At 37.1% G+C, this 144179-nt stretch overlaps 1 protein-coding gene and 1 long non-coding RNA gene across 10 annotated transcripts; one reads left to right on the top strand and one right to left on the bottom strand.

Moving 5' to 3' along the window:
* The first annotated feature begins 46612 nt into the window (after nucleotides 1-46612).
* Nucleotides 46613-120138, top strand: eya1 (EYA transcriptional coactivator and phosphatase 1). Of its 9 annotated transcripts, XM_051882794.1 has the most exons (19): nucleotides 46613-46629; nucleotides 57746-57827; nucleotides 80026-80153; nucleotides 80743-80808; nucleotides 83128-83205; nucleotides 85290-85356; nucleotides 85720-85865; nucleotides 87223-87360; nucleotides 92013-92095; nucleotides 92481-92667; nucleotides 94061-94203; nucleotides 94987-95070; nucleotides 101842-101931; nucleotides 113551-113609; nucleotides 113693-113853; nucleotides 114037-114151; nucleotides 114423-114544; nucleotides 115183-115283; nucleotides 118153-120138. In XM_051882794.1, exons 3-19 carry the CDS (start codon nucleotides 80030-80032, stop codon nucleotides 118231-118233), a joined length of 1845 nt encoding a protein of 614 aa, XP_051738754.1. In that variant the 5' UTR covers nucleotides 46613-46629; nucleotides 57746-57827; nucleotides 80026-80029; the 3' UTR covers nucleotides 118234-120138. The 9 variants fall into 9 exon arrangements, with proteins under 9 accessions (XP_051738754.1, XP_051738752.1, XP_051738757.1 ...); XM_051882792.1 differs by lacking the exons at nucleotides 46613-46629; nucleotides 57746-57827 and adding an exon at nucleotides 72649-72945; XM_051882797.1 differs by lacking the exons at nucleotides 46613-46629; nucleotides 57746-57827 and adding an exon at nucleotides 72650-72945 and having other exon boundaries at nucleotides 87238-87360.
* Nucleotides 48438-50695, bottom strand: LOC127506394 (uncharacterized). The gene is made up of 2 exons (XR_007927965.1): nucleotides 50530-50695; nucleotides 48438-49553 (listed from the first exon to the last, which is right to left on the bottom strand). It is a non-coding gene; the product is annotated as an uncharacterized LOC127506394 (long non-coding RNA).
* Nucleotides 120139-144179: the final 24041 nt, after the last annotated feature.

Below are 144179 nucleotides of genomic sequence, written 5' to 3'. Positions count from 1 at the left end.
TTCAAAAGAACAGAAAATAAAAATTCAAAACCCCAAACTTTTGAACGGTAGTGTATAATGTTACAAAAGCTTTGTGTTTCAGATAAATGCTGTTCTTTTGAACTTTCTATTCATCAAGGAATCCTGAAAAAAAAAAAAGCACACAACTGTTTTCAACATTGATAATAATAAGAAATGTTTCTTGAGCAGCAAATCATATTATTAGAATGATTTCTGAAGGATCATGTGACACTGAAGACTGGAGTAATGATGCTGAAAATTCAGCTTTGCCATCACATAAATTACTTTGTAAAATATATTCAAATAGAAAACAGTTAATTTAAATTGTAAAAATATTTACCAATATTACTGTTTTTACTGTATTTTTAATTAAATAAATGCAGCCTTGGTGAGCAGAAAAAACTTCTTTTAAAAACATTAAAAATCTTACCGATCACTTATATGATTGTAATGTATATATCTATTCAAAAACTGGGGAAAAGTCATGGTGAAAAGTTTCCAAAACCTTTTTAATGTGATCTAAAGTCCAGAATATTAACAAGCTCTTTTGACGAGTAAGTAAACACCTAGAAGCCAGAAGACACATAGCAACCACATAGCAATACTCTGGAAACCAACACTCAAACACTCTATAAACAGTGACTTTCAAATGTGACTGGATACGTGGGCCATATTATCGAGGTCAGTCTCACCTCGGCGTAGACGGTCATTGTCCTCCATTATGCATATTGTGAGTCATCAGCTGTACGTCTGTCTCATTAACATTTGTGTGACATGCACTAGTTTGCAGGCCATCATCTTTTATTCACACATGGCCATGAATAACTTATCAGAGACTACGACAACGTCATATAAACTGCACGCGATACATTGTATATCTCTGTGTAAGCGATGGGCCTAAGGGTTGGTGGTGTGACCCCACGTCTTACTGAGGCCTATGGGCCATGGAAGGGTCACAATAGGAGCACTTGACAGTGCAGCCAGTTAGCAACCACTGATGGATCTGCTACGTGCCTCTGAGACCAGGAGCCTCTTGGGCTGATAGTGTATCGGATGGCCTGTTAATTATACTGACTTCAAAAGAGCAGGCGCTGATGTCTGAGTGTGTCACTGTGGGTGACCGAGTGTTCCCATGACATGCGTCTGCGTGTGGACAGGTCTGTTGTTGTGAATGGGCCATAGGTGTGCGATTTCTACCTGTGTGGGAATTCAGGAGTCGTCTGGATTATCTTGATTAGTGCGTCATAATCCTACTGGATGGGATGGTCTCTTTCCCGTCCCATTGTCGCTGCGGTAAGGGTAGTAACCTGACCAGAGGAATTTGATGACAGCTGCTAACCACAAAATTAGGGTTCTACCTAAGGGGCAACACGAATATTGCCATATGTAGATTAAATTAGCCTATTATTCACTGCTGGCTCAGTCACTCAGATATTTGTCACCATCTCTGAGTCGGCCATGAATCATTGATGTCAACCAAAGTCGTCCATCTTCATCAGAAAGGCACCTGGATTGGGACAAATCAGTCACATGCACATCTGGGATGTAAGTAGGACAAAAAACAAATTGGCTCATTGGAAAAACATGCTTCTACCTACATTTTTGGAAAACTCCAAAAAAAAAAAAACCTATACATAAAATTCACTGAATTTTCCAGCTGAAATTAACTCTAGTGGCATTAAAACATCCACAACTTTTATTCCTTTTCACACAAATTATATTATCGTGCGCACGATTTATAAATCGAGGGAACAAATTTGTAAATTGTGCGCACGATTTTACTTTTTTTTTCCTGCATGTCATGTGCGGGGCTCCATAAATGTGAACATAATATAACAACAGGCAAAAAGCTGAAATGTGTTTTTAGAAAGTCTGATAACACATTTTTTTTAACCTATACTGTACATACAATTCACTGAAGTTTCCAGTTCATTTAAAATGAACACTAGTGGCATTAGAACACCAACAACTTTTTATTCCTTTTCACACAAATCATGTTTACAGGGGCAGATTATCAATAAAAGCCTAAATTCAATCTGTTCATCATATAAAGCCATCATTTCTCTTCAGAAAATTTTGGACTAAACCGCTCAATTCATATAGATTAGTTTTATGATCTCTTTATGAACTTTTTGAAGCGTCAAAGTGGTATAGCTGTCTATGGAGGGATAGAAAGCTCTCAGATTTCATCAAAAAGAAAAAAGATTTGTGTTTCGAAGATGGACAAAAGTCTTACGGGTTTGGAATGACATGAGGTTGAGTAATTAATGGCAGAATTTTCATTTTTGGGTGAACTAACGCTTTAATAAAGTTTTTTTTTTTTTTTTTTGTGCGGTTCCTTGGAGAATACTATTGTTATGACCTATAATACTATGTGAAAACACTTTTACCACAGTACATGATTTGTAAACCAATACATTTGACACATGCATCACATAATCACCTCTACATTTATTGGGAATTGCTGGTTATATCAGAAATGTATACAATAATAAATGCACAAAAAAACAAAAAACAATCAATTTCAGTAGTACATTGAGTTTGATTAATTGACACTCATGCTTAATGTAATAGTTTCATCCTTACCTCTACTATTATACAATATATTGTTAGTCTTAAGAGTATTTTACATGAATGAATAGATACGTAAATCAACATCAAATATTTGTGTGTCATAATGGACTGGTGGTAGAACTTTTGTTAAGCGTGCCAGAGGTTCTGGGGTCTAATCCACCCTTGTATAGATAATTTTTTTTTCTCATTAAAACCAAAGATGTTCATCTGTGATTGTATATCAAGAGCAGGGACACGTTTGTGTGCATTTTGTTTTAAGATTTCACCGGAACAAATAGAAAGTCTCCTCAACGACGTTAAGCGATAGATTGAAGCGCTCATCTGCAGCAAGCACTCAGCATGATTTCAAAAACAACATATTTCAGTGCCAGATCGCCTCATATTTAACACAAATGAACAAATTGCTAATCAACTGGAGATGTTTCTTTTATATTAGTTACATCCGTGCCGTGAGATGTTTCAAAAAGTGGATACTGGCAAAAAGTGATGGCGACATGTCCCACCCTGCAAATTAGGCCTATGCACATATGCTATTGCTCACATTATTGGTTACATTTAGGGTTGGGTTTAGTGTAGTACGTAATTTCAAACATGATACAGCATTAACCTTTTAGCTTCACTCACTGGACATTTCACTTGAAATTGTCGTGAAACGTGCAAGAAGCAACAATTTAATTTTGCAGAAATGTTGCCTCAGGCACCTATTTCCAATGAGTCTGGTTCACAAAAAACAACAACAACAAAAAACAAAACAAGAAAAATGTGTCAAGGCAGTGTTTTGACAGTAGCCTTTCAATTTAAAAGTGTTGTGAAATGTGCAAGAAGCAACGTAATATAATTTTGCAATGTGTTTTAACAGTAGCCGTGGTGGTGTTTGCACTGTGTAATGCGTGTAGCCACTGCGGCAAGGGCATGATGTACAGAGGTCCCTGACCTCCTCTCTGGTTTGGGACCTTAGGGGCCCTTAGGGGTCCTCAGATCAAAGCTCAAGTCAGGGGATGAGTGAGCAGAGATGAGGACTGACTGTTTACCCAGCAACTGGTGCAGAAAGAGACAAACAACAAGGTCCAAGGCTGCTTCAGAACCTGCACAGACAGATAGCTAATCCAGAGAAGACCAGCAAGGCCATGCATGACAAGACACAGCGAGATTGATTTAGACTAAAAGAACACATTTTCTTCAGTACAGCTCTTTCAGTAGCTGTGATTCCATCCATTATGAGGAAAATAAGAATTTCAAGAAACAGTTTGTGAATAAGGCAGCATTTCCATCCATATGTTTAAGAGAACAAAATTGTCACTTCTGGGAAAAAAAGTACACTTTAAAATAAAGGTTCCAAAAGGGGGTTTTCACACCAATGCCACTGAAGAACCATTTTTGGTACCCTAAAGAACCTTAAAGAAGCTATAAAGAACGTTTTGTGCAATGGAAAGGTTCCATGGATGTTAAAGGATCTTCATTCATTTTTAAGAGTGTCAGACAGTGTTATTGCCATTAAAGTAAACTAAAAACTAGCATGACAGAAATAAAATTAAAACTAATGGCAAATTAATTTTAGTTTTAGCTTTTTATACATGGTATATTATAAAATGTAAAAGCTTTACTACCTCTTGCATTAAACACAAAATAATATTTTTTAAATGATACCAATTTTAACTTTACATTAATCAGCCTAAAAATACTAAAGATAAAACAAAAATATAGCCTACTAATTAACCTTAAACGATAAAAAACTAACAATGATAGAATTAAAAAGTCATGAAAAATAACCTAATTGAAAAGACAAATAAAAAAGAAAAAGAAATAATAATAATAATAAAAAACAAATAAAGAAACTGTGGTCTTATGTTAAAAAATAATATGGATAGTAAATATCTGAACAAATTATTCAGTCACATGACTTGTTGAATCAAAGTCACATGACTTTTTTGATGCCCATCTAGGAATTTATTTAGTAAATATGTTGCAACTGCAGTTTATGCACTTTAAACAAACAAACAAATAAATAAATATTGCACTGTTTATGTAAAATCCAATGAATTAATAAAATATAATATCAACTCCAGATTAATGGGTATTTTTCTATGCATTAAATACTTAATCCCGTCTAATCTATTGCCTTTCACCCATTCATATTCTGGCCTTTGTTCAAGTTATCTCTAACAAAAACTTCCTTTAAAAATCATTCCCATGAACATGGAACAAAAGCGTAATACCCCAAGTCCTCAACTGAAAACGAAAGATTTACTATAACTGTCTGTAGAGTCTTAAACAAACTTCACTGTCTATTTCATACCCCACAATTCACTGGTTCCCCAGACTTTTTTTTTTTTTGCTTCATTCACTGGCCTTTATTCCTCTGATGGCAAACAAAAAGACACTATATTCCCTCCTGATTCATGACAGCTTACTTTCCTCTCTTCACTTTACAAGGTGACAAACTGTTACCATCATCTCTGTGTGGCTGGTATCTATGTGAGCTGTGTCTCCCTATAGATCCATATGAAGTGTTCATATGAGCTCCTGCGAGGACTCTAGGTCTCTATGCCTTTTCCACATGTCCGATGTGGGCTTAATTACTCCGCTCAGCTGTGCCTTCCGCCCACGGCTGTCTGTGTCTGTGTGGGAAAAGAAAGGCTATGGGCTGACAGCCATGGCATAACTCTCTGTTTCACTGTGGTACAAATGCTGTTTATGAAATTAATATGATTGATGGCAAATCTTAGATGCATTGCTGCTTGGTTTCACCCGTGTTCTTATTAAGCAAATGCTAGAAATGTTAAAAAACAGAGGGAGTTGTCCAAAAAAACACTGGACATCAGCTTTAACGAGTAAGGAGTGAAACCCAATGTAATCGCAGCAATATATCTGAAATGTCACAAAATAAGAAACGCAACACTCTCTGTGCATTTAATACGCAGATTTTGGTGCAGCTTTGACAGGCTCTCGCTCGGGATTCTGGGAGAGAGGTGAGATAAGATCAGCCCGTGACCTTTTCCTTCTGATTGGACACACACACACATACACGTGCCCTTCTTCTTGGCACATTCAGCACTGGGTGGCACCCAAGAGCCAGGCTGAATAGGTATTGGGTTGCACACGGATTCTGGCTCACATGTTTTAGCAATTTCCTCTGCCTTCCGTGAAATTATGCAAATATTTTAGTCCCGTTTCCTTGAGTCTGGAACAGCAATTAAGACTGTCTGTTTCACTTTATGATGGCCACTGAAGTCACTTGCAGACAGCCTTCATGGGATGTGAGGATTTATGCCAGTAATGTCACAAAGGTGAAACCTATTTAAGCCTGGAGGTTCAATAGGTGAGGAATGGAGAGGTTCTGCTACACTTTGATAAACTTCACCGCTCATGTAGAGTTGACCTGTACAGATATCTTAGACTACTGTGTCTGAATGAAACACAATCTTAATGTGATTATTAGCAGCTTCAATTTTGTTGTAATGATAATTGGAAATATTATTGAGCATATCTCAAATTAAGACAATAGATTAATGTAAACAATACAAAAGGTGCTGGGTTTAGTAGAAGCTAAGCTCAGTTGACAGCATTTGTGGCATACAATGTTTATTACAAATAATAATTTCTACCTTTCTTTAAAAAATAAAGCAAAACTCTGAGTTAAAGTGAATCACTTACACTGGAAATGAATGGGACCAATTTTTTAACGTTAAATATCACATTTTCAGTTTAGCCACAAAACGTAAACAATGTCTTAACATGATTTTAGTGTGAAAACAGTACTTTCTAACCTTTTATAACGAATCTATCACTGCTAAGTTATAATTAATTTTGAAACTTTGCTGCCATGACAATGCAATGACATAAACCATAAAATTACTTTAAAAGATGTTATTTAAAGGGTTAGTTCACCCAAAAATGACATTTCTGTCATTAAGTACTCACCCTCATGTCGTTCCAAACCCGCAAGATTTTTGTTCATCTTCGGAACACAAATTAAGATATTGTTGATGAAATCTGAGGTTTTTTTTTAGTTTTTTTTTTTTATCTCCCATAGAAAGCAATGAAATTACCACATTCAAGGTCCATTGAAGTAGTAAAGACATTGTTAAAATAGTCAACGTGACTACATTGGTTCAACCTTAATGTTATGAAGCAACGAGAATACTTTTTGTCTGCAAAAACAAAACAAAAATAATAACTTTATTTAACATTTTTTTCCTTTTCCGTCAGTCTCCTACGCTGTTGACGCAGTAAACGCAGTGCAGAGCTTCCTTGTTCACGTCCGAATGCCGGCTCAGTATTGGCCAACACTGTTCACGTGAACAGCATGACGCATTCGTGTGATGCTGACGCAGGAGCCGGCCAATAATGAGTCAGCATTCTGATGTAGAACACGGAAGCTCTGCGCTGCGTTCACTGCGTCAACTGCGTAGGAGACTGACAGGGAAGAGGAAAAATTGTTGAATAAAAGTTTTTTTTTTTTTTTTTTTTGCGCACAAAAAGTATTCTCATCGCTTCATAACATTAAGGTTGAACCTCTGTAGTCAAGTTGACTATTTTAACGATGTCTTAACTATTTTTCTGGACCTTGAATGTGGTAATTTCATTGCTTTCTATGGGAAAAACCCCTCGGATTTCATCAACAATATCTTAATTTGTGTTCTGAAGATGAACGAAGGTCTTGCGGGTTTGGAACCACATGAGGGTGAAATTTCATTTTTACAGAAATTTCATTTTTGGGTGAACTAACCCTTTAAGCTTAACAGACAGTACATAAGTTTTAACAGAAGTTTTTTTTTTTTTTTTTTTAATAAAATTATAACTTTCACAATTCTGCTTTTAAGTGCCTCACTGTAACCTAGATTTAAAAAAAAAAAAAAAAAAAAAAAAAAAACGATGGAAGGAATCAAAGTTTTTTTTTTTTTTTTTTTCTGTCATCAACAAATTCTGTTGATTGAGCTTAACTCGTACTGAAATTGGAATATTCCTTTAAGCCTTCCTTTGGGAAAGTGCTTGGTCTGTTACATCATTTAGAGGGTCTAATCTGGTCCAGAGGTCGTTAAAGTCTATGTAGAATGAGTTAAGTTCAGCTTATATATTGGATGGCTCTGAAAGCCAAAGCAGTTTCCCTTTTCTTCTCTGAATGCTCCAATAAAGATCTACAGGGTTGAAAATTTCCCACCACACAAAGATGGTCGGACCTGAGTGTTACGCAGAAAGGGTTCTGCGAAATGAAATCGATGGAGGTCAGTGGATGAATATATCTCTCAGTTCAAAGGGTGATACAGAAGTGGCCCTCCACTACAAATTAATCTTGATCAGACCGAGACCTTTCAGGGAGCAAAGCATGTAATTGGATTAGTGAGCGTAACAACTCCATTAATTATCAAACAATATTGATCAAAGGCACGGCAAAGAATGGGTCAGCAGTGAAACATTATTATGAAACATAACCTGGAACTACAAAACCTCTAGGCAATGGATACTAACTTAAACTAAAACACTATGTAACAAACATCCTGACAGCTTATTTCACTTTTAACATCAAAATTAAGATTAAAGTTTATAGATCTGTAGAATGGAAAGTGTATGCTTTTAGATGCTGCATCTGCTCAACGTATATTTTACGTTTTTAACTTTTTTATTTTACTAGTCAATTTCAATGGTCTTGCATTGTGACAAACACAACACAAGTATAAGTAAACATAAATATTCAATTTAACGAATCACTTAATATAATCATGGCTGCAAACACAATACATGTATATGTATACACTACCGTTCAAAGGTTTGTGGTTGGTAAGATTTTTTAATGTTTTTGAAAGAAGTCTCTTATGCTCACTTTGATTCTTTGATAAATAGAAAGTTCAAAAGAACAACATTTATTAGAAATAGAAATCTTTTGTAACATTACAAATGTTTTACTGTCACTTCTGAATCAATTTAACGTGACCTTGCTGAAAAAAAAGTATTGGTTTAATTTAAAAAAGGAAGAATCCTACTGATCCCAAACTTTTGAACAGTGTATATTAAATAAATATTAAATGATTTGAAAAATGCTGTTTCATGAGATTTACTTCCAATTGGGATGTTAATTCAAATATAAAGAAGACCCCTTGAGACAGTCCATTTAGAAAAGGATTTGGTGAATCGCTCCAAAAAAATCAAAAAGATTTTGGGCGGTATGTAAATTCAAGACCAGACTTTTTGAAAATGCTAATATATTCAAATAGTATTTCTATCCATATTGTTAATTTTCTTTGTAAGCTTTTATACTTTGAATACAAAGCATGTTACCACTGTAGACATTCATAGAAATATTGGTCAAAGCATTATGACCAGAAGACTAGGTTGGGGGTAGGTGGGTTACTTACCCCCTAAGTCGAAAGTTCAAAGGGGAGCCACCTATTTCTCTCTCTCCATCTCTCTCTTTTTCTCCAGGTGGTCTATAGCCACCTGTGTTTTCTTTGTGTGCTTGTCATCTGTCTTTGGAAGGCTTTGTTGGGTTGCCAGAGTGAGGACAAGTCCAGTACGGTTCCGATGATGGACTTTCTGTCCCTCTGTCCTGCCCCTCACAGGAAACCAGTGTTATAACCTTGAGATCCTCATCCAGTCCTCATCAAGAGCCTGGGAAACTACTTATGCGTTGTTTATTCTTTTGTGCGTAGGCCTGTGAATTAGAGGGTGGCGGCTCCGTTTTTCAACGTATGTTTAATTCTCTTCAAATATGCGGTTAGTTGAAAACCCTTTGGTTAGGAGTTCTCAGAACACCAGCGGGACGATACAATAAACTTCTCTAAATGATGATGATGAGGATCAGAAATCATCATACTTAAAAACAATTCTAAAATTATTTCTCATATGCTGAAAGTGAGCGGTTGTAATCTGTGACACTGCCATAAATGATGTCTTGGAGGCATGTGTCTGAATGTGTGTGAAGAACTCCACATACAGACAATGTGTGTGCTGGGGAGGTGTCCAAGAGTGTAACCTGACCACGGCTATTGTCTTGGACTTTGAGAGAGTCATCACTCACACACTCACACACTGCACTGATGAGCCACTCCTAATCACGGCCATTTTAGGAGCTGGAGGTATGAACATGAAAGGACTTATAGTGAGGATGAGCTGTTCTTGTGGGTTGCTCAGGGCAATGTAGCGTCTGTCCTGGTAAAACGAGATAACAGGGTAGCAAGTAAACGCAATGGAGAAAAACAAGTTCAAGTTATAAGCATGAAAGTCGAGATTAATCACTCCCTGAGATATAATTTGTTTGCTTTTAAGAAAATTAAATCATTTAATTTTTTTTTTTATGACTTTTTTTGTTATTTTTCTTATTTCCATAGTGTCTTTCCACTCAAGAACGTCATAGCAACTTCATAGCAAGGCCTTAAGACCCTGATATGCACATGACAAGTTCTTTGTTAAAGCTTGGATATACTTTGTGTCCACACAGCTTTAAATGTATACTGGAGATGAGTGCGGATGGACGAGTTTAACACATGCACAGTACAATTGCTTTTTTATACTCTACCATGCAGAGCCGGTGCCAGGACACACAAACTCTGGACAGATCTTTCCTCTTTTATTAAAAATATTCACAAACTGGTTAACTATATCATGATTTATCTATTATATTCTAATTGTCAAATATGTGTAAGTGAATGTTGTCATTTAAACACTTTTATAATGACCATGTTAGTTGATATATAAAGCACGATGGGCGCCGCCATGTTTGTTTGCACCGCAATTCAGAGAATCAGATCTGTCGGATTTACATCATATAAATTCATCCGTTTCTCCCGAAATACATAAAAGTAAGTGGCCGGTGAACTAGGAGAATAACAGAATAAACTTTATAGTTACCAATACAATGTGTAGGCCTATCTGATACGAATAAAACATGTTGTCAAATTATAATTGAAAGGATTATTTATGCTGCTTCCATAGACAGCAGTGTGTACTTAACAAAATATCAATTTATTTAATTTTTTGGTAGTACTTAATCTAAATGTCTATTTAAATGTCCAAAACCTAAAATAAACAATATTTGGTTAAAAACACTCAATAGTTGTGATATATAAAAAGCATCTGTCTCTGTCTCGCGCGCCAGCCAAAGCGCGAAAACACATTTGAATTTTAGCTGTTGATCACACCACTGTGATTGTATGTGTCAAAGGGTTAAAATTAGAGATGCACCGATGTATCGGCGAACAATCGGTATCAGCCGATAAAAGCTATTATTATCACTATTGGCCATTGGCCGATTGTTTAAAAACTGCCGATGGTCAGGGCCGATTATATCCTGTCAATCAAAAGGGTGCGGAAAGACGTGTTCAGACTGCAACTCATACATACTGTGTGTGAAGAAAATCACTCGTGTTGAATTTTAACGCATTAACAGTTTAAAAATAGTGACGTTAAAGCAGGCTCTTTTTGACCCTATGAATCACCCGTAGTTCAAGCCAGGGTTGCCAGGTCTGCCAGGTCAAATTCTGTCCATTTTATCATGAAATTCAAACAATAAATGGTGTTTTGACGCTCTTAAATGTGACGTGTCAGATCGCTGGAATGCCTCAGTTCAGGTGGCAGCTCGGAGCGCGAGTCTTTTCTTCCTCTTCAATACAAGTTATATCTTGAAAAACATGAATGAACATCAAAGGTATGTTGAAATATATCGTACAACTTACCAGAATGTATCATGTCTCATGTAATCACTTTATTTGTGTTTCAACCATGGAAAGACGTCAATAAAACAGCTTGAGAACAATATGTAAGATCATGTCACTTTTACCTCAGGAATGTTTTCCAATGTCCACAGTTCCTTAGCTATCTATCTATCTATCTATCTATATATATATATATATATATATATATATATAAAAAAAAACACTAGAGAGGAGCTTGTGCAAATTTGCCATGAAGACAAGTGCTTATGAAGTTTTATACATTTCAGTTTTTATTTGAGTGTAATTATTATATCTGAAAATGAATAGCAGCTGAATATAATACCTCTGCTGTTAATTGTAACCTCTAATATTCTGAATAATCGGCTATCGGTATCAGCAGAGAAATTTAGTATCGATGCATCTCTAGTTAAAATCAATCACGTTTGGGGGGTGAAGAGGGTACAAGGTGAAACTGAGGGGGCAAAAATCAGATCCGAGGGGGCAATGCTCCCTTTTGCACCCTCGTGGCACCGGGCCTGCTACCAGGCGTCAGAGGGCAGCACTGAAGGATAGAAGAAGAAAAGTAAACATGAAAAAAACATTGTCAGTGTCGCTTTCAATTAGAATTACAACTTCAATTTCTATTATAAATCAGCTCTCCAGTGTGCTCATGTTTTTACACGTGGATGTCTGAACTCGACAGACTGAACAGAAGAAATTAACCAGAGTTTTCCATGTCAAAGAAGGCAGAGCCACAGAGCCACACCTACCGAATACGTAATCGCCACAGACCAATGGTATATCAAAGGTGTTTACCAGCCAGAGCAAACTTTTTCAGAAAGTTTTCTTTGGCAAGCTGTTTTGAACTCCTGGAACTTCGTTTTGGCCTGAATTTGTTCGAAATGACATCAGACCAGTTCCTTCTTCGATTTTGCTTGAAGTATATCAGGGCCTTTAGCAACCACCTTCTCTAGCATTGTATCAGCAAGTTCTGCAACTACTCATATTTCTTTCAGAACATGTAATAAGTTATTTTTATGTTTGCACACTTAAAATTACACAATTGCATTAAACTTAAATTAAATTAATTTAAATAAAACAAATTTGAAATTGAGCAAAATATTGTATTAAAATAACTCAAATAACAAGTAAAACATGAAAACTACACCTTACCTCACATTTAGATAAACAAGCCGACATAACGGATGGCACTTGTCTCTTTGCGGAGGTGGAAAAACATAAAGTTCTTTATGACTCACAGGATTTATTGTATAAAGATTTAAATGCAAAAGAAAAGGCATGAGAGTCGGCTGTTTTTATGGTCAACTTTAAATGTTTGTGATTTTAACATGTTTAAATGTTTTGCCACTTGCTTGAGCAACTTACAATATAAATCTATATATAAGTAATGAATCAAATAATATGTTGTTTAAATGTATTGCCTTTAAATGTGAATAAATCTGTGAAAGATTGTGTAACTGTACTGTGTACAAAGAGAATCCCAATGCTGAAAAACCATTTTCAGTAACAACTTCTGGTTTTAAAATAAAAATAATGAATAAATGTTGTGTTTGTGCTATACAAATGTGGATCATTTGCACACTGTGAACGCGCCATACTGTATGTGAAAGCACAATGAGCATGTGCTGCTTCTGCACCACATATGTACTACAATACGTACTGTATATGCACTGCAAACAGAGTATATGTGAAGCTGGAATAATTCCCAGGGGCGGGATCACTTAGTCACTTAGTGATTTGGGGGCCCTAAGCAATTCCAGGTATGGGGCCCCAACACACCAACTATGTACCCTTTTACCTTTGTAACCCTTATTTTGCCATTTCCTTTCTAAACACTCAAACTTTTTTCTTTTTTTTGTAAACAAACTGTATGTCAAATCTTAATGTAATGTAATCTAGCACTTCAGAATCTTGCCAGAAGTAGTAGGTCATCAGGGTACTTTTTGCTTAGTCTTTTATGAGTACTGTGAATTCAGACATACTTCTTTTGTCACATACTGTTTTTCGACTACTATATAGTAGGGAAGTATGTGATTTCAGACACAGCCACACTGTTATGCCATGTATCTAACATTAAAGATGTATGAGGCAGATTTGCGTTCACACGCATACTAGTAACAAATCGTTTTGGAGTCAAATCTTTTCATTAAATAATTTGAACCTGTTCACAAAAATGGAACAATTCATTCACGAATGGAACTGAATCAGTATGAGCGATTCTCGAGTCTCCAACTTAATGAACTGGGAAACACTGAGTTATGCATATACCTACTGTTCGAGGTACAACACATGACTATGGGATATAGCGCTCTTGCGCCATTCGGTTAAGACACCTTTATTCATGCCTGAAAGGCCAATGTCGCACGCCGACATGGCTGGATCTACCTGCCCACAGCATATAAATGCGGTCTCATGCGTCATTCCCCTCTTTCAGTCCAGCTCTTCAGCGAGACTCCGACTATGCAGGGCTCAGAGGTGTCATTCTGGGAACAGTAGTTATATGCATAACTCAACGTTCCCATTCAGTCATTTCACTTGGTACAACACATGACTATAGGACATATATTCACGCCCTGCAAAGTCCGCTGAACTAAACATAAGGGACCAACACTGCCATATACCTCTTTTTCTTTTTTAAGGGAGCAACGGACCCTGGTTTAAAACCCTTGTGGGAAGCACAGACTGAGCCATTGTCGCTGCTGTGACATCCAGCTGGTAAAATCGAACAAACGTGTGCAGTGATGCCCAACTGGCAGCAGCACAAATATCCTCCACAGACACCCCTCTAAACAATGCCCAAGACATCGCCATTACCCTCGTAGAGTGTGCATGCACCCCTGCCGGGGCAAAAGAAACTGCGGCCAATAACTCCACTGAATGGTGCAAAGAACCAATGGTGTTACTGCGCACCATTCGAGGCAAACAGTGAGGATCCCCGTAATCACTTAGGAAAACCCTGCATTCTTTTGCAAACATTGGTGGATATTGGATATGACTGTATTTGCCTTGTCTGTCAGCACATGGCCCGATTGCGAGGTTAGTGGTTCTAAAAGCAGGTGCACACTGTGTGATTTTGGCCATGATTTGGTCATCTGAGACAAATTTTGAGAATCCTAAAAGATTCCTATAATCCTAGACTGAAATCTGTAGTCTTTGATCGCTAGTTTGACATGTTCCCAGACAGCCGATTAATGACCGTTGCGATCAAATTTTACCTCCGACGAAATTCTGGCAGTGTCAGAAGATTTGGCACACAGTCCTGCAGTGTGACTTCTACGACGAATGTCAAATTGTCTTAGTTTTTCAAGACAAGCCGTGATCAAAATTAGCACTAGAGATGTCTTTGTTAGCCACCATTTCAGTCCCGCGTGTAATGCAGCTCACAGTCACCGCACGTGTGTGGGCTGATAATGTAATACTCTGGACAAGTTTTCATGCGCGCATCCGTTTTTAACGTATCTTGACTGTCGTACAGTCTGACATAAATGACAGCTGAGATCCCACAGTGTGACATGAGGATCATGAACGTACAGTCTGACAAGCAACAATCGTAAAGGACTATTAGAAATCGCACAGTGTGCACCCGCCTTAAAGCATTCTGATCGTCTTGACCAATCAACACACGAGGCATTGGATGCTGAACACAACGTTTCTTTATTGACAATATACTCAAAACTGAAGCCGCTCTCTTGCGGGGTTCTTTCTGCGCTAAGAGAAGAACACACTGCCTCTGGACTTCCTCTCTTGCGTGCTAGGGATCTGACTGCCCCTTCTTTCCTGCAGAGAAATATCTCCCCTTCACTGGGGGTGGACCCCTTTTCTCTGCGCTGGTCTGTTAAATTTCCGTGGTATTGAACCCCTCAGAGATTCCACCTGTTTTTTAGAATCCTCAAACCGCACCTGAAACGTGTCAAGATGCTCACCAAACAAGCCGGATGGGGAGATCAGTGTGCCGAGGAAAGCATTTCGATCTTGCTCGGGTAGGTTTTCCAGGGTCAACCAAAGATTACGCTGAGCTACCACAGTACTGTACATGACCCAGTGACACTAATGCGCAATGTGCTGCACGTAGTATGTAGTCAGCCATGGACCGTACTTCCCCCATAAGCACATCACATGACCTCCCTCTGTCATGGCTTCACCCAGTTCCCCCAAGCAAATAGCCTGGTATGTCTTCAGCAAGGACATAGTGCTCAACGCTCAAGCCGTGCAGGCCTGATCACTATAAATCCTGCCAAGCTGTTTGTACAAGAATCGGCATGAACCCATCGGAAGAGTGAGGGTACCTGCAATGTCTCTATTTTGAGATGGCGCCAGGTATGCAGCAAGAGAATGCTCCACTGGGGGAGCAGACACTAACACTGCTAGGTGTTCTGTAATGGTGAAAGGGCAGGCCACTCCACTAACAGCTTCTTCCCTGCCGCTCTCCGATACAGATCAGTGAAAGGATCCTCCATCACTTCACTTCCACCCGCCACCTCAGAGGGGAAGGACTCTACTCTGCTTCCATACGATTGCCCCAACTCCCCGTGGCCTCCCCAAAAACAGCCAGAGCCGCATCTGGATCAGCACCCAAAGACAGAAGCGGATTGTGTCTGGCCACTGCTCCGCCGAGCACACGCTCAACAAACGCTACATGCCACTTTAGTGTGGAATGACAGAGCTGCCGAAATGCCCCGGGGTTGGAGAGAGAGCCAGCTTAGCGCGGACCATCCCCAAACACACCAGACAGTGCTTGTGAGTATCATTTTCTGAGAGTAATTACCCACATGCCATAGGACATCGACGAGAACCTTTATGTTTAGATATTTTCTTTAAAAAAAAAAAGTTTATTAGCGCTTTGTTAGCTAAGCTAAACTTGAGCTAAAAAGAACAAGTGAAATGACACATGGGACTGCATTTATATGCTGTGGGCAGGTAGGTCCGCCCACTTCGGCATGTGTCATTGGCCTTTCAGGCATGAATAAAGGTGTCTTCAGCGAATGGTGATTGAGAGCGCGATATTCCATAGTCATGTGTTATGCTGAGTGAACCGACTGAATAGGAACACCTCGGACATGTCCGATTCACAATGAACCAAAATCGATGAGTGAATTGATAGTAAAAGGATTTGGAGTAAAGTGAGGATTTGGCAGATGGGGCGAAGAGGAAGTTAAATTAATAAACGAAAAGCAAAAACAGAAAAAAAAAAAAAAGAAATCCACATTCATGTTTAGGCAACCTCTAAAATGTATGACATTTCCATCAACACACATATGAAACATGGTTTGTTTTAATAAATATTATTAAAACGTGCAAAAACATTTTCAGCCAAGTAATTCTATAATTTATCAATAAAATTAAAATGTATTATATCTAGATATTTCTTTATCGGAAGGTTTTATAGCACGCGCTTAGATGCCAAGCACTACATGAGGACACAACTACAAAGAACTGCTTAAAAATTTGAATCGGTTCTTTGAAAAGAACTGTTCAAAGTTTGAAAGAGCCGATTTGCACAAATAAATCGGACTTCCCATCATCCTCCAGCACTGCAGGGGCATAAACACTTACTTTCATGCCTTTCCACTTGAGGAAAACGTTACCGGTTGTGACGACTATTTATTGTTCCTGAGGTTAGAGCAAGGGAAAAGAACATCACTCATAGAAGTATAAAGTCATTATGACCTCCGTGATATGCTCAACATCACAAGCCTCAGCAACCCCCATATTCCTCCTTTATATTTACCCTGCATCCGGAGTCGGAGCGTGTTGATAAATGAGGAGAGGGCGTCCAGGGACTCTCTCCGCTAAGGACCGGGCCGTGCGATTTATGACGGCGCTCTTGCAGACTTCACGATGATTAATATGGCTCCTCCGTCCACCACGGCAGATCAGGGCGCAGGCACTGCACTCCATGAGCGCCAGTCAGGCTGTTTGGACAGGCAGATAACATCAAAGCGGCCTGCTGCTAGTGTTAAGAAAATACTTCATTCTGGGTCAGCGCAAATGAATCCACAAGGAGCACGAAACTGTTTTAATGACAGTGCCATCTATATATTATCACTTGTGTGCATATTGAAACGGAGGGTTTCAGTTAATGGCATTTGCAAATGTCTTTTTTCTCAGTTTGCACAATAATGATTTCATTTCACTGTGAACTCCGGCTGTAGATATATCTGCCCTATTTAAAAAACTGTTCATTATATCCGTAATAAAATAACACTTATTTATTTACTTTTACACATTTCAAAAATACAAAACAATTAACCCTTTTCACATGATCATGGTTCTCAGACACAGAAATCTTTTTGGCTGAAGTTCTATAATGGTGAAGTAAAACTGCAATATTTTTTTTATTTATTTATTATTTTTTTGCATTCCCATTTGTTCCATTAGCAAAAGTCATATTAGTATTTCTGCCACGGAATAAAAAATAAAAAAGGTAATTGCGACTTTTTATCTCACAATTCTTTACTTTTTTTCCCTTGTCTTTTTTTACACAGAGATCTGAGATCTTTTTACTCAAGATCTCAGCAGAGGAAGATTATCTACTTCAGTGATTCTGCTTGTTAACAGCAGGTGTTCATCACTAATGCTCATTCATCACTTAATTAATCACTTAATTATCTCATTAACTTTAACTCTGCTTCAGTGTTACTTTAACACTATTTAGAGAGGGACCATATGTAAATCCGGGCAGAGTTGATTTAACTCTGGTGATTTCGCTGTGCATATCTCTCAATTCTGCCTTTTTTCTCAGAATTGTGAGTTTATATCTCGCAATTCTGACATTTTTTCTTAGAATTGTGAGATATAAAGTCGCAATTGTGAACTATAAAGTCTGAACTGTGATTTATAAACTTGCAATTGCAAGAAAAAAGTCAAAATTGTATGATATAAACTCGCAATTGCAAGAAAAAAAGGTCAGAATTGCAAGATATCTACGTTTCTCCAAATTTCCACTGCAAGCCTGCAGATGAACAACCTCTAAACATCCAAACATTCACACCTGCTCCATTGATCACTTTTGTTTCTGACAGGTGTGGCCAGAGGTGATAGAACCGGTGTTTGATCTCATCACGCTGGTTCAGAGAGTAGGATATTGCCATGCTGTCAATATCCTACTTTTTTCAGGTAAGAACGTTCCCAGTGACCACATCACTCACCTCAGCCTTTAATGATCCTTCAAATGTGTTCAGAGTCATGCTGGCATTTTTGTCTAATTTGCGTTGTTGTGTAATGTTTCTTCTCATATTGCTCATGAAGCTGGATAGGTAGAAGTCCAATCGTATTTCTTTAATGACTTGCACAATCATACTTGGAATTCTTGACAATTGACGCTCTGGAAAGACCTGGCGATGCGGGGCGGGATCAGTGCGGTGTGCTTCGACTAAAGCTCTGGTATGTCATTAAAAGCAACACACACTTCCTAAACCTACTGATGGAAGACTTCTCTTTTCCCCTTTCTTACCACTACTTATAGCCTCTACTTAAGTATGCCAATTTAGCTGAATTCATGAAATCAATGGCTCACTGTTAGCTGCCCATTGATGTAGAACTATGGTGGTGACTGCCCTTTCCCATGCTTCCATCCCGGGACCTCTGCAGCCCACAAACAGAGGGAACACCTGTTTCCAGCGAGCCCAGTCCCCCAGCACCTGAAATCTTAGCAATGGCTCAGACTGTTGAGAGGCAGCCTCACGATAAGCCCGCCCCAGAGATGGACGGCGGAAACTCGATAATGAAAGGGGATGCCTAATAGATGAATCTGGTGCAATTTGCCAAAACACGCCCTGCCTTTCTCAGGAAAATTATCCACACTTGCAATAGGAAGGCCATTGTCTTGGGAGAGTTTGTGCTTTATCTGTGTATTCATTATCTGTATTACAACAGCATAATGGGCCGCTGGTCGGAGAGAAAGGACGCTTTTCGAATGGGGTGGGGGAGCACTGACGTGAAATTAAAAGTAGCTTTGCTGTCATTGGCATAAATCAATGTTATTATACCTGGTGGGAAAACCCTAGGTTTCCTGCCGAAATACCTTCGGCTTGAACGAATAAATCCTAGAATCATAAGCCTTGATCCTGCCTTTTGGAACAGTATGTGCGTCCTTGCATACCTATGTATGCTAGCGCTGCTTAAACTCCAGAATCAGGGGAAATTGATTCAGACGTTAAAATCTAAAGTGGTTCTGGGCAATCTGAATATCAGAAATTATTATGAAAAAGTGTTGAATGTTCTGAAATTTTCAATTTTGTTTTCAGATAATGCAGTGACCAGTGTCAGAAATTAAGTTTGGTGTTAAGAGGCTATATTTGCATCATGGATTTGTTTTTTTTAGGGAACTTTTTATGATTTTTTTTTTTTTTTAATACAGTTTTTTCCCCATACAAAATTGGTAAAAATACCAATCAACTCTTATTTATTTTATTGTATATATGCATAAGCCTACAATATACACTAATGTTCAAAAGTTTGGGGTTGGTTAATGTTTTTGGAAGACTGCATTTGTTTGATTTAAAAAAAATAATAAATATTATGAAATATTATGAAATAACAATTTAAAATAACTTTTTTTATTATTTTAATATTTTAAAATGTAATTTATTCTTGTGATGGCAAAGCTGAATTTTAAATTTTTTTTTTCAGTTTTCAGTGTCACATGGTCCTTCAGAAATCATTCTAATATGCTTCAGATTATTTGTATTCATATTACTATCAAAGTTGAAAATGGTTGCGCTGCTTATTATTTTTATGAAAACCTCGATACATTTTTTTTTTTTTTTTTTACATTTTTTTCAGGATTCTTTGATGAATTGTAAGCTCTGAAGAAGAGCATTTATTTGAATTTGATTTTTTTATAACAATCTAAAAGTCTTTACTGTCACATTACAATTATAAATATATAAATAATAAACATAATTTTAAAAATTATTATTATTTTTTTTTTTGTAATGAGCTTTAAAATGAGGCTTTATTATTTGACAAGGAACACAAATAGTCGACCCTTGGAGAGCCTCATATAGTTTCTGTATTTTTCTCTATTGGTCATATTTCACTAACCCCCTCCTGAGGGTGAATAACCTTCCTCACATCTCCTTTGATGTCTACGGGATGTTGAAGCACTATTTGTAATCATCGCTGAGCCAACCTCTATACGTTCAGCCTCCTACCAGGCCGCAACTGCAAACTCCGATCTTAAGGGCGACCTTTACGTCATCCATTATTGTAATGTCTGAAGGGGGAGTCGCCTTTGCTGATGTGTAAATTGCAGTTTAAAAACATTTTTGTCTTCATGATGACTCCTCTTTCACGCTCAGTAGTGTGTACTTAAGAAGAAATGGCTGCTAAGGGGCTCATCACTCATAGAGGCTGGAGTTCCCTCTTCTAGGCTCTACAGAAAACACTTTTACTGCACTGTAGATATTGTTTCTTAGGTGAATGAATAAATGTTGTCATGATGATTTTCCAGTCTTCCAGATATTTAGAGTTACAAATAATTTTTTTGGAAAACCGCAACAGATTTTACATGTAAGCTACGAGATGTCCTATTACATCACAATGATTTTACCATGGTTAAGGGTGTGTTTTTGGGCACAACATGAATCCTGAGTGCCTCAAAGCCCTCTACAATCGTAAAAACACTGTAACGTGTGACCTTGAGTAACTCATTAATTTGGGTAATGTTGGGGATTGCCCCACTGAATGACAGTTTTTTTTAAAGTGTTAAAAAACATCAGCACTCTGATCAGGGAGTAAGAGTCATTAGTTATCTTTCTCACCTTTTATTTGTGCAAGATTCAACCTTGTACATATGGCAGTTGTCGCTTTAACTTGCAATTAAGGATGCAGCACGCGAGTGGAAACACTACGAACTCCGGTTGCTGCACTTGCATAACAGAGATTGCGTCACTTACGCTAGAATCATATCTGCGTCAAACATGTTTTCTGTAACCCAACACACTAACAAGATAAATTACAATAAGACATAAAGCATAAAGAATTCAAAACACTGATAATATGTATAACTCAAAATAACATGTAATATTACAAAATAATAATTATTAAACAAATAATATATAATAATTAATAAAAAAATAGTCTAATTAATAATAATAATAAATATATTTTTGGAGCATTTTTCTTTCTTTTATTTTTTAATATTTTAGTTGTTAAAGGGATAGTCCACCCAAATATGACATTTCTGTCATCAGAAATGTCACCCTCATGTCTTTCCAAAACCTGTATGACTTTCCTTATTCTATGGAACATAAAAGAAGATACAGTATTTTGAAGAATGTTGCTAGCCAAAGAGTTTTTGTTCCCATTGATTCCATTATATAGAGTAACACAAGATGCGTGACTCGTATTGTTTTGAATGGGAGAAATTGCAACACGGAATAAGCCTTCTAAATAAGAGCCAATCGCCAATTGGTAGAGTCATCGCGTCACTGCAGCTGCCGTTAGAAGCTCCAGTTCCTATAGAAACAGTCAGACGCACACTTCCTATAGAAATGCGCACTTAGGACTGCGCATGCACATTAGCTTGATCCAGCCTGAAAAATACAGTTTTTTTTAGAAACTTATTGAAATTTATGAGACGGTTATTGTCAGATTTCATTGGTGTTTTCAAATATGAAATTTAATCGAAAGCTTGACAAACAGCTTTGGAGAATTTTATGTTTCCCCATTCAAAGAAATAGGAGATGCACTTGCATGACCGAGAGGTATTTCAAAGATGGCCGCCGAGTGAAATGACTTGTCTTTCTTGTGCACAAGAAATACAATGGAAGTCAATGGGAACCGAAACTGTTTTGGTCAAAATATTGCCTTTTGTGTTAACAGAAAAAAAAAAAAAAAATGTATATATATATATATAAATCTCTTACTATAATGATACTATACTGATTCTATAGTGACAATATGTATAACTTGGGCTAAAATACAATATGAAATAATAATTCTTAATTCGTAAACAAATAATATATAATAATACATTTTTAAAAAGTTGAATTAATAATGTAAAAAATATTATTTTGGGGCATTTATTTATTTATTTATTTTTATTTGTATTTATTTTTTTGTGCACTGAGCTGCCCTGAATTTCTGACCCTGGCAGTAATTAATAAATAAATCTAATATTATTGATAATAAACAATATGTTCGCCAAGTATAACACGTTAACTTAAATGCTTGTTGTTTATGGTTGCCAGGCAACTTGACCTTATGGTAAGGTAGGTAAGGAAGGTAAGATCTTATGGATTTCTGAATGAACCACTCGTTTTAAAATTTTCCCGGTATACTGACATTGGTCCCACTTTATATTAAGTGGCCTTAACTACTATGTACTTACATTTAAATTAATCATTTGATACAATGCACTTATTGTGTACATACATGTTTTTACATTGTACTTATATTTTAAAAACACCTGCATGTAATTACATCTGTAATTAATTTCTGTAATTACATTTATAATTGCACTGTTGACCCATCCCTTACACCTTACCCCTACCCTTAAACCTACCCATACCTCCAAAGCTTTCCCTAACCTTACCCATATCCCACCTCAATAGCAGCAAAAGTGTTTCGCAATTCAATATGAACATAGTAGTAGTAGTTAAGGCCACCTAATATAAAGTGGGACCCTGACATTTGTTATCACATCCACTTCAAACATTACAATGATCATGATAACTTTCCTTAACTCTACAATAAGTAAATCCATCTAACCTGCTAATTACCGCAAAAACGGAAGTTCAAAGACAAAATTCTAAAGATGCATTTGTGAATATTTGGCATCAGTATGAACCAAAACTATTCGATTTTCATAAAGAGCTAGGTTTTTACTTTTTCTGATGACATTTGAGTGATGATGGGGTCTTCTGTGTGGTTTCCAGGGCACTGCTGTGTGGTCACTAAGGTGTTAGTAGTTTTTAGTGTATTAGTGTACCTGTATGTTCTGGATTAGGGGTCTTATATGTGTTCACACTTATAGTTCAGGTTTCTTGTTTCTTTTGGTCCAGACCAAAAAAGAAAATGATACATTTAGTCCTGGTTTAGTCGATCTTTTCAGGGTTCTCGGTCCACTTGTTTAGTGCTCACCAGGGTTTGGATGCCAGTGTTCACACTTATTCAAATGAATTACACTAACAGAGCAATCGCACTAGAGTTTGTTTTAATTGAACCAAACCTGCCAAGTGTGAACACACCCTTAGTAGAGATAGATTTAGGGGAAGTAGTTGTTAAAAGATTCCCTTTGACTTGGACTCAAAATACATACAGGTTTGGAACGACATGAGGGGGAGTAAATGATGACAGAATTTTTGGGGTGAACTATCCCTTTAAACACCATGTCAACCAATCCAGGAACCAATCCAGGCTAAAAAATGTAATTCATAAATGTTGTTTTTAATCAACTTACTGCTAACTGAGAGCCTTTATCATGTTGGATGACAGCTTAATGTTAACATCTAATTTATCCTCCTCTTTCTCCATCTCCTAAAATGACTATTAGGTCTATTGCTTTTGTGGGGCAGTAGGATCCTGAGGGGGATCTTGTTGAAGAGCACCCATTAAACTGTCCTCACCTTTCCACGTGGCCTCTGCTCTGGGCTACAGATTTTAGTGTCCTCTCCGAAGCACCCTTCGTTGACTGCTGGACTGACTGTGGGCCTGCTGCGTGCATCGATGTGTTGAAGGGAGCTTTAAGGGCACATTGTGAGATGTATTGATCTAGAGAATCAATCAGAGAGAGAAAGAGGCAGAGAGACATTATCTTTTAACACCGCAGACACATAGTCGTGATGGGCCAAAGAACAACATCTAATACATTCACTTGAGAAGAAAGAAATGTTTCCCTCCCATTCTCTTTCTCCTTCCTCTTTCCTTCCCTATTAGTCCCTGGGGCTCGGTTAAGGATGCTATCACTCTATACAGATCACTTCATCCAACACTGCCACCCCATTTCTCTCTCACACTTGTGTATGGTCCTAAGCTCTTTGACACTCTAAAAATGAAGCAATATGTATGTGTTGTATCTGTGTTGCAATGCACTCAATTTTGACCCCATTTTTAAATGAATTTAACAGTTACTAGAGATACTGTCTAAAATGTTACTGTGTGTACTAAGATATGACTTTTTCCATGTAGTGTGTCTGAAGATCTGATCCAAACTATTTTGGTGAGATGCTTACTGAACTGCTCCCACTCTCTTAAAGAGACAGTACATATTTTGCTGTATTTGCAATGCATCTCAATGCTTAATGTAATCTCAATGTGAAAAGTTACACTTCAAATGTATTTAAAAGTTGGACATGCATTTAAAACTACTAAACTACTAAAAATACTTTTATTTATAATATATAATTAATGATAGATTTTAAAAAATATATTCTCTAGACTCTCTATAGCAATAAAAAGCAATAATATTTAAAATTGTTGTTGATATGTTTAGAATGTCTTTAATAATGCATAGTAAAAGTGTTAGCTATTCATTGATAATTATTAAAGGGTTAGTTCACCCAAAAATGAAATTAGGTACTCACCCTCATGTCGTTCCACACATGTAAGACCTTTGTTCATCTTCAGAACACAAATTAAGATATTTTTGATGAAATCCACACATAGGCAGCAACGTCATTACACATTTTGAGGTCCAGAAAAGTAGTAAAAACGTTAAAATAGACAATGTAACTGCAGTGGTTCAACTGTAATGTTATGAAGCGATGAGAATACTTTTTGTGCGCAAAAACAAAACAAAAATAATTTGAACCATTGTCATATGTAGTGACCTCAGTGCAGGTTTCCGTGTTTACGTCCGAACGCCGACTCATTTTTCAAAATTGTTCTTGTCACTTAATAACATTACGGTTGAACCACTGCAGTCATGTTATCTATTTTAACTATGTTTTTACTACTTTTCTGGACCTCAAAAGGTGCAATGACATTGCTGCCTATGTGTGGATTAGATACCCTCGGATTTCATCAAAAATATCTTAATTTGTGTTCCCGAAGATGAACGAAGGTCTTACATGTGTGGAACGACATGAAGGTGAGTACTTAATTACAGAAATTTAATTTTTGGGTGAACTAACCCTTTAAATGCACATAACACTGCCTTTCAATTTCAGTTCAGTTTGGGGTTGGTTAGATTTTTAAATGTTTTTAAAAGAAGTATCTTTTAAAAACATTTAAGCTCTAGCTCACCAAAGCTCCATTTATTTGATCAAAAATACAGTAAAACAGTAATGTTATGAAACATTATTACAATTTTCATTCAGGGAAAACATGTCACATCTAAAACTGTCACAGTTACTCATGGTGTCCCTCAGGGTTCAGTGCTGGGACCTCTGCTATTTATCATCTACACACTACCCCTTGGTAACATTCACCATCATTTTGAGATTAATTTTCTTTGTTACGCCGATGATACCCAACTTTACCTCTCCACAAAACCATACACCTCTTTACCCCTTCTGCCCTACCTCCCGTCTACAAGCTATTAGTAACTGGATGTCAATCAATCATTTCAAACTCAATAAAAATAAAAGCAAGGTTCTCCTCATTGGTTCAAAGTCCACACTCTCCAAAACCCAACCATTCACTGTATCAGTTGATGGCTCTCTGATTCCCACCTCCTCCCAAATCAAAAGTCTCTGCGTCATTCTGGACAGTGCACTTTCTTTTTGCCCGCACATCAGCAATATCACTCACACTGCATATTTTCACCTCCGCAATATCTCCAGACTCCGCCCCTCTCTCTCTCTCAACGCAATACTCAGGTCCTTATTCATGCATTGGTCACTTCCCGCATTGACTATTGCAACGCCCTCCTCATTGGCACCCCAAATAAACTTCTCAATCACCTCGAATCAATCCAGAACTCTGCAGCTCGGATTGTCACCCGTACCAGATCAACCGACCACATCACACCCCTTCTCACTCAGCTCCACTGGCTTCCTGTTCCCTACCAGATCAATTACAATATTCTTTTGTTAACCTTCAAAGCCCTTCATAACCTTGACCCCCATACCTCTCAGACCTGCTTCTTTCCTACATTCCTTCCCGAAAACTTTGTTCATCCACGGCTACAATTTTAACTGTACCAACATTCAGACTCGGCACCATGGGGGCCAGAGCTTTCAGCTGCTCTGCCCTACATCTTTGGAACTCACCCCCTCCTCACATCCGTCAACTGGACTCTCTTCATCAATTCAAATCACTGCTAAAAACACCTGTTTAGATTAGCATACCCTACATAATTCACACCATATTCATTTTGATTTTATTGTTTATTAGCCTACTTGATTTTATTGACTACTTGACTGTTGAGCTTGTATTATTATTATTATTTTTTTTTTCTATTTTGTTCTATAAGGTGTCATTGGGTGTCTTGAAAAGCACCAACAAATAAAATGTATTATTATTATTAATTTAAAATACAATTTTCTATTTTAAATATTATACAAATGTAATTTATTCCTGTGATGGCAAAGCTGAATTATCAGCATTATTACTCCAGTCTTCAGTGTCACATGATCCTTCAGAAATCATTCTAATATGATGATTTGCTGCTCAAGAAACACTTATTATTATTATCAATGTTGACAACAGTTGTGCTGCCTAATATTTTTGTGGAAACTATGATGATTTTTTTTTCAGGATTTTCTACATTTCTTCATTCAACATTTATTTAAAATCGTTTAGAACATTATAACTGTCTTTACTGTCATTTTTGATCAACTTAATGCATATTTGCTGAATAAAAGTATCAATTTATTTTTTTTATTTTTTTTGAATGGTAGTGTAGCCTATATTAATCAGAGACACAAACAGCACATGTTTTATAGAATGATCCATGCAAATCTAGTGCATTTTTGAGTGTATTTTTATTACATTTTGTTTCTGTGTACAAAAAGGTTGTAGACAAAAACATCCTGTCCACAACTTTTCCAAAAAAGAACAAATGACCAGCTGTAACAGGCAGTTTCACTGTGAATGCAAAAACATAGTCTATGATTGGTGTTAAAATGTCTCTGGCAATATTTGTAACAAATGCTCTTGAGAGAATGATTTCACTCCTTTTTGAATGGACTGGAGTAAAAAAGACTGAACCTGGATCTGGAAGAAATGTCAACAACTTACTGGTTTTTCAAAATAATTGGTAATGTGTAAAATCATTGGCTAATTTGATATTGTTCTTATATCAGTTAAACTGTAGTCCTTTAAGTGTTTGACACATTTTACCATATTTAATTTTTTTAAAACCCAAAATCACTGCAAAAAGGTCCACAGATTCCATTTGGGCTTGGTCATGGGTCTTTTAAAAGGTGAAAAACAGCACCTGTGTATCCAGAACAGTAAATGCCACTGGTCCAATTCAGCTTTGAGTGCAACCCGCTGTTCATAAGCAGACTATGATGCACAAGTGTCTCGAGACAGTTTGAGTGGATAACCATATGCTGTCACAGAAGACCAACAGAGCTTCGTATTGAGTGCTAAGCTGAGCTGGGAGTTGTGTGGGAGTCTGGGAGTGGGAGGAAGGGGAGAGATGAGGGACGGCTGGGGTGTGGGAGGGCTTGTCAGGGTTTTTCAGGAAGGTTACAAATCAAAGATTTCTGAACCTAGCCTTCTTCTCGGATTCACTCTCTGGAGTGAAAGTGTGTGAGAGAAGGGAGCGTGTTAACTGGGCCGTCCAGCTCTTTATTGAAGCGTTGGCTAAATCAATGGCATATGTGGAGAGTGATCGCCTCACAGAACTGTCAGAATCTATGCTGCGCCTTCTTCAACTGGCACAGGTCCATCCAGTCACACTCCATCCACCACAACCAGCACTGGGGTAAACAAACTCAATCCCGCAAATGTCAGAGATGTCGAAAGATGAAGAACTGTGGGCAGCTTAGTGATTACAAGAGATAATGATTCAAGGAAGAGGCAAGGACATATAGTAGATTTTAATTGTTGCCTGTGTTGTCGAACATTGAAATAGTTTGTACTAATTATAAAACCTATATCATCTGTCTTTGACTGTAATTGTGTACTGCTGTGTTGGAAGCAAAAAAACAAGCTAGTGACCAAACCCTATGTGGCATTTTAAGAACTAGGTCTGTGTGGAAATATCGATTTTGTGATTAATCACCATCTTCATCTGAAAGATCCTATTGATTGTTTAAACCCCAAAATTGATCTTTTATCATGACTATTTTGACCAGTGTAATCTGATTCCTTACCAAATTACTCTTTTAAACCGATTCTTTTTAGTGAATCAAAAACATAAACTGATTCCTGAATGATTAACTCTACTGTATGTTGATTCTTTGTAGTAAATCAATAACATACAATTTGACCAGTTTAATCTCATTCCTAATGAATGAGATTTTTTGAGCCAATTATTTTTAGTAAATCAAAAACATACAGCAGGATCAGTGTAATCTGGTTCCTGAACAAATGACTCTCAGAATGAATAAATGACTCTTAAATGTTGATTCTTGGTAGACAATCAATAACATATAATTTGACTAGTTTAACTTCATCAATGTATGTCTCTGATTCATATTAGTGAATCAAAAACATACAGAACGACCAATGTAGTCTGATTCCTGAACAAATGACTCCTGTCTACCTTATTTTTCAGGTAAGAGCGGGCACGGCCATTTGTAAATTTAATATGTCTGGCTTCCGGTATCATTCGCTTCCAGTTATTTTTAGCTGTACAAAACACCTTACCTCCGCGTTGACAAATAAGGTGGATAAGCAGATTATTTTTGGTGAATCAGAAACAAAGTGTGACCAGTGTAATCTGATTCCCAAATTAATGACTCTTAAATGCTGATTCTTTTTAGTGATTCAAAAGCATATAGTTCAACCAGTGTTGTCTCATTCTTAAACACAAATGACTCCTATGAACTGATTCCTTTTACTGAAACAAAAAACATGCAGCAAGACCAGTGTAGTCTGATTCCTGAAAATGACTCTTATAAGCTGATTATTTTTAGTGAATCAGAAGCATAGTGCGACCAGTTTCCCAAACGAATGACTCTTAAATGATGATTCTTTTTAGTGAATCAAAAGCATACAGCACAACCAGTGTAGTCTCATTCTTGAACAAATGACTCTCATGAACTGATTCCTTTTAGTGAAACAAAAACATAGAGCATGACCAGTGTAGTTTGATTCCTGGAAAAAATGACTCTATAAGCTGATTATTTTTAGTGAATCAGAAACATAGTGCGACTAGTGTAATCTGTTTCCCAAATGAATGACTCTTAAATGCTGATTCTTTTTAGTAAATTAAAAGCATACAGCACAACCAGTGTAGTCTGATTTCTGAGTGAATTACTTTTTTGAGCTGATTCTTTTCAGTGAATCAAAAACATACATTGTGACTAGTGTAGCCAGATTCACAAATTGAAACACCCTTATGAGCCAATTTCTTTTAGTGAATCAACAACGTACAGTGTGACCAGTATAGCCAGATTTCCTGAAACGAAAGATTCTTTTGAGCTGGTTCTTTTTAAGTGAATAGTACAAATAGATGGCTTACTTGTTTAAATCAGTCTGAAACACTGCCTTGTATAATTTACAGCTTTATCAGAAAGAGAATTTCTTTCATATGTAAATGGACATTATTTTTTAAACACACCCAAATAAATCAAAATCAAGAGCTTCTGAATCAGAATTGAACTGAATTTAGAAATCTCTCTATCATGACCTACACTTGTATTTCAAACCAATAATCAAGTTTTCAATCTTGGCATTTTTCATTTGCGTCTGATGGAGGTTGATGTTAAGTTCTGAGACGTCCAGTTACGTCATAAATGTGCTGTAATCTATTTAACTCCATAGACAACGCACTCACTGTAATGAGGATGATTTGTACTTTTGGTTTGCCAATTTATGTCTCAATGGATTGATTACTGTTTTGGGAGATAGGCGTATGAATCTTGTTTATGGAAAGACTGATAGGACACAAATTAAATTTTTTCATTTTTCTTGAAATCATGATTAGATCTCAATGAAATACAGCCCTTGATGTTTTTTTGCGTCTTATGACGATGATTTCGTTAATTGCATAAAAGCTGATTTTTGCGTGCGCTGCATATTTGGAAGCAACAGTCTTAATGGTGTTCAATTAGTTCCACAAGGCTCTCCTTGATGGATAGGCCTCCAGCTTGATTACATTGAACGGTGGGTATTTCCTGTGTTTAAACCCACATATGGATTGAGTAAGGCAGTGGCTGCGGACTACTGTTTCTCTCCACTACATCTTCATTTCTCGTCTCCCCCCCCTAAAAAAAAAAAAAATCTCTCTCTTTTATTTCACCAGGTCGGCTGTCCAAATGCTGAGGGAGGTTTTGGCCTGGGCCTTTGGAAGGTGAAGCCAATGCAAATTTCGAGAGGCACGCATGGCTCAATGTAGTATATTTCCAATGATCCCTCACTATATGAGCCACACCTACTGACCTATGGCTGGAAGGCATATTTGTACCTTTACTTTTACATTAGCTTATCCCGCTTTGAAAAATGCTTGTGACACATGAAAGGGTCTTTTTGAAATCCTCCTCATGCATCCAGAAGCGTCACAATCAAGTTTGTTCCACAGCGTGTGCTGGCGTTGGGTTTTATGACCGGGTTCATTTCATCTCCATCAAGCTGAGTACTGTGTCTATCCCATGAGTCAGTAGTCTAGAACAGACCACCATAAAATTAGCTGGAACCAGAACCAGTCTAAAGACTAAACATGACGATACATGCTTGGATATTTATTTATTTTGTGAAAAAGGCAAAATATATTTTTTTGGACTGAGGGAGGTGAACATGACTTGTTTGGTAACACTTTGGCAGCAATTCACCTGTAGGTTTTGTGATTCTAGTTGGATCATATTTACATTTTTTTCCCTGTGTTGTACACACATAATGCAAATGGCTTGGCAGAGTGAAATGAGAAATTGAGGCTGGGTGGTAGAGCCATTTGGGTTGTGCAAACCTCGTTGAGAAGTTAAACATGATTTACACATGCACATTGGCCCTCTATTGTTTAATTCCTTCTAATATTACAAAATTTGTATATTAGTTGATTTATTTCAGAATATTGAGTTTCTAGTTGCTTATGTTGTAGATGTAAAGATCCTTTTGGGTGATGTTTTCATGATTAAAAAAAGAAAAAAAAAAAAAAGAAGTTATAATCATTGTTTGAAATCATAGCAGACAAAGAACAAATATCATTTAGTTGTTATATCAATATTTAGTTGGGTCATCATGCCACATGATCACGAATTGGCATGATGACAAAACGAGACTGTTTGCTAAGGGTTGGGCCTATGAACATTGGCAGTCAACGCCTGGCTGACTTTTTCATCACTTTATTGTAGTAAACAGGAACAAAGGTGATGGTGAGGGTCAAACACAGTTCACTGCTGACTTACCAAAGACTTTCTTCAGTGGAGAACATCTCTCAGGTAAGTTCTCATGATTTTCGTTGTCTTTTTGATTGTATTTGCATATAAGGCTTTGCATATGTATACATTGAGGTACATATGTATATATAGTACCTGTCAAACCTATGGAAACTTTACAATCTTTTTAATGTTATGCTCACCAAGGCTGCATTTATTTAATTCAAAAATACAGTAAACAGTAATATTGTGAAATATTATTAGTTTTCTGTTTGAATACATTTAAAAATATATTTTATTCCTGTGATAGCAAAGCTGAAGTCTTCAGTGTCACACGATCCTTCAGAAATCATTATAATATGCTGATTTGCTGCTCAAGAAACATTTATGTTGAAAAGTTTTTGCTGCTTAACATATTCACATTCACATATATATATATATACTGTAAACCCTAACGCTCAAAATACTTATTTGGTTTGAGTAGGACAAACTTAAATTGAACAAATTAGTTCAGTTAAATTAACTGTTAGAACTTTCTTTTTCTTTTGAGTTTACAGCACTGACATATTTCAAGTAAACTGAACTGTTTCATTGTTTTGAGTTGTATGAACTCATTTCTTTTAATTTAGACAAACTTAAGCTTTACTGAAACTGGGCTGGGATTTCTATTTCCCAGCATGTTTTGCCCATGACACTCGAAAGGGAGAGTATATGCTAAAATTCAGTGTTATACAATGTTTTTTGTGCAAGATTAATGGTAAGGGAGATTTAGTTGTGATTAATGTTTTGTTATGCTAATTTAGAAGAGTTTCTGTTAATGTGGGTTTTTGGAGAGTTACCATCATGGTGACAAGTGGCGCATGTAGCTTGGTTTGAGAGCAAGTAAGTTACATGTTTCAAGTTGCTGTACTCATTCTGTAAGTGCTATACCATGTTATTGTTAACATGATAATTTATCATTTTAACATGTTAAATTAGCAAATTGGCATTTTCTGAATTTTCTTAAGGTTTACAGTGAAGTAAATAACTCATATGATTTGCAAAAACTCAAAATAAAAAGGCTAATTAACTAAATCTTTTATGTTAATTGCTATAAAAATTTATGAGTTAGCTAACTCAATACTTCAAGTTAGGAGCAATTATCATGCATGAGTACTACAAACTCAAAACTTAATAGTTGTGCTTACTTAAAATTATAACTCAAAATGTATTACCTCAGATTTTTTTGAGTTAGAACAACTTATTTGGGTTTACAGATTTTTATATAATTCAGACAAATGTGATTATTTTGCTGGTATATGCAGCATTGATAGCAGGTCAGAGTTTGCTGCTCATTATTTTTCAGTATAGTCCTTGATGAGGTCTGAATCGAAGTATGTTTTCTTCCGTTTTTCCCCTACCTGTGAATGTATTTACTTTGGCTTTCAACCCTTACACCACATCTCAAAACCCAAACTAACAGAGTATTTGGATAGGCAAAGCAGCTTATTAACATTTCTCAGTGAACCTCAACCGTCCAAAGGTTCTATGTTACCTTTTTTTTTTTAGCGAATTCCTTACATAGGAATTACGTGCTCAGCAATTGTGCAACTTCTAAATGTGTTGAAGTGAATGTTACCTGTAAGGATATGGGTTACATATGAGTTCTCTCTCTCCCTCTCTCTCTCTTGATTTAGGTCTGCTGTTTTTATTTATTTATTTTGGTTCTTATTGTATACTCCATCATATTCTAAGTTCTTTAGTTACAAAGAGATATGGAGAATGAATACTAATTATCACTAAATACCATTATTTTCTTTTGTCCACCTTTGCCGATATCTTACATCTCATCTTGTGATAGCAAAACCACAAGGTATGTAAGTCTTCACATCCTTGTGTTGCTTTAGTGGGCATCTTGGTATGATAAATGTCATGTTTGATGAAGTGAAATGATAGAGATGGAGTACAAGGAGTGCTGAAATGACAAACTAATTACTAATGAAGTTTATTTCCTCTCTTTTATGTATGGAAAGAAAACATATTTTTAACCAGGTGCATGTTATTTCATATGTTCAGAAATATGATAGGAAGCTAATTCAAAACACTTGCCATGTTGTCTGATTGGTTATGGTAATTGCTCTGTTTAGCCACAATAACTCGGGACTTTGTGCTGCAAATGCAAACAAAGTCACAAAAAACAGATGTCGCTTCAGATCCCCAAATTATAAAATGAAAAATGCATGTTACAAAGTAAGGTATTGCCAATACCGGCCCGTTCCACTTAAAAAATAAAATAAATAGCTATAACATCGTTATATTTTTACAGTTTTATATAAATCAAAAGTTATAGACATGCTGAGACCAAAAGCATTCAGTCGGCCGTCGTTCGTTTAAGTAGCGGTCAGAGCATTGGGTGATACACAGGGACCTCCTTCTGTCAGTTTTACTTCCTCCTGCTCACCTCCCTTAGAAGAGACTTGATACAGCTGCAGGAAACCGCCAATAAGAGCCCTATCAGATCGACAAGGACGAGGGAAAAGACATGAAAGGGAATTCTTATCCTTTTCTCTTCCACTTCGCCGTTTCGTTCCCCGTCGGTTTTCCCAATCGACTGCTTTTTGGCTTTGACACGTCTGTATATCAACACACGCTAGTAGCACATAGGAGAAGTGTACACTCTGAGGCCCACGAGCGATTTAAACACAGTAGATCAGTCATTTAACACTCTAGAACGGACTGTAATCGGATCCCCGAACATCCCTGAGAACATGAAAACATGCCCACTGATCACATCAATAACACAGTTATTGATCACAGAGTTCAGACTAATCAAATCGAGCGCTGGTTTGTTTGAAGTTAAATATGGGCTGCAGCGCTATTTATCTGTTCCGCTTTTGGACTTTTGTGCAGGCCGCCCACTCCAACACACATGGAGGGAAAGTGTTATTTGTATTGTTAAATTTACATTAAGCCCATTTTAATTGCATCAGCCGCTAAACAGATCTCACAATAATGGCCCTAACCGAGAAAATTGCGATCATCTGTGGAAGGGCCTGCAGTATAATGGACAAACCCAATTAATCTAATCTTGTTGTGTTCCATTATGGCTGCACTTTATCATTTCAACAGATGGAGCATGAAGAAATTAAGAATGCGCTCCTGCCAAGCAGGGCTCGCTCGCAGACGCTTTTCTCTCTGATGGTACCGTGTTCGCGTCTGACGCGGCCTATATATCCTACTAAAGAAGTGATCCTCTTACAGATGAAGAATGCTATTTTAACTGATTCTCGACAAGAGATTAATTGAAGAAAACTTTTAGTTGGAGAAGGCAAGTGGGATAGATTAACAGTTTTACATCCACAATAAAGATGACTGGAACTGCAGGGTTAATGCCAGGTCATCTGAGCAACACGATTTCTAGAGCTCGGCTGTAACCGATGAGGTCAATTCAAGTCGTAATGTTCATGTCTGAAAATAAACAATTTTTCTGGTTTGAGTGTTGACAGAAACACAAAACAATGATGGATTCGTGTGGATGGAATTCATATTTGGGGCTCATTATATTATATTTTCCAGTGGTTAAATATTTAATTTGGATAAATGACAAAAACGTACAAGTACACAGTTTAGAGGCAGTCAGAGTTGCTACAAAGGGTGCAAAGTTTTTGGAAGGAACTTCCTCTAGAGGGCATATTACATTCAGTATTAAATACAAGTAAATGTAGTCTTAGACGGGTGGAGGGTAACCTTGCAGTGTGTGCTGCTATGCTATGACCTGAAGGTAAGCAGTGTTTGTTAGTAGCTGTTTTTGCAATTTTTTTGATTTCCTTACGGCCTAAATAAACTTGTATTTTGTTATTGTTGTGGAATAGCGGAATATCTGTTTCTTTCCAAAGCTTCACAGATGCAAATTAGCTGAAATTGTTGCACTTAATTCATTTTAAAATGACACATACCAATGTGTCTATATTACAATAAGATTAGCAGATTTTAATAAAATGTAAATTAGGCTGATAGAACAGATGCATACAGATACAATCATTCTGCTGCCTTATGTAAATTAATAATTAAGAAACAGACATTGTAACTTGGATACTTAACTAATTACATTTAGCTTATTGGGGACCACTTTTTTAAAGCATAAATTAGGACTAATGAAGATTATGAATTTGTGAGGCACATTTTCTGTGTAGTATCGCCTGGTAATTCACTATTCCTTGAGGGGAAACAATCATCCTACCTTGTTTTTCAAATACCCCTCATCTTTTTCAGCTGCCATGCTTTTTTAAACTGACATAGTAGGGCATATATTGTTTATTTCACTTAGTAGTGTACCTGTTTTCTCATTTTTTTTTTTTATTTTTTTTTTTTTTGCTTCCAAAAGCAACATATTTACCTTGCATTGAACAAGGCCTCTACAATTTACTTGTACATTAATATACTTCGGTGAAGATAAATTATTATAATTTTATAGTTAATTATTATCTTTATCGTTAAATTGAGTTGACAGCTTGTAGCCAAATGATATGACCTGTAAGTCCTTTCCCAGCAGTCCAAATAGAGTAAAATTACAAATTTACTCCATTACCTTGTCCATCACTGAACAAAGAATAACTCTAATAAGTCTTTGCACAGGCACCATCACATCTGCCAATAGCTAATGTGAAATAGAAAATGACTTTTGTTTGCAGAAAAACATCTTCTAATATTAACATTTTATCAGTCTTTAAGTTATAACGTTTTGGCAAAATGGTAAACAGATGAGCACTAATATTAATGGCAAAAGTTTCATTAGGTTAATTTGTAGAAAACAAATAATAATACAAATGATATAGTCATAAGCCAGACAACATGCATCATGGTTCTGTATAAAATATAAAAAAGTAAATGTGCAAATTGCGAATGAAGAGTATAAATAATTCACTACTTACACAGATTGTGCTATTTATTTATTATTATTATTTGTCTGTTTGAATTTGTGAATAGTGTTTGTGAATATTTGGGTGAGTTTTCCATTCTTCCATTCAGCCTTGTTGAATTTTTTTTTAAATGTTTTCTATTTAAAATTTTTTATTTGACATTGTGCAAAATAAATGTGCTTTTAATGTAGGTAAATGTGTGTACCTTTAATTTGCTATAATTCCATTTTAATTATGAAACTTCTTTTAGACTAACATGGTATATGAAGGTTGTATTGAGTGTGGTATCAGTTTAACTGAACATGTTTTAGCCCACTGTAACAGTGGTCATTGGGTTTGGTCTCACTGTAACGTGTGTGGTTGACACACTAGCCTTCCCTCTGGTTAGACGTGTAGCGTCATCAAGGCTCTGTGGTCTCATTACCCGAGTGGTGTCATTACATTGAGTTCAAGGTTGAGCTGCAGTAGAAGTGAATATTATGTGCAGTAATTTATATCTAAACTGAAAGGCCTGGTTTTCTACTCGATAAAGCTCAGTAAATTTGTCATTTTACTGTTTTGGTTTGTCTGGTAATACAAATGTCAGAAAAAACTAAATTAATAGACATCACTCATGCCATTGGTAAAAGAGTAAAAAAAAAAAAAAAAAAAAGAGGTAACTTTATTTTGATGGTCCCCTTTAGACATTTTGTTGACTATTAAGTAACTTTGCACCTACATGTCAACTATTAGAGTATTAGGCTGTCTGCTTAAAATCTGCTAACACTTTATTTTTATGGTCCTCAACAGACATTCTGCTAACTGTAGTAACTTTGCAACTACATGTCAACTTATTCTACTAACCCTAACCCCATATTCTACTAACCCAAACCATACACATAACAGTCTACTAATACTAAACTAATACTCTAGTGAGAGTTAGTTGACATGTAGGTGCAACGTTACTTATAGTCAACAGAAAGTCTAAAGGGGATCTTCAAAATAAAGTGTAGCCAAGAATTAAATAGTATGTAGCAGTTTTAGAGAGTACAGCTGCCTGTGACAAGCAATTTAATGCAAAAAAAACTAATGTTTCAAGTAAATGTTTCCAGTTTTTGAAAAATATGCATCATGCATATTGATGAATTGCCAGTGTATAAAACCATTTTGGCATCATGTATAAAGGTCAAATATTACATAAAATATTACATAAAATGGCATCTGTTGGTGGGGTAAATTGTGTCATATGTGTTGGGGTAAGACGTGCCAGCGACTCAAATCTATTGAGATATGCATCAGGAAATGCAGGAAATACTATTACATTGGTATAGTTGGAACAGTTAAGGGGGAAAAAACTGGGAACTAAATGTATTTTTGTCAGAGATCGTGACTGAAAAGAGAAATCTACCTTTAAAAATATTATTATAGATAATCACCACTAAATTATATATTGAAGGATTTTATATTTCCCTTCAACCGTAATAGATGGAATGTGGAATTTCTTTAATTTTTTCTAAAAATGATAAAACGTTTTTTAAACTAGGTGACATTTTTCTGACTGGTTTATGTATACCTTTCAGAAAATATGCTTAATTTAGAGCAAATTTTATTTAGTTATTTATTCATATTAATTCATTTTGAGAAGTCATATTTCTATGACTCTATGTTCTGTTTATTTAAGTAGATGTCAGACATCCAAAATATAATTAGGCATATTTGTTTTAGCTCTCTCTGTCCCATTTTTCCTTGACTATACTTAAATACAAATTGGCTCAACTTACCTGCTTTCCACTAATGGAAATGAATAAAACATTGTTAATCGATGCTTAATCATGTCAGGTTCATATACTCAAAATGCACCTATTTTAGCTACCACTCATTTCTGTTTCCTGTTGTGTAAGACACTGTCACACACTAGAATAATCTCCATAAGTGTTCAGTTTATAGCGACACAGCCGTTTCAATTCTTTGTGTCATCTACTAATGCATGCCAGTTTTAAATTTAGATTTCGCCCACTTCCAGCTGTGATTTACGTTTTCAGCCCTTTATCTGCATTATGCACCATTACGTTACATTATCATTAAGGCTAATATATGGTGTTATTTTCAAACGGTGTGTAGTTTCGTGTTGCGGAGTGATACACTTTAAGCATTTGGAGTGGTAACGGCATCAATTCCAAGACCCACAAAGCATTTCATCAAATGAATTATCCTAAATCAAAATGTGTTTTGGTACTACTTTGAAGTTTCTTCTTTTTCCGCTTTTACTGGCTAGCTGTGTTCTTTCTTTCAGAGCAGTGTCCTTGGGCAGCCTTTCATGTACTGTGAAAATAGCATGCTCCATTTATCTTGAATTGTCTTCATGTGTTGGCTGAGGTCTAGGCCTCCGCTCTTAAAGACCTCTGCTCCGCACCGCTCTAAGTCTGCGGCTTTGCGTCTGAGTCAATGTTGTGAAGACATTTTCATCAACTTCTGTCGTCAAGAACTGATATGATTCAGACTTTTGAGTAAATCTCACAGATACGAGCACATTAATGGCGGATAGATCGGTTTGTAGCACTGACAGTTATGTTGTGAACTACACACGGTGCCATTTACATGATACCTTTTCAACTAAAAACATCAAATTTTTTATTCGTTTTTGCCGTCATTTACATGACCACGGCGTTTGTGGAGCCTGAAAATGTTAACTTTTGAAAACGGGATTCAAAGTGCAAGTTTTTCATTGTTTTTATTCAGTAGGAACTGTAAAAGGTGGCTGCTGTTTGTTTGCTGTGCAAGTCATTTCACTCGGCGGCCATCTTTGAAACGCCTCTCAGGCATGCAAGTGCAGCTTCTATCTCTTTGAATGGGGAAACATCAAATTCTCCAAAGTTGTTCGCCAAGCTTTCAATTAAATTTCATATTTGAAAACACCAATGAAATCTGACAACTGTCTCATAAATTTTGTGTCTAAATGCTTGAATCATGACAAAAAACAGTATTTTTCAGACTGGATCAAGCTAATGCGCATGCGCAGTCCTAAGTGCACGTCTCTTGTGTCTCATTTCAGAGGCACGAGTCTGACTGTTTCCATAGGAACCGGAGCTTCTAACGGCCGCTGCAGTGATGCGACGACTTTACCAATCGGCGATTGGCTCTTATTTAGAAGGCGGAACAAATCCCCCCATATTGCGCATTGCACTTTCTCCCATTCAAAACGATATGAGTGATGCATATTGTGTTACTCTTTAGTCTTTGGTGTGTCTGTAATCAAACTGCATATCATGAAACGCGCTGATGACGTATGATGTCTGCGCGAACAAAGTAAAAACATACGCTGACAGGCTGGCAGGGCATTGTATTTTTTCATTTGGACCGAATATAATAACTGGATAAACATTTTATGGTCCTACGCCTTCCACAGATGATATATATTTATAAAAATACATTTAGATAATTTAACATAGTGATTGCTATCAGGATATGAGGAGACTTTCAACCAGTATAACTAAAAGTGTTTCTGTAGAGAATCACCTATTGCATCTTTAACTGTATCTAATCATTTTAGTTGTCGTACTTGGTGTGAATGGGCTTTTAAGTGTGTGAGATGTTGATTGCAATTGGATGTTTTTTAAATTATGTTTTCTGCATTTTTTGAGGTGAGGTCAGAGCATTTGCACAAAGCAAGAGAAACTCGGTATCCATTACATGTCCCGGTTTTAGCTTAACACCCATGTGATCAGCTACAATTGCTTCAAACCACTATTATAATGTTCGGTAAGGGAAAAAACACGTCCCCACGTCAGATGTACATTTCAATATTGTGTTATATCTCAAGTCGCTGTATTGTCCGTGCCACCGTCCTTCTGTGGTGTTTTCTTTTAGTCTTAAAGTCTCTGTTGTTTCAGTGAGACTAATTTGCTGTCAGACATGTGGTGCTTTTGCAATAGCAGGCAGACTCCAGAAATTAATTTATCCAAATATCCAAGCCCTCCTGGGCCATTGAGAAGGGGACACAGAAATGGCCTAAGAAGGCAAAGCCCCCTTTTGAAGTCTGGAATGTTTTGACTGACTTAAAACAGGCAACTGGAATGAACAGATCATTTTCACTGACCCATGGGATTTTTAACCATTTTCATACACTATGGACAAAACAAAGAGCGAATGCCTTGAATGATATGTGTGGAGTTGGCAATCAAAAGGCAATGAGAGCAATGTGAAATTGATTTGGAGTGAAGAGTTGGGATATTTTGTGGGTTTCGTCAACAAAAAGCATTTTATATGTGGAGATATAATGTTCTAGGTAGAATTTGTGTGGAAATTTTCCATTTGCCCCAGTACAGAAAATAGTCACGCACATGTACAATTGGAAAGCGATTACTGGGTTTACGGGCTTGGGATAGAATTGGGCAGGAATGATCAAGAATGGCATCTTCTGATAATCAGCTGTAATTGTAATCATCTTTTAAATTCTAAAATTTATTTATTTATTTATATATAAATCATTATGCACTGATTAAATAATATATTATTATTAGTCTTGAAATTACTTTTATTCTAATATTCAAAGTACTCAAAATCTTTTGTGTTGTTTTGGTAAGAAAGTATCTGCCAAGAACATAAGTGGAAAAATTTAATTTAATGTAATAAAAAGAATGAATTTCCCATTGAAATAAATTGTTCATTTAACTTTATATTTGGATATATTTACGCACATCTCTCAATGTTAATCACGTTCAGCAACGTAAAGGCATATTTTCTAAATGTATTCATTTATTATTTTATGTAACAAAATTAGTTGGCAGCAAAGAAATAACAATGAATGTCATGCTAATAAATCATCCCTATTAAAACTTGCGTACATGACAATTATTGGCAAAGTGGTTTAAACAAGCCTGAAGGAAAAAAACACACACACAAAAAAACAGGCAGCCTTGAGTTAGGGGCACTTAAGTTTCCACCTTAATAAATAATTCACTACTCCACTGTCATGAGTTGCAGTGGGTTGAAATCCCTAATGACAGCTTTTTATAACCTATGACTCAGCTGGCCATTATGCTTCTGACATCTCCACACAGACCACATCCCTTCGGCCAGATCGCTGTTCTCTGTCTCTCTCTTACACAGATCCTGATTCTTGAGTGCATCGATGAATTAGCTAAGCGTTCTACTCTCTTTATGAACTGAGTGTTGCAAACACTTTTGGCCATTAATGCAGTGAATGATTAAGATGGATGCTTACAGGTTATGAACGCTCTGGCTGAGGTTTCAGCTTTATTTCTACTCTGAAACCTGGGGCTTTTACAAACTGATTATACAATATTAAGTCGCTTGTTTTAATCTACAACAGATTAACTCTCTAAAATTAACTCAGTTAACTCATAATGACCAAATTGCCATCTGCAACTAGCTCATTCCTTTTTTTGCGGTATGTTTTGAACTTTAACATTTTAAAAATATTTGTTTTAACCAAATTGTATTCTTCACGTAATCCATTAAATCAATTGCTAATACTTTCCTGTAACTCTGCTATTGTTTTCCTAGCCAAAATGATGCCACTTCCTTGAGGGCCTGAAAAAAAAAGTATAGAAAACTTAAATGCTATGAGGAGTTATTGAATACCTCATTGATTGATTGATTGATTGATTGATTTGTTTATTAAATTGCTCCTTATATATTACTGTCATCTAGTGTTGATTTTTGACATGTTTCTTTGATTGTCATTTTATCCAGTTTCAAAAAAAAAAAAAAAAAAAAAAGGCAGAAAAGGCAAAGTATCTGGCAAGGGATATTACAAAAGTATAACAGGATGGAAAGTTCAAAAACTACATGGAATATTTCTTTATGAATTGCCAAATTTTTGATGTCAGAAGTTGGACATGGAAAAATGTCAACATCCGCTTGAACCAATGTAATGAAATTATCTGAATTCATGCTCACTTAATTGTGATATTCTGATAAAAGTTAACTAAGTAAAATGACTTCCATCTTTAAAAAACTGAGTTTAATATTTGATCTACTATATTAACTCTTTCCCCACCAGTGTTTTTTAGCATATTGTATTGTAGTGTCATGCATTCTTTAATCAGAGTTAAATCAACTCTGCTCAGATTACATATGGTCCCTCTCTATATAGTGTTAAAGTAACACTGAAGCAGAGTTAAAGTTAATGAGATTAATTAAGTTATGATTGAGCATTAGTGATGAACACCTGCTGTTAACAAGCAGAATTACTGAAGAGTAACACAATAACTACAAATGACTTCAAGCCACAGCCTTAGATGAAATCAACTGAAGATAAAAGACATTAAATCTCTCAAGATCTGATTAAACAACTCCACAAACAGCATATTATCTCATTAACTTTGACAGCTAGCTTCAGAGTTATTTTAACTCTATGTAACGAGGGACCATATGTTCTCTGAGCAGAGTTGATTTAACTCGGTGAGTTCCAAACGGGATATATCGCCCTCCGAAGGGCATTTCGGAGTGAAAACAATCATGGCCGCCATACTGAAGGGTCGTTCCAAACCGAAGTGCTCAAAACTGGCCACTTCAAAGGGCCCTTTGGAATGAAGGATTTCGAAGGGTACAGCTGATGGACACTTCGGACCCCCATGATCCTTTGCACAAGGAAGTTGTATGGCATCACAGAATGGGTACAGGAGGCTCGGAGTTTGATTTTACCTATAAATGTATGTGTAGTATTTTTCTATACTACTGTAATATTTATACGAGTTAGATTTGGTACATTAATATGGTCAAAACGACAGTGTACTTCAACAAAAATACTTTACAGCTCCCTTTATCAGTCCATTCAAATGTTTAAAATACATAGACACAATATACTATATGGTGCGATAAACCAAAAATAAATAAATAAATAAACTAATGTTAAACAAAAGGCGCAGCTTGCACAATCTACTCATTGTTCAGAGCGTGTTTTTTGGGGGGTCAACCAGCGTACAAAATGTGCGACGAAGGTGCCTCCTTGATTGTCTCATTAAGATGACGCAGAAGTGTTTTTTTGACGCCTACACCCTTCATCGAAGCTCTCACTCTGGAGGGTAAACCCTTTGAAGTGATTCAGGCATAGGGATGAACCCTTCCAAATGGAACGCAGGGAGTGTATCATTCCAGATGAGTAATAGCGCTCCCTACCATATAATAGTGAAAACATGGATTGCCGGAAAAACTGAGACTGTCCTCACTGCAGCCTGTAGCACGATGACGTGCTGGATTAAGTCCAATATGTAGTGGATGCGAGATGTTTTTTCTTCCAAATTTAGTGCAAACTCCACCCCGCAGCTGATTCAGATTTCATTACTGATATCATTCACAGTGCTGATTGCCTAAACAATGCTACAAATACTAACCTACCCTACCTTAATCTGGTTTGAACTCAAATCTCTCGTGAACGTGCGGAAGGATGTTACCGGAAGCTAGTGATTATAGTACAAAAGTTATAAATATGGATTTTTTTTTTTTACAAAAACGCATCACTTCGCTTTTGAAGGCCTTGATTAACCCCCTGGAGCCGTTTAGATTACTTTTATGATGGATGGATGGATGTACATTTTTGGGCTTCAAAATCTTAGTTGCTGTTCACTCCCATTATAAAGCTTGGAAGAGCCAGAATATTTTTTTAATATAACTCAGATTGTGTTTGACTGAAAGAAGAAAGTCATATACAGGATGGCTTGAGTGTGAGTAAATTATGGGATAATTTTCATTTTTGGGTGAATTAACCTTTTAATCCAGTATGTCATCGCAATACAGGCTGCAGTGAGGACATCTTGGAAAATCACGTCAATGTTGGGGAATGAGTTAAGACTTGTATATGACAGACACATGAAAATGACTCAAATGCTCTCTTACTGTGTTTCACAAACAGGTTTATAAGGACTTCCACCCCCTACCGAGCTGAGGCTATATTACATCCCTTAATAGGTAAGTGTCAATCTTTTCTCTGCTCTCTATTTTGCCATAAAGTTGTTTTACTCCCCCAATGTCTAATTTCTATTTGATAAATCTCATAAATAATGAATTAGATTAAATATAGTGCCATTTGCAATGCGGTAACCTGACGTTGGTGTATCGCTGCAAGTTCTTTTGCTCCTGCTAAACGTAGAGCCGTAATTGACTATAAAAAGAACAAATAACTCACAGCTTTATTGAGTCATTCCCACGAGTTAACCCTAGGATATAAATCTTGTGGTGGTGATTAAGCTTTTGACAATAGAGTTAGCACAGTGTAGCAGACAAGGGCAAGTGGGCCTGCAGAGTAATTTACTGTACGGTTTGCAGGTGTGGCCTCCTACTGAGCAGGAGACCACCGTAGGAACTGACGAAACTATTTGCTAGCAGGGAGACGTGTACAGTCAAAGTAATCACTGCTACCGTGCCTCGCTCCTGGCCACTACTGATTTTATCCAGTTCGTAATTATCTTGAATTATGTAAAAAGAGAGATTGATGACTATTTTTTCAACATTTTATTGTTGACCTTTTTACGTCACTGCAGACCTCTTTCCCTCGCCGCTAACTATTAATTATGAAATACTGTAGGTCTTGCCCATTTCGTTTTACAGCCTCTTCCTGTTAAACTTGGTGTGAAGGGCTGCTGTTTTTAAATAGGTGTGTAAAGTCAATGGGGATATAGTGCCCCTAGCCTCCAATCTCATGCCCATTATGTCATGTGGGGGTTTAAAAAAAAGCAATACACTCCTGCAGTCTTGCTGTTTACTTGCACTTCTGAGATTTCGATGTAAAAAAAAAAAGTTTCCAAAATTGGGTTTTTGCAGCGATGCCATAGAAGAACCATTTTGGTTCCTTGAAGAACCTTTCAGTGAACAGTTCTTAAAAGAACCCCCTCCTTTTTAGTGTGAAGAACATTTTAAAAATCCAAAGAACCTTTTTTCACTATAAAGAACATTTTGTACAATGGAAAGATTCCATGGATGTTAAAGGTTCTTCATGGAACCATAGATGGTAATAAAGAACCTTTATTTTTGTAGATAATACTAAAATAACACTGGATTTATGCCACAGAATCTGTGCATGCAGATTTCCGTAGAATCAGATTTATCTATCTGCAAAATTCCAAAGACTTTCAATTACAATTAATAATAAAAATACAATAAAAGTCTGCAGATTTCGTGTGGGCCTGCCGATGACCCCCTCTACTGCCCCCCCGGGCCTTTCGTGAAGCAATCAACTCGTGTGGATGAATATATTGCTGGAGGTAGAGCAGGGATTGTTTCCCTGTATGTCACAGGCTTATCGGCTTCTTGTTTAGGTCACATCATTTGCTATCCTGCTGAGACCTCTGGAATAACTTACGCAGCCCTGATCCCTACTGTCAGCACCTCTCTCAAAGTGTGAAGTGATTTCACCAAGGACTCTCTCGGCTGGAAATGACTGTGTTTCTCTTTACATTTAGTCTTTAAAACAGGAGCTTGCCCAAAATAATAAATGTCATTTCCATCTAGTTGCAGAGAACATTTTCGGCAAACCGTGGACAAACAAAATGTGGGTATATAGAAGTCAGCACCAGGCAGAGGGTGAATTAGTGCGTGTTACTTTACTGTTAAGGCTACCACTTGCAGTTGTGGATCTGAAGTATTGCACTAGTTTAATTTCAACTTTCATTTTATAAAATTGTGTGTGTGCAGAGATAGTGAGGAGTATTTTGATTTATGTGAAACATGCACATAGAGATACTATACACAGCATCTTTAGTATGGCTATTGTTCCCATAACCATCAAAAAGTATACTCTAAGTAATGCTGTACATTATTAATGTGGTTATTTTAGGAATTTAGAAGTGAGACCTAACATAATAATCTGAACAGATTCTGACTGAAACTCATGACTGAAACTGAAGACTTTATGGTTGTTTGAAGGAAAAGTTCATTGTAAAAAAATGAAATTTTGTCATTATTTACACTATAGGGCTGCAACAACTAATCGATAAAATCGATAATGAAAATCATCGATAACGAATGTCTTTATCGATTAGTCGCGTCTGCCCACAGTGCACTGAAAACTTCCGCCAGTCGCGTCAAAGTACAGGACTGAATAACGCATTTCTATGGACAAAATGCATCTAAAAAATAGTGGAGGAAACAGAGTGTGCTGCTGCGGGAAAGGTACGTTCTCCAAGCTGCCCAAAACATGTGAATTCTTTATTTTAAGCTTCAAGCTAATGCATTAGCTTAATGTTTGACATGGCTTGTCCTGTCAGGCGCTTTGACAGATGCGTGTGCTGTGGTGTTATGTTTCCTCAGCACAAAACTTTCATTTTTTTCACTTTTCACTTTCATATCCTTATCTGTAAGTTACAAATTCACGCGAGTATTTCCATTTTGCATGAAGGCTCGTCGCGTTGTCTTACAGTTTGCGTTAAACAGCAGACTTTACTGAATGAGCGCCGGTGAGCGCATACGTTAGTGAGGGAAACAAAGGGTTAGTTCACCCAAAAATGAAAATAATGTCATTTCACCCTCATGTCGTTCTACACCCGTAAGACCTTCATTCATCTTCGGAACACAAATTAAGATATTTTGATTAAATCCGATGGCTCAGTGAGGCCAGCATTTAAAGCAATTTCCTCTTTCAAGAGCCATAAAGGTACTAAAAAAATATTTAAAACAGTTCATGTGAGTTCAATGGTTCTACCTTAATATTATAAAGCGACGAAAATACTTTTTGTGCACCAAAAAAAAAAAAAAAAATAAAAAAAATAACGACTTTTAAACAATATAGTGATGAACCGATTTCAAAACACTGCTTTGGAGCTTTACGAATCGAATCAGTGACTCGGAGCGCCAAAGTCACGTGATTTCAGCAGTTTAGCCGTTTGATAGGAGATCCGAGTCACTGATTCGATAGAAAACCCTTACAGCAGCGTTAACTTGTTTTTTTTTGTTTTGTTTTTTTTTTTTGTTTTTTTTTGTAATTTGATGCAAAGATAATATAATACTAAGTATAGTGTTATAAATATACATACGTTTTTAAAAAAATGAAAATATAAAAAAACTTTGCAGGATTTACGATATTGATGACCGTTGAAACGCGTCATCACAGTCTGTGAAAAGGGTCTATCCAGAGCCGTTAAATATGAGAGTTGCGACACTCTTTGATCTCGCCGCCACGCTGTCACGTGGTTCGTGTAGCTCTCAATAGTTCCAAACAAATCCGCGCTGTCAACCAGTTTGAAGGGTTTTAAGCGGGACAGACAGCTGTAGCTATATTTGCAGCAATTATCGGTAAATATTGACGCATAATATACATTGATTATTACGTTGACACTTACATTACATACATGTAATAGCCTTTTTTTCCTGGGGAGTGGCGGAAACACAGCATTAATCAGTTTTTGTGTTTAATTTTGAAGGGAAGAGGGGCTGCTCCCATAACGTAAAATACAGCAACTACTTGTATTTGTAGCTTTTTTTTTTTCGGTAAATATTAACGCATAATATTGATTAAATATTGAATAAAATTGATTACTACATTGTGTACACTTACAGTAGCGTATTGTATCTGGAGAGTGATAGAGAGACGGCATTATCGTTAACAGTGTGGTCTGTTAAAATGTAAAGGTAACTGGAGAGATGGTTACTTAGTGAATTAACAATGTTCCTAAATACGATCCATAACATTAACATTTCTGTTAACTGGATTCATTTCAGTATGGCTAATGTACCTCTTCATCCTGACCTTCCCTATAGGCTAAACCATTTGTATGTATGTTTTATATCTCATGCAAATAAAGCCCTTTGAATTGAATTAATTTTTTGTTTAATTTTAGAGGGAAGGGGGGCTGCTCCCATAAGGTATACATTTACCGCATGTACTGTATATATTTTTCTCGTGCTTCTAAGGTCATAATTACTAACATCCTAATGTTGTGTTATGTTAAGATACATTCAAATGAACATGCACAACAAGTGAATATCAATGAATGAAGCTGCTCAGTTTAAGTCAAGAAAGAAGTTTGGTCAACAGTGAAAAATATACAAGGCAAACAATTGCATTCAACAAAACATTTAATTATATATTATATCCAGGGAGAGGGTAGGTAAGTTTTCCTTGAATGTTCTGTCTTCAAAGAAACTCATTTGACTTCCTACAGGGAGAGAAAGATGGCAGAAAGCAGGCCAGAAAAGGAATATAAGTGTTCACAATATCCATTACATTCTTCCAGCGCAGCTGTAGGATGATCTGGAGACCTGCTGGTGAATCGAGAATCAGTCAAATGCTTATCCATACATTGATAACAAAAGCATTCAAACTCCACACTATAGTAATGCTATATACTTGAATTTTTGGGTGAGAGCATTCCACTGCCAGAAGCAGACTGTGGGCCTGTTTCCACCTGGTATTAAGATGCGTTTTGGCTGATCGGATCACAAGTGGACAACATTAAATACAGGTGTAAACAGGGTCTAAAACGGTTTAAGTTTATCCACTTTCGACCACTTCCAGAAGTAGACTCAAATGCATTCGACCGGACTGCTTTCGTAGTGTAAACGCTCATGTTTACTCTACTCTCCATCTACTGACCTAATGTGTAAACATTATGGGAAGCACTCGAGTCAGACAGGATTTAAACTTTGTTGGCTGAAGACCAAAGTTTGGTTCAAAGATGAAAAACGTACCAAGCACAATGTTCTCTCACCATTACTGATTTCTAACACACACTCACAGCATTCGGCTGGTCTCACGGCTGTCAGAGCAGAAGCGAACACTGATGCTCTCAATATGTTTTCCTGTCATCTCTGGGTGCGTTCATATGTAAACTGCTTAAGCTTATTTTGTCCATTAGATTGAAAGATCTGTAAAAACCCATACATTTACCCACCCCCTCAAAGAAATCAGGACAGAAGTGGTTGAAAGAGGACAAAACAGATGGATTAAAACACCAGGTGTAAACATGTATGTGTCTCCGTCGTCCACTTATGATCCGATCGACCAAAATGCATGTTAACTTCAGGTGGAAACAGCCTGTGTCAGAGCCCAGAGGAGACCGGGTCTGGAGTTGAGTCAAGCCTGTTGCTGCTGGACAGACCTGGGAGTTGTAAAGAAAGAGGAAACAGTATTAAGGTTAATACATTGAAGGACAGATTAAATACACTTTTCCCAAACATTTTCATGAGGTTGACATTACAGAAGTGAGAGCACACACCTACAGTTAGGTCCATAACTATTTGGACATTTGTCATGATTTCTGTTATTTTGGCTCTGTACTTTAGTACAGATTTTGAAATTAAATGAGAAAAAAAAAAAAAAAAACTATATACAAACCACTATTGTTATTCAATTTATTCTTCCACACAATAACATTATGGAAGAAGCTGGGTGATTATTTAGCTAATCCAAGAAGTTATGCAAATAAGGGAAAAGATAAATTTTTTTATGCTGTCATAGAGGTGTAAATTTAATGGTGATTTAGCATTGAGGTCATAGTTTGTGGGGGTGTTTTGTTGCTTCATATCCAGATGTGTTTAATATTCTGGCCACCTCATGTGTGTAAATAAGAAACCCATCTGAACACAATGTAGAGCAACATCACCTTTAACTATTACCTCAGTATTGAATTTACACATTTCTGGCTGATTATACACATTAAAGTAGAATTCCTGGCAGAGCTGTTGTATTGAATTACATTAGATTGTAAAGGTGTTCCTAATATAGTGGCCACTAAGTGTATGCAGCCTTCTTACGGTGTTATTCTCTGGTACTTTAATGAACTGGCAACTAAGTGTTGCTAACATTAACAACAAATCTAATAACCGAAGATAAACGTTGTTTGACAACGAACTTGTAAAGGTACGTAGGAATGTAGCCCAACTGACTTCAGGTTATGGTAGCTAAAGTTAGTGAAGTGTTGGTCACTTAAGCTAGCTGCAATTAGAGTCTAACAAACGTTATCTTCCAATAAACATTAACTAAAGCTGGTTACATAAAATACAACTATTGACTAGATTCATGAGGTCAGGTAATGCGTTCAAATGTCAAAAAATGCAGTAATTTCATCAACTTACCAGCGAGCAAACTTCAGAGTCACTGAAAATGAATGGGGTTCAGTGCTGGAACTATCAGTGTTTGGAACTATCGGCTGCTCCACGACACGCGTTACTTCCGCATTCCAAAGTTCCTATGGAGGTCTATGGGAGTGTCGCAACTCTGTTTTTCAACGGCTCTGGGTCTATCCAAAAGGGGGTTTGCACAGTAATACTTTTTAGCCTAAGCTATTTTGAACAGCATTAACCACCAATAATCGCACTAAGCTCTGTGTTTTGTTACTTTCGATAAGAAACAAAGTGCCATCTTTCAGATTCTGTCCATTTTATCACTAAATTCAAACAATAAATGGTGTTTTGGTGAACGTGATTATCCCTTTCTCTTCACTACTACAGAATGAACATGAAAGAACATGAAGGTATGTTGGAAGATACAGTACACCTTACTGAAACGTATCATATCTCGTGTAATCGCTCAAACAGTGTTTCAGCCGCGGAAAGATGTCAGTAAAACAGTTAGTAAACAAACTATTTATTATATTTTACTTAACCTGTTAATGTAATGTAAGTTAATGTAATGTAAGTTAATGTAAGGCCTAAATAAATCCGTCATGAAAGCGAGTTGTGACAGCCACTGTGTAAATGATAATATTTCAACAACAAATTGGAGAAACAAGTTAATGCAACATACATTTTTTATTATTATTTGAGTGTTGATGATTATATCTAAAAATAAATAGCAACTTTGGGCTCTGTTGCCAGTTGTAACCTTTATTATAGTATTGTGCAAGTAAGGGCTCCCTAATAGTTTACAGTATTAGCAGAGATAGAGTTTTTTTTTTTTTTTTTTTTTTTTAATTTAAAGACAGAGACACAGTTTGTTCAGTAAAACATTATTTAATAAAAAAAAAAAAAAAAAAAAGAGAGAGAAGAATTTTTTCTCACCCTGAACCGAACTCATACTGAACCGTGACTTCAAAACCGAGGTACGTACCGACCCATTATTTTTGTGTACCGTTACACCCCTAATAGATATAGATATATTCACTATATATGTTTTCATAGCATTCAGTTGGCATGTTTGTTTGAAGAACAGCATTGGGCAGGATGTGGAATAGTGTTTTATCAATAAAAAAAGAAAAGAAAATTAGTTTTTTTTTTTTTTTTTTTATCTGATTAATTGAAGAAATAATCGGCCAACTAAACGATTATCAAAATAACACCCCTTCATGTCATAGTAGTATGCTGTATTTGTTCCATGAAATGTAAAAGTAGATGTTTATGCAGTCCTTTCCATACCAAAGCAGTTTATAGAGACCATGTCTTCCAAACACCCTAAATTTTTTGTTTTTCCAAACACCCCAAATTTTACTGATTTGAGCATTTTTTTTTTCTTTTTGCAGAAACAGACCTTAATTTTCACTGATTCTTATTCACTCTGCCAAAGCTTGTGTCTAAAAATGGCTACTAACTATAAGTAACTTTGCAACTACATGTTAACTAACTGACTGTCTGCTAAATATCTGCTAACACTTTATTTTAATGGTGCACCAACAGACCTTCTACTGACTAAAAGTAACTTTGCAAGTACAAGTACATCAATTTATTCTACTTACCCTAACCCAGACTAATACTCTAATGAGAGTTAGTTGACATGTAGTTGCAAAGTTACTTGTAGTTAGTAAAATGTCTGAAGTGGACCATCAAAATAAAATGTAACGGAAACCTTTCATAAAAGATATCCAATTTCTACTTTTTCTTTTTAACATTATATGGGTTTGGAATGACATGTGGGTGAATAATTGCAGAATTTTATTTTTATTTTTAGATGAACTATCCTTTTAAGTTGTAGCTGTCGGGCTATGATCATTAATTCCCATTCCCATTGTTTCAAATTCTATGAATGGTTTATCAGACTTCCAAATTTCACAACACAACAGATCCTCATTAATATTAAACTACTGGAACATGGAGGACACACATTAGTTTCACATTTTAACTGTGAGCATTTGTTCTCATTACCACTTAAATTGGGCAAATACCCGTTACTGCTGCACCCTGATGTTGAGTGACATGCAGAGTCCGTCCATCCCTTATGTAACCCCTCTAACCACACTCACAAACTTAGAGTGGCTGTTGCTGCCTGCTTACTCACAAATCAGGACCAAAGGCAGCAGTTCAGAAGTTCACTTTTTGGAAGCCAGCCGGAACTGCTTAAGGGTGATGACGTTTTCCAGGAACAGGTGGTCCAAGTGACATAATTTTGGCCCAGTGTTGAGACTCTGTGATATTACAGCACCATCATGTTGCCAGAAATCGATTTCAAATGAATACTCTGATATTAGAACATTTGCTAAAGTGTGCTTTTAGCAAGAGGATAAAACCGCTAATAACTCTGAAAGTTGCACTTCCTCTGTTTAAGACCCATCACAGTCTTGAAAATGCTTTGGCTGAGAAAACTATTTATGATCATACACTGTTAACTACTGGCACATACACTTTGGACTGGAATGTCATTCAGAATGCAGAAAATATATTTAGTTCTCACCAACAGACAGCAAAAGGCACCAGTGGGTCTAGCTCAACACGAGAACAGTTATTTTTACCACAGTATGGACTTTCAATTATGGTAATGTGTTTTCTAGCCCCTTTAAGAACACTTGGAGCAATTAATGTGCCTCCATTTGCTGAAATGAAATATGACATTTTCTGACAGATGCAGACGCAAAAGTGTTTAAAGTATAATTGGTGCATTCGGTTAATCTAAATTAAATGGATGCGATCATACTGTGTATTATAATTTGCAAAATGTAAATGAAATTAGCATGTTCTTACGTAAATCTGCACTATTGTTTAAAAGTTTTGGATTAATTAATATATTTTCTTTAAATAAATTATTACTAAAACATTGAGCAAACATTACAATAAAGACATTTATAATGTTACAAAAATGTTCTATTTCAAATAAATGCTGTTCTTTTGAGCTTTTTATTCATCAAAGAATCCTGAAAATGTATGATTGTTTCCACAAACATATTAAATATTTTACATATTAAATAATATAGAAATATTAAGCTATTAAGCTAAATATTAGGTTTTCAGCATTTATAATAATAATAATAAATGTTTCTTGAGCAACAAATCAGCATATTAGAATGATTTCTGAAGGATAATGTGACTGGAGTAATAATGCTGAAAATTCAGCTTTCCCATCACAGGAATAAATTACATTTTAAAATATATTTTGTAATAATATTTCGCAATATTACTGTTTTTAGCCTACTATAGTAATATTTAAATGCAGATAAATAAATACAACCTTGGTGAGCATAAGAGACTTCTTTATAAAAACATCTAATCTAACTAAACCCAAACTTTAGATAAATGTGACCCTGGACCACAAAACCAGTCATAAGGGTAAATTTTTAGAAATAATAATCTGAATAAATAAGCTTTCCATTGATGTATGGTTTGTTATGATAGGACGATATTCGGCCGAGATACAATTATTTGAAAATCTGGAATCTGAGGGTGCAAAAAAAAAAAAAAAATCAAAATATTGAGAAAATCGCCTTTAAAATTGTCCAAATGAAGTCCTTAGCAATGCCTATCCACTTACAAAAATGCATTTTTGATATGTTTACGGTAGGAAATTTACAAAATATCTGCATTGAACATGATCTTTACTTAATATCCTAATGATTTTTGGCTTTTTTTTTTTTTGAGAGAGAGAGATGTTAATTGTTGAGTGACAGATCAAAGAAACAGGAAATAAGTAGAAACAAGGTGGAAATAAAAACTCTGAATTATGATTGGATGAGCCACATTTGAAGTAGGCGCAAAAATAAAGCACCACTCAACGCTGTACATTACGGTGATTTTATCACAGTTAAGAGGTTAAAGTCACTGTGACACACAGCTGCTTGTGGTTTATTGCCTTCTTCTGCTTATGTCTGTCATTGTTCCTTATTTACTTCCTCTCTAATTGTGCTTTTAGTGAATTAGCAGCATCTGCATCACAGAAAAGAACCACACAATCCTTGCCTATTTCAAGAACACCTGTAATGTTGTGTTTTCAGGTCTCTGTGATGTTTTCTCTGCCAAAGCTTAGCGAGTCCACCAGGTCAAACAGGGATAAAATGCGAACAATACACAGAATTACCTGAATGGCAGGAAGACTAGAGCGGTTACGTGTACCTAAGCAACTGAAATCCCTGTGTTTGTATTGAGTCGCGCTCAAGCTGTTCTTAAACGTCATTCATTCTGCTTATTTGCTGTAGTAATTGCTGCAGACTTGTCATATCAGCCTGTTTGGTTTGTGTCAAAGAAGTGACAGGAACCTGTTCAGATCAACTCAAACATTTTAATGATTTTCAATAATTTCACAATCACATCTGAGAAGAAAATGAGTTGGAAAGTTTATTAAACAACAGAGGCAACTCAAGACTGTCACATCCTGATATAATAAGACGACTTGGCGAACACGTTGAGTCATACAGAGCAACTGCCCAAGGAGAATCAAATCAGAATATTTCGAGTTTAAATATAGTATCAGGATTCAGAGAGGCTTCCTGCAAGTTAGATAAATTTCCTGTGATTTATTTTCAAGTTTTAATTGTCTTGGAGGAGCCTCCTTATTAGAGTTCCAAACCCATTGAGATAATGAAACCTTTACCCTCCAGGCAGGCATCTTTTTTCCAATGACAGTAATTTACATATGATTTATTTAGAGAACAAGAGGCTCGGCTAATTTTATTTGGAGATTTTCCTTTGTTTTAAGAGTCATTAGCAGCTCAGCCTAATCTAATTTGGACAATTTCATCAGGCCATTTTGGAAAACCTCTCCGAGCTCATCAGAAAGATGCATTTATTGCTAAGTGTGCTCTATTGCATTAGCACACAATAAAGCGACCAGGGACTGCTACAGACGTTTGAGTGCAATTCAGTTAACACTCTGCCAATTCGTTTTTTATTGGGACGCAATCAATTTTTATTCATTTTAAAACCAAAAGGCTTTCTTTCATTGTATGCCATCTCCAGCTTATTATGAGGCTAAACAAATTACGCAGTTGTTTGCACAAAATGCTAATGTTTATGGTCATGGTTTCCTCTTTTAAATTGAAGCCTGTGCCTGAATATACATTATGCTGAAATGAAATTCAAAAGCTTATTGTCCTTTGCTTCATATCATTCAAGGATTTTCGTTTTACCATGCCTTGTTATAAAGAATAATATAAATACATATGCTTTGTACTTTATGCCTTTAAAAAGTATTGTATATATTCAAATTTATATAAAGTTACAGTCAGTTGTTCCACTTATACTACAGCTACCACTCCTTAAAGGGTTAGTTCACACAAAAATGAAAATGCTGTCACCCTCATGTCATTCCACACCCGTAAGACCTTCGTTCATCTTCGGAATACAAATTAAGATATTTTTGATAAAATCCGATGGCTCATTGAGGCCTCCATTGCCAGCAAGATAATTAACACTTTCAGATGCCCAGAAAGCTACTAAAGACATATTTATAACAGTTCATGTGACTACAGTGGTTCAACTGTAATGTTATGAAGCGGCAAGAATACTTTTTGTGCACCAAAAAAACAAAATAACGACTTTATTCAACAATATCTAGTGATGGGCGATTTCAAAACACTGCTTCATGAAACTTTGAAGCTTTACGAATCTTTTGTTTCGAATCAGTGGTTCGGAGCGTGTATCAAACTGCCAAAGTCACGCCTCCCAGTGGTGAACCATTGAAATTTCGAAACACTTATGATGTAACGAAGCCTCGTTTACTGAATCACTAACTTTGGCAGTAAAGTTTGGCAATAAAGTCGCTATTTTGTTTTTTTGGCGCACACAAAGTATTCTCGTCACTACATAATTTTAAGGTTGAACCACTGTAGTCACATGAACTGTTTTAAATATGTTTTTAGTAGCTTTCTGGGCATCTGAAAGTGATTACTATCTTGCTGGCAACGGAGGCCTCACTGAGCCATCGGATTTTATCAAAAATATCTTTATTTGTGTTCTGAAGATGAACGAAGGTCTTACGGGTGTGGAACGACATGAGGGTGAGTAATTAATGACAGAATTTTAATTTTGGGGTAAATTAACCCCTTTAAGACATTGTTCAGATGTTTTATTTCAAGACATTTGTCAGGGTTTTGTCTTTAAAACGCTCTTGTGTGTAGAGTCGAAACAAGCAAAACACGGCAGAAGAGCTTGTTAGCTCCGCCCACTCCCATGAAGCACCGCAAATAACGTATTCAAGTCAGTCTCCCTAGTACACTCTCAAAATACTTGAATATTTGAATATATATGTATATTTTGCCATAAATTTAAAATATATTGTTTATATATATGTGACCCTAGACCACAAAACCAGTCATAAGTCGCACGGGTATATTTGTAGCAATAGCCAACAATACATTCTATGGGTCAAAATTCTGGATTTTTCTTTTATGCCAAAAATCATTAGGATATTAAGTAAAGATCATGTTCCATGAAGATATTTTGTAAATTTCCTATCGTAAATATAAAAAAAAATATTTTTGTGAGTGGATATGCATTGCTAAGGACTTCATATGAATGTCTTTAAAGGCGATTTTCTCAATATTTTGATTTTTTTTGCACCATCAGATTGGAAAGCTTACTTATTTAGCTTTCAGATGATGTATAAATCTCAATTTAAAAAAATTGACTCTTATGACTGGTTTTGTGGTCCAGTTTTGTAGTTCTTTCCATCACTAAGTACACAGTCTTGTAACTTTGGTTTTCAAATACTTTTTTGCTTTAAATCAAAGTTTGTAAAGCTGCGATTCACCTCATAGCTGGTTGGTTTGGTTCATGGCTTATAACGCTTTAACTGAAACTTTTTTTGAAATCACTATGGGAGAAATGACTGGAAAAAATACTTTTGGAGCCAACAGTGCAGAAAAGGTGGGTGTACTCTTTTGCACACCTTAGAATGTTCATCAGCCAATCAGAATCAAGCATTCAACAGCCCGTAAATAAAGTTTAAACTTATGTTTAGTATGTTAGTATAGGTTGTCATTATCACAAAATAAACCTTACTAAATTAATCATTTTAAAACACATATTTTATAAAAATGTGGAGTGTCCAGGAACCTCTAACCCTAACCCTAACATTTGTTTATTTTACAAATAAATAAATGTGATATTAAAGTACTTAATTTGAGTTGAAATAATTTTATTGTCTTTCTTGTAGAAATCATGGAGAGACCAAGCCCAGCTGTATATGAAACCAGTTTCCTGGATCGACCAGTTAAACAGTGTTGCCATGAATAACGGTCAGTATTCAAAAATATTTGACCACTGAATGCAGCAAATGACCAATCAGTATATTTGTATTTGAGAAGTATGAGAGCTGTGTAATAATAATGCTAAGGTATATATTTTTAAGCAAACGATTTCAAAGAGGAAATCAGGCCAAATACCTTTTTCATTGTTGTTTTCTTTTGAACCTGTACACGATTTACACATTACCTGTAACAATATCCAGGTATTGTAATGTGTCATAGCGTGACATTCTCAAACAGTCATGCTTGACTCATTCAAACATTCCTCCACTATTTCAGCAATGTGCAGTTTTGTGACTCAACCTAAATCCATGTGTGATATAATATAATGTGATGTGGAAGAGCGTGTGTGAGTGTGTGAAAAACCTTTAACACTTGATATCTGGATGGCACAAAATGGTTTGAGCCGGAACATTACCTAGATGTGTATCACAGGCTCAGAGGAATTCCTCGGCTTCTTAAGTGCTCCTGAAGACAAGACATGCAAAAAATCTCCCCACAAAGAAAGCTTCCTAATGGCTCCCACAAGACCGTGATATCATTTATTTTTCAGATCAGATGTACAAGTTGTACCCTTCATAATTTGTAGAAGCACATTTGACCTCGATGGAAAAGTAGCCTTTTCTTTTCATTGCTGCCATTTTTCAGTCAGCGTCTGTGCATTTAGCCCTGATGCATAGGTATATCGTTTTAAAGCATTGAACTATTGGTATATTTTAAATGACAGAGGGGCGATGTAGCTCAGCTGATAAGCCATGGCTCTGGAATGCTTTCAACATATTCGTGAGATGACAACTTATTATTGATTTGTCTTTATTTAGAAGCCATTAAATAATGTATGTGCCCATGTGTGTAACCTCCCACTCTTGTGCCCCCTCAGCCCATTAAGCCAGCACTGCAAGTCTCGCAGACGTCTGAGGTCCTTGGGCTTTCATTTAATTAAATTATCTCATAATGAAATCTCCTGTAATGAGATTAATTTTAATTATTCATCAAGTGCTGATTTGAGTAAAAGACAATATAAATAATTGATCGTGCTGCTAAACATTTTTTCAATTCATCACCTTTTGCTTTGGTAAAAGGTACAATTTATTAAAGAGACCACAGCTGATGGTGTCGGGGGTCAGAGATGCTAGGATTAGGTGCCCTCGGGGTCAAATCGAAGTGGGATTGGTCAATTTACATGGCTTAGAAGCAAAACTGTGGGTTAAAGATGTACAAGTGCCCATGAAAGGAAAAATCTAGTTTTTACAGTAGATATAAAAAGTCTGCACATCTCTCTTAAAACAGCTGTTTTTTGTGATGTAAAAAATTAAACAAAAATAAATAAGTTCAGAAGTTTTGCAGTTACAACCAATGCCACTGAAAACCAAAGTGACACATTTCTGATAAAAAAATAAAAATAAAAAACTTGGAATAACTAACTGCGTAAAAGTGTACACACCCCTGAACTAATACTTAGTTGAAGAACGCTTTGATTTTATTACAGCACTCAGTCTGTTTGGATAGGCAAAATGGGCTTTCAATAAAACTGGGCTGCTTATGCAGTAGAAAGATTTTTTTTTTTTTAATTGGTGATACCAGACTGGAGAAAACAAAGAAAAGAAGGCTGTTGTTTTCCCTTTTGACAAAATTGGCAGGAAAACTTCAACACCCATAATGCACTGGGCATGTTGCCGTCCAAGGCCACGGCCACCAGTCTGCTATTTTTAGGCTCGTTTACGCTTACCAGAGTCAAATAGTGCCTTGCTTTAGTAGAAAATACTTCTTAGCAAACTTTTAATTATAATGGTATCGACTTGTATTGTTCCCAGGTGCAAGAATATAAAGAGTGAATGTTTCGGTTTCTGGTGAAGGATCCAGCGCATTGTAGGCAGCGGCTAAAAGCTGCAAAGAATCCTAAATATATAGAGAAAATGGCGAATGAAAATCTGAAAAACATCAGTGTTTGTAATCAACATTTCAAGCTGGATGAACACAAGTGTTTTAGGCTAAACAGAAGGGAAAAAACTGAAAGAAACTGCCATTCTGTCAATCCCCCAAAGCAAAACTACGTCGTGTACAGGTAATAAACCTGAATAAAATAGACATAGTATGATACAATTTTTAATGATAACCTACCCTTACAATAACGGTTCTGTTAATAACCCTCTGACGATCCGACTGTCCGTGGGCGGGGATACAAAATGCGGAAGTATAATCTGTAGTTTTCACAAAAGCCCAAGAGCTGTACTTGGGCTTGACATTTGATGACAAATAAACATGAATTTCTCTGCTCAGGTAACACAGAGAATGAATAAATATTGCTTATTTACATGCTGTAACAATACAAAGCGGGTTGAAAATTTACAAAGTTACACTTTAATTATAAGATCACCATATGACATTTTCCAACCTTAACTAACCTTGTAATGTCATAAAGTCAGATTAGGATTTTAGGAGACATTGACCTCTGACAGGCTTTGTTTTTATGAGGTGGCATGGCTTAGTAATCTTTAATTCAGTGTTTATCGGTTTCTATCTTTTGTGAAAAACAAAAAATCTTTTTACTGAACATCTTTTAATATTAGCATTTTAAAAAATGAGTCAAGTTTGTTTATATCTGTGCATTATGCTGTTTACAGTATGTCATAAATATGCTATTTTGTTCTGATCGTGTTACTCCATGCAGCAGGGAGCTCTTAACTAGTTGGCGTTGGCACCGGTTGGGCGTGTTTCCTTAGCATGACAGATTGCACCACGGTAACCTAATCTTGTATTTCAAATTCTGCTCTCCTGGAGGGATAAAAATAAGGAACAACATTTGCCCTCTTCTGCCTAATCAGCCCTTTCCTTCATGTATTAGAGATGTGTCTATAGCTGCCGAAGACAAGAATGTCGACTGCATAACAGGCTGCCTCCTTTTATTAGAGCTTTTCAATATCTGATCAATTATTCAGGCCCAGAGCAGCCGTTTGGTGAGACAGAATTTCAGCTAGCTTGTAATTTTGTAAATAGCATAGTCATCATGTGATGGGTCATTCGTCATGCCAGTAAATGCAGAAGATCCTCAGGAGACAGAGAATAGGTGAGGTTTCACTTTGTCAAAGACTTCATTTACTTAAAGGAATAGGTCATTCGAAAATATTTACTCACTCTCATGTTCTGAACCTGTACGACTTACTGTGAAACACAAAAGGAAAATTTTTAATAATGTAGTGGCTGTTGTTTTCCATGCAGTTATACGAATGAATGGACATTGGAGCTTTCAAGCTTTAAAATAAAGTCTGAAAATTATCATGAAAGTGGTATACAAAATGTTCACTATACTCCATGTTATCTTAGTTCATACAATAAGTTTTGTATGATGAACAGCCTAAAATTTGAGTCGTTGTTCACCGAAAATTCATATAAGAAATGGCATATGTCAGATTGTGAATTAATCATTTTTAATCCGAGCTTTTAAATTTAATCAGTTGATTCGGTTCTCAAAACCAGTCTGAATGGTTTGTTATGAATCAGTCTGATCTAGATCCGAATTATGTGGGTAGTTTATCAGAGAATAACAACATATATTTTGGTCTGTTCCTCACACAGAACAACTCAGAACACTTTAATATAGTGCACACATTATAGTGATCACTTTTGTGAACCTTTTATCCCTTTCGTGCTCTTTCTAAAGATTTAAAGCTCCAGTTTATTGCAATCACATGAATGAGAGCAACTAGCACATTATTAAAAATGTTTTCTTTTGTTCCACAGAAGAAATTAAGTCATACATGTTTGGTGAGGAAATAATGATACTTTTTAATGTTATTAACATTTCCCTGGACCATGAAATGTCAGAAATTACACAGGTATGGTCATCGTATTTGTCAGCTTTGTCCTGCTGAACACACACACACACACAAAAAAAGATATTTGAAAGAATGTCTGTAACCAAGCAGATCTCATATATAATAAACAAATGCAATGCTAGATTGCAGTTTTTCACAGTATGTAACTTAACAGGTTTTTACCAGCGCATTTTTACAGTCTTTTACTGATAAATTAATCTTTTATCTCTATTTTTCGATCTCCAAATGTACCTTGCCTCGCTAATCCACTGTTCTAATATGCGCCTAAAGACAGAAATGACAGCTGTCTATGCTGAGTAGCCATTAAAACTGAAGCTGGATGTCATTTCCATTCTTCTAGTGAATCTAAGCCAGGTGCGGCCGAGAGGGAGAACAATTCCAGCCCAGTGAATGAACAAACCCCCAATTACCCTGAATGTCCCTCTGGTAGCTTTCATTCAAGCAAATGGCTCCTCTAATTGGCCTGACCAGTCCTACCTGTTTCACATCCAAACCCTGGACTATTCTTCTGCATTGTATCCATGGCAACAGGAAGTTTTGCGGCCTATAAAAAGTTGCGAGTCGTGTAACCGAGACTTGGCAGGGAGTGTTACCATGGTACGCTTCTCTATTTATAGATCAATCTTGCTGTGAGCTGTGAGTTATACCCCTCGGACGTTTGACGACGAGACTTTGGATATCGCTTTACTTAATGCTTGTTTTAAAAATTGTGTTTTGCACTGTTTTGTTGTTAAGGAATTGACAATTTTAATGCAGTATAGCATTGAATGATTATGAGTAGAATAAAACAACACAGTTTATTAAGTCCCTCAAAACTCTTGTTTTTATATAAGTTGAATTTATGACAAATCAATACGCCTATTTGGGTGTTTGTGGCAGTGAGTAGACTGAATCATATGTTAGCCATCTGAGTGCAAAGTTAATCATCCTTTTCTTCATTTATCATCATTTATTAAAGTCAAATCCTCGGCATACGGACAGCCTGCTAATGTTATTGGATGCAGAGGATTTTATAACCCTCTCTGAAAGCATTGAAGTTGGCCAGGCATCACTTTTTTTTTCTTTTTTTTTTTTGCTGTGTATTTTCCACAAAATGAAAGTGTGACTCAATGTCTTCCATAAACATTTTAGTCATACGAATCAAATAAAGAGCAGCATGGATTCAGTGAACCCGGTTTTCGGTGTATTTTAATGGAAGCATTTCTCAGAATGGTATGGAAGTTTGTTTCCACACTGAATAAAAAATAAAAAAAAGGTAATTGCAACTTTTTATCTCAGAATTGCATATATAAACTCAATATAAACTCGCAATTGTGAGTTACAAAGTCAGAATCGTGAGATATAAACTTGCAATTGCGAGTTATAAAGTCAGAATTGCATGATATAAAGTCAGAATTGTGAGATATAAAGATGCATTTCGGAGAAAAAAAAGTCAGAATTGGACTTTATAACTCGTAGTTGCAAGTTTATATCTCACAATTATAAGAAAAGAAGTCAGAATTGCGAGTTTATTTCTTGCAATTCTGACTTTATTTCTCGCAATTGCGTTTATATTCCGCAATTGTATTTATAACTCACAATTGTGAGTTTAGAACTCGCTATTCTTACTTTTTATATCTCGCAATTCTGAGAAAAGAAGTCAGAAGAAAGTCAGAATTGTGAGTTGTGAGTTAAGTCAGTTAAGTCAGAATTAACCACTCTTAGCAACGTAAACTGTTTGTTCTCAGATATAAACTTGCAATTCAGAGAAAAAAAAGTCTTTTTTCCCTCAGTGGACTAACTCGCAATTGCGTTTATATTCTGCAATTGTGTTTATAACTCACAATTGGGAGTTTAGAACGTGCTATTCTGACTTTATTTCTCACAGTTGTGAGTTTATATCTTGCAATTGTGAGAAAAAAAGTCAGAATTTTGAGATAAAAAGTCGCAATTACTTTTTTTTATTTAGTGGCTGAAACAAGCTTCCATACAATGGTGTCGAACCTTCATCATCGCCTGTTTTTACTTCAGTTCTTTGCTCATCGAAACACATTTCACTCCAAAACTATTGCATCACCCATGACGGATGTCCGTTCGCCTTGATTACTGCTTCCTGTCAGTGTTTTCTTGTAATATTTCCTTAGGCTGACAGTAGGCTGTGTACACTAAGAGGTCGATAAGGCCTGTAAAGAGGATGTATCATCAGGTGAACCTCAGATGCTGTTTTGAAATAACTTTTTTCTCTCCGGCGTATCCATTACGAGGAATCCACCCTGTACATCCCATTCAGACATGGTGATATGATACACCCCAGTGAAGTCATGGAGCAAGTATACTACATGCAACCAAGCAATAAAAGGCCTTTCCCTGCGGTTTTGGATCTCAGAAATGTGTTTGTGAGGAAAGTTCAGATATATACATCTGGAAATGAACATCTGCATATAGAGGCTTTACTTTTAAGTTTGTTACTCTTTTGAGTATGTCCACGACACCCCACTGATGTTGGGATGGGATTTTTGGCCATCGTGTCAATCACTGAGAGGCCTAGATATATAAGACAAGGTTTGACATATTTTTGAAGAGTTCAGCCTAAAATCCCACTAGGCAATTTCCATTTCCTCAAAGAGGAAATCACCTTCTGAGCACCGCACAAAAAGGAAATAAACATGGAAAGTTGGCACGTCAGTCCAAAAACTGACTTTGTCACTGCAGTGTTTTGATGTGAAGTGTATCTGGTGCACTTGCCCTTGAAAAAGTCTTCTGCAAAAAGTATAGGTGATAGATTTTTATTCTAACTAAAGGCAACTGTCTTTGTGAGTTTTGTCAATTAAGTAGATGAGACCCAGAGCTGAGTACAGAGTCACGGAGAGTTAGGCCTCATCGGGGGATGCTATTAGCATGTGTCTTTGCTCTCTCTCTCTCTTGCATAGTCCTAAACTGTTATTAACCTTTGGTTATTTTTGAACTTCTGGTCATGCTTCAAGTCACTTTATATGACGCCAGCATGATGGGAGGCAACCGCTGGCCAAGCAAGCTGCTAATAGTTCACACACTTCAGGGGCCGCTGCAGCATCTTCCTGTCCTATAAAATGAACAGCATTCCATATCCATGTAATCCAAGCGTTATTTTAAATGCATATACGTAAGGAGAAAGAAAGAGCCAGGGAAGTTCAGCTGTTAAATGTCTAAACTAGAGTTAAAAATGAATTCCGCCGCCCAATAGCAACCCTGCCATTATATATGGTAAGAAGCCCTGAGTGATTTAATTATACTTCCTGAAGAGCAAGTGTGGAAATATTTTTAGTACAGATTGTTTCTAGTTGCTTTCTCAGAGTTGGTAGGCTGAAGACGCTTCCCAGGCCAGGTTTTAATATGAAATCAAAAGCAACGCACAGTGGCCCAAAAAATTCAAAAATGTCTTTCACAGTGACTGCGTTGCTTTAACCTATGATGCCTACATATCAATGAGGCTGCACTTTTCTAAGCTGTGGTATCATCTAGCACATTTACACTACCCGCTGAGGCACACATGGATCCATTTCTCCCTTACTCTGAGACACAGTCGCATTCTCCCTCTTGCATTCCTTCCATGCGCCTGCCCCTTCACTAGAACTGCCCACTGCCATTGTGCAGAATGGCAGTGCCCCAATCAAAGTGGCTTTCATCTGGCCAATTTAAACAGACAACCCCAACCAGACATTTGCCTAATGTGTTTTTGTTATGTGGGCCCCTGGCTTCACAATTGTCAGCCGGCTGGAAGGAAGCAGTGGCTCTAACCTCTGTAGTTTCAGTGCTCTTCCCCCACTGGGAGTTCTGCTGGGCTGAAACTAATCCCTCCGCCTGAGAGCCGAAGTGTCCTCTCTGCAGGGGAGAGCCCATTCCAGGGGCCAGGGAGCGGCGGTCTGGCCGCGGCACTCTGCTGACCTGGACCCAACTGGGGGAGGCAGCTGTGAAGGCTGGGAATGCCACATTTCTGACCAAAACCAAGACAGTTGGGCCAGCGCTGACAAATGTTCCTATGGACGCCAGGCATGCTTGCTTGGAGTCATTAGAAAGGGGCCTGAAAATTTATTACAAAACGTATTGGTATTTTAGGGCGCAGCTGATTTAAATTTAGTGGAATCCAGCAGCCTTTATCATTCAAGAATTTAAGATTCCAGTTATGGTTTACCCAGGGATAAAAGGGATAAAAGGTTTTGTGTGTGTGTGTGTGTATATATATATATATATATATATAATACGGTTAGTTCCTGTCCTTGATTCTGATTGGTCAATAGGTGTGTTTTATTCACAATAAAACATGGCTATGACTGCTTTACCCAACGGTTCTGTGTATCACTACACAACACCCTTAGCAACCACTCTTAGCAACGTAAACTGTTTGTTCTCAATTTATATTGTTCATTGAAGCTTACTGCATTATGTAGAAGAGTATCGTGAGAAAGAGATCGAGTGAGCGAGTTTATTACCTGCATTCAGATTCAGCATTTTCCTTCAGGTCAGTCCTACAGTATGTTCATAATAAAAAAAAAAAAATGTCATCTGCAATATCTTGTCCTTTTAACAGTTAAGGGGTTTTCCCGTGACTGACAGCGCTAGTCAAAGCATTTGTCAGTTGCGTCTTGTTCCGTGTTCACAACAATTCAGTCTTTTCAAAGTAAAAGTAAAAGCGCTACCGAGTGAATCACAAATAAAGACAGTCTTTGCCGTCATCCAATGGCGTAATAATGTAACTTGTGTTGCTGTTCACAGTCAGGGACTGTTTTTTTCCGGCGGAAGGAAGGCTTTTAGTGATTTTACTTCATGACAGTTGTATTGATACATATTTTTTTGGCTTTAATATTTGTATTGTGTGGTAACCATCTTATAAAAGCAATAAGGTACTCAAGGCTACTGCTGTATCATGAATAAGTCACGGCTGAAGGGGTTACTCCGCTTCACGTCGTGCCTAACAACGCCCTTCAGCCGTGACTTTATTCACGATACAGCACAGCCTCTCATACCTTATTGCTTACATATATCACGCCCAATTTGTACGTATTTTACGAGGTGGCTAATTCGTACGAATTTGTCCAACGTCACTCGTACGAATTCATACGATTTGTCTAAACCCCAGTGTTGGGTAGGTTTAGGGGCAGGGTTAGGGGTAGGTAATTCATAAGAATTCATATGAATTTGGCAACTTGTAAATAAATATATAACATTAATTTATAAAATAAATATAAACATTTGTTTAGTTATTTTAATATGTTGTTATACATTTTTTATTTTATTTTAATTCATATACTGTATATATTTTAATAGTATTTTTGCTTATGCTCCTGACCAACAGTTTTGTTGTGGCACATGATGCCACTCTTTTAGTTGATGTCGATGCCGCTTGATTTCTACACTGAGGCATTCTGGGGTTTCATTTGACCAGCTTATTTGGTAAATTAGTTTGTCAACATCAGCACTGCCAAAATGGTAGAAATACAGTGCATTGAATGGGACTAACATTTTTTTAAAATGCTTTGTCTAGAATGCACTCTTGAAAAAATAAACAGTTGAAGTTGCTTCAGTCCTTGCCATTTTTCTCTTCCCTTTAACAACAGCCAATGGCCCTAGTACAGCATTTAAATAAACACTCCAGTAGGGAGTATGTCCTGTATATCACCACAATCCTCTGTGATGTCTCTTTCTGAGTAATAGGTCTCTGTAGTTCGCTTGTTTTGCTGTTTTTTCAGAGCCCTGGAGAGTAATAAACTGCCTTCTTGAGGATCAGAGGGCCCTCATAGAACTTCACCAGGTGTGCTTGAATCCTCATAAAGCGCGGCCTGCAGTGCACTCATGGGTAGAAGTGTCCTTTGTGCCGCTCTTAAACAAACACTGTCTACATTGATGTTTTTTATCTCTGAGTTCTAGAAGTACAAACATAAATGTAGTTTGAAATTCATACTGATGAGTTTACAACAGAATAAATGCAATTAACTGAATATGAAACACATGTATCATCTTTTCGGTTTGTCTTGCCCGTGATTGCAAATTTCGATTTATTCAGCATGTTTTTGAGGTTAACCGGCTGAATTATTCCGATGAGGAGAAATCCAGTTGTATTTCATAGGCATGAGTTTGAACACACTTCCATTAGTTCTAGCAGATGAACGTGATGTTTGTTTATAGAGAAATGGAGCTTCACTGCAGCTTTTATTCACCACTTGAAAGCACTTTGCTTGCTACTAATTTACCTTAGGGGGCTTTAAAATTATCTGTCTGTGCTGTCGAAATCTTTATTGTGGTGACAACTCGTCATCATCATCAAAGATTGCCCCGGAGTCAAATAAAGATGGTTTTTGAATAGTGGGTATGGTGTTCTGTCGATCTGATTGGTTCTCCTCTCTAACAGTGAAATTAAGCACTGCAGGTTGGATCAGCAAATGTAGTTTTGGAGATTGATGGTGCAGTCTGTGGGATCAGGCAGGAGGAGAGAAAAACACCCACTGATGGAGTCGTATAATCCATAAAATGTCTCGTATATTGTGTTTGAATTTAGCTTTGATCATTTTTTCTGAATGCAACGCTTTCAGATTAACAATTAGAATCCTTTTTATTTGTCATACCTAAACCTGATATGAAACTAATGTTAATACGGTACACTAAGTTCAAAAGTTTGAGATCGTGAGGTTTTTTTTTTTTTTTTTTTTTTATGTTTTTGAGAGTCTCTCATGCTCACAAAGGCTGCATTTATTTGATGAAAAATACAATAAACACAGTAATATTGTTAAATAGGATTGCAACTGTTTCTATTTTAGTGTATTTTTCAAATGTAATTTATATTATTCCTGTTATGGCAAAGCTGATTGCTCAAGTCTTCAGTGTCACATGATCCTTCAGAAATCATTCCAATATGATGATTTGGTGCTCAAGAAACATATTATCAATGTTGAAAACCGTTCTTCTGCTTATTTATTTATTTATTTTTTTGTAGAAATCATGGTAATTTTTTTTCAGGATTCTTTAATAAATAGAAAGTTCAAAAGAACAGCATTTATTTGAAATGGAAATCTTTGGTGACATTATAAATGTCTTTACTGTCACTTTTTTATCAGTTTAATGCATCCTTGCTGAATAAAAGAATTAATTTATTCCTTTCAAAAATAATCTTACTGCACAATATCTTACGCAAGGTTTTTTTTTTTTTTTTTTTTTCCAGCCCACAATGTACTATAGACCTCAGGAACAATAAGGATGTGTATATAAAACAATATAAACACGCACACACACATACACACACACACACACACACACACACACACATATATATATATATATATATATATATATATATAACCTTTTTACCGTTTACCTCACTTTAATTTATAGATGAATAACCAATAATAATATAGAAGACAATGTGCTATATACACTCTTGCTAAATATGTCATTAAATTGTGATCTGTAAATAACTGTTAGCGTTTCTTACTGGTGAATTATCTAAAGTATTATAGTAAAATGTTCATTTTTTAAATGTTGGTTTGTACTGGTGTCACTAGTCAAGTCTGCGTGAGTTTAGCACATGAAAATTGCAGTTCAGTTTTCACCTGGTTGTCTTTTTTTACATTGTCTGTCATTCAAGACCAGTTTTTGTTGCTCGGTTATTCAAAGCAGAAAATATACTCACTATGACAAAAGTCCTTCAAAGAATGAAGAAAATATCCAATATCAACTGCTCGACAGCTTGGAAAAATCACCACAGATCCAACTCTACCTGTCAGGGACATGAATTTAGAGGCCCAGAATATTTTTTCTTTGTCGTAAGAATTAAGGTAAATATTGTGTAAAATGTGTAAAATGTTGTTTTCATTAGACAAATACTGAAGTTCAGGTTTCGTATCTTGGGGGAAGCTTTAGAGTTTTATGTTCAGGGAGACAGGCAGAAAAAGCAACTCGATCTCCTCAAAGTGTGACATTGTGTAAACACTTTGGTAGCAGATTGCAAACAACCTGTGAAGTTGTGATTTTAGTTTGTTGTTTATTAGCATTAGCATTATTAGCATCACAATCAAAGTATATTTTCTCGGTTTTCTCTGAGCAGATATTGCTCATAGTTTGAAGAAGTATAAATGTGCTATACAGTAACAATAATGACATTCCATCAGGGCATCCATTTATTGTTTTTCAGCTGAATTACTTAACTGAGTAATGAGTAGCTCAACTTCAGCCAGTTGCTTTTAGAGGCTCAGCTGTGGGCAATGCATGAATCATAGCATAATTATGCATTTGTGACATAATTTTGTGATAACCCCAATGCAGTGCAGGACACAGTAGATCCACCCATGTGTCTACATTTCAAGCAGGCATCTCTGCAGCCTCCCAGTAAGACTGCAGGGTCCCATCAAGATAATCCTTAATAAAGAACGGCTTCACTTTTAATCTTACCCACTTCTCATATTTCTAGCTTGATATAGTTTTTGGCAAGTAATGTTTTAGCACTGATGTCAGTCTAGGACTATCAATGCATCTTTGTTAAGTCCACCACGGGCACATAGTAGGAACATTGCGGGGCTTGATTGTCTAATTCTAAAGGGCCGTTTTGCTAAGCGTTTAAGTCTAGGGGAAAAATAAGGCTGTTAAAGCCTTTAGGCTCTCAGACTTAGCATCAACATTTACATATATATTTTTTTAAATGCACTTTAAAAAAAAAAAAAAATAAATAAAAAATATATATACTTTATGTATACTTGTTATGTCTATATATCTTTCAGAATTTTAATTTCAGTCTTATTGAATATTACAAGGCATCTTTCACCTGATATTGTACTATTTATAGTTATATGGTACAGTAATGTGAAACATACCTTTCTGTTGACGATGATGCCATTGCTTAGGGGGAAAATGAAAGTGTTTGCTTGGGAGACATAAACAACTTGGGATAATTATGCTGTGCAATTTTAAAATAACTGCAAAATTACATTGAAAGTTAATTTTATGTGCGAGAGAGGGGGTTATAACTCGATTGGCGTATAAACCCCTCAGCTACGGCGAATAGTTACTTGAGATCCCCTCTGCATTTATTAGTCTATTGAGTTATCAAGAGCCTCTTCAAAATGCAATATATTTAATTTTCTCAGGCTGTAATGTGAAACGCCGGCTTTTACCTGTAGGCACATCTGTAGCGTAAATGCCTGTGCATTTGCATGACAACTGCTTTAGTAGTGCGCCACATCTAGATGAGGAAAAGTCAAGCTCGGGTCTATTTATACTGAGGAGGACGGCAGAGGTTTGACCTGCTGTCCCATATATGGCTGCCAAGTCCATTTCATTGTGACACACTGTCTTTTTGGCCACTTTATATATTTTTTGTAGATATTAAGTTCTGTTCACACCAAGAATGTTAACTATAAAGATATCGATATAACTATAACTGCTGTTATGTCAACTGCTACTTTAAATGCTTGCGCTCTTAAAGCAGATTGGATTCTGATTGGCTGTCAAAGTTTTTGTCGTTCATCAGCTGGGAAAAAAAATCATTCTGAGAGTGATTCCAGTGATATTGTTTCTCTGTGCCGTTATCGTTTTTGTTGTGGTGTGAACTCTGCTTTTCTTTTATATTTCGAATGATTTTTAGTACTATTGTTATAGTTATCATCCTTGGTGTGTACGGGCCTTTACCCATCAAACATAAATGCAAAAATACATTTTTAATATAGGCCTGTATGTCTATAAAATAAGGCACATGCTGCTTTTTGTTCATTATAGAGTTTGTTTAGAAGCTTATCATTTTAATATTATTATCTCCACGTTGTGCGTTTCTTTTAAAATGTAAACTTTCGTTTATAATTCTATTGATTAATTAAATAATTGTGACCCTGGACCACAAAACCAGTCATAAGTCACATGGGTATATTTGTAGCAATAGCCAACAATACATTGAATGGGTCAAAATTATCGATTTTTCTTTTATGCCAAAAATCATTAGGATATTAAGTAAAGATCATGTTCCATGAAGATATTTTGTAAATTTCCTATCGTAAATATATCAAAAATGTGTTTTTGTGAGTGGATATGCATTGCTAAGGATTTCATTTGGACAACTTTAAAGGCAATTTTCTCAATATTTTGATATTTTTGCACCCTCAGATTACAGATGTTCAAATAGTTGTATCTTTTTGTATGTATTTTGTATGTTTTGTATATTTTTTTTTTTTTTTTGAAGATAATTTTTTTGAGATCCACTTTACATATGTAGTGTGTATATGTATTTGTGTGTATATATATATATATATATATATATATATATATATATGTGTGTATATATATAAAGAATGCATTTCTTTATGTAATAGATTACATTTGGTAGTATTCCATTGTGAGGGAGTAGTGAAGGTAAACTTTGGAAACAAATGAAGTAATAAGCTGGAGCAGACAGACGGCAGTCATTACCTTGCAAACAGCAGTGAGAAGTCTACTTGTTGATGGAGGGCTTCCACTATAACGCTGATCGGACGAGCCAGTTTGCTCCAATAAAATCAGCTCCATCATTTACAAACTATATTTACTTAATGCATACCTACTAGGATCCTTTTGTCAGGGACAAACCACAAAGAATCAGCCACAAAAAAGAACCGGTTTGTGGAAAGAAGAAAATAAAAATAAACGGGAGAGAAAAAGAAAAAAGCTGTGCCCCTGGGCTGTGTGTGTGTGCATAGCCACAGGATCCAGCAGACTAGCAGAGATGCATGCAGGATCTGCCGTTTCATTGTCTTAGGATCACTGATACAATCTAGAGGAAGGCTATATTGCTTAAAGCTGTGAGTGAATGACATATGGAGGACTGGTGTGAAGAAAACTCCCCAGTGCCTCCTCCAAACTAAAGTCTTCCTGTGAGAGAGAGCAGCGAGCAACTTTCTGCGCTTTCAAACTGCATGCTCCCTCCCTCTCTCTCTCTCTCTCTCTCTCTCTCTCCCTCTCTCTCTCTCTCACCCATTTCTCTCTCTCTCTCTCTCTTTCACTCTTTTTTTTTCTCTTCCTCAGACACTAGCTAGTCACTGCCTGCAGCAGTAATCGGACAACTCTCGTTCTTGCTCGGAGTCTGTCTCTTGAGATCTAGCACGGGGCTCCTTGACTTTTCACCCTTAAAATGAAAAAGAAAAAAGTTGTCTTATATCGCTAATCTGCGCATTTAAAGTCAACTCAGAGAGAAGTTTCTTTTTTAAAAAGTTCTTTATTTGCTCTGGAACGGACAGACACTCAACGGAAGATTGCAAAAAAAGGAGGAATAAAAGAAAAAGTGCAAGGATTCTACCATAATTGTAGTGAGTACTATTTTGATTATCTTTTAACAGTCTTTTCTTCTACGTTTGTTATTTTAGGTGTCCCGTGTTAAACTTTTTATGTCAGTTTTACACATGGCAAAATGCGGCTGTGTGTCTTAACTTTGCATAATCGAGGTTTAGATTAAATTGAAACATTTTTGAAAACACCTTATGATATTTTTATAAGCGTCAAAGAGTTTTTTGAATGACAAAATTAAAGTCATTTAAACCCTCTGAAAAATTATTCTAGCAAATTATTAGCAATTTATCTAATGTTATTTTTTTTTTTTAAATCTTCGCCTAATGTACTGTTAAAACTTCAGTGTTGTTATCTTTATTAAATTTCATAAAAGACTGTAAAATATAAAAAGAAAAATATTAGATTCTGTCACTCCTGTCAGTAACACCATTTGCAAAATGTCCAAAAATGAAAATTGCTGTAGTATATTTTGACAGATTATTTCCAAATCATATTTATAAAAGTTCATAAAAAGATTATTTCTACTTATACATACAAAGTATTTAGTATTTTTTAAAAAGCTTAATTTTGTATAGTATTTTGAGTTCCTACAAATTTCTATGTTATTTAAATTTTTTCTGGTAAATACACGCACAGTCTTTTTAACACACAATTCCCTGTAAAATTCAGCAACAACGTTTGAGTTTAAAATCTTTAAGACTGCGCTAAAGACATCATGTCGCTGTCACCATTTGCCGCTCAAATTTAAATCCCCAGTGACTCTATCTCTCTCTCTCACGCACCTGATTCACACCTTCACCCTTTTCAAATTCACCTTTTTGCGTCTCCATAGCCCTCAGGTGAGAACTACCTTTTTTGATACTTTAAAACAGGTGTACAAGGCACTGAAATAAGAGATAGCATTGTAAATAATGACCCCATTTTGGGTCTAAGATAATAAGTTTCCATTTTCCATCCAGTAAGTAAAACTCAAAATTCTATTCAGCTGGCAGAATGAACAAAACCAGTTCAGTTTTAGCAGTTGACATCCAATGCCATCTGCTGCAGGCAGGAATGTTTTAGGGTAGACAGACAGGCAGATTGCTGTCTTGTAAGACATCAGCAGACGGCCACCACAACCAAGACACCCGTACATTTTTTAAAAAGGCTTGTTTTCTATCCAAGGATGCAGTTTATTTGAGAATTTAGCATTCTGTTTAAATGCGTAAGTATGCAGGACTCAAAACAGATAATCTCTTTCTCACTTTTATCATTGATTTGATTTTTTTGTCCAGTGAATAAACACCAAAAAAATGCCGTTTTAAATATGCTTTTATCTTATAATAATTTAAAAGTCATTCCACGGCAGCTGTTTCCCCGACTCGCATTGTTTTTTTTCAGAGTGTGTGAGTACGGTGTTGCCTCCAGCCGCCCTCTCTGTGTTCCTTTCGCACAATAACCCTGCTTATCTAATTACCTCTAAATGGGCTGCTTGATTTGGACTGTTTACACACTGTATTTGTTTTAATAAGGCATAAGTTCGACTGCATTAAGCTCTCTCCGATAAGCCCTCATGCGTTCAGCCCCACGACGTGCCGTTGTTTGCCGAAGGCCCAATGCATTCCGTATGTGTGCGGCCGAGCTGGAAACGGTGCGCGGTGAAAGACACAGGGTTAATTGAAACTGCTGCGCTCCAGTGTTTATGAGATAGAGACAGCGGAAATGGTTTGTGGTGATTAGCTGTTTACTAAATACAGTAGAATGTTATTTTGTTAACATGCCACTGTTGGTCTCAGGAAAACGTTGCTCAGGGAGCAGGAAATAAGGGCTGAGAAGCTCAATTGATCACGGCTCTTCTACATTCACAATTCCTTTGTGTTTGTTTATGTGTAATCAAGGAGTTTGTTTACTTGAACAGGAGAGCAGAGGATGAGCTAAACCTGAGTGTCTTTTTTTGCTTTTAGGATGTTTGTGTGGATGCAGGTTTTAGTATGGTGAATAAAAGAAAATGGGGGGGAAATAAATAAATACTGTGACATTATAAAAATCTCTTTATTTTTACTACTTTTTTAAGATTAAATTAATTTGTAAAGCAGTCTTTTTACAATGTAAAAAATTAAAGGCCGGAGAAAAATAAATAAATAAAGGATGCATTAAAATTTAATGCTTTTTCAGTAACAATTTACGTGTTCGCAGTGTGATCGCTTTTTTTTCTTTCTGTGACAATGCAGTGGGGAGAATTTGATCAGATGTGTACCTTAAATCTTCTCTGATGGATTCTCAAAGCGGATGGACTTCTGGAAATAATTTAAGGGTTGAAGAGCTCGGAATTAACAGATTTAATGTAGCTGCGCTGTCCATCGCTTGAGCTTCATGTCAGATTGAACAAAATGGAACGGACAAATTGCACATCAACAAACCACAGCACGTGTTTGGAATTTACATTTTAATAATTACACAAAATTCTAAAAATTTAAATTGTCTGCTTAAATTAAAACAAATTTTTATGAGTATGTGTCCAAGTGTGGGTTTGCATAAGTGTGTCCTTTCATTTGATAATTGATATATATTTTTATCAGCATTATGTATTGATTATCTTGATTAGATGGTTTTCATGTCACAATTTAATAACACATTATTAGTATTTTACTACATTCACAAATTTAAATCTATAATTCAGTTACAAAGGGGAAAAAAGAAAAAAAAAACTTTAAAAGCAAGTACCTGCAATAAAATTAAGCCCGATATTACAGGCATGATATTACATTTCTCATTCTGTCCTTTTTTATATATATATATATATATATATATATATATATATATAAGGTAATCAGTGTTTTGTTGGTGGTGCACATTTCTTTGCTCTATGCTCTATGAGTCCAGTGAAGTGTAGCATTTTGTAAACTGTGTCTAATTCTAGTCACATCTGTGTTCAATTGTTGTCTACATCGACATTCTTTGCATGTGGATTTATTTTTCCTGGGCCACCATGTGGATTCAGCTGACCAGCTTAAGTTGGGATTAGTTGTTTTAAAGTTATTTTGATTAAAGCGCTGTTTTTCAAAACTAGAAACTTACAACACATGTTTTGCATAGTCTATGAAATTCAAAAAGGAACATGCATGTCTTGCCTTATAAAATTACAATCTTGTAAACCGTGGCTGGAAAGCAAGCAGGGAAAAGTGAATAAACAGTTTCATTATGAATTTTTGAATTTGAAAAATATAATTGACTCATTCTCTAAATTTTACACCTCATATAATTGACAAAAAAAAAAAAAAAGATAAATGCAATAATAAATGCCAGCAAATATTTCAATCCAACTTGTTATTACATCAGAACTGAAGTATTCAGGTGAATCTCATCCATGCCGGAGCTGTTCAGACAGCCCGCGTGCTCTATAATGATCAATGTTAAAAGCCCGGCGGTGTTTGCCGATGGAAACGCAGCGCTTGAAATAAGCAAAGCGAGACAAAAAGCCGTGCAAACAGTCGTGAGTGAAGCGTGTTTGGCTTTTTTGATGACGCTTCCAACGCAGCTCTTTGTTCCTGAGAGCTTCAAAGAAAGCTCAGTTCAGGTTGAATTCAAGCACACATCAAAGATGCTGAATGCACTTCTTTTTTGTTTAAACAATAAATATTTAGCAGTACAAGACAAGGGCTTGTTTTTGCTTTTAAAAGCCCACCAGCCCCTCCCTGTTCACCTGGTGAAAATCACCTGCTGGATGAGGGGCTCTGCCGTGAGACCAGTATGCGTAATGCTTCGTAAGCTGAATGCAGGCCGCGGCAAAGGTCTTTATTTCTCCGTACAGAGTCCCTCCTTCTTTACTTGCAATGAAACAACTTGTGCGGAACTTTTTATAGAAATCCAAAGTAATGTTCCCAGGCTTCAGATGATGTAAGGAATGACTTTAGGGTACGAAAGTGTGTTAATGTGACTAGACGGGGTCAAGAGAAGGAAGACCAAAGGAGAATTTTGAAAAACTTGACCATTATTCATCACGACTCAGCCATTGTGGGAAGAGGGGGGCGAAAAACACCAAGACCAAACAGCTCGGGTTACTACATCATGAAAACAGGCCGGCATTAAAAATTCATGCAAGGATTTTTCAGACATTTTTGGTGGAAAGGCCGAATAAATGTCGCTTAGATCCAACAATTCGTCTCCGGTCTGATACTGGGTAATAGTGCCGCAGGTATCAGTGCAGAAGTGGATGGCAGGACATAATTGTCAACTAAAAAAGAGTGATAGAGGCATTTGAAGTATCATATGAAACATATGTAGCTCCATATGTCCCACTCCAACTTTTTGTATGAGTTTCAAGTTTATTTATGTAGTGCTTTTCACAATAATGCTTTTTACAATTAAGAAGCATTCTGTTATCAGCCAGAGATGAGTGTCAAACTAATGTCCATATGGCAGTAATATTCAGCTATAATATAATACATGTTAATAGTTAATGTCATGTATTCAGTTAAGCAGTCACAACAAATCTGTTAAGCAGCAATTACAACTTGTGATCTCAATGATTACATTATAAAGATAATATTTGATAGTTTTGTATGTCAATCCAAAGTCGGCGTCATTTGAAGTCTCCACAATTGTCGATGCACTCAATATGTTCCCCTCTGATTTATTGTACAGGATGCACTCAGTGGTATCTATAGTGGTCTGGTGTTCCCTAAACCCTCAGGCGAAGTCCCAGTCATCCCCCTGACCGTCATTAGGAACTGTCAGTGTGCCTGGAGAGGGAGTGTAGATAAGTTTCAGATAGTGTCAATTGCAGATGAAAGATGCTAGGGGTGTCATGCTTGACTAGCTTCTGTTCAACAAAGTCCCATCTCTCTCAGCCTCGCCCCCCCCACACTTCCAGAGGCAACAGCGGCAGCGACCTCGAGCAGGCGCCCCCGGCTCGCTCACCCAAAACTACACCCCCCCCCACCCCCCCCAAACACCCGCCCCTCCCTTTCCTGCTTACCTTGGCTAAGCCGCTTTGCATGTTGATTGGGGGAGGACTAATCCAGTTTGCAGCTGTCGTAGACCAATGATGAATCACCTTTCCGTCATTCGGCCGGGAGGAGGGAAGACCTGGAAGGAGGAAACAACGGTGGAGGGGTTGAGCCTACAGACAATGTGCCTCTCTGTTCCACCGACTTCTCTCTTCCCATTTTGCGCGAGAATAACAAAAATGTTTTCTCAGACAACGTCTATTGTGTCACGGATGGCTCTTCACAGAGACACTGAGCTGAAATAACAAGGAGTCATATTGTTTTTAGGGTCCTGGCAGGTGGAAAAAAGGGAGAGAAAGAAAGAAAGAAAAAGAGCGAGAGAGCGAGAGAGAGAGAGAGAGAGAGAGAGAGAAAGAAAGAGAGAAAGAAGGAAAGAGGGAGGGAAAAAACACTATTTGACAGATGGTTGAGGTCCGTCCAGTTTCAGGTAAAAGGGAGTTGATTTGCTGCCAGCAGCATCACTGAAAAGCAACCACTTGTTTAGCAAAGTGCAACGGTTTGCAGTGTTGAAACGCTCAGAACTTCAGGAGAAAGTGTCTGGAAGTTTTTCTAAAGTGCTGGAAGTGTGAAAGAAACAGGACAGAGGGAGTTAGAAGTGTCAGAAAAGGAAAACATTTGACAAATAAGGTTTGTGTCAGAAACTGACGTTATTTTAAAAGCAAGTCAAGTTTTAACATCTCCATGGCATGGATTATTTTTCCCTCGTTTTAACTGCGACCATCTGTAACGGATATTTTATAGCCGATCAAGAAGGACGGCTAAAAAGAGGTATGATAATCTATGCTGATAAAACGTTTCTTATTTCCTCCTCTTTGTTATTCATAAAAATTCAAATGTTTGTTGATAGCAGGGACACGACCATTCCTAATTGATTCTGGCAGGGCGGCACGCAAGGCATTGTGTTTTTGGCGCAATTAGTGCAATAATGCTTTTCTGAAGACTGATGTGTGTTTTAGTTTTGCGGCCGCACTCACATCACACACAAACACCCGTAACATACATCCGACCGCAGACGCATACTGGCCTGACCTTCCATTTGCTATGCATAATAAAATCCCACGAGTGCGCGATGGAGCCAGTAGAATAATGTTTTCAGTGGCGTGGCCCTCGGTACATAAACAAAGAAACAATTAAGACGCTCGCCAGAGCAAACAGCATGCTTTAGTGAACTCTTTAGTCGCTCTCGTTGAGGTTTGAGGCCTCGCAATCACACATCTCTCTCACACGGCTCCGGCTATTGCTGCTTCAGATCAGAGATCGCTGGGGAAAATGAACGTATGAAAATTGCAGCGTGTGCTACGGGGCCAATGGTGGTTAATTTTTAATGCTTAAAATGAGAAAGTCAATCAATCATCAGATGTCTCATTAATTGTTAAATTTGTGTCAAATGTCATTTGATGTGCCTCAGGGGAATATCCTTGTTAAGTGTATTTCTCTGGAGAGCTGCTGGAATGTTCTTGTTTAATGTAGTTTTTTTTTTTAAATAATAATAATGATTATTATTATTATTGTTGTTGTTGTTATTATTGCCCTTTTTTTGCTGTTATCTGTAATTATATATTGTTCATAAAGTTAATATGTATTGTTTTGCATGTTGTTAAAATTGAAAAACTGTTTTAGCTACATAAAAATAATTGCCATTAATGTGGTTTTAAATATAGATATATTTGGGTTGCACTTTATTTTACCGTACGTACACTTTCAATGTACTTACAGTGTACTTACCCACAAAAGTACTGAGTTGTGTAAATTAAATACATTGGTTAAGGTTAGGTTTAGGTTAGTACCTAGTTATTACATAGTTATTACCTAGTTGTCGTTACTACAATAAGTGCATAAATAGTATGTTCATCCGAAATAGGACTGTAAAATAAAGTTCTACCTATATTTGTATGTATTATATATTAATTATTTTTAAAAGGGTGTTTTATGTAATTGTTTTTTAGTAAATTCAATACATATTTATTTTTAATGAGCACTTATATTTCTCGTGATGATTAGTTTGAGTGTGTGTGTGTGTGTGTGTGTGTGTGTGTGTGTGTGTGTGTGTGTGTGTGTGTTTGCTTGTGTCATTCAATATCATGTGACCGTCTGTGTGTCTCTTCCTCTCAGGTCTATGGAAATGCAGGATCTAGCTAGTCCACACAGCCGAGTAAGTGGAAGCAGTGAGTCCCCAAACGGTCCCAACATCGACAACTCACATATAAATAACAATTCCATGACACCAAATGGCACTGAAGGTACGTCTCCTCAGCCTCCCGTCAGCCGTATACCTTCATTACTGTGCTACAGCACACTGTTTTTAACCTGCATATTCCCTTTGTATAGCGTTTATGCTGTAGTGAAAAGTTAAATTTGTGTTAAACATCTACAGATTTTTTTCCCTGATGGATATGCGATATGCTTGTCATGTCTTGCCATTTATATACTCCATTTTAGCTATTGTAATCTGGTCAAACATTTAAATTCCTTTTATGTTTTTATTAAATTAAATTTGAGTATATGTCACTCATTGTCTTCAACTTCATTGTTGTAATATTTTAATGATATATTTTTCAATAAATGCAACAGTGAACTTTAGCACTACATGAATTAATTAAAAAAAAAAATAAAAAAAAAATAAAATTACTCTATGCGTACACTATATAAACTGTAGATCTTTCTGTGTTTTCACAGATCATGTTACAGCCCATAAGAATTTTATTCATCTCTGAAGTAGTTTACATAATGTAATCTTGAATGTGGTTTTTCTCCATTTCTGTAGTGATAAGCCCCAACCTGTGACAGTGCAGATTGTCATGTGTCCTGTCCCATTCTTTCTTCCTATAGGTGATAACATCACTATGCTTACCACAGCTGACTGGTTGTTAAGTTCTAGTTCACAGTCCGCTGCAGGTTTGTGCAGTTCTGGCGAAACAATGAAAGGACAATACTTGGCGTCATATGTGAAATTACACACGCTTTATGGTCATTTCACCCCGAGGCAATCCTAACAATTCCATCTGATTACATTCACGAATGTGAAAAGCCAATTTGATGTGCTCACATCTCTTCAACTATTGCGCCTTTCATTTGGACTCTTGTTTGGCATTCTGTGTTGTGTTATGGTGAATCTGTTGAAAGCATGGTTTGAGACTTTTGGCTTTGATTCCAGACTGTCAATGAATGGTAAAGCTGTGGGCACGCGTAATGTGCGTTTAGCTTTTTATTTGATGTTCTTCAGGACGGTTTTATGGTTATGTGTGGTATGTGATAAGACTTGACTGCACTAGTTTCTGCATGTGCCGTGCCACTATTTTCCCGTATCCCTTTGAGAAGGAGGGGTGGGGGGAGCGTTGGTACGTATTCAAACCGCTCCCCATCGACATGTGTTCTTTTGAGGGAGAGCATAGCTGCAACATGTTCGACATGACAAGCTGATGGCTACCTCAGCCATGAGGGATTTCAGTGGGCATGACTCTGTACCCACATAGTGAATTTTGTTTTCATAAATGTAAACCTCCACCCCACCCCCTCCTGAGACAGAGATGGATTCATTTCAAAGATCCGGGCCTGTCTAAACGCTGTGAAATCGTCTCCCGGTTGCCCTCATTGTAGTTCGAGCAGTTGGGTCAAACACATTTTATACACCATGCATTGCCTTGACATATCAATTATGCTGCACGTCCATGCATTCCACAGTTTATTCCTGCCATTAAATTCCACCTTTTTTGCCTGTTTTCCCTTGATGCTACATAAAACCCTTCCGGTAAGAAATCAAGTGACTAACATTTAGAATAGATCAGTTGGCATTAAATAAAAGGTCGATTTTCAATATAGAGAAAGTAATGCACTAAAAAAAAAAAAAAAAAAAAAAAAACATGTACTGTCATTCAAAAGTTTGGGGTTGGTAAAATGTTGGGGTTTGTAAGTCTCTTATGCTCACAAAGTCTGCTTTTTTGGATCAGTAGAAACAGTAATATTGTGAAATATTAATTTAAAATCACTGTTTTCTATTTTTTAAATTTTCAGCAGCCATTAGTCAAGTCTTCAGTGTCAAATGATCCTTTAGATGTCATAATATGCTAATTTGCTGCTCAAGAAACATTTTTTATGTTATTATTATTACTACACTTAAAAAAAATGCTGGGTTAAAAACAACCCAAATTTGGTTGAAAATGGACAAACCCAGCGATTGGGTTGTTTTAACCTAGCGGTTGGGTTAAATGTTTTCCCAACGTGCTGGGCAGTTTTATTTAACCTTTTTTTTTTTTTTTTTTAAATGACTATATGGCTAGCTTAAAACGAACCCAAAATAGGTTGGAAATTAAAAATCATAATTACTAGAGACAACAATAATAATTAAAAGGTCAACATTTATTAATAAGCAATTTAATAAATGCTTATTGTTTAATTATTATTTATTAAACTTTTTAATAAATGTTATTTTATTAAACATATTAATAAATGTTAATTTTCAACATACTTTGGGTTCATTTTAAGCAAGCAATACAGTAATTTTTAAACAATAGTTGAGTTAAATAAAACTACCCAGCACGTTGGACAAACATTTAACCCAACTGCTGGGTTTGTCCATTTTCAACCCAACTTGGGTTGTTTTTAAGACAGTTGTACTGCTTAATAATTTTGTGGGAACTTTAATACATTTATTCAAGCTTCTTCAGTTAATATAAAGTTCAAAAGAACAGCATTTGTTTGAAATAAAAATATTTTGTATTAATTTCTTTAAAACGTATTTACCCCAAACTTTATCATTCTACATGTCATTCTGTCAGAAGTAGATTGGAGAGGTTTATTCATTTAAATACGAGTGTTTATTATGGCTGTTGTCCTTAAATCAACACCAGAGCTGTGTGTATTGGAAGGGAATTGTCCTTGTTTTATTTGTAGAAGAGATTAGCTTTAATTGTTGGCCTCTCCTGTGAGTTAGCCAGGACAGAAACCTGAAAGCTCTATTATCTCAATAAGAAACCCAGTTCAGTACAAAACCCAACCTCCTAATGATCCTTTCCACATTGTGAGCCAATGAAACCATCTGGATGAGCACTTTGACTTTACAGAAGTTTGTTTTTTCTGCTATGCTTTAAATTTGCACATTACCTTGAGATTAAGTAAGTTGATTTTACAAGCAGAGAGGCATTTGCCTGTAGTGTGACTGACAAAAGGCTTTGCTAGTGCAGTGTCACAAATGCTCTGCTTTCCTTCTGTTTGCAGTTAAAACAGAGCCAATGAGCAGCAGTGAAATCGCCACCTCTGTAGCAGACGGCTCTCTAGACAGCTTCTCAGGATCAGGTACGACACGCACACACTCTACACAGCTGTAGAGCTGACTGGTGGGAGATGATCCCAGAGATGGGTTACTGATAAGCAGAGGCCCAGGAAGTGTCCCTGTGGCTGCGGCTGTAGTAGCATGAGGCTCTGTCTCAGTTCCCATGCCAACAGGCGTTGAGTTATGACCCTCCCAGCCCCCTTCTCGGCCCTAATCGACTGACACCCCATCCCCGTGGCCCTTAGATCCTATAGGTTTTAGATGTATGCTGCAAAACTAAGACTCCTAAATTGTGAAATGCCTTTCTAAACCGCAGAACTTTGGAGCGGATTTAATTTCGATAACTGTTACACGAGAGACGTGAAATGTAAATTGATTGATATGAAGTGCCTATTTGTATTTTATTTCTAAAAAAACCCAACTGAACATTTTGAAGCTACAAAACCAGCTCGCTTGCATTGTGTCAAAAACGTTATACTCTCAATGGTCTATTTTCAAAACTTAAGCATACAAATTTAGATCTACTCCATGTTATAGACTCCTCACATTACTTACTAAGCAAATGCGAAAACTCTTCATGGAGTATTACATTCCTGCTAATTTGTCTTATTTCCCTACCTATTTGACTAAGTACCTGATACCTTTATGTTAGACTCATATAAATCATGGCTCGGACTTCTATCTCTGAGAATATGAATGAAATGAAGTCATTTGAGACTGTTTTATACTCAGGGGATGCAGTAGTGCAGAGGTTCGGTGTTTGCCCAGACCAGGTGCTGAAGTGTGGGGAAAAGGCCCCATTTTCAGTGCGCAAAGAATACAGTTACATTGAGCAAGAGCTCCTTAACTAACCCTTACTTTAAATGTCACAGCCAATTATACACAAAAGGCAAGAGAATCGCAATATTCGTAATTCCTTCACCCCAAAGAAAGACATCCAAACCCTACAAATGGTAATGCACAAAGGACCTAGGCTTATATTTAGCAATCTATAAATGGCAATAGACAGCCTAATAATATTAGTAGTGGTTATTATTTAAAAAAAACAAAAAAAAAAACCTTTAAATACTTGTAATACTTACAAATTAAAGTTTTGTTTGAAATATTTCTATTATTGTTGTTGTTAAAAATAAATCAATAACAATAATAAGTTATTGAGAAAATGACATGAAATTTATTTTTATGTATATTTATTTGTATTTTAGTATTTTTTATATATATATATATATAATACACACACACACACATACATATAATATAATATAATATAATATAATATAATATAATTATTTTAGAAGACTGAGATATACATACTACGTCAGATAACACTTTAGCAAAACATGGTCAGGTGAAAGTGTCTGAATAATTTTTTGTTCCAAGTAGTCCATTGTATGAAGAATTTTTGGGTATAATATGTCACAGTTTATTTTATTTTGCTATCCTTACATAAATGAACTATAGTGTCCTGTACCCACTAGAAAAATATATCAAAAATATCAAAATGTCTGAATAATTTTTGGTTTGACTGTATATATATGTTTGCCATGAAAGGTACCTTTTAAGGGCACTACAATTTGAGCGCAAGTTCCCAGACTTAAGCCATGCATTCACTGGCACATCAAAAGATCTCATGTTGCTCTGTAGTGTTTGTGTGAGTTAACTGAATGGCCCTCCACACCGTCATTAAGGGCTGGGAACCACAGAGCCGATATGTGTCTAATGAAGGCTCCTTATGTGTACTACTTACCTGTAATCAGGCCTGCTGATTTTTCATTGTACAGTCCACTTTAAACCCTTGAGTGTGCACGGCTATACATCATTCCTAGCTCCGTGTGTGTGCGTGTTTGTGGACACTAGACCTTTCCATCCTGTGTAGGTTTTTATGTATACAAGTCAGCAGAAAAACGCTCCCATATTACCTGATTATTTTCCTTCGTTATTGCTCTTAATTTATCAACCTAAAATAAGGTTAGTGAAATAAATAGTGTAATGCAATGTAATTACTGTTTCCTTGGATTCCAGAAGTTCTGTTGGCAAAGAATAATATTTACCTTATTTTTTAATGTTTGAATATGTGCTTGCCTCTTTTCTTTTTAACTCTCCACAGCCATTGGAACCAGTGGCTTCAGCCCAAGACAAACTCACCAGTTCTCTCCCCAGATTTACCCTTCCAAGTAAGGCTTCTTTTATTTTTCTTTAAAAAATAAGCAGCATCCAACTTCATTTGGGCCTTTAATTAGATCCTTCTGCCAGATTCTGGACTCTCCGGCTGCTTTGTTTTCATTGATGTCTGCAGCTTGCATACTCCAAAATCTGTTGTAATTATTATCTTGCAAAAATTTCCCTCATGATTTATTTTTCTTTCGCAATGTATATCAGCTGCTTAATGGCTAGATTTTTCTCCATTTCACAGCTTGGCCAAATATTTATGATTAAGTAGCAGAATCACAGAGAATTTGTCTTTGAGCAAATTTCAAGATATGGGCTTTTGGGTAAAACTACATGTCTCCCTTTTCTCTTACTTTGCTCTCAAATAGCAGACCCTATCCACACATTCTTCCGACTCCTTCCGCCCAAAATATGGCCGCGTACGGACAGACGCAATACACCACAGGAATGCAGCAGGCTGCTGCCTATGGCACGTACCCTCAGCCAGGCCAGCCCTATGGGATTCCAGCCTATGGTAACTGATTCAGTTTATTCTTTTCTAAGCTATAAAGCTTTGTAATCCAGGTTGTGTTTTGCTTTTCACTCAAGCAGATGAACTCCCAACCTTACAAAACATTCTGTTTTTCCTGCCATAATACTATAGTAACTAAATTAATGGGAGCACTTTATTTTAGTCATGTTCCCCATGTACATATAATGTACTTATTACAGTAGTAACTGGGTAATAACTATGTAATAACCATGAATCTATCTCTAAACCTAACCTTAACCTCTGTAGTTACGTTATATTACCCAGTATTTTCTTAGGTAAGTACACTGTAAATACACATAAGTAAAATAAAATAAAGTGCAACCAAATTAATTTTTACTACTGAAAAAATACATTACTATGGAATGTTCTTTAAAAAAGTATGCTAATGCTTCAGAATTTTTTACATTTATTTTAATTCATTAATTAATTAATTTATTTACGGACAGTGAAGGAAATTTGAACATCTTTATAAACATTTTTTTTTTTTTTCTGGGCGAACATTACATTACATTACATTACATTACATTACATTACCTAATTAATTTTCATTAGCATACCTCACTTTTCAAATACTGTATTTCCTCCTTTTGGTGAAAATTATGGCTAATATTTAATGTTTCTTGGTTCTTTTGATGCATTTAATTAAACTGAAAGTCATAAAATGAGACACAGCTAAATTTGAACAGTTAGCATTTGTAGCATTTAGCACAATACTTAGCATGTAGCTTTAAGATTAATTCTAAAACGTCGCTAACAATGTGCTGATCACTAAAATTAGGCTAACGCTTACCTCAGCCCTTAGTAGCTCCTTTTCCCACCTTCAGTCGAAACTTAGGACTCTGCTGACCTTTTGTTTTGTGTTTGCAGACTCAGTAACTCCTCCTAACAGTTGCTAATTTCATGCTACTTCAACAGATATGGGAGATATAAAGATTTCAGTTCATCGTGTACACACTGAGCCCAACTCAAGCTAGAAATGTTTTTCCAAGGGTTTGAACGCTGTGAAACCTTTGCGAAAATATGTGCACAGATAATGTTGTTTAGGTAGAACAATCTGGAATATGCTCCTGAGAGTTCACATGTTTGTTTGAGTGGAAGCAAATCGCAAACCTGCATTGGGCCTGATTCAATCTAATCAAAAAACAGGTTTGTTTTAACTCCGACCAGCAAATTCTTGGAAATCTGTGCTGAGTTTGGCGCAAACACTTCAATACAAAGGTTGCTTGAACCATGGCCCAGTGCGAAACAAGCCACCGTTATCTTTTATTCTTGATTGACGTGGAAGGAGTAACACTGAGGATTGTGCATCATATTGCTCTGGTGTCACTAACTGATTTAGGTCCATTGTGGGCAGGCATCAAGACAGAGGGTGGATTGACCCAGGCTCAGTCTCCAGGCCAGAGCGGTTTCCTCAGCTACAGTTCCAGCTTCTCCACGCCTCAGACGGGACAAGCACCCTACAGTTACCAGATGCAAGGTCAGGATCACCCTCTTTTCTTTTCCTTTTCTGTTCTTCCCGGTGGAGTGACAAAATAGAGCCGTGATTCCTCTCAGGCCCCCTTCAAAAGAGGACACAATTAATGGCAGACACGGACCAATTCATAACATCCCCGAGCAGATGGTTGTATTGGGTTGTAGTTGGACACAGTCTTTTTTGCATTAGGCCTGAAGAGAAACAACACAGATGGAAAAAAATCCCTTTTTCCTCTGTAAGACCAATCTTTTTCTCCTTCGCGCTAGGCCATGTACGTTCTCAAGTATGTTTGCTTAAAAAGGAACACCCGGGACTCTCGTCTTTGAGGTCAGTTCATGGAAGTCACACTTGCGTACTGGGAATTAAACGTGCATAAGGCAAATTGCCTGCCACCCAGTGTTTTTTTGGAGACATTGTCCCAGCTCCAAAGCCAACAGTCTTTTTCTGACATTCTGTTTCTCCCGTCTTTCTCCCTGTAGTGTTTTCCTTCGAGCCTCCAACAGTTAGCACTGGTTTGAGCTCTCTAATCTCCAAATAATGTGTGACAGTAGAAACATCTCCACGTTTTTGAAATCTCTCCAGAGCATCTCACAATAAATAATGTGACATATGTGGTCTGTGGAAGCTTCTTTTCCATGCCTCATAAGTAGAAACTTTCGGTTTCTGCTGATGCTGCTTCAACACCAGGGTTGTAAGTGTTACCCTGTTCCAACCGCAGAAGTTTAAAGGCCTGTTCACACTGTTCAAGTCCAATGAGACTAAATGTCATGAAAGTATAGAATCCAAAGTATGCATCCAATCTGTTCACTGTGTCTGATACCAAATTTGAGAGAATTTTATAATAATATAAATATATTTATATTATTATATTTAATATATATATTTATATATTAAATATATAAATATATATATTTTATAATAATAATTTTTATTCCTAAAGGACCTTGTTTAGCATCCAGATGATAAAAAATCAACCTAGCTGTCAAATAAAAGCCCCTGAATGCTCATCGCAATAGAATATTTTGGACTTAGGAGTTTGTAGAAATGTTATAAATGACTTTTGTCATTTTTTTGTGCCAAAATTTGGTATGAATAGTCCTCAAAGGAATAGTTTACTCAAAAATGAAAATTATGCCATTATTTATTCTCCCTCATCTCATTCCAAACCTGATGATCATCTTCATGCAGCTCTTTTCCAAAAAATAAGACCATGTATGTCAAAATTCTTTTTTTTTTTCACCAAAAATAATAGCATACAGGTTTTTTGGAATTACATGATGGTGAGTGAATAATAACATCATTTTAATTTTTTGCATAAAAATATCACTTTAACTGTCATCTCACAACAACACTGCATTGGGTTTATTGTAAGTCAGAAACTGAGGTGCCTTCAGTCTTCCTTTCAAAGCCCATGCAGCCATAAACACATTAGCCACTAACTGCAGAAGCAGATGACAGATGACCATTAACCAGGCCAGTCTGTCTCTATTGGCTTCCTCTCTGTGCCTCATCGATTAGGCAGGTCTGGACTCAGAGGAAGAGACTCAACATGGTAGCCAAATGTAGACCCCCCATCTATACGATACCAACTGCTGTCCCATAACCCTAGTAGAGCGAGCCTACACCCAGCTGTCAGAGGGAATACAATTAAATTAATGTTTTTTACAGTGCTCTTTCATGTCTAATGGAACGGCTCTGGCTTTCTCTGATCACGATCCAGAAATGTAACACAGAAGGACCTTCTTAGTTTAAAATGGTGAGGTCTGGAGTCGTCACACATTGTGGGATTATCATAAATATCACAAAATAGTGAGAGAATATGGAAATTTTAACACTCTGACACTCTTTAACACATCAAAATTCGGGGTGTCAGTAATCAGGCTTTTGTTCAATTACATGGAAATAAAACAAATAATATATTGACTTCTAAAGCTACTTTTTGTGATGTCTATTAAATTATTTACTGTGCCATATATAAATATAATATGAATATAATGAAACATACAAGCATAAGCTTAATTAATTAATTAATAAAGAAATAATAATTTTCTTTCATTTAGCTGAGATTTAATTCGCTCTGTGCAAACTGTGAATTCGCAATGAATTGTGAATCTTCCTGACAGCATTTCACTCAGTACATCCAAGTATAAATTAGGAATTAATTTTCCAGTTTCACACCTGTTTGAGCTTTGCTTCCTTGTCCATAAACATAACGACTCAAGGGTAGAGCCAGAGAGGGGCTTCTCTCACTGATTTTCACTAAGAGTAGATGATAATTACAGCAACAATTGGGCCTCCCTCCATTCTGCACACCAACAGACTGCTTTTTAAAGAAGCCCATCTGGACTTGATCGCTTGCTCCCTAGAGAGGCCTACAAAACTTCTGCTACAAATATTGTGCACTGATGATAGACATAGCCCATGGCAAGAGGACTGATCAAGCACAGCAAATGGACTCCCAATTGGAGTGGCCATAAGGAGAGCCAGTGTCTCGTCTTGAGTGAACTAACTGGAGCAAGACAGAGCGGAGAAGGGGGAGGAATGGGGGAGTTTTTTTGCCCCTGGGAAAAACCAGGCCTCTCCCCAGCATGGAGTCATTCTTTTGGGACCGGAGGGGGTCTTGCTTGGCTTTTATGTGGCTCCGGACTCTTTCTGGAGTCAACTGCTTTCCTACGAGTCCTGGCTTTTATGACTTTTTGAACTGTGGATTTAGCTAATTTGTTGTGCAATGGGAGTTTGATGCGTCTCACTTTAAATGACGGCCCAAGTCTAGAGAGGAAGTCAACAGCTTTTAGAGCACCTCTTGCTGTACTTTAACAGAAAACAAGAGTTAAAAAAAAAAAAAAAAAAAAACTTGCTGGTTGAGCCACACAGTAGTCCACAAGTAAAGCTGTTGTATGTTTGTTACACTTAAAGAAGCAAATTTGAGGTTACAGTGAGACACTAACAATGGAGGTGAAAGGCGCCCATTTTTGGAGGATTTCAGCTGTTCTCATCACTTTTACAATAGTGTTGTTATAGTTAAATAAATCTAACACTATTAAAAAAAATGTGTTAATTGAAATAAACTGGGAATAAAATAAAATATAAATATTAGATGAAAAACAAAAACTTAAAAAAAAAACTGTTGCCTTTGCAACTGTAATAAAATAAGTTTAATTTGAAGTACTGAAATTACTAAAACTTAATTAAAAGAAGGTTAAACTAATAAAAATTACAAAATCACATGGATATATATATATATATATATATATATAATTGAGCCTAACTTGTACTGAACCCAAAATATTCCTCTACACCAGTTTTTTTTCAGTCTGCTTGAGAATTTCAATGTACTTTGAGAAGTTTGACTCCAAGAAGCACCTCGAAACACGACATACCTCCAGGCTGTCCCGGCCCATATAACTCATGTCATGTATGTTATTAAGTCATTAGATGCTATCTCTACATAGAGAGATTTAATTACCCAGAAGGTGCTTCTTTGAGCAGCTTGAAAAGAAGACAGATATGCATATTCATTGAGGCAGGATGTCAGGTAAAAAGACCTCCCATCTCCCTCCCCCTCATTCACAACAGTGGCACTATGTCTGTCATTGTAAAGGTAGCGATGGATGAAATAATAGACCCAACCCCCTTTCCGCTTTCTTTCCGACCATCAGCCAAGATCCAATCATTGATATGGAGAGAGAAAAGATAGAGCCACTGTTATATCCCACCCACCAACACACACACACACACACATACACAACCCCTCATGCCCCTATAGTACCTGCAAGGCTTTGTCTTAAATGCCTTAGAGGTTGTTTAGGTCATGCTTGGCTCGGCCCCCATCTACAATTTCAAAATGTCATTTATTTTGAAGGTTATGTTACATTTATCGCCCTTAGAATTATATCTATTACGTCAGATGCAAACAAAGGCTATGTCTAATCTGGATACATTTGAAAAGCATAATTATCTCTACATTTTGGCTCTCCGTCCACATTTAGACAGCGTTTTTGTCCTGCAAAAGGATGAAGATGCTTTTTTGAAGATCCAAGTGGAAAACTTTGAAAATGCCATTTTCATGTTGTAGTGTGGATTGTGCAAAACAGCGATATTCAAAAACTATGACACATGCTTAGTCATGTGGCACATATTGTACCCATATGTTTATACCAGTATGTCTCAGCTATGTGTTGCTAAAGATAAATGTTACTTTGTACAATCTTCATCTGACATTCCTGCAAAGATGGCAGACAATTTACTGCCAATTGCTGTCCTGTGGCAAAACTTAAGGACAGTTGCGTTTTAGACCATAAGGCGATTGAGTGCGATCTGGACTTTTTTTTTTTTTTGATTTTGCTAATAAAATGATGGTGCCAGAAGAATAGAGAATTTTAATATGTCTGGTCTCTTTGTATCATGTCAATGAGCTTTTATAATGCTTTATGCATGGGCAGTAAGATGTTTTCCGATGTTTAAGTATGGACGAGAAACTTTTGGAAAGTTTCTCTGTACAACACACGAGTGTTGTACAGAGAGCGTTTTAAAATGAAAACACTGTTTTCAAATGTATCCTGATTAATGTAGACATAGCCAAAGCCTCATTCAATTCAATCTTTCTGTGTGTTTTGCATTGTGATTGCTCACCGTTTTGTCTCTTTCTCTCGTAGGAGGCAGTTTTACAACAACTTCAGGGCTGTACGCTGGAAGCAATTCCCTCACAAACTCAACTGGATTCAATAGTACACAACAGGTAGCTGTAATTGAATTTCTATCTCTGACTATCTAGTCAGTAGCACACGTTGAAATTGTATTTCCTCCATTTGGCACATGAACTCAGTATTTTTTTTCCTTCCTCCTGTAAGTCTTTATAGAACATGTGTACGCTCACATATTACTCACATGATATGAATCACTCTAAATGTCTCGACCACTGTACGCAAGGATTACCTCTTGCTCTTTTCGCGTATGAATTATGCCACGAGCGGAGGAAAAAAGAAAAAAAAGTGAAGACAGATCGCTGTCCAGATGTAGCACACAGGAGACATATGTTCACATTTACGTTTTGGAATCTGCGCTGTAAAGTAGCAGCGTTGTGTGCTGCTATCTCACATTACCGCCTTGATGTCTTTCTGCAGGACTACCCCTCCTACCCAGCTTTTGGCCAGAGTCAGTATGCGCAGTATTACAACAGTAGCCCCTACACCTCTCCATACATGACCAGTAATAACACCAGCCCCACCACACCCTCCACCACTGCCACCTACACCCTACAGGAACCTCCATCAGGGATCACCAGCCAGGCCCTCTCAGAGCAACCGGCAGGTAAGAGCGTTTAGTTTGGGGGGGAAAAGGTAGGGAATAATAACAAAAAGTCCTAAAAGTTGCTGCAAAGACAGAATGTGATTTGCTGATTTTGCAATACTAAACACTGGTGGTGCAAAAAAAAGGAATTTTCCACATTGATTTTTCACAGGAGTTTTACCCATATTTGAATTACACATTGTGTTTTAGGAAATGTTCATAAATTGCCAGTACTTTTCCAATTTTCAATTTTTTTATTTTTTTTCTGACCGTGTGACACTTGTGTAGCTTATTATTATTTATTTAATTGTTCATTTTCTGTACTGAATATCAGTATTGTTGTGATTACATAACCTGTGCTGTCATCTAAAGTCATCCTTATAATATTAATATTAATGTCTAATATTAGATTATTTCTTATATCTATATGTTGTATTTATTAATATCTTTTATCAGTTGTGACCCTGGACCACAAAACCAGTCATAAGGGTCATTTTCTTGAAATTGAGATTTATACATCATCTGAAAGCTGAATAAATAAGCTTTCCATTGAAGTATGGTTTGTTAGGATAGGACAATATTTGGCTGAAAATCTGGAATCTGAGGGTGCAAAAAAAAAAAAAAAAAATATTGAGAAAATCGCCTTTAAAGTTGTCCAAATGAAGTCCTTAGCAATGCATATCCACTCATAAAAATACATTTTTGATATATTTATGGTACGGAATTTACAAAATATATTCATGTAACATGATCTTTGCTTAATATCCTAATGATTTTTGGCATAAAAGAAAAATCAATATTTTGACCCATACAATGTATTGTTGGCTATTGCTACAAATACCCGTGCGACTTATGACTGGTTTTGTGGTCCAGGGTCACAATTATCAGCCACAATGTGAAAATAATTATTAACAAACAAGATGTTGAAATCACATAACTTACATGCTTGATACAATATTGCTGAAAATAGTTTGTAAAGAAACCAAAGCAACCGTTGCTTGTTTCTAAGCAGCGCACAAAATGAAAGCCCTGGAATGCTGCAAACGCAGACAATCAGATACAAACTTACTTTTGAAACGATGCTCAGCCAATCAAAGTCGAGGACCGAACTAGTATAATATATCCAGTATTTCATTCATTCAAAGCTTGTAAACCCAAAGTTTTCTTACATTTGCCTTGTCGTGTAATTAAGAAAGGATGATATAGTGCATAACACCCCCATTGCCATTACTAAAGCTTAAATGGTATCTAGGGTATAAGTAGATCAGATAAACAGCATGATATTAGAGCATGTGGGCAGCAGCTACAGCACTGAGCACTAGATGAGGTAAACGGATCCAGCCACAATGTGAAGGTGAAAGCCTTTTTTATTTTCCTCTTTTGATATACTTTTTGCCTTTCTTTTTTCCTGCAGGAGAGTACAGTACAATCCACAGTCCATCAACCCCCATTAAAGATTCAGATTCAGATCGATTGCGCCGAGCTTCGGATGGAAAGTCACGTGGCCGGGGAAGGAGGAACAATAACCCATCCCCACCTCCTGACTCTGACCTTGAGGTATTGGACCACTGCCACTCTCTCAGTGTATCTGATTGGAATGGCAGTGATGGAATTAATTACTATCCAGATACTTTTGATAATCTAGAAGTGTCTGTTCTTCTTTTCCCTTAAAAAACAATGCATCAACATGTTTAAAGAGTGACACCGAGTGCGTTTAAATGCTCGATCTTACATGTTACAACATGTAAATGCCCTAAACAGAGTTTTTTTGGTGAAAGCTTTGTTTTGCATGCTTCGCTTTGCATGCAAACGCCTTAATAGGCTTTCTGTCAGTTTATTTAGTGTGCACGTCACATGTTTGGACATGAAGACCAGAGAAAAACCAGATCATTTCAAATCTCTTGTAAACAGTTTTCTTGCATTGGTACGTTTTTATAATGAGCAGAGTTCTGATAGTTGTCAGCATTTTGTTGTGCATGTAAAAAGACTTAGAACTCAAAATTAGAGTTCAGTTTGGTTTTGAATCAAAAAAATCTGTAGAAGTGCATCTTCTTTTCATTAACATAACCTGAATCTCAAGAAGGTTTCGGCCCCATTAGCAAGCTGACATCATAGCATGTTAACAAATCTAGTTAATTAGTATTGATTGTGTTAATGCATCAGGGGCAGGGGAAGGATGGTCCGGTGGTGGTTCTTCCCGCAGTTGCGGGGTGCTATGGTGACCATCAGTGCTGTATATCTACCGATCCCAGAGCACATGAATCTATGCACCCTTCTTATTGACAATCAGATCATCTTGCATGCTGAGTGAGCCATTGATTTTGCTCTTTCTTTTCTCAGCGCGTGTTCATTTGGGACTTGGATGAAACAATCATCGTTTTCCATTCCTTGCTCACAGGATCTTACGCCAACAGATTCGGAAGGGTAAGTGATGTATTTTAAATGCAAACACAGGCAAATATTGCGGCAAAGTTTAGAAAAATACACAGAAAAGGGGTCTGTTTGGGTACACCGTCCAGCTTCGAGGAACTCAGAGTTCAGAGTAATTGTTTCTTTTTTTAATACGATCGTCGAGGCCTCGCAGGCATTCAGCTCGGCCTGCAGCTGTCAGAGTTATGTGGCTGGTACAGGCATGGATTACAAACCAGTTGCACCGAGAATGTCCATTGACACTTCTTAAGGGTTTTTTGTCCTTCAGAAATGTTTCATTGTTAAGTTTAATTAAGTGTTTGCCGAAACTGCCCTTTAAGTGAGGTTAATGTGTTATCGTGAAGTTGATGAAAGTTAAGAAACACTTTCTTTAGTTTTAGATTTGTATATATAGTGTCAAACCAAAATTTACTCAGACACCTTGAACATTTCATTCATTAATACAGTTTATTCACTATAGTTTAAAAAATGGTAATAAAATATGACAAGATCTCAGAGTTAAACTGTGTCAGAAAAAAATAATCTTAATTATGTCAGATAACACTTAAGCAAAACATGGTCAGGTCAAAGTGTCTGAATAATTTTTGGTCCAAAAAATTTTATCAATTTTACTAGTAGTCCACTGTATGAAGAATTTTTGGGTATAATATGTCACAGTTTACTTTATTTTGCTATCCTCACTTACATAAATGAACTACAGTGTCCTGCACCCACTAGTAAAAATATATATCAAAAATGATATCTAGTGTCTGAATAATTTTTGGTTTGACTGTATATACCAAGGCTGCATTTATTTGACAAAAAATGCAGTAAACACAGTAATATAGTGAAATATTACTACAATTAATATAAAAGTTTTCTATTTTAATAGATTTTGAAATGTAATTTATTCCTGTAAATGGCAAAGCTAATTTTTTAGCATCATTACACAAGTCTTCAGTCACATGATCCTTCAGAAATCAAAATCTAATATGCTGATTTGCTGCTCAAGAAACATCTTTTGTAACATTGTCCATGTCTTTACAGTCAGTTTCGGCAATCAATTTTAGGCATTTTTGCTGAATAAAAGTTTTAATTTCTTAAATAAAAAACGACTTACTGTCCCCAAACCTTTTGTAGTGTATATAAAAGATATAATATTTTGTGTAAAATATGTATATTTTTGTATATGTATGTAGAATCTATATTTTTGCCTTTATTTATAGGATAATGTTATTAAGACATAATGCCAAATTTAGCAGGTTCAGAAGGGTTATGAAGATGCAATAAGAACTAGTTTACTTCTGTGGTCATTGTATTTGTTATTTTATATAAACCATCATAAGCTATATTTGAACTTTCAAAACAAACAATTTGGGAAGTACGGCGATCTGCAATTCTCAGGCTTCGTCAATGATCTCATGCTTTTATTTAACTTGCGCGACTGCTCGTTCAATTCACCAGATTATATTTTCACAAAAACTGCGAAGTCTGAGTTCAACATGCATGTGTTTTTAAACCCGCTTTGTGTCTGAAGAATGTAGAAAGCTGCTTCCTTGTTTGAGGGAATAAATCACAGACTTGGCATTTTTTGGCTGAGCTTCTTGAAGGGTTTTTTTCTTTGTGGTGAGTGTAGATGACAGCAGCGCTCGGATGTCAGTGGAACGGGGCCCGGCGGCTGGTTTGTTCTCTTTGTTCCTCAGGCAGGGTGTTTGATGGGGGTGGTGTTTTGTTTTAAGGGTGAGGGAGCCCTGGCCCTCGACCCTGCACTGTTTATTTACTTTATCTCGGCTGAGCATGCTGGGTAAAGAAGCAAAACTCTGAGAGCGCCTCAACCGCATCCACTCTCTCTCCACACACACACACACACACACACACACACACACACACACACACACTTCAACGGTCGCCCCTCCGATTTTAAGGTCCTTTTCCCAAACCAATCTTCATTTATAATGTGACAGCGAGACCCCATCATTCTTTCTCTTCCTCTCTGCTCTCAAAATCTGATTACAAGTTGCCCTTTTCACATGTAATAATTTCTGTTTACTGGGATTTGATTGGCCAGAGAAACATATTACAAGAATTTGATGGGAGAATTAGAGATTTAATTTCCAATTTTCTCTTATTAGTTTTAGACATACATAATTGGAGTCTAAACTCCAATTTTAAAAGTTTGGGGTCTGTAAGATTATTATTATTATTATTATTATTTTTTTTTTTTTTTTTCAAAGAAATTAATACTTTTACTCAGAAAGAATGCATCAAATTGACAGTAAAGGCATTTATTACAATGTTACAAATGATTTCTATTTCAAATAAATGCTGTTCTTTTGAACTTTGTTCATCAAAGAATCTTGAAAATAATATGTCACGGTTTCCACAAAAATATTACGCTGCACAACTGTTTGATATTAATAAGAATAAGCACCTCTGATTTTAAGGTCCCAAACCAATCTTAAATTGTAATGTGATGGCGAGCCACCATCGTTCTATCTCTTCCTCTCTGCTCTCAATATCTGATTACACGTTTCCCTTTTTTACACTTAATAATTTCTGTCTACTGGGTTTTGATTGGTCAGAGGAACATATCACAAGAATTTGATAGGAAAATTAGAGGTTTAATTTCCAATTTTCTGTTACTACTTTCACACATACATAATTGAAGTCTAAACTCCATTTCTAACAGTTTAAAAGTTTGAGGTCAGTAAGATTTTTTTTAAAATAAATTAATACTTTTATTCAGAAAGAATACATTCAATTTGTCAAAATTGGCAGTAAAGACATTTATAATGTTACAAAAGATTTCTATTTCAAATAAATGCTGTTCTTTTGAACTTTCTATAGTTCAATAGTTCAACCAAAATTGAAAATTCTGTCATCATTTACTCACCCTCACATTGTTCCAAACCTGTATGAGTTTCTTTCTTCTGTTGGACACAAAAGAAGATATTTTGAAGAATGTTGGTAGCCAGACAGTTGACGGTAGCCATTGACTTCCATAGTATTTTTATTTTTTTTCCCTACTATGGCTACCATCAACTGTTTGGTTACCAACATTTTTAAAAATATCTTCTTTTGTGTTCAACGGAAAAAAGAAACCCGTACAGATTTAGAATAACTTGAGGGTGAGTAAATGATGACAAAAATTTCAAAGCCATCCCTTTAACCAGTCTTCATTTATAATGTGACGACGAGCCCCCATCGTTCCTTCTCTTCCTCTCTGCTCTCGAAATCTGATTACACGTTGCCCTTCTACCAGAAATATGCTTTTCCCATCTACCCTGCAACATCACAAACCACATAATGCTCTCTTAAATCATATCAGCACACTCATCTCAAACCCTTACATTAAAAACCAAGGTACTTCACGTTTCTCCGATATGAGGCGTAGATGACATAAACAGAAAGTAAACCCAGTGAAATGCATTTCTTCCAGGGAGACCGTTGAGGAAGAGCTCTATAAATAGAGCCGAGTTGGAGAGCTCACTGCTGTGGTTATCAGTTATCCTAATTGGCATCAGGGCAGCTCGCTCCCATAAAGCTGATGGTTCGGGCCAGCTGTGTGGCCGTCAGACCCGGAGGGAAAGCTTGCGGGGGTGAGGGGGTTTCGAAGGGGAGGACTTGGCGCCCTTCGGGTGGCGCTGATGTGTGGGGACAGGTGGCAGCGAGAGCAGAAGACCCTCTGGCACTCCGGCCTGCTTGTATTCTTAACTCTCCTGCTGAATGATTGTTTAGATTTAATTGGAGAGGATTCGTCGGGCCAGAGAAGTGCACTTTGCATACCTCTCACCACCAAACCTGCTTTTATTAACTGTCAGATACATACACAGGTGTTTATATTAAGTCCACTGACTGGCAGGCTCAAAATAGATGGGAGGGGAGGAATATTGAGACGTGTTGTTTTAAAACAAAGAAGCCCTTAACGAAGAAAGAACCTATTTTAGATTAGGCAATTTATTTAAGAGTTCTTTTTGTAATTAAAAGTAACATGAGAGCAACTCAGTATATGTAAACTGCAAAATTATTGATCATTTTTTTCATTAACCCTCATGTTCTGTTTGGGAGTCTGAGAGACTCCATGACTCTTTTAATAGCTTAGAAAACATACTTAACATTGAAGTATCAGGTTGATGACTTCCTGCACTCATGAGAACTGATTATAAACATAATTTTAACTTGCTAACATGCATCCAATGACCTCCATGAAATATATTACTTCATTTTGGAGTCTCAGAGACCTCAGATATAAACAAAGAATAATTGCAATGGATTTTCACATGCAAAAGGACTGTAGAAATGCATTCCTGCCAATTGTATTTGGTTTATTGGAATCACTTTTTTTTTTTTTTTTCAAACAGTCCCCAAATTATATGTTCCAATTGTTACTATAATATATAAATGTTTCACACTTAAAAATTTCTAATTGTTTTTTGATTGATCAGAGGACCATATTACAAGAATTTGATTGGAGAATTAGAGGTTTAATTTCAATTGGAGTCTCTAAAAGTCAATATCAACAGATCATGAATGCAGAATGCATTAAATCGATTGTTATTTTAAACTTTCTATTCATTAAAGAATCCTGAATAAAAAGTATTACGGTTTCCACAAAAATATTAAGCAGCTCAACTGTTTTCGACATTTATAATAATAAAAAAATGTTCCTTGAACACCGAATTAGAATATCAGCATGATTTCTGAAGGATCATGTGACACTGAAGACTGGAGTAATGATGCTGCACATCCAACATTGCTATCACAGTAATATAAATAACATTTTAAAATATATAAAATAGAAAAGTTGTTTTAAATTGTAATACTATTTCCCACTATTACTATTTACTGTATATTTACTGTATTTTTGATTAAATAAATGCAGCCTTGGTAAGCATAAGTGACTTTTTTCAAAAACATTAAAAAATATTAAAGACCTCCCTGATTTTTCAATAGTAATGTATGTGTAAGAAAACAATTATTTGTGTACCATCAAAATATATTCATTTGTATATTTATTATACACAATTTTTGATGCTCAAAAGTGCGTGAACACCATCTTAAAAACCTCATCAGTGTCTTTGCTGGTGTTCTGTTCTTCTTGTGTGGTTTCTCCTCCTGCCGTCCGCAGTTAAAACATTTTCATTGTCGAGTGTGACATGTAATCAGTAAAAAGCTCAGCCGTTTCTTCAGGTGGCTTTAAGCTCTAATCCCTGTAGCAGAGCTCTCTGACTCAGCACGGCCGTACAGACACTGGAATAAATCCCCTCCTTTGCTTTCGTCTCTCATTCGCACACTCATTTTATCCTCTTAATGAACAACAGGAGAGTAGCCTCTGATTAGAAAAATAAGCCCATGTGGAATGAAGATTACAAAAGATGATTTTAAACTGAATACTTGTCTAAACGACCATTTAATAAACCCTGTGGCCTTGTTTTAAGCTTGTACTACAGCGTTTCTTTGTCTCAACACTGTGTACTGTCACTTTAAATGCACTGACTCCTAAATATTTGCAGTTCAGGTAAGATAGTGATCAACCACTATATATATATACACACATCATACCAAAATTTATTCAGACACCTTGAACATTTCATTCATTAATACAGTTTATTCACTATAGTTTAAAAAAAATGGTAATAAAATATGACAAGACCTCAGAGTTAAACTTATTAAATAATCTTATTTATGTCAGATAACACTTAAGCAAAACATACTTTATTTTGCTATCCTCACTTACATAAATTAACTATAGTGTCCTGCACCCACTACTGAAAATATATCAAAAATATCAAAAATGTCTGAATCATTTTTGGTTTGACTGTATATAGTAACCAGACAAGACAAGTTTGTATTCATGAAAAGGTGTCATTTTGTAATGAGCTTCCTTAATAAGTGTTGAGAGAAAAAACACACTGCAACTGGTTCATTAAGAATTTAGAGAGCAGTCACTCCAATCTTTGTGTCAGCTCTAACACAGCCATGAGATCACCATTACTGCCAGTATTGCATTACCGTGGAAACTGAATACATTGAATACATTTAAAAAAAAAAAAAAAAAAAAAAAAAAAGAGAGTCCATTATATTTTAAGTGAGTAATCCATTTTGATTACTGCCAGTGCACAGGTTTAAACATCACTTGCTAAAGCTGTTTTGTGTAGGAAAATGTGCATCTTCCTGTTCCTAGAAGTTTCTATTAAATTCCCAACTTGAGCCTTTTACAAATAGTTGGAAAAATGCTTTATCTGATGTTAGAAGATTGTTCGGGGGAAATGGGGGTGAAATGCATCAGTAGTAATGTGTAGAAAGATGATCTTGGCTCTGAGGTATGTGGACAGTGATATATTTATGATGACACTTTGACCTCAAGCTCATTTCAACTCATAACACATCTAAGACCGGGTTTTACTGCCTACAGAGTGTAAAATTAAGCCTAGTTTCTTTTTAGACAAAATTTAAACTCTTAATTCTTGAGCCTTGTAGTATTGGGAGAGGCAGAGATGTGTTTTATGAAGTATTTTATTCATTATTTCATAATTTTTAAAGTATCTATTATTGTTTATATATATATATATATATAATATGTATGTATGTATATAGAGAGAGAGAGAGTTGGGTTTAAGCCATATATTATTTTGTTAAATAAACATTATCAGCAGAATCATATTAGGATTAAATATAAGGCCTGCCTATATATATATATATATATATGTATATATATATTATTGTTTTGTGGAAAGGATAATTAATTATTGAGTATGTTTTTTTTGTTTTTTTGTTTTTTTTCAGGATCCACCAACGTCGGTGTCATTGGGACTAAGAATGGAAGAGATGATCTTCAACTTGGCCGACACACATTTCTTCTTCAACGACTTGGAAGTAGGTCCAGCAATTTTTGTGGCTTTGGGGGGGATTCCCTTTTTTTTTCTTTTCTTTTCTTTTTTTTCTGCTAACTGGCTTCACCCCCTGTGAAGCTTACTGCAAGCCTTCTAATACTGTGATTACTTCTGCAGCTTGCTTTTTTAGCGGCCATATTTAAAACCCAGCCCCAAGATGTGGATAAGTCACAACAGAGTGTATACATTACATTACGAGCACAAGAGCAGTCCATTAAAGTTTAAGCCATAGCATCAACAACCATTTAATAGCAGGGTGCCTATTTCTCACTAACGTCCCTCAGTGGTGAAGTATTACCTCGGAGCCCATGGGACACTATGAATTTTACATGCGCTGTCAGTCTCCCCAGCCTGCGCCCACCACCGGCCCCCTCCCTTCCCTGCTGCCCAGGCCAATTTGTCAGCTTCTAATATTTCTGTACGTGCTCTGACTGTCTGCGTGTCATGCTGTGTGCTCGGTGTCTCTGGCCGCTCTGGCCGCAGACTCTCAGTCACGGTCTGACAACGGCTGCTCTGCCCGCTCTGCCTGATTCATGTCGGATCAGTGTAAAATCTGCCCCCGGGGGCAGTTACTGAGAGGGTATCTAGGTGTCTGTCTGCCCCGCCTGGTGAGGGGTGAAAATGAGACTGGTGGGGTCACTTCTGCTCGTGATTGGCAGCACTCCATGTGTTCATAGCAGTGTAATTCAGTTTGACCAGATCTGGTGTTGCTCGATCTAACACATCATTTAGTGATTTGAACAGATCATCTATATGGCTTGTTAAAATAGCTTCAGGTCTAAAAATATGCACTGTGAAATAATTCAACAAACCCTTAAGAGTCAGTTCATCCAAAAATAAAAATTCAGTTATCATTTATTCACCTGACGTTCCTCCTTATAGTCTTCTGAAGTTATACCATAGCTTTGTGTTAGAAAATACCAAACTTTAAGTTAATTGTCTATTAAATGAATCGACTGATTCAGTTCAGACAAAACTGTCATGAATGATTCATTCACAAATCTGGTTCTGAAGTTCTTAACATTATAACCCTATAAGGCCTCTAAATTATCAACATGCTCAAAATCTGTTGTACACAATCTGCTACATGCCTTCTTGTCTTCTGATTGATGGCCTTTTAATTTAATTCTCAAATCATCCCCTTCAGGTCAAGGTACATGTGTCTTTTGCTTTGAAATCTTTATTTATTTATTTATTTTTATAAAGTAAATGTAAAAATAACTTTTATATTGTTAGTAATATTTCGAGATGAACACTCACTGGACTGAAGCAACATTTTACGTGTTTATCCACATATGTGTGTATATATAATTTATGGGTTTTTAGGAAAATTATGTTAAAATATGTATCAAATATGATACAACAGGCTTTTGAGAAAGGAACATTTATTTATTATTTGTACATTTCTCAATAATAATTGTATTGCATCGACAAAAAACACCTAAAACTGTTGAAAATTTTATATATATATATATATATATATTTTAAAGATTTTTTTTAATAATTTGGTGACAAAAATTATTTAATATGTCAGGCTTTACAGTGTTAAACTCACTGATTCATAGATCAAGTTGCAGTGAATGAGTGTGATTATTATCAATGAATAATAAAAAATAATAAAAATTAAGTCTATTTCACACATAAAAAAGAGCAGCTTGAACATTCTACAAACGTTCTTCTTTTATGTTCTACTAAAGAATGACAGTCATAATGGTTTGAAACGACATGAGGGTGAATAAATGATAAAAGAAGCATCATTTTTGACTGAACTATGCCTTTAAGTAGCAGACTTTGCAGACCAGATCTAACCGAGCCCGCTGAACCCACCCGAGCCCAGACACCTCTGGCGAGCTGCTTTCCCTCATGCCCAGAACCCGACTCCACTGACCCATTGATTTTCCTCTGTGTCCTGCTCGTGGCTGACCCCGCGGAGGAGGAAATGTTTTGTTTGATACTTAAGTGTGAGGAGAACTGTTGCGAGCCTGCCAAGTCTCATTAGTCAACGGCCTCACTCTGCTTTTCCTGCCACGAGAACCAGGGAGAAAGAAAATGTTTGTGCTGCCCGAGACATTCGAGTGACGGGGAGATTCCAATCGCACTCATCTTGATCAAAGTTAATTGGCAGCAATTGGCTGTTAAATATTTCCGTATGTTTGGCTACACTGAATTGTGCCCGCTGCACTTTGTATAATGGATATGCCCCCTGTCATTTGAAAAAAAATAAAAATATGACAGTTTTGTGACAAAGCTTAAATGTGGCTTTTTCACAACATCTGTCCTGTATTTTGATTTCGTTTCATGTGTTTAAACAGCTCGCGTATGATTCGGCTGTCGAGGCATCTTGTAAAATGATTGGATTGTGCAATGTGCAGATTTTCCTTTCTGCTATATCTCAGCAACGGAATTATTACATTTCGTTTTGACACTTTAAAGCTAAGGACCTTTCTCTTAAAACGACAATTGCATGCAATAGCAGAATACTTCACTTTCTGTACTTTAGACCGTAACAGAATGTTTTCTTTGAACTAAACGGGGTGTTCAGAAGGACAGAACGAAAAAAAAAAAAAAAATGCAGCACAGAATTGGTGGGAGAATTTCAAACTGTAAATAATACCACAGCAGATATGTATTTGAGACCTTGAAGAAATGCACATGCTCAGTCTAATTTAGTCAAAGCCATAAAGGGATTTCCCTCTGGCTTTGCACATACAAATGCCTAATGGTGATTGGTGATTGTCAACTGTGTAACTTAGACAAATGTGCATAGGACAGCCGGCACAGTCCAGAAATACACCATCAGCCTCTAAGCTTTTGCTTTGTGCCAAGCACTTACAATGCTCATTTTGGGGAATAAAACATGACTATGAATTGTAATTATCAATGTTTAGTGTATAAATCCACATGGATACATTTTCTCGTGGTCACATCCTGTGTGATTAAAGCGTCGGTCTGTTATGGTGATGTTTGGAGTCGTGTTGCATTGTGTTGTGTTACACTATTCGGTGCAGTCGATGCAGTTGTGTTATTTATTTGTCGTTCCGCCCGCTTTCTTGCACCTGTGTGCGATTGGAGTTCTGATAATTACAGATGAATGTTGATATAGAGGAAAGTAATGAAAAGGAAGAGGCATGTTGTATAGGTATTAAGGGATTTAATTCACAAACACTACTGTGACTGAGCAGACACTTAAAGAGAAGTCTTTGGAAAAAGAGACACTGTTTTTTTTTTTGTTTTGTTTTTTGGCTCACTTAATTATTGATATTGTACAATGACAGAATATATTTCTTGCTTGTCAGCAATATGATCCTTGTATTGATTGCAGTATATTGATTCAAATTTCTTCAGGAACCACAAGTTTCATACTAAAATAGAGTGTGCAGAACATCCTGTGCCATTTTTACAAATAACTTTATTAAATGGTTCATCAAAATGTGTGTTGCTGAAAAATGTATTGTATATTTAAAATATATTTTTCTTAAAAATGTCACAAATATGTGAACCTGGACCACAAAACCAGTTATAAAGGTCAATTTTTTTTTTTTAAATTGAGATTTATACATCATCTGAAAGCTGAGTAAATAATTTGTTATAATAGGACAATATTTGGCCGAGATACAATATATCTGGAATATCTGGAATCTGAGGATGCAAAAAAAAAAAAAAAAATCTAAATATTGAGAAATTTACCCTTAGCAAAGTATATCCGCTCACAAAAATAATTTTTTTATATATTTACAGTAGGAAATTAACAAAATATCTTCATAGAACATGATCTTTACTTAATATCCTAAAGTTTTTTTTGCATAAAAGAAAAATTGCTAATTTTGACTTATACAATATATTGTTGGCTATTGCTACAAATATACCCGTGCGACTTATGACTGGTATTTTTATATATATTTTTTTATATATTTTTAACCCACTCTGTGCTATATTTTACATCATGTTTATTTACATGTAGCATTAAGTACACTACCATTCAAAAGTTTGGGGTCGGTAAGATATTTTTTGATTATTTATTTATTTTTATTTTTTTAAAGTACGTCTCATGCTCACCAAGGCTGCTTTTATTTGATTTGAAATGCAGAAAAAAAACTGTTTTCTATTTTAATATATTTTAATTGTAATTTAATCTTGTGATGGCAAAGCTGAACTTTCAGCATCATCACTCCAGTCTTCAGTGTCACATGATCCTTTCAGAAATCATAATCTAATATGCTGATTTGGTGCTCATGAATCATTCTTTTTATCAGTTGTGCTGCTTAATATTTTTGTGGAAACCGCTTTACTTTTTTTCCAGGATTCTTTGATGAATAGAGTTCAAAAGGACAGAATTTATTTGAAATTGAACTCTTTTGTAACATTATAAATGCCTTTACTGTCACCATCTTATCAGTTTTAATGCAGTCTTGCTGAATGAAAGTTCTCGTAAAAATCGTACTGACCCCAAACTTTTAAACAGTAGTGTATGTACATAAATAAGTTCAAATTAATTTAATTAATTCACTTTTCAATTTTGAAACACAATATTGGAAACTTAATATCAACTACTGTTTTTTAAAATAAAATTTTTTTGTTGAAATATATTTAGTTGTTTTTAGGAGAGAACAAGGCACAGGACATAGTATTTTTACTGGACAAATCACACATTTAACACGTGTACAGAAAGCACTCAGTTGGCATGGTTCTCTTTGGTTATACCACAACTGGTTATACCATAACTCTTGTATGCAATTACCCAGCTTGTGTGATATGCCTCGTGCAGTACCTGAGTGTGAGGATGTTTTGGGGATGAAAGCATTCTTGTGTGTTGGGTGAGAGGTGGAGTGCGGGTTGGTGTGTGGGAATGTGCGTCTCTGGAGGCCCGGCCGTGCTCCCTCTCAGCAGGGAAGGGCCACGGCTCGCCGGGAGAGAAAACAACACAGAGCCGTCTGCAGGACAGAGATCTCCTCCCTGGCTCTGCTGAGGTGGGAACGGTTTCAATTATCCCCGGCCGTACCTCTGCCGATGCATACCTGAGGCCAACCCGGTGACATTGCAAACGGGACGGTTTTAGCACCTCCGGGATGGAGGGGCTTCGCTTATCAGTTTACAGCTGGAATCGAGTAGAGGTGCGAGTTTTGTTTTCAGTTGCATTATTGTGAGATTTTATGAAACATTTAACGACAATCTTTCCAGTGCAATTCAACTATCTTAGTTTTCAGTTTTCCTCTCGGTTATTTAGGTAGATAGCTTTGTTATTTAATCTACAGTATTTCTGGCCAATACCACAAGCAAATGTTCCATCACAATTCCTCGAGCTCTTTGGACCAAACCAAAATAGAGGAGTGACTCTTTTGAAAGTGAAATAAGTCATTATCATAACTTTCCCTGCTCATGTTGTGTGTTCGGGAACACGATTGACTCTGTGGATTTAATGTGTTTTTATGTCTAGACGCAGGTAGTGTCTTTTGGCTGTCAGGGCTCCAGAGGTCCCCAGGCAGAAGCCCTGATGTGTTTTGGAATGACTAAAGAGAGAAAGGAGAGCTTTTAAAGTTGGCCTGTCTATCTTCTCTCAGCATCGGCCCCTCTCTTACCCAGCAGCCCACAGTAATGGGGCCTAAAAGCAATAAGGGTTGTACGTCTGTGGAAAATGTAGTGTTACAAACAATGTGGTGACAAATGATGGTTTAGAAGCTGTTTGTTCATCCTTATGCATAAATAGAGAGTTTTTTGGATTAAAGCAATGTTATGTTTAAATTAAGTTTATCAATTTAGACAAAATGTGAAAAATGTATCATTTAATATGCTGATATAATCCTCAAACTGTTAGGGTATTAATAAGAGCGGGTTTTCCATTATCTTCTCTCCATCATACTCGCTTTACTCAAGTTTACCTGAAGATCTTGGGCCAGATTCACAAAACTTAAGAATGAAATTCTTCTTAACTACTATTTTCTTTATATATATATATATAACTTAAGAATAAAGTTTAGAATATTTTGTATTCCCAAAAACATTTTTAAGAATGTCTTTTTTCTTAAGATTGTTCTAAAGGCAAAACTTGAGAAGAATTTAAATTGCTGAGAAGAATGTTCTTAAAGTGCAAATGTTTTCAATATCTCTTGAGACATGCGCTTTAAAAAATATTACAAATAATGACAAATATAAAAAATACATTTGCACCCTAAAAAATGTGTAGTGGTGGACGAAGTACACAAATCAAGTACTTGAGTAAAAGTACAGATACCTGATAAAATATTACTCCACTAAAGATTTTAAGTACTCCTTTCCAATTTGATTTGTGTAAAATTTCAAAAGTACTTGATTTTTAATGTACTTAAGTATTAAAAGTAAAAAGTGCTTATAGATGAATGTTTGTTTTGTAATTTTATATACTTATATACTTTTACATTAATTTTACATTATATATTCTGTATAATCCTTCTGCTCAAAGTACCTGGGGGAGGGGGAGTTGCTGGGTCTAGCATCATTATGAATTATGAATTGTCAAGTAGCCAGCAATAGTCAGTAAGGAAGATGCAGATACATAATATGTAATGTGTGTTGACAAACAATAAAAACAGACATCACATAGGTCTAAATGCTAACATTTTAAAATGAACACTATGCAAACATACTAGTTTAATATCATTTGGAACTGCTACAGCAGGGAGGAAGAATGCAAGTGCAATAATTTGCGTTATTTTAATGTTATGTTGTGTTTTTTGTTTTTTACTTAAAATCTATGTTGTTAAGATAGTGATGTGGACATGCCCACATTCAAGCATTACAGCTCAACCTTTTACAGCAGATTTAGTTCACAAACAACTGACAGTTGTGACCTAAAGATGAGTTTCATTTACAATAATCAATCCTAAAATTTGGCATTTGTAACTTACATTTCACACCATCAGAGCAGCGATATGTTTTTATGAAATGTAATGGAGTAAAAAGTACAATATTATTTTGGAATGTATTTTATTTTGTAATGTAGTAAAGTAAAAGTTTCTCAAAATAAAAATACTTGAAAAATGTACCTGAGTACAGTAACGAAGTAAAAATACTTTCTGCTACTGTCCACCACTGTAATTGTCATTTTGAGTCCTAAACTCCCATCAAACCAGTCGTGATAAAAATAGTGTCCACGCGTTTTATGATTATTACGATAATCTACAGGCAGCACAAAAAGACGGCCTTTGGTGTTTTCTACATTGATCAACAAGTCTTCGGCAGGAACTGCCATACAATCAGATAATACCAAAGCCTGTCATTTTCTTCTTAAGAAAAAGAATAAGATGTTCTTAAGACAATTTTTGAGAACTGCACTTAGGAATGTTTTTACAAACTTCTCAGAATGAATCTTCTTGAGAAGATTCTCATGAATGTTCTTTTCTATCCTCATGTGAGAAAGTGCGAAAAGCCTCGGTTTTAGGAAAGTCGCGCTTCCAGAGAGCTTTGTTTTACTCGGCTGTTTGAATTCCATTACTGTTCAAGCACAAACTGTGGATTGGAATGAAGTGGGTCTGAAGAACTCTCTTTGTTCTCCATATCCTGTGTCCGACCCACAGGTAAGCCGCACCCTCCCTCTTTCCCCTCTACCTCTCTCACCCTTTGCGTGGGCCAACTGTGGTGGGAAAGTGAAGTGGGGGGGGGGGGCAAACACTGGGGTCATGAACCCCCCTCACAGACGGGGGGATGACAGACCCTGCCAATGGAGTGGCAGCATTGAGAACCTGCGAACCATGGATTGGGCTTTTTCACATGGACTTAGCTTGTAGGCTTGGAGGAATGTTGTGATGATGGCTGTAATCACTCACACTGTGCCTTTGTTACCTGGGCCGCTCACCTGTGTGGGGAGCTGCTTCGTTCTCCAGAATGAGATTCAGCGAAGTTTAGGGTCTGGCCCAAAGGCACGGCCAGGGATGAAAGCCCGAGCCGAGAGTGAGAGAGAGAGAGAGGGGAAAAAAAGAGAAACGGAGGTAGCCAGGGAGAGTAATGCAATACGGATGTTTCCAGCTCAGGACGAGAGAGAAAGTGAGGTTTGTAGTTTTAAATAATCATTTTCTTTTTTGACGTTTTGCAGCAGTCGCTTCTGTGCAGTCGGCAGTAAAGCCCTTCCTCTGGCCAACAGGAAGAATCAGCCGGTCCAGCTTGATTGCTTAATGACAGATGCCAGCCGAACAAAGGAGGCTCTGATAGTTCGCATAAATGAAAAGGTTTTTCTAGGCCTGGATAGTCAGAGGAGGAACTGAAAGGAAAATGAGAGCGAGTGAATGGAAATAGAGAAGAGCTGATTTCAAGGTGTTTATTTTGTAGTTTGTTAGGCTACTCTTGCAGTTTCCCACAGTTTTTCCCACACATTTACACATTTGTTTCGTCTACCAGGAACTTCATATAGTTTAATGAATGAGAAGGGATCAAAAAATTGATGAATTAAACAGAGACAACGTGTTTGTGTAAGACGTAATTATGTATGGATTGCAGAGGAGGATCTTTACACAGCCTACAGTAGGAACATCTGGTGTTAGTTAGGAGTGATTGTAGGTTTGTAAGAAACACTGCTTGGTGAACAAGGAGATCCACAATGAAGAAAAGACAGACCTATTTACACTGGATCACACTCAACTCTCATCTGAGGGTCAACATGACTTTAATTTATTAAAAAATGCATCATAATTTACATTTTTAATTATACATTTAGATATTTGTATTAAAAAAAATAAGATTTTTGAGGCATAATATCATTATATCATTATAATATAATAAATGTCCTTATATCACAATGCAGAAAAATCATTAAAGGAATGAGATTGTTGCATAATCTGGTATAAAAGTTCAAAAGCATGCAACCAACATGAATAAAAAAAGTGTTTTACATGCTATCATGAACTCATTCAGTTGAGATAATCATTGGCCCTATTATCTCAATTGAATTCCTATCACCAGCTCAACTGTGCTATACTTCAAATAATATTTACAGTACGTCATCCTTTCAACATAACACGTTCTTGGAGATACCTTCAGACAGCCACCCCTGAAGATCAACCACATGCTGTATTTAACCACTTAAAGCTGGCCCATCCTCGGTCATTAGGCTTAACGGTGTTTACGAGTGCTTAAGAAGCTGCCCTAATGAGTCTCATGAGTTACTGTAAGACATTAGGACCGGGCGGCTCCATTAGGGTCCGGGTGCAGCTACCAGAGTGGCAGTCAAGTGGTTTATGTGGGCTCCAGCTGTGTGCAGTAATTGCTAGAGGTTGTGCATTCTTTCTCTGCCCTCACTTTCATCCCGGAGGTCTGGAAGCCCACAACAAGACTGTTAATTGTGTGTCGTAATAACCAGAGAATTAAAAGGCAATGTAAACATGCGGTGATTCCGTCAAAGGGAGATGGTAACGTGTTAAGAGATCTAGACAGCTGCATGCACTTGAACAAGGGCAAAACTGTTGGAATGTGTTTTTCCTGGATGGTTCTTATGTTTTGGATGTTTTTATCAATCATGGTTGGAAATGTTTCAGATACTCCATGTTTTGTTTATCCGAAATGGCGCATTTTTCATCATAACAATTAACGCTTTCCCCACCAGTGTTTTTGAAAAAAGTTGTCAGGCAGCAGCAGCATTTTTGATCATTTTTTGTCAAAGACTATATCTGGATTGAACAATACAACAATAATCAAAACATAGATGGAGTAGATCGAGTCCATCAACACCCCCAAAGCTTGCACAGTCCTATACCTCATCCTAGATCAACATTTCATTCAGTAACTTTAGGCAGTTCTGAGTTATATGTTTACATCTGCTTATATGTGCTATCTCTTGTTTCTGCTTCTTTTTCGCCTGTGTTTTAATTAGGATATTCAGTACTCTTTCAGAATATGCGTAATAGCACCCCCTACCGTATAACAGTGAAAACAGGGAATATTCAGTCAATGGCGGGGAACGAGTTAATACCAAGGATTAAACGTGGTGACGGCGGCCCCAGCTTTCGGTAATGATTTTGGCCTGTCCAAAGGTCCTCTTTGGAAAACAAATTGGTACTTCAGAAGTATTACAGATCCACTGCTGACTATCTAGAAACAGATTACACAAATAGCTGGAGGTGTTCCTGAGCCACGGCTGCAATTGGCAGTCCATCTTTTGGCCCCGCAACACTCCGAGTTCTCCATGTGAGGTCACCCCGACTCCCCCTTCACAAACCCCCCTGCCTCCAGCCCCCCTCCCCCTTATCTGAGCCTGTGGAGCCCTGGAGAGGAGGAGCAGGGCACCAGGTCAAAGTCTTTTCCTCTTTGGATCTCGATGCTTGCTGGGAGAGGCTTGGCGAGAGAATGGCTGCATTAGAGCAGGGGTTGGGGGTCAAGATTTTAATTCTGTTAAAGAACAGCTGGTTTGAGTTTCTCTTCACGTTGCTCTCCCCTCCCTCTCCCCACAAATCCAGAGAGATGAAAAATTTGTTCAGAGGGGAACCAGTAAAATAAAAAAGGTTTACGGTCTAAAGCGCTTACCCCTACCCTGCTGTAGCATTAGACAGGAATGCAATAACGTCAGCATTTGGCCAGGTTCAGATTGAGTTAAAACAAGGAAGTCCTTTTTGTATTTTTGTTTCTTAGCAGCCTGTTGAAACTTAATTAAAAGGCTTAAAGTTGTGGAAAGGAAATTCTAAAGAATGGCTAAAAGGAAGTACCCCCTTCTAAAATTTGACTACCAATTGTTAGATTAAACTTGAATGGAAACTTGAATTTGAATGGTGGTCAACTAATTTTGCTTATATATATATATATATATATATATATATATATTTATTTATTTATTTATTTATTTCACATGATTTTTGATTCTTTCAATGTGATTTTTGTTTGATTTGAATGCTTAGGTCCTGCTTTCTAATATCTAGGGCTCTTGCGAGGGGAGGGGGGAGAGGACGACTATAAATGGAAAACTAATAACAGATTTTCAGTCTGCTTTCTCCAAAAAAGCTGGCCTCAGGCTGTGTTGGTGTGTGGCTCAGCAGCAATCAGAGGTCATAATTTCATTGGCGGTTAGCATCAGGTTCAATTTTTCTAGTACGTTACATTTACCAGAAAGTCTGGTTTGTGTTACTGTGTACACTGGCTGAATCAGCTCTGAGCTGTAGAATCATTCAGCCTCTCCAAGAAGTGGAGACCCTGAAGGGGGCACAGACGTACTCATTATCCCACAGCTATCTCTTTGTTCAGGCACCGGTATCTGGACTAGCAGACCTAACACGGAGAGGCCACTTCTACCTTCCCGGAGTTTACCGATCCCATCCCAATTGACTTTCCGTACCAGCAGATGTGCATATCAAGAGATCCCCCTAGTGGTAGTGGCCAAATAGGTTGGATCCCCGGTCCCCTGATGATGGTGTTTATTTTTATTAAGATTTAGCAGGTGGGGGGTTAGGGGCTGGAAGTGGTTGAGGGTTGATTTGAGCTTTCAGGAGAGAGCTTTCAATTGGGAATTCAACAGTTGTTGACATTATTCACTTCATGGATTCAAGCTGCCAAATCACACCCAATTTTGCACATGAAAACAATTAATCAAATTGGTATATTTTAATTCCAATCAGCTCACCATGTCCATCCTGTTTTTGCTTGTTTCCAGGAGTGCGATCAAGTTCATATTGACGATGTGTCGTCGGATGACAACGGACAGGATCTAAGGTACAGTTAGCATCATACTAGCCATTTCATAGTTCACTCTGGCTGAAGTTTTAAAAGATCTCTCTTTCTCTTCCTCTGTTCAGTACATATAATTTTAGCACAGACGGATTCCACGCTGCTGCCACTAGTGCCAACCTGTGCCTGGCCACCGGTGTACGAGGAGGTGTGGACTGGATGAGAAAGCTTGCCTTCCGCTACAGACGAGTAAAAGAAATTTACACCACCTATAAAAATAACGTCGGAGGTAATCCCCCAATAAACTGCTTTTCTAAAATTGCTGGGGAAGAGGGGTGGTGCGTCAACAAAAGCACTCATAAGTTTCTCAAATAATCCCTTATGCAGAAACCACTTGGTCTGGGTAAATTTCAAAATTTCTTAAAGTATTCGCAGGACGGTCCAACTCAAACAATGTTTCTGTTCATTTCAGGTCTGCTTGGCCCAGCCAAAAGGGAAGCCTGGTTGCAATTGCGAGCAGAAATTGAAGCCCTGACTGACTCCTGGTTAACACTGGCACTGAAAGCACTAACATTAATCCACTCAAGGTAGGCCTTAGCACGAGCGAATTATATAGAGCCCATCACTGATATGCATAAATCACAGCAGGGCAGGAATAACAGCGCTCTTTATACCCCAATACCTCAAAGAACACTTATTCTCTGTATTATTTTGAAAGACACCATTTTAGGGCACCGATTATTTGCAAAAATTAAAGATCCATTTATCATGGGCCGTTTTGGATGACAAATGGCATGACTGTTAGCCTTGTCCTCCCTTGTGCACTTTAACTTGACATAATTTGCCTTTCAATTACAGATCAAACTGTGTGAACATCTTAGTGACCACAACACAGCTTATACCTGCCCTCGCCAAGGTCCTTCTGTACGGACTGGGAGTAGTATTTCCAATTGAAAACATTTATAGCGCCACGAAAATAGGTAAGTGTGAGCTCAGTATTAACTACCTGTGTGCGAATGGATTCTATTGGAGTGTGGCCGTAATTACTACGATATTATGTGTAAACAGCGCGAGACACATGGCGTGTGATTGGGTTAGGCTGCAGAAGTGGCGGACACACGAGAGGGTTGATGTTCAGGAAGAGGTCTAATCAGGCTGGGATTATTTTCTTGGAGCTCAGCCTGAACTGGGCCTCTCCTTTTCAGGTCTACATATGAAACCACTTCGGCAAATTTATGTCATTCCACTTTGACATTTTTTTCTTCTTTTCGGCCTCTGCACTTTTTCGAATGCAAAATAAACACCAACCTTTACTTTCGTACTTTCGTTCGCGCAAAGCTCTGCACCTCCCTCACTGCGGCATTTGCATGTGAGGTTGATTTAGCTTGTTTTAGCCATTTGTCCCACGTTCTGGGAGGAATAAGACACACTTAATGCTTTTCAGACTACTTTTATCTAGGCATCGATCTTATCGTATCTCCAAGCCAAGGCAAAGTGTTTACACTGCGTAATTTTGTGTAACTTATTGCGTATTTAAAGAGCCCCTCACTGGGGCTTGATCTTGGATGTGGCTTCCTTGCTTTCCGCAGCAAACTAAACCTGTTTCTCCTCTCCCCAGGAAAAGAGAGCTGCTTCGAGAGAGTAATCCAGAGGTTTGGGAGGAAAGTTGTTTATGTGGTGGTGGGGGACGGCGTGGAGGAGGAGCAAGGGTCGAAAAAGGTACGAAGACGCCCAGAACTCAATACCACTTTTCCTTCAAACCCTCAATTTCTTCATTCCATTCCCTGAAAATGTCATTGGACTAGCGAGAGAATGAATCTCACATTGTAATCAGCTCAATTCCTCTGACAGTTCGAATGTAAAGGGAGGCAAGATGACATAATTACACCTCCCTGCATGTGACTGTGCCGTTTCACCATTGGTAATGCTAGACAAGTCCTCTCAGGCATGTTAGAGGGCCTGGTTCATAAATATAACATGCGTTTAAGAGGCTTAAATCATTGTTAGATAAGTTGAGGATATTCAGAAGAACATTGGAACAGTCAGAGGGGCAGCCAAACACCTTAGTGTTGTTTTCCATGACTTTTGTTGTTCAAACCAGAAGATTTATGTTACCTGCTGCTTGTGTATTCAGAACGTCCGCCAAGTTTTCATGTAAACCCAGAGCTATAAACCACAAAACCTGAAATTATTCATCATGTAATTATCAAAGCAGATTGTTGTTCAGACAGGTTACAAACAGATGAATGAGTGTTGATGTGATTCTTTATTATATTGTGCCAAGTGATTAGTTCCATGTTGTCAATTAATCATGGAAGGAATGTGAACGTAGGAAGTTGACACAAGTTTAAGTTTTACATGTCAGTCCCCATTTCCTCCGAGACAAAGTGTTTAGATGTAGCACAGGGGATTTTAATAAGTCCTTGGCACTTAAGAAACACACAGTTTTGTCAGATACAACACTAGTGTCAAGGGTGACTTTGTATTAAACCACCAAAGCAAAGACAAACCTTTGTATACTTTCATTTTTTCCGTCGTATCCTAGAAACAATTCCCCTCTAGTTAATAACCAACCGAGGCAAAAGGGAGATACCATCTTTGGCTTTTAAAGTTAAAAGCAAAGACAATATACAAAACAAAAGAAAAGAGTCTTTTAAGGGTCAGTGCAAGCTTCTCTAAGCGGAACATATGCCTGAGAGAGGCTATACCTTTGATAAGACTCAGTAATGGTTTGTGTGTGGACGTCTCTGAGCTGACAAGCTTCTTTCATTCTGGCAGAATCATATTTCCCTGTGGCCTCTCACAGGAACAATGCCTCATTTGCAGCGTTGTGTCCGGATAAGTTTGTGCAGAGGTGCTGTATATATGGTGCATTTAATAGTTATTTCCCACCAGGCAATTATTTTTCCTGAGTATTATGGGGATTTCTTGTTTTATATATTTTATATTTTTAAATATTTTATATTTTTGAAGACGTTTTTAATTCGATTTTTAAATAACATTATAATGTATTCTTAATGTATAAAAATATTCTTTAAAATAAAATAAAAATATTTTTTTATTTATTTTTTTATATTTAATATTTAAACATTTAGCTGCCAAATCATCATGCAGAACATGCATGAAAGCAAAAAACATTAAACAGGAAATTATGTTATAAACAGGACCCTTATAGAGCTTCATGGCTATGTGTCAAAGTCCAAGTTTCTTAAAATATCAGATCATTTAAAATTTTTATGACAAAGCAAAGTTAGTGCAGGTTGTAAAATGTCATGTGGTGAGTCATGTGGTGAGATATTTATGAATTAATTTGTGTGTATGTATATATACATATATACATACAGTCAAACCAAAATTTATTCAGACACCTTGAACATTTCATTCATTAATACAGTTTATTCACTATAGTTTAAAAAAATGGTAATAAAATATGACAAGATCTCAGAGTTAAACTGTGTCAGAAAAAAAAAATTATGTCAGATAACACTTAAGCAAAATATGGTCAGGTCATAGGGTCTGAATAATTTTTGGTTCCAAATTTTTATCAATTACAGTTTACTTTATTTTGCTATCCTCATTTACATAAATTAACTATAGTGTCCTGCACCCACTAGTAAAAATATATCAAAAATGTCTAAATATTTTTTGGTTTGACTGTATATGTTAGGGGTGTAACGATACGTTCATGTCACGATTCGATACATATCACGATACTGAACTCATGATATGATATTATTACGATACTCCAAGACTTATTGTAAAAGGATAACAAAAAATGTACTGTTGATTAAAATGCTTCATTTGGTAAATTTAGTACTGACACTAAAACTCTGTAAACTTGGATTTTTTTCTCACACAGTAATTTTCATTTTGGGTGAACTATGCACAATACATTGTCACTATCCACAATACATGTTGCATTTTTGTATTGCGATATATTGTGACACAATATATTGTTACATTGATATATTGTTAATATATATTCTTTTTACCTTAGAAAATATGGTACCACTTTAGTATAGTGAACACATATAAACTATTAACTACAACTTTTCCCTCAATAAACTCTTAATTTACTGCTTATTAAAAGTTAGTAAAGTAGTTGTTAAGTTTAGGTATTGGGTAGGATTAAGAATGTAGAATAAGGTCATGCAGAATAAGGCATTAATATGTGTTTAATAAGTACTAATAAATAGCCAATATTCTAGTAATATGCATGCTAATAAGCAACAACCCAACATGAATACAAAGACTACATTTCTAAGAACTTTGCATGTTTTATAATAGATTTTGCTTTATTTTCTTAAATGTCACTAAGCTAACTGCCAAAATGTGATCTTTTTTTATTATTACTATTATTTAAAATGATGTTTACCAAATGACCTCAATGGTATGGTGCCGCTTCAGTGGTTGTAGTTTGCAAGTCCTTCCTCTTCTCAAGTCTCGTGTGATGTTACAGGCCATCAAGGCTGTTCAGACGGCACTCATGGGCGTGATTGTTTTTCTAAGTGAAGTGTTCATTGCAGGTTTTGTGTTTCTTTATTTTCTCTTTCACCCTCAAACACTCTCTCTCTGTGTGTCTTTCCAGCACAACATGCCTTTCTGGAGGATCTCTAGTCACTCTGACCTCATGGCCCTTCACCACGCTCTGGACCTGGAGTACTTGTAGCACTGTGACGGCCCTGTCGCTCCGTCCCAGGCCGTGCAAGGGCCCTGCAGACCCAAACCCAGCACCGTCAGCCTGCTGCGTCGCCCAAGCGTCTGCGTTCCGACAGCACCAGACCAAAAAACAAAATCGTTCACACACATAACATAGAGAGAGCGACACTCTCAGCGTGTTGACACATGGCCGCAATTCGTCTTAACCCTAAACCTTTTTCGAAGTGGAGGAGAGTGAATTTATGGCGCTGCAGCTGCTGGCCCTGGTTACTGTGAATTGGCTTTTTTTCCGAAGCCATCAAAATGTTTTACAGCCCTGTCTACGCGGGGGACTCGGCAAGGGTTCACACCTGTGACAAAAACTGAGCTACCGATGCCTTTGGAACTCAGCAGGACTCCGATCCCACTGCGACTTGGTGTAATGTTTTGTCTCTTTATGTCTCCGTCTTGCTCAATCGATGGTACAAAGACAGTTGGGCACAGCCCACTCATTTTCCTCGTTTCGCCAGCCCCATTGCCCTGGATGTCCTGCTCTTCTTATTTATAATCTTCAAGAGACTTTGTGGAGCAGCACCGGCCCCCAAAAAAGGCGCTTTGTTTGAGACTTGTGCCTTTTTGTGTTACAAAGTACTTTGATTCCACTACACCAAGAAGTTTATGGAGGAAAAAAATGGATTTTCTAAGTAATTTAAGGAAAAAAATTTAACAAAACACTATTTACATTGCAGAGACAATCGTGTACAGACATTTTTGTGTGTAAATTTGTAATCACTGGACTATTCCTTCCTATATTGATTAAGGTACATGCTGTGGAAAGCGTTTCATGGAAGTACGTAAAGGCGTTGCCGGCTCGTGCAAAGCCTGAAAGTGTTGACGTGTTCGAGGTTTCATTCAATAAATAAATGTAGATAAGGATTTTTTTTTTTGTGATAATTGTTTTGTCATGACCAAAAGCATGGATGTCAAGTGTCAATAATTTCGTATTTTTCTTCAGTGATGTTTTGTTTCCTCCTTTGAACTTGTAGAGATATTCTCCACAGTGAAATGTGACTCTTTCTGTCAGAATTTCACACCGGACAGAGTGAATTAAGTCCCAACGGTAGCTCAAACTCCAAGGAAGAACATAAACAGCATAATAGAATAATAATCTTCTGAATGTCAAGCTTCAAACTGAGTGTAAATGTCTGTATCCCCAGTACTATCTCCTGCCCGAGCTGGACATTGAACCTCAAAGTCTGTAACGGGCGTTTAAGCTTAAATAGGTTTTATTATCTTTTGTACCGGCGCTAAAGCAGAAAGTCTTGTACAGCAAGTGTAATTTTTGTATGAAGTAGTCTTTTTATTTTGATTGTGTCCACTTGGAAATCGCTGTAGTTGGATTTTCATGATGCATATTGGTAGGTAACTGTGGACTGGAAACTCTAGCTCTTAGACTTTAAGAAAGAAAGCCACTACTCACTCACACCTACACACACACACTCTCACAATGGAGTTGAGAACATACATGTGCTATCGACTGTGAATTTCCCCAGCTAACTCGATCTGTTTTTAATTTTCCCTCCCGGCACATGATGATGTTCGGCTCCTGCAGGTGAGGTCGTCTTCTCTGGCCTAGTTTTTCTCACCACATTTACAATTTCACCCCTCTTATTGCATCGCCCGCCACCCCCCATTCCGGGGAATCACATTTTGCTGCTAGATCATGGTAACAGTAGATGTTTTCTAGATTTAACACAGCATTTTTTTTTTAAATAAATGATGCAATCATAATGCAAACTGGAAATAATTTACAATATGTGGGCCTCATTGTGAAACACAGTTTGTTGTGTCTGCAAAAAAAAGATGTGTACAGATGTTTTTGACATTTATTATTTGATTGTGTTTAAATTAATAAAAACTGATTTGTGAACTGTTACACACATTTTCCCTTTTTGCGAGTGATTGAAATGGTGGCTCTGCAATTTTCTGCCATGGAGTTTGTATTTATTGACTGTTTGGTCCTGCGATCAAATGCACCCAAATTAAGTGTTTTGGAATGACGGCCTTCTGAACATATGAGCAACTGATGCGTGTCCAGAGATCATTATATTATCATTTTGCATATATACACACACACGCACAGAAGGATAACTTTATAAAAGTCTTTTATTGGATGGGAATGTAGTATTTGTGTGGCCTCTTCTGTCATTTGGTGGTCTGCAATTCAGCATTTCCCAGACAACACGTCATGTATGGCACTTTTGTTTAAAACATCATAACTGATGTAATGTCATATAAAGCTCTCGGTTCCTCTCATCTCGCAACTGTTAGAACAATATGTGGGATTTCAAAGTGTACATTTAAAATCAATATGTTCAGTTCATTTTAGGTACTCGCATATCCAGACAATATGATGCAAAAACAATGCCTAAATTGATCACAAATTGACAGAATAAAAATGTATTTTCTTTTGTTATGAATACTGTCCGATCATATTCGTTATAAAGAGACAGAAGCTATGATTTTCCCCCTTGAATTTCTGGATTCAGATGAGGGGAATGAGCCATAATCATGCTACATAGGCACCACAAATTTGTCAGTCGGGCGGTTTGTGTTATTCTTGGGGATAGTTGAAGGTGAAACCCTTACCTAATTGTGATTTTTCTTTGCAGCACAGCCAAATGCTTCCAATAACAGCTCCTCTCCACAAATGTTTCCCTGTGTTTTTCTAAAAAACACAGCTCGGCCACTTGCAGTTGGGAGTTGAGTTGGTTTATATAACGCATGAAAAATATTTATGAGGCTGATTTTATGAGGTGGCCAAAATGAAGATGTAACGAGAGACTGGCAGAGGAATAGAGGCGTTCCTGCAAGTGCTCAGAAGAATCAAGCATTCATGGAATCTTATTTTACAAATATTGAAGTCAATTATGTTTTCAGATGGCATCTAAGCAATATGCCAGGGGAGTTAAAGGCTGCCAGGAAGAGCAGATAGGGCTGTTATCCTTGGAATGCACACACACACAAAAAAAAGCCAGGATACTGTCTGAGGCTCATTTACCACATTGGGACAGAATGGGTTTTGTTCCCTTTGATATACAATGGATCCAAATGTCTGAGACCACATTGGAAAAACGGGGATTTATAAATAAACAGTTGTATAATTTTTTTTATACAATGAAACGTAATTTGTAAAGAGGGCAAAACAAACAAAATAGAAGCATTTTTACTATTGACATTATGCTGCCAATTTCGGAGTGTCTATTTACACTAAGTGCAAATAGCGTCCCTTGTTGGCATTTACACTAGCTCCGCCCACCAATGTCTGGTTGAACGAGTCAAGTTTTAAAAACAGATGTATAGCATTTAAAGTCTTCAGTGGTGTAGCAGTAGTGCATAAGGCTAACACACCTGGCTTTTAACGCGATCGACGCAGGTTCGAATCTGCCTTTTGCCGAGCTTGCATTTATTTTCAATAAAAATGAAAATAATGTTCTAAAAGTGGAAATAAACTGCAAACGAGTGATTAATTATATTAAAAGTGTTTATTGGGTAGGGTTAGGGGAAGGTGTAGGGAGGGTTTTTATTCTCCCAATAAGGCAGCATCCATTTAATAATTTTAATAAATATAACTTTTATTAGTATTTATCACTTTCTTTTTCTTTCAAGTTCACAAAACTGATGTATTTTAGGTAAACTGAACTGTTTCATTGTTTTGAGTTTTATGAACTTATTTCTTTTAATTTAGACAAACTTAAGTTTAACTGAAACTGGGCTGGGATTTCTATTTTTAAATGCTTTATATTGCTGCACTCATTTAGCAAGTGCTATACCATGCTATGTTAGCAAATTAGCGAGTTAGCATTTTCTGAATTAGCTTGTTTTATTTACACTAATAAAAATGTTCACACTGAGGTGTCATGAAAATTTTAAGTTAAATGTATGAATTAGTGTACTCAAATATTTCAAGTTCAGAACAATACTTACATAAACTTTGAATTTCGTAACTTAAAAATTTTGAGTTTTGCCATCTTATTTAGGTTTACAGTGCATGGCTGATATTTAAAAGAAATTTGAACTTATTCCATGGTTTCTATTTTCTTTTAAACAATGTTTTCTGAGAAATTATGTTTATATAGCGTAGGTTATGCTTTTATAACTACTTACCTAAAAGCTAATCAAATAAATACATAAACAATAATAAATACATGAATCTACTGTTCTGTCATCATTGCTTTGTACCAGTGTTAGTTTTTGCTTATTCTTATGTAACTTTATTACTTTGAGTTTGATGAACTTAAACCATTTAAGGCAAGCAGTTTCCTCAAACCGATTCAAACTGAATGAGTGGAATAAACTTAAAAACTTTGTTTAAAGTATAGAATAGCATAAAGTATAGATAGCATCTACTATTTACACTTCTTGCAAAGTACTGCTACTTTTACATGGTGTAAATAGCATCTATTGCTAAGAAAATATGCTATCTATCTATCTATCTATCTATCTATCTATCCCACAGTAATTTACCCAGTGTTTCAGCCACCTCTAAAATAAATAGAATTTGAAAAGAAAAAAAAAAAAAAAAAACTGATATGCACAGGAAAAAGAAAATCACTTTACACTCTTATGTGAGTAATGCCTTGACAAACAGCACTAGAGTGATTTACTGCCTGAGCCCAGACACTGATTTCATGCGGATTCACACAGAAAGAGCCACTCCTGGAGCATTGTAAGTGAACTAATATTATATTACATACATATCAAACATTAAAAACTCGTTCCACATGAGTTACTTTACAACCAGAGGGTCTATTAAAAGGTCCTTGTTCCCCACAGATGCGGTAGCTAATGTGTTTCAAGCTGAGGGAGTTCACTCCATCTTTACACTGCAGACAAGAGAGAGGGAGGCTCTAATAAAGGACTTGAAATTCACATTCCTCCCTCTTTCCTCCAAGAGTAACATTATGAAACTACATAAGTCAGTGGTGCCTGTCATTTTACTGCCATTGTCTTTAATTATGATGTTTGTCTTTGGGAGAAGAAAAACATATTTGAAGTTATTGTTGCCTCTTTTCGTGGTGGGTTTTGGACAGGCTGATTTACTGCTCAGAGTAAAGACTTACTTAAATTCTCCTAGGGAGTGACTGACCTGCCATTACAGCTGTAGGCTTTGCCGTACTGTGCCTTTTGGTTGGCTGGTTGGCTGGTTGGTTGGTTTTTAGGTTTTTAAATATGATTTAATGATTTAAAGGTGTACTCACCTTCAAAAACTTCATTAAAGTCAGCATAAAAAAAAAATTTACAATAGCACAAATCTAGACTTTTCTAAAATGGAGACTGCCATCATGATGGTTTCAACGTCTGGGGACATTTTAGAAATATTAATAAGACTGTTTTTTTTCTTTTTCCAAAATTTATATTTAAATATGTAAAATCTGCAAGTTATCAGTGTAACAGCAGGCACAATGATATTACACAGCGCCTCTCACAAATATCTCCATGGTTGCAAGGCACGCTCCCTGTGCAAACAGGGGGTCACAGCCGCTGCGTAATATCATTGCGCCTGCTGCACCCATGGTACGGCAGCAAAGTTCCTTGATTATTACGCCGGAATGAGAGTAAAGTTCCCAGCCATATCGGCCTAGAAAATCGCAACTTTTCATTTTCCGTCTGTCTTAGTACACGATGTAACTACAGAAGTGTCAAATTTTAAATAGGAAAAATATCGAAACTCTTTGGTCATTTTTGAGCGAGATGCTAACGGTCTAATCAGATTCAATGAACTATGCTAAGCTATGCTAAAAGTGGTACCGCCAGACCCAGAAATCGGCTGAATGGATTCGAAAATGGTAAAGCTCAACTGTTTAACACTAGGGGAGTTGGAAAATGAGCCTATTTTCAAAAAAAGTGGAAAAAAGTGTTCCTTTAACATTAAATGCAGTTAACTTAATTTTGCTATGTAGATAATACTATGTATTCATATCTTTAAAAATAATTGATATATTTATATGTATCAGGACTTTTTATGTTGTTTTATTAACCTAATTAGCACAAGTGGAACGCATTTAACTAATCAACCAACAACAAGAGGTATATATATCAGCATCCCTCCACCACCCCATCTCCTCACTTCTAGTTCTATCTATTATTACCACATCGGGGGGGAGTACTCTGTGTTCGGGCCAAAATTCTGAGCTCGGAGCCCTCCCTCCGGACAGCGTGCCAAATACGCATAACTTACTCTATTTAATTAGGCTATATGTAAATGTGAACTCGTGAATCAGTAGTCAAAACATCCAATAATCAAAAAATCAAAACATGCGTGTTCTATGGGTTTGCAGAATCCCTGCTTTAGTCTGTCACGCGATTGGCCGCTGCTTCCTGAGTCAGTCATGCGATTGGTCGCTATTGTAGAGAAACGAACGCTCGTAGAATGACCAAAGTCAAGAATATTTCCATGCAACGTTTCCTTGAATCATTCAAGGTACTGATTTTGCTTGCAAGCCAATGTCGCCATAAGGTGAGCAGGTACATCCTTGTTTTATTGAGTTTTTGGGTGAGATTTGGGACATTTACGTGACCAAAGTACAGTCTCACAAGACAAAGTTTTGACTATCAACAATAAATTTGGTGCAAATATTGCAGCTTAATATGTCCAAGAACCATCAGAAATGACATGTTAAAGCACCAGTCTCGCTCTTCAGTTTACTTGACATACAGGGAAGCCCAATAGTTATAAATAGTAGGCATTAGTACTGTAAACATTATGTTGCATCTATCCACCAATAATGTACATAGGTTAATGTAGTTACATTTTAATAACATAAACACATTAAAGAGGAATGTATAGAGAGGAATGAAATGTTATGGCACAAATTTTGTATAAAAATATTGTTTTTAATTATTTAATTTAATTATTTTTAATTATGTGTCTGTCAAATTGTCTGTTTGCCATCTACACTGTAAAAAAAATCCTCGTAAAGAATACAGTAGCAACATTTTAGGTTTTACAGGACAGCACTTAGTTTACTGTCTATTTTACATTTCAAAACCGTATATTTTAAAGGTCTATATCATAATAATTATGGTTCAGGATTTTTCACTGAGCTTGTCGCACTGCCTTCTGCACAACAATTCATGTGACGCTGCCTTAGATTTTGACCAAAATGAGTTGTTTTAGAAGGCAGCATAATGTTGCTGCCTAACTTTTGGAACAGCAGTCTATGATATCATAAAATGCAGCCTACAGAAGAAGGTTTTGGAGCAGAGCAAGTGATCATGAAGAGGTCATTCCATTTTAACACCAATAGCGAGTGTTCAGATGTTTGTCATTGTAATTCTGTTTACAAGCAATGTGTTCCTTGGCTCCAATCCATTAATTTATCACATTATTCCATATAGATGTTTCAAGTTAAGTGCAATTTATGATATCTCCATTGAAGGTGTTAAAGTGTCTCTCCAATTGGCTCAATGAACGTATCTTTGATTTATTAACAATTCTAGAAGGATGTTTGGTGCCTTGTGAGATGTGTCCTCCAAACCCTCCGCTGTGTAAACATCGCAGCCTATCACAGGGGCCGGTGCTGGTTTTATAGCAGCAGAGGGTTGGCCCCAGTCATTAAGCTGGGAGTTGTTAGTCATATTTGCGAGAGAGCTTGGCTTTGGCTTTCCGTTCTCCCGTTCGCAACCTCCACCTGCACTTGCGGTCAAACTGCATGCTCAGTGCTCTTTTGTAGGCCCACCAAGCAGTGAGTGGCAGTGAGTTATATGGACGGCTCAGGGCTCGTTTTGGCAGCACAGAGCCGATGACTCCGGCTTCCCCTGCTTTGAGATGTGAGCTTCTGCATCTCCCGGGACTTAATTTGGCCAGCGAGCTGCGCTCAGACCTCCCGGTCTGGTGTTAATTGGTCAGACTTTCTCCCGTTATGGCTCGGATTCGTTCCAAGCCCTTTCTCGGCTGGCCCGTGTTCCAACCTCTCTGTGAGTTTAATAAACTTTATGTCGTCCGGTTAATAAAACAGCATTGTGTCCCGCCTTGGCTTGTTTTTCCTCGATAAGTCATGGGATTTTTCCTCTCTCGCTCACCCGCTTCTTTTCTCTCTCTCTCGCACTCTGTCTCTCTCCACGGGCGATTTCAGAGAAATGCTTTGGAGGCTAAAAGACTCTCCATGTGAAGTGAATCATGGATCTTTTACTCTCTCTATAAAAATTGATCTCCTCCTACTGCCTGATTCTTCTATTGTGTCATGCTCATTGGGTCCCACAGTAAAGCATTATAGTAAGTCAACTTTACATTCGTAAAACACTTCCTTTTCTTCTTGGATTGCAGTGAAGTGGGCAGGCAGTTTTCTTTCTCTTCTGTCTGGGTTTGTTGATGGATGTTCGAGCGGTGCTGACTCTCTTATACTGGTGAATGTAGACTGATGTCATTGACAGGTAGTTGACAGATACACCACACTTACTCTGGCTTCAGCTGAGGTAATGTGCTCTTCAAGGGGTCAGAGATGGTTTTCCATGTTGTGTACACTTTTGTGAGTTTATATACCCTTTATAAAATGTTATTTAAAAAAAAAAATGACAAAAAACAGATAAAACAGATAAAAAGCACTGACCAGATGGTTCAAAATACTGCTGCCAGGTTGTTAACAGGCAGACAAAAGTTTGATCACATTACACCAATTCTAAACACTGTTTTGTCAAAGTTGATATTGTGGCTTTATATGTCATTGGTGTGATTGTTTTATTAACATTTTACCAAAATCAAGCTCAAATGGAGTTACAGCTTTTTGACCAGTGAATTTCTGAGAATTTCAGACATATGTGTTTTGTCCGTCATTAGAATGGCCGTATCTGAGGCATTAGGTTTTCATCAACTTACAGGTTATAAAGTTTATTATGTGGACGTAGGGCTGGACGATTATGACCTAAAATCAAAACCTTGATTAATTGAACATTTTACCTCGATTACGATTAATGAGCGATTATTTTGTTTGGTTTTTTTTGTTTGGTTTTTTCCTCTTATAGTTCACTTACAAGGTTTGTACTGTAAATATGCTTAACTATTAAATTTTTCCTATTGAAAGAGTGATCTGACATGACATAACTCACTTTCAGTAGTTATTTTATCTATTGTTTGTAACATTTCTTACAGATTAAGATAAATTAGCACAGTACCAGTACATAATGAGAGCGATTGCGTGTGAATTAGTCATACCGTCTCTCTATTAATTGTGAAATTGTGGGTTGTAAATAGTTACTTCAAAAGCAGAAAAATATAGCCTATGTTATAGGGATGCACCAATACCAAGCTCATGTACTTGTACTCGTACTCGTAAAAATACCCCCGATACCAAAGACCGATACCTCGCGTGACGTAGCCTAACTGACAGAATTTTCCATGCACAGAGACACCGGCGGCAGCAGCAGAAACAATGTCAGCCTCAGGGGTGTGGAAATACTTCAAAATTAATGATGACAACCCACACATTGCGAACTGCATGCTTTCACAATTCACAATTCGTTATCGATTAGTGAAGGCGGGAGAGGCGGAATCGCGCTGAATGACACAGACCAGAAGCGCTCTCTCTCGCGTGCGCGCTCTCACTTTCTTGTGCGCGATCAGTTCTCCTCGCGCCTGAATGGTCAAATGCACACATAGTTGTCAAAATGTCCATAGCGTGGAGTATCTCACGTAAATACAGTCGTTTATGGCTTAAGTCGAAGTAAACATTTGGTTGAAAATTTGATATGTGTCAATATCCATGGATTCGGTCTTAAAGGGACCGTATATTTGTCATTAATGTTAATAAAACAACAAAAGGTGTTAAATAAATGTATACATGGTAAATAAACCTACTGTATCTGAAAAACAAGTTTATTTAATTTGTATCTCTATAGTATTTGTTGTATTGTTTGTAATCGGTTTGTAGATTTCTTTTTATATAATAACAATTATATATATAGGTAATTATGCTCTTTGAAGGTTATTGGACACTGTGAAATTTTTGTTCTTTAAGTTTGTGACAAGCACATAAAAAATATTGCTTTTTTCATTATAGTAAGAAGCTGTCCTACATCCATTAGTCTCACTGTGTTGTGCTTGGAAAACTGCAACATCACCAAAGAGAGAGAGAAAGAGAGAGAGAGAGAGAGAAATTAATAAATGTATAGGCATCGGTATCGGTATCGGCGAGTACCAGAAAAAAGTATCAGTACTAGTACTCGGTCCTTAAAAAATGGTATCGGTGCATCCCTACTATGTTATAATAAGTTTTGAGTTTCTAAGCTACTTTAGTGATAAATCACAGGACAGCGCTGACAACTAGTTTCTGCGTTTCTCTCTGTGTGCGTGATCTTCACGTTTTGTGCAGCTGCTGTTTATATGAGTGTTTGTGCCACAATGCAGCTGCGCGAGCACGGTAGCTCGATATAATAATACACATCTGAACGTCTAAAATCGCTTGAATGTCCAAACTGGCAAACCTTAAAACACATACAACTGACAAAGTTTAGTGAAGACGCAAGTGAAAGTAATCTTCGGGGCGCACTGCTCGTGCGCAGTCTCTGTGTGTTGACTCTGCGTTCACCTCCGTGTTGCTTCCATGCCGCTGAGTGGATGGGGCGGAGTCACTGTGAGTATGTTTTTAGTATGGTAGTATGTTTTTAAGGGGGAAGTATTAACAGGATTAAAAAAACGGAATAACCGACATGGGAAAATTATGTCGGTTAGAGGTTCTGAATTTCGGTTTTGATTACTTTTCGATTAATTGTCCAGCCCTATGTGGACGCTCAGTTGTTTCTGTCATTTGACCAAAATCTCGTGTTATAAAAGATGAAGTGCAATGCCCAGGCTATTTAAGAAAGTATTGGCTATGACTCAACGGCAAATGCTAGACTAAGACACACTTCTCTGATCCTCAAATACATAAAACATTAGCCTTTATAGTGTTTCTTGAGTAAAGAAAATGCTGTACTTATTCAAACATCCACTTACCCTTGCACACAAGCAGAAATGGTCCAAATTGCTTGCAGCACTTCATTCGGCAGGGTGGAGTTATGGGGTTTTTACATACAGTTTGAGGATCCAATGGAGTTATGAGGTTTAGTTACAAGCTCTTTTTAATACTTTCATTGGTTAAATATTTGCAAAAAGGGTGCATAAAGGGTGACCAATAGTAAAGATTTATGGGGGAAAAAATGGAGAAATTTGGATGATAACAATAGAATTTACATAACCTTCACAGATCAAAAGTTTACACACCCTTGTTTTTTTTAATTTGGAATTGTAACCTTTGTGTTTCTGTTTGTTTCCCAGGTTGCACTCTCTGCTCGTTTAAGTACTTTTATATGACGTTAGAATCCAGTTTTGGCTGTCAAGTTGCATGAAGAACGCATGCACAACTGTCTTAACACCTTTTAAGAACCAACAAAATTGAGAACCAAGGTATTTAAACTTTTGAACAGATTAATTTGTGTAATTTGCTCTTTTTTTTACACTTTTGGCCCTATTTTAACGATCTAAGCACATGGTCTAAAGCGCACGGCGCAAGTGCACCTTTAAATAACAAAAAAAGTACTGCACCATTGACTTTAGACCAGGTTTCAGTTGGTCAATGGCGCAGTCTATTTCACTTTCCTCAAAATAGCAACATGCCAACAATGCACCTGAACACACCTCGTTTTCAGACCAACACGCCCATGGGCACACAAATGGGTGCAAATGCATTTGTTATTTAAACAATGTGGCACAAGACGTGAAAATGATAACTGCGTTGAGCTGAAACTAGCAAAAAACACTTGCGTCGCATTGTGCCGGGCGCCCTATATTTGTAAATATATTCTATACAACTTCTTTTCAGGATGAATTCAAATTTAATATTTATTTTTTTATTCTCTTTAACAAATCTTGCCTCTTTCATAAGTTAAAAATCAACTACGATGTAAGTGTACCCACAATGTGTTTATTTTCACTGCATTTTCTTTCTTTTTTCTTTATTTCTTTCTTTTTTCTGAAGGAATGTTAATGTTGGACCTTTTTTTTACCCTTTAATTGCCATCAGTGACAAAAAAAAAAAGCAAATCAGCCTTTTCGGACAGGCAAAAATATTTGATTTCCTCTGTGACTCCCCTCGGCCAGGGGATTACAAAGGCTTTAAGCCGGCGGATGAAGGAAAGCAAAGTGGTAAGTGACATTTCTGGTCTGGGAATATGGCAATCAGCAGTATGGAGGGCCGCCAAGTCCCGGGCCAGGTCTGAAAATGCTAAAAAGGCTCTGGGAGAGTGTAAACAAACACGGTGTTGTGAGGGTGGGGGAGGGAATCTTGGGGGACAGATCTGTTAGCCATCAGCGAGTCCTTTTCATCTGACCGCTGCTCCTCCGGTAAGCTGAAGGAAGGCTTTGTATACCTGCGTACAGACAGGAGCTAAGCATTCAGAGAGCAGGAAACCACAGCCTTTCCCCCCACCTTCATCCCTCCATCCCTAAGGCCCTACAACAGAGAGCGCATACAGTATGGCATTCTGCGCCAGCGGCCCCTGCCCGCCACTTAGCCAGCCCCAAGCCACAGGAAGCTGGCAGAGTCACTGCCGGGTCAAGGTTCGCTCAGGACAAGGGCACACAATGACTCGCTCGTGCATATTTAATCACAGACAGGTTAGAGAGCGCCCAGACGTATTTTATAATTCAGTACAATTAGCGAGAAGGCTTTAAGTTAATAATGACTTCCTTTACATCAGTCAGTCCTCTAACCTTGCCTGCTTAAATTCAAAAACAGGCACAAACTAATCAATTCAAGTGCTATACAGAGATATAAAAAGTCAATACATTCAATATCCAACTCAAAGATCATTTGACTAGTAACATTATACGCATCTATTAATTTCACAGAAATATCCAGTGTTAAAATGCGCCTGCATTATTGTCTAATGAGTCCAGGATGAGTGCTATAATCCCTCTGGGTAACACAGGGACCATCCATTGCCCTTGTTCAATAATTCATACGCTCTATCTCTCCACTGACCAAGCCATCACCTTAAAGCATTAACAGCGCTCACAGTAGAAATGAATACCCTCTCAGCTATGCGAGGGAGCGTCTGCTTCTGGGTAAGTTTATTTGTTCGATTAAGAGTACAGAGTTATCACAGATATGCATAAAGTCAACTTTATGCCATTTGCAACTTTTTTACTTCCTTAAAGTAGCATTTTGAAGTGAAACAAGATATTCAAATGTGTAAAGAAGAAGAAATGGAGGCAGAGGCATGACTTTATCCTTCAGAATTAGGAATATATTGGCCGTCATGGTTTCTGTATCAATCTGACAAGTAAAAAGTAATTTTAAGACTTAAAGTGACGAGAATACATTTTGTGTTCACCAAAAAAAAAACAAAATAACGACTTTTCAACAATATCTAGTGATGGCCGATTTCAAAACACTGCTTCGAAGCTTTGCGAATCTTTTGTTTCGAATTAGTTCGGATCACATAAACGAAGCCTCGTTTACTGAAATCACGTGACTTTGGCGCTCCGAACCACAAGATTTGTAAAACTTCGAAGCAGTGTTTTGAAATCGCCCCTCAATAGATATTGTTGAAAAGTCGTTATTTTGTTGTTGTTTTTTTTTTTTTTTTTTTTGGTGCACAAAAAGTATTCTCGTCGCTTTATAATATTAACCACTGTACTCACATGAACTGTTTTAACCCTTAAATTCATGAATGTTTCGCCAATCATTTCTTACATATTCGGGTCTTTAGCGACCCAGATCTAGGCTATATCTAACACGGATGGATCTCTACTTGTCGCGATAATATAAAACTATCCTAATATTAGAGTAACAATTACAGAAGAATAAAATAAAGCATATTTTGTTACCTTTTTGAGCTTGGAAGGGTTCATTTTGAGCAGATGTTTTATGCCATCATCACTGTCCTCGTCAGAGCTCATTTCCCAGTATATTCAGCAAATGATAGTTTTGAGAATATGTTTGAGGTCGCGAATGGGCTCATATTCGCAATCTCAAACATATTCTCAAAACTATCATTTTCAACATCTTCAAAATCAATATTTTGATCGCTGATAGCTTCACCAGATCCATCATCAAGTGACAGTGACACTATTTGATTGCATTCAGTACTTGCTCTGCAGTAAATCGCTGAGCCATTTCATGTTTTGCCTATTCTTTCGTTTCTGTTTGAATGAAACGTCACTTCATCATAGTGTATCAGACATTGTGGAATAAAGGTGAATTGCACTTATTCCGTCATCAAAGATTCAATTATTGTTGTGCAGAAAAAAAAATATACATACACTGATACACACCTCGGGTCATTAGTGACCCTGTACAATTTTTACAAAAAATGAATAGGAAAATAGGCATTCTTTTATAATTTTATGATTTTTTTCTTGTTATATTCTTTATAATTAATTGATTGAGGAATACTAAAAAGGTTGATGTCTAACTTTGAAAAATGAATGAGGAGGAGGGTAGTGAATGACGTCCCGGGTCGATAAAGACCCGAGGTATGCATTTAAGGGTTAAAGTGCTATCTATAGGACAGGTGGTTGAAGGGGAAGGGTTTTCTTCTTTGAAATAATCAAATAATGTAAACTTTGAAATATCCTTTGAAATAGTATACCAGGAACTTGTATTAAGGAACTTGTATTAAGGAAGTAAATAGAGTTTATTTTGATTTCATGCTGACTTTAAGACAGAGCTGGAGGAGTCATTTTACACATCTGTGTCTGACATGTTTCTAAAACATTTACTCAATTAGTTCATTCTATAGTTACAGATCTTCAAATGTGGTGGCAATGACAAAAAACCAAGACACATTTAATTCTTGGTCCTGTTTACAATGTTACATATTTGTGTAACTCATTTTAAATTGGAGTCAACAGTGATTCATAGTCCTGTAACAACAATATACACCTTAATTATTCGCACTGCTCTGTTTGAAACCTCATTGTACTCCTTCTGTAAACATTTGTCTAGGACCTTCTCATCGTACTTTCTCCTCTTCCAGTTCTCCCTCTCTCTCTCTCTCGTTCTAAGCAGGTAAGCACTTACATGTCTGTGTAAATGTGTCCTAAAACCACAAACTCACTTCTGCAAAAGAAACACTGCCTGCATCACTCGCTCACCCTGACTCTGGGCAACCAGCAACTCTCTGAGGATTTCTCAGGGGTCTATAAGAACCCTCACTGGCTATTTAAACTCTACATTTTTAACAGAAACACTCTCTTGTTGTCAAGTCCAGTTTGTCTTGCTGTGCATAATTGCCATGATTATAAATAATTATGAATTTTAAGTATGGAAGTTGGATTATGTGCCTCTGGCAGATTGAATGTTAGGTTCCATGTTGGCGTCTTTCAACATAACAGTCTGTTAATGGATTTTAATCAGGGTAGACACCATATCTGTCCAATAAAGTTTTAATCTGCACTCAAATTATTGGTTTGTTTCCCTGGACAATGTGGTACTCTTGTGTAACTGACTTTTATAGACACCTAGTGATAACAGCAGTTTTCAATTACAGACGGCATTGTAGAAATGCTCTATTTGCCATTGGCCATGATAAATTTATTCCACAAGCAAAAGTGTCTGATAAAAGGACACATGGTGTGTTCGAGTCCTCCTTGAAAGTTTGTATTTATGAGTTGGATGTGTAATTATGGCATCATGTGTGTTTAAATCACTTTGATCGAAAAGCAAGATGGCGATATACCTTTTCTACAAAAACTACAAAAACCCTCAGGCGATCCTAGGTGTATATGAGTTTCTTCTTTCAGCCAAACACAATCAGGAGTTATATTTAAAAATATCCTGCCTCTTCTCAGCTTTGTAATGGGATTGAATGGTGCCCGAGATTTTTATGTTCCAAAAAGTGCATCCATCCATCATAAACATCAGCCATACGACTCCAGTGGGTTAATAAATGCCTTCTGAAGTGAAGCGATGGGTTTTTGTAAGAAAAATATCCATATTTAAAACTTTATAAACTACAAACCCGATTCCAAAAAAGTTGGGACACTGTACAAATTGTGAATAAAAAAGGAATGCAATGATGTGGAAGTTTCAAATTTCAATATTTTATTCAGAATACAACAATGTATCATTTTAAGGGAAAAATAAGTTGATTTTAAATTTCATGGCATCAACACATCTCAAAAAATTTTTTGGCCATGTTTACCACTGTGTGGCATCCCCTCTTCTTTTTATAACAGTCTGCAAACGTCTGGGGACTGAGGAGACAAGTTGCTCAAGTTTAGGAATAGGAATGTTGTCCCATTCTTGTCTAATACAGGCTTCTAGTTGCTCAACTGTCTTAGGTCTTCTTTGTCGCATCTTCCTCTTTATGATGCGCCAAATGTTTTCTATGGGTGAAAGATCTGGACTGCAGGCTGGCCATTTCAGTACCCGGATCCTTCTACGCAGCCATGATGTTGTAATTGATGCAGTATGTGGTCTGTCATTGTCATGTTGGAAAATGCAAGGTCTTCCCTGAAAGAGACGACGTCTGGATGGGAGCATATGTTGTTCTAGAACTTGGATATACCTTTCAGCATTGATGGTGCCTTTCCAGATGTGTAAGCTGCCCATGCCACACGCACTCATGCAACCCCATACCATCAGAGATGCAGGCTTCTGAACTGAGCACTAATAACAGCTTGGGTTGTCCTTGTCCTCTTTAGTCCGGATGACATGGCGTCCCAGTTTTCCCAGTCCCAGTTTCACGGGCATCCAGTATGGTTTTCTGGCCTTGACCCTTACGCACAGAGATTGTTCCAGATTCTCTGAATCTTTGGATGATATTATGCACTGTAGATGATGATAACTTCACACTCTTTGCAATTTTTCTCTGAGAAACTCCTTTCTGATATTGCTCCACTATTTTTCGCCGCAGCATTGGGGGAATTGGTGATCCTCTGCCCATCTTGACTTCTGAGAGACACTGCCACTCTGAGAGGCACTTTTTATACCCAATCATGTTGCCAATTGCCTTAATAAGTTGCAAATTGGTCCTCCAGCTGTTTCTTATATGTACATTTAACTTTTCCGGCCTCTTATTGCTACCTGTCCCAACTTTTTTGGAATGTGTAGCTCTCATGAAATCCAAAATGAGCCAATATTTGGCATGACATTTCAAAATGTCTCACTTTCAATATTTGATATGTTATCTATATTCTATTGTGAATAAAGTATAAGTTTATGAGATTTGTAAATTATTGCATTCCTTTTTTATTCACAATTTGTACAGTGTCCCAGCTTTTTTGGAATCGGGTTTGTATAATCACTGGCTTCCATACGCAAGTCAAGTTCCGGCAGAAGTGTGATATCTGACCCGACGTATGACGTAGGATGTAGGGCGTAAGCTTAGAGTACACGCCTCTTGCGGTTCAAACAAATAGGGCTGGGCAACAAACTCAAGCTCCTCTTCTCTTATACCAAAATCCTCTGACATTTCTCTTTAAAAAAAGAGAATTTAGACTTCTAATTTGTGAACGTTGTTTTGTTTTGCTCTAATCTTTACGCTTCCTCGTTCATCAATACGTCGGGTCAGAGTTCACTCTTCCGCCGGAACTAGACTCGTGTACAGTCGTGTGGATTACGTTTTTGATGGATAGATGCTCTTTTTGGCGGCATTCACTCCCATTACAAAGCTGGGAAGAGCCAGTATATTTTTTTAATATAGCTCGATTAACGATTATATAAAACGATTGTGTTCGGCTGAAAGAAGAAAGTCATATACACCTAGGATGGCTTGATGGTGCGTAAATTATGGGATATTTTTCATTTTTGGGTGAATTATCCCTTTAATATGATCTTTTCAAGATGACTTTAACACCAACAGATGCTAGGTGTGTTCAACTTCATGCGGCAGTGCGCAGTCTGATCGGCGTCTGACTTGAAGCAGTGTATGCCGGTTAGATATTTTGCCCAACTTGAGACAGCGCCGACGGCATGTCACTGTGACGTATGGCATCAAAGTACCACAAGAGCGATTCAAGAGCAGATGTCTGACTCAGTCGCCACAGCTTCTCCAGAGCAGCTGCACAAGCTCTGATGAAGACACAGCTCTTCCACAATTGGCCGGATTCACAGATGACAATGATGATGTGTGTTTCGTGTTTATTCTGACACCTTCAGTTCTGCTAACGCTCACAAATCCGTGTTTTTATAACAGTAAAAGCTCTTTTCATGTAGCCATAATGTTATATTGTGTCATGTTTATCAAAATAAAACTGATAAAAAATATATAGACCCACTTTATTGGTATTTAAATATTATAGGCTTATGTTAAACTTTATTCTTGTACAGATGACGCCGTATTAAGCAGAACATGAAAAGTGTTTCTGTTGCTTCATGAAAATGCCTGAAATGTCTGTGTATTTGACAAATATTGCATCTAAGCCACTTTGTCCTGTGATAAAGTATGCAAACACCATGCGAGTGTCACTATGGGAAGTAGAAAGCATCCAACTTCACGTCTCCGTTTTCAATTCTGCCCCTGACTGCAAGTGGCAACTCTCACCAATCGGTCTGTGCAGCACCGTATGAAGTCGAACACACCTTATGTGAGTATATTCAGGCTGGTCATGTGTCTATATATATATACAGATTTTACCTTGAAGTCAGAACTATTAACCTATAAATAAACTGTACATTTATCCCTCACCATATTCTATTTTACACAAATGACAACAAGGATGTGTCAAATAATTAAAAAATTCTTATATAACTCTTGTTTTGTGTGTGTGGGTTTGGCGTCCATAGACATAAAATATTTGTGGAAGCACTATCTACTCATCCAGACTCTTAGACACAGCGTTGACAATGAGAGAGTGAAAAAAGATCATAAAAGACTCGTTGTGAATACAGTCTCGTCTTCTGGAATACTGCATTTAAAAAATTGCTGTAACCCAATAAGATTAAACCTGCGATAACATCTAAAGTCAGTCTCTCACCACACAGCGCACCACACCAATGACAAGTGATGTTCAGGAAGCAGCTAACACTTGCCAGATCAACAGATAATATTTGTCAAGGGGGAATTTATTAATATCTGCACCTTGAATTTCACATTCACTCTGTAGCCCGAGGCCAGTTCAACTCTGCGGGAGAGGTCACGGGAGGGTGGATCACAAACGTCTGTTTTTTATGTGCATGTAGGATGGGTGACTTAGCAGCTTCTTGGCTGGCTGACTGCATGTGAGCGTGTTGAGCTGCAGCGGGCCGGGCTCCATGACAACGGAGGCCAGGTCCCATCCTCTCTCTCTAATTGTCTCTGACCTCGAAATTCGATCTGCACTCTCAAGGCAGGAGGATTTCTTTTCACACGGCAATCACTTTTGAATTTGTCCCCTGCATCTCCTGAATGCCTTGCTGGGCCACGGGCGTGCACTGTGAGCTTGGCAAAACAAATGACCTATCCTTTTAATTTACCCTCTGAACAGCGTTGTTTGTGAGAGGATTTTTTTTTAGGGGAGGGTAAATCCCACTGCTCGTGAAAAACTCAAGTTCTTTTCTCCTTTTTTCTTCCGTTTTCGCTCTCTTTTCTGCACTTGTCCTCCTCCCCTCTCTTTCATTCTCGTGTACACCTACCGATTTTGGGTAATTACAGCCCTGGACAGAAAACAAAAGACATTTTTGATGGATGACGGAGAGGGTGGAATGGGATTAAAATTTTTACGCTTTTCCTCAGCACCTTTCCTTTAAGCACTGGTCTTTAACTGGCATAAAAGCTCCTTCCGATCCTCTCTTCCCCTTTTTTACAACAACAGAAGGGGGTGTACACCTAAAACAGCCAAGTGAAAAACTATTAAATCACGGTCAGTTGGCACAGGGGTCATTTGATAATGCTGAATCATAATCATGGCCTCAGGCTGATGTCTTTAGTTGTTTTTTTTTATTTTTTTTATACATATATATATTAAAATAGTTTCTATCCCAGCCTAAAGTGCAGAGACAAATTTAAAAATGTATTTGTAGGTTTATTTCCGCAAAAAAAAACATGAACACTTTGGCTCTTTGGCACTTTCAAAGCATAGCTGTTTGAGCATTTTAACCAGCCCAGCATAGCAACGGCTCAACCAATAGTCTAACTTTGGGGCAGGGCTATCTGTTTGTTTTAACAAGTGGTGTACGGGAGATGGTTTAAGAAACCTGTTTGAAAACAGTCATGAAGAAAGCATTCTGACCAGCCCATCATAGCAACAGTGCAACCAATGCTGTGAGTTTGGGGCGGGGCTATCTGTTTTTTTTTTATTTAACAAATGGCGTACGTGGGAGGGTTTAAGAAACCTGTTTGAAAACAGTCATGAAGAAAGCATTCTGACCAGCCCAGCATAGCAACAGCGCAACCAATGCTGTGAGTGTGGGGCGGGGCTATCTGTTTGTTTTAACAAATGGTGTACGGGAGATGGTTTAAGAAACCTGTTTGAAAACAGTCATGAAGAAAGCATTCTGACCAGCCCAGCATAGCAACAGCGCAACCAATGCTGTGAGTTTGGGGCGGGGCTATCTGTTTGTTTTAACAAATGGCATACGCAGGAGGGTTTAAGAAACCTGTTTGAAAACAGTCATGAGGAAAGCATTCTGACCAGCCCAGCATAGCAACAGCGCAACCAATGCTGTGAGTTTGGGGCGGGACTATCTGTTCATTTTAACAATAGCGTACAGGGGAGGATTTAATGCTGCGTTCCAGGCAGGTTTTTGAGTCCGTAAGTCACGACTTTGTAGCGTTCCAGGCAAGTCACGCCAAACTGCCTGAGTATAAACAAACCAACATGGCGGACCGTACGGGGCTTATGCTCATTAACAATTATTTCTATCGCCAAAGATGCTCACTCCTTGCTTATTTGAGGGAAACGGAGGAGGAAAACGGCACATAAGGCAAGAGAAGCTGTTATACCTTGTATTTTACGTTATTTTACCGTGCACTTGCATAAACACCGCATCCGTAGGGGCTGCCATTGTTGTTTCGCGGGCTATGTGACGTCAGAACCCGTAACTGGGAGTACATCGATCTAGTACGAGTTCACGGGTGGGAAGTCACGGGTTTGACTGCTGTTCCAGTGCACTTTCATGGGTAGAAGGTTGGGAAAATACGGGTTACGGGTTGCCTGGAACGCGGCATAAGAGACCTGTTTGAAAACAGTCATGAGGAAAGCATTCTGACCAGCCCAGCATAGCAACAGCGCAACCAATGCTGTGAGTTTGGGGCGGGGCTATCTGTTTGTTTTAACAAATGGCGTACAGGGGTAGGGTTTAAGAAACCTGTTTGAAATCAGGTAATGTAATTCCCCATCACAAACATCTAATTAAAATGAAATTCTGTATACTATTTATCATGATGTTAATTGTGTCAGACAAAAAGTTTTGTGAACAAGTCATATCTAATTTACATGAATTGATTATATATTTATTTAATTTATATTAAAAGCAGTGTTTAGTGCCTGATTAAACTATATTGTGAGTGATGTATGATTAAAAATACTGCACAGAAAATACTGTTGCATAAATCCAGCCCTCAGTATTTTTGCTAAAGTATCAGTATTGTCTGTGGTGAAGTTGATGTCTCTGTTCCTCTGGTTAAGGCTTTTTAATGGTTCCTGTCACACAGGGGTTTTAGAGTACAAACGTGCCTCCCTCAGACGGCAGTGGCAGCTGTTGCAAGCCTGAATAATTTGATTTGGTGTTTTATGCCGGAAAAGAGCCTTTCTTCACGAGCCACATTTGTGCTGGGCTTTGGCCATGAGTCTGCCTCCACTGAAAGACTTTACATGACATTAACACGTTTTCAGAGGGCATTACCATTCTCAGGGAGATTTGTCTAGACAAAGACATGGTTTATTTGGAGTTAAAGCTTCATTTCCTGTCTGGACCTTCACTTTCTCTCTTCCTCCATCCTTTATCCACCCATACTCCAACACTCCTCCACACCGCCTGGCTGCCTGTCAGGTAAGAGGATTTCAATTAGTTTACGCTGTGAATATGCGCACAAACGTGATAAATGAGAGCAATTAGTCTCTGTCATGTCTTCCCTCTCCGCTCAGTAAATCACCAGTCCGCCCCTCTTGCTGATGTTAAGAGCACATTACATCACCTTCAGCACTTCATATGGCTTTATGAGATTTCAGGCTCTTTAGAAAAGAGAGGTGAGGAAGAGAGACCAAAAACCCACTTTACTCTAAAACTGATTGGAAAGTTAGAGCCCCTCCATTACGTGTCAAAAGCCATAACTTGGATTACAAGGTAAAAATTCGACATTTCCAGGTCATGGAGGAGCCACGCATTTTCATATAATTACTGGATGTGGTTTCGGGGTGTTTTTAATATAACCGTGTTTGATTCGTTGCCAGGGTGTAAAACACGGTGTTTGTTATTAGACTTTTAAAACAGTGGGGTACCAAACCATGTGGCGTGATTACTCTGACTCTGATAGAGAGCGCTAAATACAACCTACGCCAAGCGTAGGTTTATATTCTCATGCGTTATATTGTACCCTGTGTTTTGAACCGACTGGAGATTTATGGGAACATTAGTCTAACTGCCGATACAGGCTCGTATACAAAAGGACGTCTGTAAATGTCAAGAAAATGAACAACAAAAGGGGCCGTTTTACCCAAACAACAGACAGACAGACAGCTTTTGGACTCACCAGAAGGAGATATTTGGGTGGAATTCCCCTCAAAACGTTCAAATGAAGCATAGTTTACGAATATGCTGATATTGTTTGGCTCACTGTAAGGAAGATGGAACACAGCCAAACATAATCAAGCTCCAATATTACAGAGGGGACCCCTGCTGTAGCAAAATAATGCTCTTTAAACAACTCCTCCAAGTTCTCAGCCTCTTCTCAGCCTTTTATAGCGAATATGGATCGCTAAATGCTTTTCAGATGATGTATCATCATTTCATATCTTGTTTATTGAGTGAATCAGTCATTTCACAGTTTGCTACTTAATTCTGTGAAAGAGATTGCACATGCAGTCAATACAATTACTCAAACCTCAAAGAATGTCTGATGTAACTGTAAATCCATGAGTTCATGGTAAAATAAAAGCTGACTGCAAAAATACTTGCAAAAACCTGTCAGAAGCCATAAGAGATTAAAGAGAGTTTAACGACTCTTGACAGTAATGTTTTAGAATACTTATTTTGTCAGCATTTTGTATTTTTCCATCTACCATTTATTTATTGAAAAAGGAATAAGGTATTCCCTATACTCCATGTTGACTCTGGCCAACACTTTTAAAGGATTAGTTTACACAAAAAAAAAAAATAATAATTTTTGTCATTTACTCAGTCATGTTGTTCCATACATGACTTTCTTTCTTCCATGAAACACAAAAAAGATTGAGATGGTCGCTGACAATGACAGTGAATGAAGACTGAAATTTTCAAGCTTCAAAAAGCTTCCCATAAAAGTGGTTTATATGGTTCATGGACTATATTCCAAGTTTTCTGAAGCTACATGATAGTTTTATGTGGAGAACAGATGCAAAAATTTAAGTCGAAATTCATTGAAAATCTTCACATCTGTCAATGCTTTCTTTTTCAAGTAGCGATGTCCAGTTTTTGAAATTAATTCAGTGAATTAGATTGAACAACCTATTTGAATAATTTGGTTACAGATCAGACTGATCTGGTTCTCAAATGATCAAGTGACTCAGTGATCTAGTCACAGTGGTTAACAGCTCACTAGAGGGGACAATTGATCGTTCGTAAAGACCCGCCCCCTTTAGTTACTGTTGCTACGTCCGGCAAGCCAGGCCGCTTTAACGCCACACTTCATTTTCTCACGCAGTGAAAAATACATCGTGGAGCAAAGAGGACACTGACAACGCGTCGACAGACAAGACAGAGCAGGTTACTTTTGATATGAAACAGTCTCAAATTTCAAATTTTGCCATTTTTAAAGAAATTTAAACAATAAATACCATTTTGTGGCTCTAATGTGTTGTGACAGATCGCTGTAGCGCCTCAGTTCAAGCGGCTCGTGAACCGATCATCTATTCCAGTGGTTGGCAATAGGCGGCCTGAGGGCCAAAACTGGCCCACCAGCAATAATATCTGGCCCGTGCCCGCAGCCAGATTATTTTGAGAGCAGCTGGTTCTGAAATAGATCTGTCTGGAGAGCACGGTTCATGGTTGCATAGCAACGACAGACGCCACGGGAGCGCAAGCGCTTTGGTAAGGAAAGAGGCGCGGCCGTGCTTTCCACACGTTTTTAGATGCGACATGTTAACGTCCCCTAATATTATATTCTTTGCAAACAGCGACAACTTTGTTGCAGATAAGACACACCAGCTTTGCATTCACAAAACCAGGTAGAATGAACGCATAGTTGTCTTTCCATTCTTCTTTGTATGCCCTATTTTCGCTGTCAACTTTCCTCTTTAGACTCTTTGATAGTGCCATTTTCTCTCACCAGCTTAAATGTTAACATCACTCTGCACACGACGTAATAGCATACCTCCAGCATGCAAACTATTAAAAAAATGGAGTTAGTACGTGAGGATGCCAAGGAATAATTCTAAATGTAAGTAGGCTATGTCCAATAATTATTACAATAAGTTAGGCTCCATTGTGTAACAAGAAAATTAAAATGATACTCATTTATTATTCACAATATGGAAATAAAACATAGTTCGTTATGAGCATGACTCAAACATGCCATTAATGGGCTTATTCAAGTCCTCTTTTATTTTTATTTTTTGTTATTTTTATCCATTCTGCATCTCCCACATATGCGTGTTTTAGCAAGGCGGTCTATGTTGCAAGTTGGTGAATGAAGATACTTGCCAGGTTATGTGTCACTACTCTGCTTTATTAATTTATCCAGTGTAAAACCCGGACACCGCCACACAAATGTGGCTTTTTGTTAATGACTGTCCTACTACAGGATTTAACACAGAAGCCTCTGCGCCGTAGGCTATGCGTCAGTTTTCATTAATACTTCTACTTCAAGCAGCTTGTCATGTACGTTGTCAGAGAAGCTTACAAATAGAAGCGACAGAGAAGCGGCAAATAGGTAACGACTTTTGTTGCAGTATGACTGCATGTGTCCCCTGAAACAGAGTTTTTTTCATTCCTATTGAAGTTGAAAATGCTCGCTCTTCTCCTATTGTTCCGCGCCAGTTTTTTGACCCGAGGGAGGGGTTCTGGCAGACCAATCACAGCGCTTGCGGTCTGTGTAGAATTGACGCGTTGTTTCATTTTTGAAGAGGTGCACGTCAGGCTACGTCGTAGGCTACGCGTGGTACAAACATCCTACGCCGTACACTCAATGCAGAAGTATAAATCAGCCTTAATAGCTCACTACCAGTTACAAAAGACACTGTAACAGTCTGTCACAGGCAATTCTAGTTGCATTTTTCATTAAATAATTCAAATTATCCTTTGACTATGTTCTGGCCCGCCATCTAGTGGTGAAAAATTGTTTTGGCCCGATGCCAAACTTAATTGCCGACCCCTGATCTATTCATTTATAGCATCAAATAAACATGAATGAACATCAGAAGTAATGTTGTTTCAACCGCAGAAAGACGTCAATACACACCATTTTTCAAGTTCAAGTCCACCAACATAAATCTACTAGCTGCTTTGTCAGACAAAATGGCAGATTCGGCGTTATAATTGGTTAGACTGCCTGTCAATCAAACTCCTGGCATAGGGTTAATTATGGGAGTTCATGAGAGAAGTAGCAAAGTTTGATTTGCAAATAAATTGTTCTTTTGAGATGAATCTGTTCAGTAAATCTATTGATCCTGTTCTCAAAAATAATCTGAATGATTCACTCACAAATCCAGTGAGTGAATCATTCAGATCCAGTTCTTGAGTTTGACTCACTGACTTGATTTGGTTGCAGTCATTAACAAACAACTCATTAGAGAGGAAGATTTTCAGTGATGGAAATGTATTTATGTGTTTCTCAAACAACACTAATGTAAGACTTAGAATATAGTGCACAAGTGGT

This window comes from Ctenopharyngodon idella, chromosome 23, assembly GCF_019924925.1.
Source record: "Ctenopharyngodon idella isolate HZGC_01 chromosome 23, HZGC01, whole genome shotgun sequence".
NCBI lineage: Eukaryota > Metazoa > Chordata > Actinopteri > Cypriniformes > Xenocyprididae > Ctenopharyngodon > Ctenopharyngodon idella.
Note: the sequence above shows the minus strand (reverse complement) of the source record. Positions and strands in the feature narration are given on the sequence as shown.

Coding starts and splice junctions, on each gene's coding strand:
- eya1 (XM_051882794.1), top strand. CDS start 80,030: ATGGAAATGCAGGATCTAGCTAGTCCACACAGCCGAGTAAGTGGAAGC. Junction 92,096..92,480: donor GATTCAATAGTACACAACAG/GTAGCTGTAATT, acceptor GTCTTTCTGCAG/GACTACCCCTCCTACCCAGC. Junction 114,152..114,422: donor CTAACATTAATCCACTCAAG/GTAGGCCTTAGC, acceptor TTTCAATTACAG/ATCAAACTGTGTGAACATCT.